General features: G+C 64.7%; 4 protein-coding genes across 4 annotated transcripts in view; 1 reads left to right on the top strand and 3 right to left on the bottom strand.

The window, feature by feature from the left end:
- Positions 1–3,719: 3,719 nt before the first annotated feature.
- NCS1 (neuronal calcium sensor 1) lies at positions 3,720–20,705 on the bottom strand. The gene is made up of 8 exons (XM_054174239.1): positions 20,534–20,705; positions 8,571–8,595; positions 6,624–6,762; positions 5,769–5,847; positions 5,563–5,651; positions 5,145–5,222; positions 4,730–4,846; positions 3,720–4,620 (listed from the first exon to the last, which is right to left on the bottom strand). Exons 1-7 carry the CDS (start codon positions 20,595–20,597, stop codon positions 4,748–4,750), a joined length of 573 nt encoding a protein of 190 aa, XP_054030214.1. The 5' UTR covers positions 20,598–20,705; the 3' UTR covers positions 3,720–4,620; positions 4,730–4,747.
- Positions 20,706–33,138: 12,433 nt separating this feature from the next.
- GPR107 (G protein-coupled receptor 107) lies at positions 33,139–54,919 on the bottom strand. The gene is made up of 18 exons (XM_054174319.1): positions 54,773–54,919; positions 51,690–51,815; positions 51,017–51,067; positions 50,741–50,829; positions 50,063–50,234; positions 49,000–49,029; positions 48,670–48,726; positions 48,042–48,152; positions 47,052–47,185; positions 45,811–45,886; positions 44,954–45,027; positions 44,431–44,548; positions 43,389–43,519; positions 41,699–41,742; positions 38,152–38,201; positions 37,040–37,123; positions 36,032–36,156; positions 33,139–33,419 (listed from the first exon to the last, which is right to left on the bottom strand). The coding sequence occupies exons 1-18, from the start codon at positions 54,872–54,874 to the stop codon at positions 33,323–33,325; spliced, it is 1,671 nt and encodes a 556-aa protein (XP_054030294.1). The 5' UTR covers positions 54,875–54,919; the 3' UTR covers positions 33,139–33,322.
- A 5,667-nt stretch (positions 54,920–60,586) lies between these two features.
- FNBP1 (formin binding protein 1) lies at positions 60,587–107,486 on the top strand. The gene is made up of 17 exons (XM_054174254.1): positions 60,587–60,675; positions 79,176–79,291; positions 80,393–80,449; positions 80,706–80,853; positions 83,217–83,279; positions 83,495–83,599; positions 88,587–88,715; positions 89,636–89,782; positions 91,879–92,076; positions 93,387–93,569; positions 95,856–95,942; positions 98,837–98,851; positions 102,740–102,849; positions 104,642–104,774; positions 105,067–105,188; positions 105,812–105,951; positions 107,226–107,486. Exons 1-17 carry the CDS (start codon positions 60,652–60,654, stop codon positions 107,402–107,404), a joined length of 1,956 nt encoding a protein of 651 aa, XP_054030229.1. The 5' UTR covers positions 60,587–60,651; the 3' UTR covers positions 107,405–107,486.
- An 8,049-nt stretch (positions 107,487–115,535) lies between these two features.
- USP20 (ubiquitin specific peptidase 20) overlaps positions 115,536–120,266 on the bottom strand; it is a 15,923-nt gene continuing 11,192 nt past the window's right edge. The window contains exons 13-24 of the mRNA XM_054174409.1: positions 120,071–120,243; positions 119,618–119,712; positions 119,467–119,500; positions 119,041–119,086; positions 118,679–118,859; positions 118,030–118,156; positions 117,700–117,869; positions 117,091–117,172; positions 116,653–116,761; positions 116,292–116,394; positions 116,013–116,084; positions 115,536–115,739 (exon numbers count right to left, since the gene is read on the bottom strand). Coding sequence (XP_054030384.1) covers positions 115,561–115,739; positions 116,013–116,084; positions 116,292–116,394; positions 116,653–116,761; positions 117,091–117,172; positions 117,700–117,869; positions 118,030–118,156; positions 118,679–118,859; positions 119,041–119,086; positions 119,467–119,500; positions 119,618–119,712; positions 120,071–120,243 — 1,371 coding nt within the window. The 3' untranslated portion in view covers positions 115,536–115,560. The remainder of the gene's footprint in view (positions 115,740–116,012; positions 116,085–116,291; positions 116,395–116,652; positions 116,762–117,090; positions 117,173–117,699; positions 117,870–118,029; positions 118,157–118,678; positions 118,860–119,040; positions 119,087–119,466; positions 119,501–119,617; positions 119,713–120,070; positions 120,244–120,266) is intronic.

Here is a 120,266-nt window from a genome sequence, read left to right as displayed (position 1 = left end):
GAAGCTCTCCAGAGATCAGGGACCCCCCCCCCCCCCATCCACCCCCCCCTCAGACACTGGGACCCTCTGCAAACACAGCCCCCTTGTTCAGACTGTTTGGGCATCTCCCTGGCGATAATTAGTCAGCCTCGTTAGGAGAGCAAACTAACGAAGCTGGGCTGGCAGAGAGGCCTGGCAGGGAGGCCTGGCAGGGAGGGCTGGCAGGGAGGGCTGGCAGCACTCTGCTCCGGAAGGCTTGGCAGGGCAGGATGGCAACTGCGGTGCCACTGCATGTGAGAAGCCTGATCCAGGCTGTGAGCCCCCCACGGAGCCCAGCCAGCCACGGGGGGGCTGAGGGGCACCCCCACTGTGGGCTGGGAGGCACAGTTCTGAGATGCTGGTACCAAGGCTCCTCAGCAGCTGGTGCCTGCCAAAGCAACCCCACAGCCCACAGCCATAGGCACTGCTCCAAGGGGGCTCAGCCCCAGAGCACAAGACCCCAAAGTCCTTCTCCCCCACCAGGTTAATGCAGCCCCACAGCAGGCAGTGTCCTGCAGCCCTGCCCAACTGGGGGAGCAATGGCTCTGGGATGAGGGTCCCACAGCCCTAGCCCTCCCCATCCACCTGGTGAGGATGGCATGGGAGGCAGGCAGCTTCTGGGCAGTCAGGTGAGATGCTGCTGATACCCAACACAGATGGGGTCTGGGGTCTCCCATAAGCAAACCCCCCCCTCCATGAACCCAGCTCCTGGGGGCTGCTTGGTCTCATCACAAATCTCAGCAATTCACAGGCGGCTGGGGAGGCTCCACCCGCTGTGCCCCTCCCGCTTGCATCCTGCCTTGTGCCAGGGTCGGGGGGAGCTGCCCCAGAGCCTTCTCCCTCATCCTGGCTCTCGGGGGTGGGCAAGAGCCCAGCCCCGCCCCAGAGCCGCAGGCGGTTTGGTCACAGAGCAGCAAGAGGCAGAGACAAGGACAGAATAAACGCAAGGAAAGGGAGGTCCAGACACGGCATTTTAATGGGGCAACACCGACGGGGACAAATGAGGGGTGGGGGAGACACATGAGACGTGGGGGGGACATGCCGCAGTCACTGGGGCCAGGTCTGGCTGCACTTTGGGTCCCCCTCCCACGGGCGGAGCTGCTGACGGCTTCGCTTCAGACCGGCATCAGGAGCGCCAGGAGGAAGCGGCGCGGGGCCGGCGCCTGGCGGCTGTTTGCTTCTAACGAGCAGCAAAAAGCCCGGCATTAATTAGTCACGGACGTAAAGCCCGAGCCGGCAGCTCACAGCCTGCTCCGGGAGCCCCCCAGCCGCCCGGTGGTTGGGGGGGGGGTCCTGCCAGAGCCTGGTGGTCTCGGCCATGTCCAGCACTGGAGCGCCTCTGGGTGCAGACGTGGGGCCGCCCTGCGGAGCGGGCAGTGCCCACCCGGGCGTCTCGCTGCTGGGGGCACTGAGGCACGAGGAGGTTAAGGCCAACGTTCCCAAGCATGAGGTGCTTCGAGCCTTGTCTTCAGCAGGACCAAGGAGCTGCAGACCCAGGTGATGTGCAGAAGGAGCTGGGGGCCCTCGGTGCTCCCCCAAAGGGAGGTCAGAAGTATCCAAGCCAGCGTGCCCAGTCCACACCCGGGGGGCAATAGGGGGGCCAAAATGAGTTGCTCAGGGAAGCTCAACACACCAGGAGCAGGGCAAGACAGAAGCCAGCTGGCACCCACCACAAGGCCGGAGCCAGGGGGCAGAACAGGAGGCAGCTCCAAGCCTTCAGGAGGAGACCCTGCCCGGGAAAACACCATCACCCCCCGGCCCCCAAGGGGCTTTTGAACTCAGGCCCAAACCTTCCCTCCTCTTTCGCTCCTTTTTCTTTAATGTGCAAATATTTAACAGGGGGGAGGGGGGATGAGGCCCTGGGCTCCATCCCTGAGCCCACCAGCAGCAGCAGCAGGAGGTTGCTGGCGATGATGGCAGCACCAGACACTGAATTTTGGGGTTTCTGGGGTTTGAAGCTCTCCCAAGCTGCTGCTGTCCCTCAGCCCACCCGTGGTGGGGGCCACACACCTGCTGCCCACGCAGGTCTGCACCCTGGGGGGACATCAGTGAGCTCTGATGGAGCTCAGAGCATGGCAAGGTGCTCCAAGGATGGAAAGCCTGCTGGGGGAAGTCTCAGAGCAGTTGAGGTTTGTCTTTGCCTGGGAATGGAGTGGGTGCCAGGGCCCCCCTCACTTCTCAGCACATTACAGCAGTGTCACATTCACCAGGAACAGAGGCTGGCACTGGGCAGGGACTGGTCTGGCAGATGAGCATCAAGAGAAGGTGGAGGCACTGCAGAGGTCTACCCAAGAGAGCTGAGTTTTGGCCACAAAGCATCGAGGAGAAGGAGTTTCCATGGGAGGGAGCAAGGTAGCACCCTCCAGGAGGTGCCCAGCAGTGCCCCTTGGGCACCTCGGGGGCAGGAGCCACAGAAGAGGCAGAAATATTGCACATGAGGTTGGTCTCCTTGGGCGTGGGGAAGGGTGGGGGGTTGTGGGCATCAGAAAGTGCCCCCAGCACACAGCCCTGGGACTGGGCAGTGGGGCTGCATGGCACAGGAACAGCTTCACTTGGCTGGAGTCTGCCCCTGCCCCGTGGGCACCATTCAGAGCCCTCTGGGCACTGTCTTGTCTCCTGTGAGAACATCCTTCACATCCCACCTTGTGCCACCACGGGACAGTCCCTGTGGCCAAGGGCTGTGGGCACTGGCTGGGCTCAGCCATGGGAGCTGCAGAGAGTGGGGTGGGAAGGTGATGCCCTGACAGCTGCAGAGGGGACGGAGGGCTGAGCCCCAGGGTGGGGGGAGAGAGCACAGGTGGCACTGGGCCAGGAACAAACCACAGCAGGGCATGAGGGGAGTGCACCCCAGCTGGCAGCAGGGATCCCACAAGCATCCTGCACTTTGCCAACCTCTCCTTCCCCAGGGCAGGGGGAAACAGAGCCCCAGCAGCATCCACACAACGCTCACCCTCCAGCAGAGCTGCCAGCTGTGCCCCGCGGTGTGTGAGCCCTGCTTGGGCACATCCCAGGGTGGTGGTGGGTGATGGAGAGGCCACCCTGGCACCCCAAGCTTGGGTGTCTGCAGAGGCATTTGCCTGGCCCTCAGCCCCCCGAGGCAGGGGCAGGAGGGGCAGCACAGGCACCAGTGGCTCCATGCTGGGGCCACGCTCTTGGCCTGCAGCTGAACCTCCCACGGCCTGAACCAGGAGCAAGGGGACATGGGGGGAGCCCAAGCTCTGCATTCCCCAGCCCAGCATCTCCCCCAGGAGCTGCCACACTGCCCCAGCTGGGACGGGGGGCACAGAGCGAGTGACCCCCATGGGCACCCCCTCTGCTCCCCCAGCCCCGCTGGCACCCAGGCTCATCCCCAGCCACCTCCTCGGGGTGCAGCCAGACCTTCCCCCCGCTTGGCACAGAGGAAAAGAGGAAAGGAATCCACTTGAAAGCAAAACTCAACTCTCAGCTCCATTGACACTTTTTCATGCAGTGAGGAAATGGAAAAGGGGAGGAGGAACGAGGAGGCCGCAGTGGCCGCGGGGCCCTGACCCCCCCCGCCGAGGGGTGCAGCTGGGGCTGCTCAGAGCTGGGCTGAGCTGGCACAGGGGAGGGGGGAGCAGAAAGATGCAGGAAACAGGAGAAGGGGAAGAGGAAAAGAAGCTACAGCATCCCCTTAAGACAGCAGCCAGCCCACGCAGCTCCGGGTACAGGGGGGGGGGGGGGGGGGGAGGGGGGGGAAGGCAGGGATATTTTTTTGGCTTCATTGTTATTGCAGGCTCCCAGTGCCCCGCAATAGAGGAGGAGGAGGAGACCCTCACATCATCATCATCATCATCATCATCACCTCGGTGGCTGGACACAGACACGAGAGACTAAACACAGCAGCAACATTTACAACAAATAAATAAAGGGCATTGAGCCTCCAGAGGGGCAGGTAAAAAAAACCCAACACAGCCTCACTCCCCCCCAGCCCAGGAGAGAAGCACAACCCCAAGGCAAGAAGCACAACACCGTCTCACCAAAGAGAAAGGAAATCGCCGTGGAACAGCGTCAGATGGCTCCCGGGCTGCTCGTGGCATCGTGGGTGATGCCAGGGCCGCGATCCCAGCGGGCGCCGCCGCCTCGGTGCCCTGCTCGCCCTGCAGAGGCAGCCCCCGCCCCGGGCAGCCCCCTGCTGCCTTTGGGCTCCGCCTCCAGCCGGCAGACCCCAGGAGAGCAGCGTCCCAGTCCCATCCCGAGACGGAGGACAAAGGGAGCAAAGGGGGCGAGGAGGCTGGGGGGCAGGGGGGGCTCTGCCTTCGGCGATGCTCGACCAGTTCCCCTGGCACTGAAGTCTCGGGCGCTGGCTGCCGCTCAGCCCGGGGGCTGGCACCACCGGGGCTGGCACCACCGGGGCTGGCACCACCGGGGCTGGCACCACCGGGGCTGGCACGGGGTGGTTCTCTCGTTCGGAAAAAGCAGACGTTGGCAGATGGCAGCGGCTGGTTCAGAGTGCGGAGAGGGGGCTGAGCTCACGCTGCGAGGGCATCGCCTGCCCGCGGGGCAGGGAGGAAGGCCGAGGGGGGCAGGCAAGCTTCGCGCGGCGGCGGTCGGATGGCACAGAGAGCATCTTCCCCCCGGCAGCTGCGGGAGAGGGACGGCTGCGTGAGCAGGATGGGCAGGGAGCATCCGCCGGGAGGGGTGGGAGATGGGGCACCTCCGGGCCGCCCCCCGCCCCGTGCTCTGCACTCACCACCACTCGGCCCCGGGACTATACGAGCCCGTCGTAGAGGGACAGAGCCTGCACGATGGAGGGGTCAGCCTTGGAGCCCTCCTGGAACTCCTGCAGCGTCAGCTTCCCGTCTGCGTTCTGCAAAACACTGCTGTCACTGCGGGGCACCCCGGCGCTGGGCACCCCGGGACAGGGCACCCCGGGACAGGGCACCCCGGCGCTGGGCACCCCGGGACAGGGCACCCCGGGACAGGGCACCCCCATGCCCGCAGCTGCAGTGTGTGCCATGGGGTGGGCAATGCTCTCTGCAGCACCCTGAAACGGACAGGGGGAACCCAGCAGCAGCCTAGGCAGGGCAAGAGCTGGGATGCAGCAGGGGTCCACAGCTGCCCCCCCAGATCCCTTGTGCCCAGCAGAAGCAGTGGGGCAGCCTCACCTTGTCCATCATGGCAAAGATCCGATCCACCCTCTTCTCCGGCGTGTTCTCCTCCTCGGGAAGCTCCACTGTGTTCCCCTGTGGGGCAGGATGGGACCTGCTCACACAGCCCCCTGTGCCCTGCCTGCACAGTGCCCCCGGGCAGGGACGTGTGGTTTGCCCCCTACACCAGCACCCCCCCCGGCAGGACAGGGCACCAAGGGCTGGAACTGGCACCAGGGTGGTGCTCAGCAGCCGGATCCAGACCCTGCCCTGGCCACGATGGCCACAACCCCCCCTCCAGACAGTCCAGGGAGAGAACTGGGGGGGGGGGCAGGGTTTCAGCACCAGCCCCACAGCCCCCCTGCCTGCAGAGGCAGGCTGCAGCCCGGTGGGGACCCCCCCAGCCCGGTGGGGACCCCCCCGGCCCGGCACTCACCACCATCTGGTAAATGGCATCCACAATGTCCAGCATCTCGTTCCTGGTGATGTAGCCATCGTTGTCCAGGTCGTACAGCTTGAACGCCCCTGCAAGCCAGAGCAACGCCAGCTGCTGGGCACCGTGCCCGCCCCCGCGCAGGGCACGCCCCCCAGTGCCACCCCCAGGGGCTGTGGGGCCGAGCCCACCCTGCAGGCAGCACTTACACCTCAGCTTCTCGTCCAGCGTCCCCCGGGAGGTGACTGACAGCGCCTGGATGAACTCAGAGAACTCAATCCTCCCATCCTGGGCGGGGAGAAAGAGGGGGTCAGGGTGCTGCTGCCGCCCCCATCCTGCCCAGTCCCCTCTGCCCACCTGTGCCCACTTGGGTGGCACATCCAACAGAGCAATGGGGAAGGAGAGGAGGTGCAGGATCTGGCCACTGGTGCCCAGTCCACCAATGAGCTCCAGGGAGACCTCAGAGCTGCATCTCAGCACCTGGAGGGGAGCTGCAGGCAGGCTGGGGAGGGACTGATCAGAAGGGGCTGTGGGGATAGGCCCAGGGGCAGTGATTTGAAGCTGGAGCAGGGCAGAGGTAGGGTGGGCATCAGGAGGAAGCTCTGCACAGTGAGGGTGAGACACTGGCACAGGCTGCCCAGGGAGGTGGTTGAGGCTCTGTCCCTGGAGTCCTTCAGGATCAGCCTGGATGTGACCCTGGGCAGCCTGCTGTGGCTGGAGCTGTCCCTGCTGCCTGCAGGGGCTTGGACAGGGTGGCCTTGGAGGCTCCCTTCCAAGCCAGGGCAGTCTGTGACTGTGAATTCCAGCAGGAGCAGCTCCAGGGCACAGGGGGCACGGCACAGGGGGCACGGCACAGGGGTCCAGTGTCAGTGGCACCCAACCCCCAGGTTTCTCCTCTCCTTTACCACTTCAGCTCCTCCTCCCTCAAGACTCTCCCTGGCTGGAGCAAGCACAGGGCCCTGCTCACTGCAGCCACTTCCACTCCAGGAGCACACAGCCACATTCCACCATCCCACCCCCCAGTGCCACCGGCTCCAGCCATGCCCCCCAGCTGGCACACTTACCTTGTTCTCATCAAAGACATTGAAAACAAAGGTGGCAAATTTGGTTGGGTCACCAAAGGGGAAGAACTGTTTGTAGATCTTCTGGAAGCCAGCAGCATCGAGCTGCCCACTGGGGCAGTCCTTGATGAAGCCTTTGTACCTGTGGAGAAAGGGCAGAGGTGGGCACCCAGTGGGTACCCCTGCTGCATGCAGCCCCCCCGAGCCCTGGGCAGCTGGGGTGGGGCTCTCCCCAACGAGCTGGAGCCAGGATGGGCCCTGGGTGCTCCCTGTGTCACCCCCAGCAGCTGCCTGCAGCATCCCAGCCCTGTGGGACAAGGTCCCTGTGGGCACCAGGGCGAGGGTGGCAGCAGGGAGAGCCTGCAGAAGCAGCAAGTGGCACTGGTGACACTGAGTGCTGCCCACCCCAGAGCTCCAGCCCCACTGGGAGCCCAGCCTTGGCAGCTGAGGCACAGCCAGGCTCCTGCTGAGCACTGTCCAGGAGCTGGGAGAGGACAGGGACCCTCTGCCCAGCCAGAGGCACCTCTAAAATCCCCTCCCTGCTCAGAGCCAGCCCCTGGCACCACAGCCAGGCTGCAGGTGGAGGTGCCAGGACAGGTGATGCCTGGCTTGGCCCTGAAGCCACCCCGTGGTGAGCAGGGCTGGCTTTCACCCCTGGCTCAGACCTTTGGGTGCTCCTGAGCAAGAAGCTTCACCCCAGGGCCAGAGCTCCCTTCCCCTCCACTGCTCCAGCCTGGCCCCACCACACCAGGCACAGCCCCACAGCTCTCCAGCACGGAGGTGGCCAGGAAAGGACCCCCCCAAGCTTCTGCACCCCCATGGGCAACCTGGCACCCACCATGGCTCAGTGCCCACAGCCTGCAGCCCAGGCCCTGTGTGGCAGCTTTTGCATGACCCCAAGTGAAAGCTGCTTGGAGGAGCTGGGGGCAGAGTGGGGGCACAGCAGGGGCACAGCAGGGGCACTGGGGGCACTCTGTCCTCAGGGTGGCACAGCCCAGGGCATCTCCCAACCCCGTTGGTGCTTAAACCCCCCCAAAGCCCTTGGTGCCAGCTCCAGGCTGGACCTGGAGGCTGCAAAGTGCCACCCTGGAGGGCTCACCGGGTCTGTGGGTGTGGGGACCACATGGGGACCACAGAGGGCCCAGGGAAGGACCCCTGGGTGCAGGGTGGGTGCAGGGTGGGTGCAGGGTGGGTGAGTGTTACACAACGCAGCACCCAGCTCTGCCAGGCGCCCGCTGCGGCGGGCAGAGGGCTGGGGGAGGAGGGGAAGGGGGTGGCGAGGTGGGGAAGAGAGGTGCTGGTGACATCGTTCCCAGGCTGCTGCTGCAGCTATGACTCACTGGGGAGGGGGGGAAGGAAGAGAGGAAGAGAGAAAGCCAGGCTGGGGCTGGTGGGACGGCAGATGAAAGGCAGCGGTGGCTTTTCTGGGGCACTGCGCTCGGTGGGGAGGAGGGGAAGGGGCAGGAGCCTGCCGCCAGCCCCGGCCCCTGCCGGCCCCTGCAAGCGCTGGGACTGCACCAACCTCCCGGAGCCAAGGCCGTGGCCACCACCTGGGCGGTCCCCAGGTCCCTGCTCCCTTCTGGGGAGGGAAGAGGGGAGAGGGGCCCTGCACCACCCGCCACGGGCAGCCCGGAGCAGGCAGAGCCGGGAGCAGGCAGAGCCCGGAGCAGGCAGAGCCGGGAGCAGGCAGAGCCCGGAGCAGGCAGAGCCGGGAGCAGGCAGAGCCCGGAGCAGGCAGAGCCCGGAGCAGGCAGAGCCGGGAGCAGGCAGAGCCCGGAGCAGGCAGAGCCGGGAGCAGGCAGAGCCCGGAGCAGGCAGAGCCAGGCCCTGCCGTGCAGGGGGGGGCAAGGAAAACCTCTCTCTTTGCTGGCCTCCCCTCCGTGGGCTAAGAGCTGCACCCCAGAAGGGAGGCAGGCTGCTGCCCCCCCGCCCCCCGCGCCAGGCACTCACCACTGCTGCACCTCCTTCTCCGTAACTGCAAGAGAGGAGAGACAAAACAGGGAAGAAAAAGGAATTTAGAGCTCCCCAGGGGTGCTGCTTTGTGCTTCGCGGAGGCGACTGCCCTGGGGGGACGCCCCCCCGGGGCTCACTCGCTGCCAGGTGGCACAGCCCCGGAGTCCTCCACCAGGCTCCATGGGGCCGAGGCTGCAGGCTCCGGGAGCCCAGCAGGGCAGTGCAGCACTGCCGCCGGGAGGTGCCAGGGACCACACAGGGGCCAGGCTGGGTCATGCCCGGGGAAGATCCAACCCTGCCCTCCCAACCGCCCGGAGCCACAACACCCCTGGAGCCCTCTGCCAGAACCTCTTGGGGCAGGCACCTGCCTGGCACCCACATCAACACACTGAATGTGGGCATGGGCACAGCCCCAGGCCTGGCATCCCCTGGGGCAGGCACCTGCCTGGCACCCACATCAACATACTGAATGTGGGCATGGGCACAGCCCCAGGCCTGGCACCCATCCAGGAATCAGCTGCCTCTGAGCCACATGGAGAAACATCACCAAACCCACCCCAGTGCCCTGGGAACAAGTGCCAAGCCAGGAAACAGCGAGTGTGGGCACCCTGGGTGTGCCCAGCTGTGCCCACCAAGGTCCCCAGCAGAGGAAGGGCTCTGGGGGGTGTGGGATGAGGAGGAGCCCGATGGGGGCAGGGCTGGGGGCTGTGCCAGTGTGCCTCACTGCAGGAGCAGTGCATGGCTGGCACTGCCAGTGGGGAGCCCTGTGCCAGCAGGTGGGCATGGGGGGCATGGCCTCATTGCTCATTTCCTTTGCATCCTGCATCTAAACAACAATAAAAAGCAAAGGGTCTGAAAGGTGCTGGGCAGGGAGGCAGCCTGGGGCTGGTAGAAACAGAGAGCCAAGGCACAGCAGCAGATGCCAACTACCTTGGGTGGCAAAGAGAAAGCAATCCTCCCTCCCAAGGATTGCCAGCCTGCCTGGCACCAGCACAGGCTGCAGAAGGCAGGGGCTGGAGGTGACAGTGGGGAGCAGCTGGGGGGCACACGTTGGCTCCCATCCTGCAGCCCGTCCCCCAAGGGCAGGGATGGCTGTGCCCAAGGCTGTGCCCAGGGCTGTGCCCATCCATAGATGGGGCTCCCAGCTCGGGTCAGAGAGTGAAACACCCCCTAGAAGGGTTTGGCACAGGGCAGCCTTTTGCCCAGGGAGCCAGCAAAGGGCTGTGGGTGCCAGGGGCACAGGAACCAGCTGTGCCACCATGGGGGGTCTGGGTGGCAGCACCCCAGGAGAGGGGAGGCACGAGCAGGGGTGCTCAGCGCTCAGGATGGACACCAAGGGCTTTGGTCACGCAGCAGGAGGGAGGTGCAGGGCTGCTTTGGCAGCAGGAGAGCACACAGGGGAAGGGCCTGAGGCCTCCTGGCAGGAGGGAGCCAGGAGAGACCTGGCTGGGCTGGGGTGGGCAAGACCAAGAGTTGTGCCAGCCCCAGGGCATTCTCCAGCCCGAAGAAAGGGCTGCACAGAAGCTTCCTTCCAAGCCAGGTGCTGAGCAGCATCTCGAACAGAACCAGGTCCCCACCAGCCTCCACACCAGCCTGGTCCCACCCCACCTTGCTGAGGATGCCAGGGGATGCCCCAGGCACCAGCTCTGCGGCCCCACTCACCTGCAGGCCCCGATGAAACCGGGCAGAAGGAGGAGGAAAGAGAGCAGCAGGAGGTTGGGCAGCCCTGGGGGCAGCTGAAAGGGGCAGGGGCAGGGCCGGGGGCGGCAGCAGCAGCCCCGGGGCTGGGGCTTGGTTCAACCCCCCAGGGCAAAGTGCTTTCAGCTGTCCCTCCTCCTGCTGCTGCTCCTGGGGGCCCGGGAGCTGCCTCCCAGCTCCAGCAGGAAACAATTAACAAATCTGTGCTTTTTTTAGCACGGGAGAAAGGCTGGCAGCGCCCCCCCGGGGCTGGGGGGCACGGAGCCAGCTCCCCTCCTGGGGTTTCTTAATGTGCATCCCTGGAACGGGGCCATGCCAAGCCCCATCCCTCCTGCAGCACACTGGCACCGGTGCCCTTCCTCCTGCCCTGGGGGCAGGGGTTTGTCCATGGCTGGGTACACAACTCCCAGCCCCCTCTGGGGGCATCCCTCTGCTGCCCCCAAACCCTCCCTGTGCCCTGGGCACAGCGTTCCCAGGGCAGGGAAACTCCAGGGCCCCAAGCCCAGGGTGGCTGCAGCTGGGCAGGCAGGGGGTGAGCGGTGCCTGCCTCCCTGTACCCCCAGCCCTGGAGCCCAGACACGATGCCCTCACCACTGCCACTGCCCAGCTGCTCCGAGCTCGCTGGGTGCCCACACTCTGAGTGGCACCAAGGATGTGAATCTCACCCCTGCAGCAGGGCCCTGCACTCACGGCAGCCTCGGGGACACGCTGGGCTGTGCCACCCGTCCTGGGGCTGGGGACAGGGGACACAGGGAGGGGCAGGCTCCCCCCCTGCAGCCCCCTGGCACGAAGAGCTCACAGCAAGCACCTGTGTGGTGCTGGCTGCTGCATCTCCCTCCCCCACCATCGATCTTGGCAGTGCCGAGCTGATGCCAATCAATCTGCAGCCACAGAAGCCTCAGCCAGCTCCCGCCCCAAGCGCTCAAGGGCAAGGGGCTGGTGGCAGCCTCCCACCGGAGCAGAGGTCGCAGCCGGGCTCCGCTCCCCGGCACCGCCGCTGCCGCGGGCACAGCTATAAATAGCAGCCGTGGCAGCCTGGTAGCGGATGCAGAGTGCCCAGGGATCCTTGGGGAAGTGCCCAGGGATCCTTGGGGAGGAGGCACCGAACACAGGCAGGGTGCTGGCACCGGGCGTCAGCTGCAATGCCATCGGAGGCCTCGCCAAGCCGGGAGCCCTGGCAGACGCCCTCCTGCCGGCAGCATCCTGGCTTCTGCTGCTTTTAACCCCCCAAAAGTGCGGTACAGGGCTCAGGGCACCGGCAGGAGCAGGCAGCAGGGATGGCACCGCGGGAGCTGCCCAGCACGGCCACCCCACGGCCACCAGCCCTTCGCAGCCTTGGTTGTTCCTTCCCTGCTCCTCCCGCGGCCGGGAGGAGGCTTTTGGCCGCACGCCTCGGGCAGCACAGAGGGGCAAAGACTGCAGGCAGCCCCCTCCTGCCAGCTCCCGGCACCCAAAAGCTGCCACCCCCGGCCCCCACCCCCCTCCATCAGTGCCAACGGCGCAGGAGTGACAGCTCCGTCACCACCGCCCCCCGTGGGCCCCCTCCCTTCCCACCACCCAGCTGCTGCTGCGGCAAGAGGCAGCTCGGGTTAATTAGTGCTCCGGCTCGTTAATGAGTGCTTGCCCGGCAGCGGGGACAGGAGGCACCCGGGGCTGCCGGTGCCCACCCCTCGCCCTGCCCGCGTTGCCCCCTGGAGCGCGGCAGGGACCGGGCAGGGCTGCAGAAGGGGATCCAGAACCATCCGGGGCCCCCTGGCCAGGACGCTTCAGCCCCCCCCGGGAGTTGTGTGTGCTGAGTGCTGCCATCCTGCCTCCTCCCGGCTGGGGCTTAGCCACAGGGCTGCATCCTGGGCAGGATCCTGGGCAGGAAGGTGCCCACTCGGCCATGGCACAGCTCTGTCCTGGGGCTCGGGCAAGCACCATCCCAGCCTGCTCCACCTTGCTGCCGCGGGGCCGTGGGCACTGCCACCTTACCAGGGAGCCCAGGGTTAATCATTTCCAGGCAGGAAGAGGCTCCCCCACCCCTGCAGGTCACTCCAGCTCTGCCAGCTCATCAGCTCCACCACCAACCCACGGGTGACTGGTCTGGCATCACCTGCCAAGGCATGCCAGTGCCAGTCCCGTGGTATTTTTCTCCCTAAGGGGCTCCCTGAGGCTCCTTCCCGGGGTCCCTGCAGCTCCCCAGCAGGCTCATGGCACATGCCAGCCCGTGAGGGTTGGCACCACCACCCTGCACTGGGGCTGCCACCTGCGCTCAGGGCTGCCTGGACCTGCTGTGGGTGCTCAGCACCCAGATGAGGGTAGAGTGGGCACCCCTGTGTGTGCAGAGTGGGTGCAAAGTGAATCAATGGGGCACCCATGCGTGCAGCAGCCGGGCACCCCTGCCTGAGCCGGGTGGGCACCCACGCAACCCCCCTGGGGGATGGTGTGAGGGCTAATTGGGCACCCGTGCAGAAATGATCTGGGTGCTGCTGGGTGAACTAATTGGGTGCTCATGCATGGCCCCGTGGCTGCCTGTGCCAGCTGCCTGCTCAGGCATAAGGTTTTGGGGCACTCCTGGCATTCTCAGGCACTGGTGCAGGGGCAGTGCAGCACCCACAAGTGAGCCCACCCCACCCCCCTGCCCGAGCCAGGTGGGCACTCAGGTGTGAATGGGTGCCACTAGCAGCTAACACACTGTGCCCACACTGGCTGGGCACTGGGGTGCGAAGGCATCAGCTGCCCATGCAGAAATTCATTGCATGTTCAGGCATGACCTGACTGGGCACCCCTGCACTGCTGAGCTGGGCACCCCTGCACTGCTGAGCTGGGCACCCATCACTGACAAGCTGGGCACCCCTGCACTGCTGAGCTGGGCACCCCTGCACTGCTGAGCTGGGCACCCATCACTGACAAGCTGAGCTGGGCACCCCTGCACTGCTGAGCTGGGCACCCCTGCACAGGACCTCAGAACTGTTTGGCCTGGAGAAGCTCTCTTGAGTCCCAGTCCAACCAGAGCCCAGCACCACCCTGGCCTCCAAGCCCTGGCCCCAGGTGCCATGGCCACACAGCTCCTGATCACCTCCAGGGCTGGGGACTCCACCACCTCCCTGGGCAGCCTCTGCCAGTCCCTGGCCACTCTTGCAGCACTTCTCCTGATGTCCCCTGGCACAGTTTCAGGCCATCTCCTCTCATTCCATCACCTGAGCAGGGAGCAGAGCCCAACCCTACCTCCCCCCAGCCTCCTCTTCGGGAGCTGGAGAGGGCAGTGAGGTCTTCCCCCAGCCTTGCCCACAGCCCTTCTCACCCCAGCAGTGCCCAGACTCCACTCCTGGCCACATCCCTGGGGGTGTCTCCCCACACTCAGGGTGTGCCCATGCTGGGCTTGTGCCCATTGTGATCACCATGGCCCATCCCTGAGCCTCCCCATCCCAAAGGGATGTTGGAGCAGCCTCACCTGGTGGATGCCAACACAGCCAGAGCTGCCTACCCGTGGGAGCTGGGCAGCCCGTGCCAGCTCACCCAGTTTGGCTTCTCTCCCCACCAGCAGCACCATGAAGGAGCCTCTGGGAGGCTGGGGGCACGAGGCCAAGGGGTGATTGGTGCCACTTGTGACTGGAGCCATCTGTGCCTGCTGGGACAGGGAGCACCCCTGGCACTCTTCTGGCCCCTGGCTGCCATGCAGGGTCTGTCCTGCTCCCAGACTGGAGGAACCAGCAGCTCTGCTCTCATCTCCCCCAGGGCTGGGACCACCAGGCTGGCTGAGCCAATCTGCTCCCCAGATCCCTTTCAGACAATGAAATATTGCAGGGCCTCAGGTGAGGCTTTGGGAGCTGGGCTCAAGGCAGCAGGGGCAGGGCAAAGGGTTTGGAGCTCCCCAGTCAGACTGAGCGCCCCCAGCAGGAGCACCAGCAGGAGCTGGGGGCTGAGCAGATCTGTTCCAGGCTGGATCTAATCCCAGCTTCCCCACCAGCTGGCACTGTGATGGGCAGAGCATCCCCAGTGCTGGCAGGAGCAGGGATGGGGCAGCCCCCAGGGTTGGGCTGGCTGTGCCCTGCCTCCAGCTCAGTGTCCCCCTTGGCTTGAAGCATTTCAGCATGGGCTGAGGCTCCAGGGTGCTGTCCCCAGCCCACAGCACGATTCCTGCCCCAGGCAGAGGAGAAGACTTCCCTCTGGAGCCAGTGTGGGCAGAGGAAGAGACATCTCTGGCTCAGCCATCAGAGCCTGGAGCCAAGGAAGGCCAGGAGAGTGCTGCAGAGTAAACCCTTGCTGGCAGCAGGACCTCCCCTCCCCATCTCACCCACAGGCTGCCAAAGCAGAGGCTGCTGGGGGTGCCAAACACCTGCTCCGGCATGGGGACACCCAGGGCAGCTCCAGGGGGACCAGGCACCCATCAGGAGATGCTGGAGAAACACCAGTGGATGAAGCACAGGCAGATGATGAAGCACAGGAGCTCTCCTCCCAGTCAGAACCCACAGCCATGCCTTGAAGGGCCGAGAGCCTGCAGGAGGTGTGGGGAGCAAGCCCTGTGCCGGGGAGCCCTCAGCGGAGACCACCGAGGAACCACAGCAGCTCCCCACGCCCCGGGCTGATCCCCCTGCCAGCCGCCCCGAGGATAAGGACCTCGAGTCCCTTTCCCATCCAGCTCCCTCGGAGCGCCGGGAGGAGGAGGAGGGCAGGGAGGAACAAAGCGACCTCCCGAATGTCACCCAGATAAGGCAGGGAGCACCCGCGGGCTCCTCCCCCGAGCAGCCTCTCGCTTTGATGCCTTCGGAGCTTCTTGTTTCACAACCGTAATGACAGCGGCGGCAGGAGAGGTCAGCGGAGCGGTTAAGCAGCTCCATTAACATGTCAGGGGATAAATGGGATGGGAACCTTCCCGTGCCCGAGCGGCAGCCGGCAGGGAGGGCTGCTCCGCTCCGCTCCGCTCCGCTCCGCTGCGGGGGGAGCCCGCGGGGCCCTCGCTCACATCCTCCCCTTCCCACCCCGGCGCTGCAGCCCCCTCCAGGGACCGCAGGAGCAGCCCGGAACTCGCTTCCCTTCCACCTAGCCACAGAGCTCCCAGGGCCACGCACACGAGAGATGCCCCGTCCCGAAAACTGCTGGGAGTGGGTTGGGGTCTCCCTGGGGAAGGGGCTGGAGATGCCTTCAGACCACCACAGCCCTCTGGAGGCAACACCTCAGGTCCCCACTGAGCTGGCAGCGAACCTGCACTGCAGCTGCCACCTTCTGAGCTGCGTGGCTGCAGTCACAACGGAGCCCAGACCAGAGCCAGTCCCTGGGCACCCCTCTGGAGCAGCAGAGCTGCTCTGCTGCCCCTCCCCAGCACAGCCCCAGGGTGCCTGGGCAGGTGATGTCCTCCTCCACCTGAACCTCCCTTCTGTGGTCCTGCAAACCCTGTTTGATGCTGAGAGCACTCGGAGCAGGCAGGCAACCCTCCCCAGGCCCAGCAGCCAGCAGCAGCCCAGGCTCAGCCCTACATGCTGGGCATGTGCCCATCTTGGTGCCCTTCTCCCAGGAGCAGGTGCCACAGGACTCCTACCCCAGGGTGGGATCCTGCCCACCAGCCCTCTCCCCATGGCTCTGTGGGCAGCCCCAAAAGGGCATTCGTGGGGCTGGGGGGAGCCAAGGGGCTGGGGCTGCAGAGGCTCCAGCTGCAGGTCCCTCACCCAGCACCTGCTGCCAAGGGCTGTGCCAGCAGGCCAGGCTCTCCTGCTTCCTGCTGGATGAGCAACAGGAGGGATTTCAACATGAACCAACCTGGCAGAGAAACCCAGAGCCCGGGGCCAGGCACTGGGGAGGCTGAAAATAAACTGGCAGCAGGGAGCCACCGAGGTCCCTGCCCTGCTCCACCAGCCCCTGGGCTCCTGCCCACCACCCCAGCGGGCACACTGCCCCTGGCACGGGGGAGCTGGTGCCCCCCAGCGAGGCAGTGCCCCATTTCCCTGCCTGGGAGCTGCTGTGCTTGGGGATGATTCCAGCAGCCCCCAAAGGCAGATCGATGTTTGGAGTCTGCTCTTCCAGCGCTGCCCATTAGTGCAGGGCACTGCTGGGGGGCAGCAGAGCCAAGCTCAGGGCTGGCTGTGAAAGGGCAGAAAATGAGCTGAAAAATCCACAAAGCAGCTCACAGGGGGTGGGATGCAGCTCCTGGGCAGGCAGCAGCTTCCTCTCCCTGTGCCCACCCCACAGCCCTGGTCTCCCAGCACCGTGGGCATGGCTTTGGCAGCCTCTCCACGGCTCCTGTGCCATCACCAGGGCCTCTCCACAGCTCCTGTGCCATCACCAGAGCCTCACTGTGACCTCCAAGCCCCAGGACCATCATCCTGGCCCTGAGCCCTGTGCCAGCAGCAGCACTCCTGCACCTCCAGAACCCTGCAGCTCAGCAGAATCCTTTGACTGTGGCCCCACAAAGCTCTTAAACCCCATCCCCAGTCCCACTGTGGCCCTGAGCTGCCAGCACCTGGCCCCAGTTAAGCCCAGGCTTAAATCCCCACCACAGAGGGGCCAGCAGATGAGACCCAGGGAGGACAAAGGTTCCTCCAAGTCCTTCCTCAGCTGTGGTCACCTCCAGGGACAAAGCACAGCAGCCCAAACTGCACCTCCCAGCCACCCCCATGGGGCATGAGGGAGATGAATGCATCAGAGCCCAGAGCACCTCGAGGGCTTTGGAGGGGAAAGGCTGCAGGAAGCACCAAGCAGCTCAGGATTTGTTCTTCAGCAGCAGCAGCACTCAGAGCTCCCACAGGCTCCTGCAGGGCACCAGTTTGGCCTCCAAGGAAGGTTAAAGCCTTGCCCTGCAGCCAGGCTCTTCCTGCCAGCACCTGGCAGCCAGGTGAGCCTGGCACTGCCAGGGACTCCTGGGCACTCAGGGGCCCAGAGATGCCGAAAGGGACATGGTGATGGGTCCAGACCGAGCCCTGGTGATGGCCTCCTGCGCCTGTAGGTGTCCAAGTGCCGTTAGAAGCTGGGTCCCAGCACTGTAAGTCAGGAGTGGAGGTGGAAGGGGAGCCAGGGCAGGAGGGTTCCAGGCTCCTGCCCTTCTGTGCCTGGTTCCCAGCAGGGCCTTGGACAACCTGCTCTGAACAGCCACAACCAACTCATTCTCTGTCTCATGGAGGCCACCAACAGCACCCTGGGCACAAGCACCGTGCCCACCACTGCCCTGGCACATCAGCAGTGCTCTGCCCCTCTCACACTGCTCCCAGCACTGGTGTGCCCTGGGCATGGCTGGAGAAACATCACAGGCAGGAGGCTTGAGGGAGCAGAGGGGGCAGGGGGCAGCAGCTGGGGGGCACCAGAAGCCACCCAGGCGTCAGAAAAGCACCCAGGGGACACAGCACGGGCAAGGAGGAGACAGACCTGCAGAGAAGCCACATGGGGCAGGGAGAAGAGGGAACATCTCCAGGCGCCTGCAGGACCAAGGAGAGGCTTTTTGTGCCCTCACCTGGTTTGGGAATGGCACAAAGCGATGCAGGGGAAGGAGAATCCCAGCGTGGGAGGAAGCCTTCAGGCGCTGCAGCCGCAGCTCAGGCTGCCATAGGAACCTCCCTGTGACAAAAGCAGCTCCCCGTCAGCAGCTGCCTCCCAGAGACATCTGCCCAGATGTGCTGTGACAGCACGGGGCAGGGCCAGCACCCACTCAGCACCATGGCAGCCAGCACGTGGGGAGGGCTCCACGTGCCAGGGATGCTCCTAGGAAGAGGGTCAGCGCTGGGCTGCCAGGGGGTGCTGCAACCCCGCAGAGCAAAAGCCTTCCCCAGGCAGACTCCCAGGAGTTCCTGGGTGTGCCATGGGCTGGGGAGGTGCAGCCGTGCCCAGGGCACAGGGCTCTGGAACGAGATCCTGCCCAGCTCCCAGGGTCTGGAGATAAACCAGAGGCTCCCAGACATGCCCAGGAGGGCACTGGAAGAGCTTGGCCAGACAAGGGAATGTGTGCTTGCCGTGCCAGCTGCTGAAAAGGGGCAGAAACACTCAGCAAAAGCAATGAATGCCAGAGGTGGGATGAGCAGAGCTCCACAAACAGAGCCTGGAATTAGCAATGGCTCTTCCTGACAGGCCTGGCACTGCCAGCCGCACGCTGCTGGGGCGCCAGGGATGCTGCAGCAGGCTTCAGCCATGCAAGGGGCCACACGCTGCCCCATGGCACAGCTCAGGGGCTGCTGCCTCACCTGCACAGGTTTGGTGCACCTTGAGAAAGGGGCAGCAAGAGGCCTCCCGGAGTGAGCAGGCAAAGCCCCCAGAGCAGGGCAGAGGCAATCGGAGGAGCAGAGGCCTCTTTGGAGAGGGTGCAGTGGCAAGAGGAGGGCACCCAAGGGAGAGGAGCAGAAAGTTGGGTCTGAAATGACTCAGAAGGCAATAACCCACTGCTGGCCTCATCCAGCAACAGACACATCCCTGTGCCCACATGGTGCCCACACCGGGGCTGCCTGTTTGGCATCAGCTGGCAGGAAGACACCGCTGCCCGGGTGCCTTCCATCAGCCCCGCCGGGGTCAGTGCCTTCCCCATGCTGGCAGGAGCTGCCCCAGGGGTGCAGGGAGCCCAGCACACAGGAGACTCCCAGCAGGTGAGGCTGCAGTGGGCATCTGTTGGAGATGGAATCGAGGCAGCTGCAGACTGAGTGGCACAGCAATGACAGCCCCTGGCCCAGCACCACCGCACCCCTGTGGGGCACAGCGGCGGTGGGCACAGCAAACCGGGGCTCAGCTCCAGCTCCAAACAGGCTCTGTGCCCAGCCAGCACTGCCATGCCCTCACTCTGCCTTCTCCCTGAGCCACCACCTCGAGAGACCCCAGCCAGGGCACCTCCACCTCTGCTGCCATGGCTCAGGGCTTGGCTGCTGCGGACGTGCCCCCCGCACTCTGCCCTCCTGCCGGCTGTGCCATGCCAGGAGTGCAGCCCGGCGTGCAGGGTTGTGCAATGCACCAGCCTTGCCTCCTCTCCATATGGGAGAAGTTGCTGCATCCTCCTCTGTTGCCTTTTTGGGTAAGCGCTGCCGTGGGACTGCAGCAGCAGGCAGCGGGCAGCAGGCAGCGGGCAGCGGGCAGCAGGCAGCAGGCAGCGGGCAGCGGGCAGCGGGCAGCCGGCAGCCGGCAGCGGGCAGCGGGCAGCCGGCAGCGCTGCTGTGCTGGAGGGGGAGATCTCGGAGAGCAGAGAGGGAAACTTGAACCACAACCGGCGGCAGCCTTTGTTCCCTTTGTGCATCCTCCAGCAGCAACCCCCTGAGCTTGCTGCGTTCGGGATGGCTCCGGCGCCCGGCGGGGGGATGAGGTGGGGGTGGAGGGGCAGGGGGGAAGCCACCCGCTCACCAAATGCGGTGCCGAGAGGGGCACCGAGACACCGACACAAACACCCAGCCCCGGTGCCAGGCTCCTCTCTCCACTCCAGAGCACAACAACAAAGGAAACCCCTCCGACCGAGGCACACCAACTTGGAAAGCCACCCAGGGGGGCTGCCCCCCTGCTGAGGGAAGCTGCCTGATTTCGGGGGGGGCAGCAAGGGGAGGACAAGGACCACTGCCAATCCCCGGGCACCCGCCTGGCCCCTGGGTACCTGCCTGCTGGCACCCGCCTGGCCCCTGGTATCTGCTTGGTCCCTGGTACCTGCCTGGCCCCTGGGTACCTGCCTAGTCCCCGGGTCCCTGTCTGATCGCTGGGTCCTCGCCTGGGCCCCAGCACCCACCCAGCCCCCGGTACCCGCCTGGCCCCCGGTACCCGCCTAATCCCTGGCTGCCAGCCTGGCCTCCGGGACCCGCCTGGCCCCTGGGTACCAGCCCGGCCCCGGCCCCCGCCAGGCAGCGCCGGGGATGCTGCGAGCAGGGGGAGGAGGGGGCGACAGGATGCAGCCCTGCTCCCGCAGCTGGGATCAGGGAATGCTTCGCGGAGGCGCAGAAATAGGCCAGGGCGCCTTGTTTTTGTCAGCCAGCAGCGGCTCCCCTGCCCCCTGCCCCTCTGCCCCGCTCCGCTGCCGCTGGGGGGGGGTTACCCTCCCGAGCCTAATCCCTGAATTCCTGCAACAAAGCCCGGCCGAGCCTGCGCCCCCCCCGGAACGGCCCCGGCCGCGCCGCTGCCCGGAGCGATCCCAAAGCAGCTCCCAGCCGGGGGCGGGGGAAGGAGGCCGAGGTGGTGGTGGTGAGAGGAAGCCTGGCACCACCGCCCGGGGGTGTACCGCGGAGCCCAGCGACCCCCCAGCCGCATGCCCACGGTCCCCGGGGCCGGTCCGGCAGCACCCCCGCGGCTCGCCCCGCGCCCCCGGCCCGCAGCCCGCAGCCCCCCCGGGCACTCACAGTAGGTTTTCCTGGTCAGCTCCTCCACAACTTCAGGCTTCAACTTGCTGTTGGATTTGCCCATGGTGGCCGCAGCCCGCGACCCCCCCGGGCACGCAGCTCGCCCGCCCGGCCTCACTGCGGGGGCATGGAGACGGACGGGGCGGGGGGACGGGGACGCAGGGGACACGGGGACGGGGGGCGCCCGCGGTGCCTCGCTGGCAGCTCCCGGCCGGGCTACATCCCGCGGGGGAGCCGGGCACGGGGAAGGGAACCGGAGGGCGCGGGGGGGGGTCTTTGTTACCGGGGGTTGGCTGCGGCGGCGAGCGGCGGGCGCTGCGGGGCCGGCCCGGCGTGGCCGTGGCTGTCTGTCTGGCTGTGGCTGTGTGTCTGTCCGTGTCCCTGGTGACACGCTCCCTCCCTCCCCGCCCTCCCAGCGCTGCCAGCCGCGGAGCGCTGCGGGGGCTGGGGGGGGAGGGGGGGGCGGCGAGCCCCGCCCCGCGCTGCGGGATGGAGCTGGAGATGGGGGGGGGGGATACGGAACGGCCCCGCCGCCCCCGCGGCACCGGCACCCCGCGTGGGAGGGGGATCCCGGACCGGCCTCTGCCGTGGGGGTGTTCCCACCACCACTGCCCCCCCCCCCCACTATCCCCCCCCCGGAGCAGGTCCACAGGGATCGGCTGGGAAAAGCTGAGGGAGATGTCGGGGGGAGGGGGGGAGGGCAGGGGGAGAAAGCTCTGCTGGGGGTCCTGGTCCTTCCTGGAGGGCTGATGGGCAGCAAGAGCATGGAGCTGGGGGTCCTGGTCCTACCTGGGGGACTGGTGGGCAGCAAGAGTAGAGGGAGGGAGGGAGGGAGGTCGTGGTGGGAGCACACAGGCTGGAGGGAGGCTGAGCAGGAGGCCTGGGGTGACCTTGGTGGGACACCAACACCTTCAGTGGCAGAAGCATCTTCCAGCCCCTGCCTGCCCCCCGCTGCAGGCAGCTCTCTGCCTCTCACCCCAGCATCAGAGAATCATGGAAGGGTTTGGGTTGGAAGGGACCTTAAAGATCATCCAGTCCCAGCCCCCTGCCATGGGCAGGGACCCCTCCCACCAGCCCAGGCTGCTCAAGGCCTCATCCAGCCTGGCCTTGAACACCTCCAGGCTTGGAGCCCCCACAGCTTCTCTGGCCAGGCTGTTCCAGTGCCTCACCACCCTCCCTGGAACCACCCCTGGGCTCTGGGAGCTGTCAGTCACCCTCTGCAGCAGCCCCCTCCCAAACCCCACGGGTTCTGCCTCCGTGGGTTTGGGGCAGAGCCCATGCAGGTGCCAAGGCAGCAGCACTCTGCTGCTTCCCACCTCAGGCCCATGCAGAGGCCTCCAGGGAAGCTCTCCCTGCCCCGATGCCACACTGAGGCTCCTCTCTTCCCGCCTCTGATGCAAGGGAGGAGCTGCCCAGGCATGCCTGCACCGCTCTGGGAGCAGCCAAGGAGGGAGAAAAATCTCCTGCTTGAGAGAGGAAAACCTCTCTGCAGGACTGCAGAGCCCAGCACAAGCCCAGGGGGCATGTGCCCAGGGGGCATGTGCCAAGGGGACACAGCCAGCCCTGGGCTCTGCACCACCAGCCCAGGGTTGCTGACAGCCCCCTCCAGGGACAGGGCCCCCGGGGAGGTGTTTGTGAAGAGCAGGGTCCCCCAGCAGCAGCCTCACAAATGAGCTTGTTAAGGCAGAAGAAAACGAAGCCACCATCCCCAGGGCCCAGCTCGGGCACCCAGCACTGGCACAGCCCAGGGGATGAAACAGAGGAAGGGCATCGAGTGCCAGGGGGCTGCAAGCACTCAGCACAGCTCCTGCTCGCCCCCCAGAAGCCCTCCCTGTGTGGCTTTGGGGGACAAAGGCCAACCTGAGACTCAGGCAGGTTTCAGCTTGGTCCCCAGGTCTGCTGCCAAAGGGCCTGGGCAGCTCCTTCCTTTGCTGCCCACCAGCAAAGTGCCACTCTTGGCACCCTTGCCCCTCACCAGTGCCCTGCTGCTGCCTGTCCCATGCCTGGCAGGGTAAGAAGCAAACCCAAGCACCCCAGACCTTGCCCATGCAGCACCCCCAGGCCTTGCCCATGCAGCACCCCCAGGCCTTGCCCATGCAGCACCCCAGACCTTGCCCATGCAGCACCCCAGGCCTTGCCCATGCAGCACCCCCAGACCTTGCCCATGCAGCACCCCCAGGCCTTGCCCATGCAGCACCCCAGGCCTTGCCCATGCAGCACCCCCAGACCTTGCCCATGCAGCACCCCCAGACCTTGCCCATGCAGCACCCCCAGACCTTGCCCATGCAGCACCCCAGGCCTTGCCCATGCAGCACCCCCAGGCCTTGCCCATGCAGCACCCAGGCTCTGCCCATGCAAAGCTGATGCCAAAGGGATTTAATTCCATGTAAACCTCCAGCCCAGGGAACGCTGAGGGGAGAGCTGGGAGCCCCCAGGCAGGAGGAGCGAAGTCCTGGGGAGCGCTGCGGGGCAGTCACTTTCTCTCCCCAGCGATCAGCGTCAGCCTCATCGCTGCTTCACCCCGGCGGCAGCGGCGGCGCTGCCCGGGCGGCAGAGGCGAGGCGGCCGGCGGCGCACAGCCGCAGCCCGGAGAGCCCCCCGGGGCTGGAACCTGAACAGCAGCCGGGCACAAACCTGCCCTGCCCAGCTCAGCCTGCTCACAGCGCTGGGAAAGGACTTCGCTGCTTGCTCAGAGAGGAAAATCCATCCGAGGGCCACCCCGCAAGAGTGGCTTTGCTCTGCAGGTTCCTCCTGCAGGCATACCTGGGCAGTGCTCACATCTCCCCTCCGGCAACGCAAGCCCCGGCCCGGCCTCACCGGGCGGTGGTGCACCCGCGGCTGCCCTGCCTGCACCACTGCCCTGCCTGCACCCCTGCCCTGCCTGCTGCCACTGCCCTGCCTGCTGCCCCTGCCCTGCCTGCTGCCCCTGCCCTGCCTGCTGCCACTGCCCTGCCTGCTGCCCCTGCTCTGCCTGCACCCCTGCCCTGCCTGCTGCCCCTGCCCTGCCTGCACCCCTGCCCTGCCTGCTGCCCCTGCCCTGCCTGCTGCCACTGCCCTGGCTGCACCCCTGCCCTGCCTGCACCCCTGCCCTGCCCGCACCCCTGCCCTGCCTGCTGCCCCTGCCCTGCCTGCTGCCCCTGCCCTGCCTGCACCCCTGCCCTGCCTGCACCACTGCCCTGCCTGCTGCCCCTGCCCTGCCTGCTGCCCCTGCCCTGCCTGCACCCCTGCCCTGCCTGCTGCCACTGCCCTGCCTGCACCCCTGCCCTGCCTGCTGCCACTGCTGCCATGGAAATCAGCATTCCCTGGGAGGTGTCTGCTGGGGCTGGAGCAAGGTCTTGCTCGTAGGGAAGCTGCTGCCTCTCTCCTGCCACGCCAGTGCCCAGGGCCAGGCTGGCATCTGAGGATGCTCCACGCTGCTGCCTGCAGAGGCTGGGAGCTGTGTGGGCTGTGCAGTCAGCCTGTGGCTGCAGGAGGCTTCTCCTTCCTCAGTATTTGCTTAAAAGTCTTTAATAAAACCACTGAGCTCCTTCCCCCCAGGACACAGCAGGGCTGCCAGGCTCAGCCACGCAGCCTTTCGTTCCACCTGGGCTCACCATTTGATCAAGCATCTCCAGACACCATCACCCGGGGGGGGGGAGGGGGTCCCCGATGTGTCCTTGCTGATTGAAGTGCTGGGATCACAGCCACCCTGTGGGCTGAGCCCTGTGTGCCAGCAGCGAGCTCCAGGCCCCCTGCTCCTGGTGCTTCAGCACAAAAGGGCTTTTCCCTTCCCCTTTCTCACCTGCTCAGACCTGGAAAAGCAGTGGCAGTAACACAGCCCAGGGACAGCACCCCCTGAACCCCACCTCGGCCATGGCTGGAGATGGGGGTTGGGACCATGCCCAGCATCCCACACTTGCACTGTTGGATGTGCAGTGGCTGCCCTGAGAAGAGCTGGAGAGAGGCAGGGGTTGGGCTGAGCTGAGCCTGGATCCAGCACCCAGCCAAGCTCAGCCTGTTCCCTGCCTCTCTCCTCCCCTTCCTGAGGCTGGAGGAGGCCCCACACAGGGCACACTCCTGCTTCAGGCTTCACCACCACCCCCCTTTTTCCTTTGGTGCATCGCTAAACCCACACATCCATCTGGCTGTCACTGCCAGGGGGGTCAGCATCACCCCCGGACCTCCCACATCCACCCACGGAGAAGCAGGCGGAGGAGGTGCTCCAAACGCTCCTGAGGGCGAGGGGTCTGCTGCTGGAGGCAGCAGCAGCAAGCAGCCTTTGCCTGGCAGTGAGCTCACCCAGCACTCAGCCCCTGCTCAGTGCTTCTTCATGCAGAAGCCACTTTGGGAGAGAGCCAAAGCAGGGAGGTGGTCAGCAGGGGCGTGGAGAAGCCTCAGAGCCAAGCAGGGGAAGGAGCTGACGCTCGAGGTGAGCTGTCCCAGCCCCACAGGCTGAGGCTATTTTAAGGGTAAGGCTTCAGCGACCTGACTCAGGCAGAAAGGAGCCAAAGAAGTGGTTGGCATCGGCGCTGGCAGCTCCAGCAGACAGAGCTGTGGCCGCTGCCGGCACGGGGGAGCCACCAGAGGAGCTGCTCCTCCAGAGGCTCTGAATCGAATGCCAGCAGAGTGAGCTCAGCATCCTGGAGCTCCAGCCACGGAGAGGGAAGGCAGGAATGCAGCAGCCAGTCCCGGGGACATCCTCACTTCCCAGGCATCACCTCCTCTCAGATTACAGCCACTCCACTGCCTGTGACTCCAAGAGCACTCAGAGCTGCGAGCTCATCGACCAGCACACTGCAGAAGCTCTTTCAAGCTTGAGAAGATGTGAGTGGTGCTGCTCTTGCTTTGCCCCCTGGATTGACTGCAGGCCACAGCAAGCACCAAGCACTGGCTGCTGCTGTGACTCCTCTGCCAGCTGAGCCATACAGGGCTCCAAGCAAGCCCTGTGTCCCCAAACCCTCTGAGAGTCAAACCCCAGCAGCCACCATTATCAATTCATTTGAGAGCACAGCTCCAGGGAGACCTTCTCTTGGCCTTTCTGTGTCTCAAGGGGCCAACAAATTGGCCAAGGTGACCCTTGAAGGGCCCTTGCAGCCCCAATGCTCTCTGTGATTCAGTGCCAGGGCATGGCTTTAGAGAGCACAACAGAACCCAAACGTCCCAGGTTTGGAGCTCGATGGCAGCAGGAAGGGTGCCCCAGGGACTCTTTGCCCGGGAAGCAGAGCTGCAGCTGCTGAAGGGGTGGCCCAGGGCAGAGGAAGGGCTGGAAGCCAGCAGAGCCCCACCAGGGCTGCACACACAGCTGCCTCTGAAGGCTGTGCCCTGCTTGCTGCACTCCTTGCTCCTCTGGGGCACCCCAGCAGGGTTTTAAGGATCAGATTTTCCTCTTCCCAGCCTCCAGGGCTGGAGCTGTTCTGCCAAGGTGGGAGCTGGCAGGGGTGGCCGTGGTGCGCTCAGCTCCCCGTCCCCGCCGAGAGTCGCCAGCGGTTGGCTGAGGCAGCGGCAGCGGCAGGCAGGAGGAGCTGCGGAGATCCTGCTCCGTGGCACGCCGCAGATCGCAGCCGGCAGCGGCCGAGCCGCCGCCTCCTGCATCCTGCAGCACGGGAGCCGCAGAGCTCGGCCCAGCCGGCCTGAGCCTCAGGCCAGGCAGGGAGCTGGCTCCGGGATGGGATGGGGAAGGCTGCCGCTGAGGAGGAGCCGGCGAGAGCCGCGGCTGGGAGGGGAGCAGAGAGGCAGAGGCAGCAGCAGCCCCGCGGGAGGAGCTGCTCTGCAGGCTGGACCTGAGCACTGCCCCCCACTTCTGCTGCCCCCCAGCACCAGAGGCTTTGGCTCCAAACAGCCTCGGAGAGAAGTGTGCCTGGAGCTGCAGGCCTGGGCTCTGGAGCAGAAGAAAGGTAAAGCAGAGAGGGGCAAAGACCCTCAGCACAGCTGCCTGCTGCCCAACCACTGCCCTGCAGGCCCCTGGGTGTCTGCCCCCTGAGCCAGGGCAGGGTGTTCCTGGTGGTGGCTTTCACGCCAGGAGCCAGACAGAAGTCAGCTCCTCTCAGGAGGACTCCCCTGGGACCACCAGTCCCTGGGGGTGTGGGGTCTGCAGACACCACCCACCATGGGCAGTGCTGTGCAGGGACCTGAGGAGCAGCTGCTGCTCCCTGCTCACCTGCTCTGGCTTCAGGTCAAGCAAACTGCCAGGAGCGAGGTCTGCTCGAGGCCCCAGCCCTGCAGGCAAGACCAGACTCAGTGTGGTCCTGGGCAGCCTGCTCCAGCTGGAGGGGTCCCTGCTGGCTGCAGGGGGGTTGGACAGGATGACCTTTGAGGGTCCCTTCCACCCCAATGCACTCTGCCAACCCCACCCAAAACCCCCAGCCCACTCCTCCCCTAAAGAAGCCCCAGAAGCCAATCTCCAAACCCCTCCAAGCAACCCCAACCCTTGCCTGGTTTTCAGCTCTGGTTGCCTCCCCCAGGGCTGCTCTGATTCATGGCTCTGTGCTGCTCACTGCAGCCCAGCAGCTCTCTCTGCTCTGGGTTTTGCAGCCCCCGTGCAGGCCCTGCCCCTGCCCCAGCCCCCCAGGGCAGGCAGGCAGCAGCTCCATCCTCCTCTGCTGCTTCTCTGTTCCTCCCCCCGAGCAGCTGAGCTCACTCAGGGTTTCACAGCAAACCAGAGCTGAAGCCCCAAGCCCAGAAGTGATGCAGGCAGCAAAGCTCAGCCTGAGATAAGCAAATGGCAAAGGCTTGAGTCAGGCATTTCCTCCAGCCCCCAGGCAGCCAGGGGTCCTTCCCTGCAGCCATTTGTCCTCTCCAGTGCTGCTTATCTGCAGCAGCACAGAGCTGCCTCCACTTCCCCACGGAGGCTCTTTGCAGCCAAAATCCATCTCCCTGGCAAAGGCTTCTCCCAACATCTTCTCTGCCTCTGCTCTCCTCTCTTCTCACCTCTCCACAGCTCAGGCCTGCAGCCACACTAATTAATCCCCCAGCCCTGGCCATGCTTCCCCCCCCTCCCCTGCAGCCATTTTGTAGCCTGCTGCATCCTCCTGGCTGCCTTCACTCACCCCTGAGTCAGCCTCACAGCTTTGACTCTTCTCCTCCTCTGCCCCTGCCCAGTTGCCTCCTCACAGTCACTGCAGCTGCTCTTTGTAGCCCCTCCAGTTCCTGGTATGACCCCCCCAGAAAGGAAGAGGGTTGGCCTCTCCCTGGAGGTGCAGAGCAAAGGACATCCTGGGAGCCCTGCTGGCTGTGGGACTCCTCCTGGCTTCACAGAGCCCCAGCAGAACAGAGCCCCCAGCAGCTCAGGGCAGCAGCAGCTGAGGCAGCACCACCAGCTCCCCAGCAGCCATGGCAGGGGGCTGCAACCAGAGTGGGCTTTAAGGTCATCTAGTTCCAACCTTCCTCCTAGTGGTCCCCTCCCACCAGCCCAGGTTGCTCAGGGCCTCATCCAGCCTGGCCCTCAACACCTGCAGGCAGGAGGTATCCACAGCCTCCTTGGGCAGCCTGTGCCAGGGTCTCCCTACCCTCACTGCCAGGATTCTTCCCTGAGCTCCAGTCTCAACCTGCCCTGCTCCAGCTCCAAGCCACCACTCCTCATCCTCTCACTCCAAGCCCTTCTCAAGTCCCTGCCCAGGGAGAGGAGAGAGGGGCAGGGGGGAGCCCTGCACTGCTGGCTGTGCCACAGCAGCTCTGTTACTGCCTCTCCTCCACAGAGCAATTGGCTTCCCTTGACCACTCCCCAGCCCGGGCTCCACACCGGGCTGCTGCTCCTCAGAGCCTGCCAGGCAGGAGGCAGAGGAAGGGAAGAGCAAGCCCCAAAGAGAAGGCAGCTCCTGGCAGCCAGGAAGGTAATCCTGCAGTGGCAGCAGGCAGCTGGGGCTGCAGGGAGCAGCAGCCAGGACCCAGACAGCTCAGAGCCGCAGGCACTGGAAGGAAATCTTTAAAGCAGGTGCAAGAGTTCTGCCTCTCCTGGTGAGGGAAGCTCCCAGACCTCACCTCCATGGGGGGAAAGCCCTGAGGGCTCTGGTTTGCTTCAGCCTCCCCTCCCTGGAGCTGGCCAGACAACCTCCACCTGCAGGAGACCCTGCCCAGCAGGGAGGCTTTTGTCTTAGCAAGCCCCAGGCTGTTCCCCCACATGAGCCCCACTGGGCCCAGGCTCCAGGCAGCTGCCCCCAGCTTGCTCCCACTTCCCCCCCAGCAGTTTTCCTTCTGTGACTTTCAGGCCCAGGGCAGCAAACTGCGCTGCCAGCAGGGCTGAGCTTGGCTCTGACCTGCTGAGGGCAATGCTCCAAGGCCAAAGGTACAGCAGAGAGCAAATGCAGAGGGTTTGGAGTCACCAGCCAGGAACTGCCGGCCCAGGGCAGCAGCTCAGCTGGCATCCCCCTGCCCCTGTAGCTGAGCTCCCTGCTGAGGACCACCCAAAGGCCCCAGGCAGCCCAAGTGGCTGCTGGGGAGCTGCAGGGGACAGAGCAGGGCTGCTGCAGGGGGAGCAGGGAGCCCCCAGGCTGAACCCCACGGGCAGCCCCAGCCTGTGCTGCAGGGCTTCCCTTCGCCCTCCCCCTCCCTGCCAGCCCAACCTGCCTGCAGCACTGGGCTGCAAGGACCCTGGCAGCTGAGGCAGGGAGCAGCTCCAGCTGCCCCAAATGAGATGCATTCAGCTTCTTTCTGCTCAATCTTTATTGTACACATTGGCATCACAGCAGGGAGACCAAAGCTACACAGAGGGCTGCCTGGGGCCTGCCTTGCTGCTCTCCAAACGCTGAGAAAGGTTAACAAACTACTGGGGGGGGAACAGTCCCTTGGAGCACCTGAGCTGGAACTGAGGAACACAGCCACAGCTCCCTGCAGACCCTGGAGCCAGCCCTTGCCCCACAGCAAAAGGCTCTTGGAGGTCACTTCCTCAATGATTGCAGAGCTACATCCTCCAAGGAGCCCTAAAGCTGCTTAATGACACAGGAGGAGCTGGGATCAATTATTAATAGCTGCTAAAGGGAAGCCATTGAGACCCATCCTGGGCTCTGCCACAACAGGTACCCACGGGGGAGAGCTGCTGGGGGAGAGCCCAGGCTCTGCTTTAGCCCTGGGAGCAGAACTGAGAATCCCCCAGGGAAGAGCTCCCTGAGAGCTGCCCCTCCTAGAGCCCTGCTGCAGCCAGGGAGATCTCTGATGGCTGAGCTGGAGGCCACAGGATGAGCCAAGGGCTCACAGCTCTGCCCTGAGCACAGGCTGAGGGGGCTGGGGCTGTGCAGCCTGCAGAGAAGGCTCCAGGGGGACCTCAGAGCTGCTGCCAGGACCTGAAGGGATCCTGCAGCAGGGCTGCAGAGAGACTTCTCCTGAGGGGGTCTGAGCCAGGCCCAGGGGCAATGGTTTGGAGCTGAGGCAGAGCAGGGCCAGGCTGGAGCTGAGGAGGAGGCTCTGCAGCAGGAGGGAGCTGAGACTCTGTCCCAGGCTGCCCGGGGAGGCTGTGGCTGCCTCCTGCCTGGGGGTGCTGAAGGCCAGGCTGGATGAGGCCCTGAGCAGCTGAGCCTGGTTGAGAGGAGTCCCTGGGCAGGGTTAGGGCTGGAGCAGAGGAGCTCTGAGCTCCTCCCAGCCTCAGCCACTCTGGGGGTTGCCTGGAAGCCTCAGCCTGTGTCAGGCCCTACTGAGGGAGGCCAAGCAGCTGGGCTGGAGGAAGGATTTCCTTCCCTTCAGTACCTGCACTGCTCCTCAGCTCTCTTCCAATGCTCAGCAAGTCCACCCCTGAGAGCTGCCAGGACACAAAGCACCCCTGTGCCTCAGAGGCAGCTGGGCAACCTCTCCAACAGCCACCCAAAGCCCTCCCTGGGCAAGCTGGCTGGCACTGCCCAGCCTGCACTCCTCCCCCAGGAGAGCAAGAGACACTCAGCTCCCACTGCCCTGAGCAGCTGTGCCCCCTGGGGTGCCCAGGCTGTGCCCCCTGGGAGCACCTCCCTGCTTCAGGAGCCCTGGGGGCTGCACACTGAGGCCAGAGCCCACTGAGGCCAGGAGGATCCTCCCCCCCAGCAGCAGCTCTGAGCCCAAGTGCTGCAATGCAGCAGATTCTCAGAGCCTGCTCCCAGGGCAGGGGCAGGGTGGGAACTGCAGGGCCAGGCCCTGCCCAGAGCACTGCACAGCTCAGGGCATGCTGAGAGAGATGACAACATGAAAGAGCATTTAATAGGCCAGCCTGGGCTCCTGCAGCTCAGGCTGCTCCATTTGGAGCAGGCAGCAGCAGTGCTCCAGCTGACCCCATTCTGTCTTTGCTTTCCTTCAGTGAGGCTCCTGATGAAGCAGCAAGGAAAACATCTCCCAGCCTGAGGAATGCAAGATCCTGGCAGCTGCAGCACATGGCAGCAGCCTGTGCAAGACAGCTACAGCAGGGAGGAGGAGGAGGAGGAGGGCACCAGTGGCATTTGCATGTCAGCAGCAGTGAGGATTTATTGGGGCACTGCAAGGGAAGGCTGAGCTGCTCTCAGCTTGGCTGCAGCAGGTGCTGAGAGCTGCCTCAGCCCCAAGCCCTCTGCCCTGACCTGCACCAAGCTGCCCTGGCAGGGCTCCTGGCCCTGCAGCCCACTTCAGGCACTCACTCCGGTGAAAGGCAGAGCAGGGCTGGACCCCCAAAGCCCCTGCAGCTGCACCTCCCCTCCCCAGCAGCCAGAGCCTCCCACCAGGCACACAGCCAGCAGGGGCTGACAGGCAGGAGCTGCCCTCAGCCTGCCCACTGAGCTGCCTGGCACCTCCCTGCCCAGCACCACCAACCCCCCCCTGCCCAGCACCACCAACCCCCCCCCTGCCCAGCACCACCAACCCCCTCCCCTGCCCAGCACCACCAACCCCCCCCTGCCCAGCACCACCAACCCCCCCCCCCTGCCCAGCACCACCAACCCCCCCCCGCCCAGCACCACCAACCCCCTCCCCTGCCCAGCACCACCAACCCCCTCCCCTGCCCAGCACCACCAACCCCCTCCCCTGCCCAGCACCACCAACCCCCCCCCTGCCCAGCACCACCAACCCCCCCCCTGCCCAGCACCACCAACCCCCCCCTGCCCAGCACCACCAACCCCCCCAGCAGGACCCTTCCCCCTGCAGAGCCAGAGGTGCCAGCTGCCATCCAGAGAGGCCAAGGCACCCAGCCAGGGCCGAGCCAGAGCTCTGTGCTGCAGGACAGCTGCTGGAGAGGCTCCCACTGGAGCTGCTGCTGCTGTGCCTTTGGAGATACCTCGAGGAGGCTTCACACAGCAGCTGGAAGAGCTCTGGGTCACAGCTTGGGGCTGAGTGCTTCAGAGGCATGGCAGAGCCCCAGGGACCAGCACCACTCTCACACCTCTGCTGTGGTTCTTTGGGGGTGAGTTCTTGGGGAGCAACTGCAGGAGTGCAGAGCCCAGAGCAGTGCTCTGGAGGAGAGCAGCCCCTTGCCCCCTGCACTGCCACAGAGGTGAAAACCTGAGGCAGCAGGGCCTGGGGCACAGCAGGGCCTGGGGCACAGCAGGGCCTGGGGCACAGCAGGGCCTGGGGCACAGCAGAGGCCTGGGGCACAGCAGAGGCCTGGGGCACAGCAGAGGCCTGGGGCACAGCAGAGGCCTGGGGCACAGCAGAGGCCACCCAGCAGCTGTCCCACTGCTGGCAGCTGGGGCACAACTCTCTGCTGCTCAGTCTCCCCTTCAGCTCCCAGCTCAGGGCAGCTGGGGCTGCTCCTCTGCTCCCCAATGCAGCTGGGGCTGCTCCCCAATGCAGCTGGGGCTGCTCCCCTGCTCCCCAATGCAGCTGGGGCTGCTCCTCTGCTCCCCAATGCAGCTGGGGCTGCTCCTCTGCTCCCCAATGCAGCTGGGGCTGCTCCCCTGCTCCCCAGTGCAGCTGGCTCTGCTCCCCAATGCAGCTGGGGCTGCTCCCCTGCTCCCCAATGCAGCTGGGGCTGCTCCCCAATGCAGCTGGGGCTGCTCCTCTGCTCCCCAATGCAGCTGGGGCTGCTCCCCAATGCAGCTGGCGCTGCTCCCCTGCTCCCCAATGCAGCTGGCTCTGCTCCCCTGCTCCCCAATGCAGCTGGGGCTGCTCCCCAATGCAGCTGGGGCTGCTCCCCAATGCAGCTGGGGCTGCTCCTCTGCTCCCCAGTGCAGCTGGGGCTGCTCCCCTGCTCCCCAATGCAGCTGGGGCTGCTCCCCTGCTCCCCAATGCAGCTGGGGCTGCTCCCCAATGCAGCTGGGGCTGCTCCTCTGCTCCCCAATGCAGCTGGGGCTGCTCCCCAATGCAGCTGGGGCTGCTCCCCTGCTCCCCAGTGTTTTGTCCAAGCCAAAAGGAGTTTATAAAAAGAAAAGGAAACCCAGCAGTTGACCCCAAACCCAACTGAACTCAGCCCCTGGCACCCCCTCTGCCTCCCCCAGCCCCTGCAGCCCCAGCACAGAGCCAGGGCAGGGCTGTGGAGGTACAGCTGGGCAGTAGAGAAAGGAGGCTTCACAGACACACTGGAGGGGCTCTTCCCACCTTAGGAGCCACACAGCCTGAAGGTGCAGCTGTAAACAATTCAGCAACCTTCAACCCATCCAGAAGAGGGCAGGGAGGGAGGGCAGGCAGGGAGGGGAGGGGAAAACAGACCCAAGCCAACCGAGCCCAAAGCTACCCCAGGAGCGGCCGGGCCGGCCCCGCGCCCCCTGCCGGCGCCCAGCTCCCACTGCTTATGATCCAAGGGGAAGTTCCATTCCTGCCCTGCTGGGCTGCCCCCAGCACAGCCCAGGCTGCAGCTGAGGGCTGGGAGGTGCTGGCTGCTCCCTGCCCACCCGGAGGGAGATCAATAAATTAAGCCCAAAGTCTGTGTGCAGGTCCTGCCCGGGCCGGGGCTCACGCCGTGCTCTCCCACTCGCCCTGGGGCTCTGCAGAACCATTCACCACCTTCTTGACCTTCTTCATGCCCTCCATGACTCCTGAAGTGGTCACCCTGGAAGGGAAGGGAGGGTCAGAGGACAGGAGGAAGCCAGGGGGTGCACGAGCCAGCGGCAGCAGCGCGCTGAGGGCAGCGGCCGGAGTCCTGCCCGCGGGCAGGGACCCCTGAGTGCGGCTGCAGGGAGCTCTGTCCTGGGCTCACTCCTGCTCAGGAGCTTCAGGATCTGCCTGCCTAATGGAATGGAGAAGCTGCTTATGGAACCTGCAGAAGCCACCAAGCCAGAGAGCTGAGCACAGCAGCAGAGGGCTGAGCTGCTGGCACCCTGCAGCACCGCTCTGAAACCCAGGCCAGGGCAGGACAGCCCCAAACCTGCCCCTGCACAGCTAGCAGCTCAGCAGCTCTGCAGCTCCAGGCTGAGTGGCCAAGCAGCAGCTCTCCAGGGGGGAGATGATCTCCAAAGTGCCTCTCAGCCCCCCCATGCTGTGACTCTGAGGAGTGGCAACAGCCCAGAGCTGCTCTTTCCCCTCCTCCCTGCGCTGCTGGTTGCTGCTCCTGCCCCAGACACGGCCGCAGGGCTCAGGCTGGCAGCTCCTGCTGCCAAGGCTGGCTGCACCTCTCCTGAGGCAGCTTTCACCTCCCCAGCTGGCAGCAGCAGGCCCACAGGCTGAGAGCACAGGCTGGAGAGGCTGCCTCCCACAGCAGGCAGAGGCACTTGCTGCTGCTGGCTGGCTCTTGACCCTGCCTGGGGGAGCACAGCCTGGGCCTGGCTGCAGCTCCTCTCACACTCTGCTGCCCTGCAGGACCTCTGCTGCAACTGCAGCACTTGGGAATGCTTCCTGCCAGGAGGGAGGCCTGGGAGCTGCAGAGCCTGACTCCAGCTCCCCTGGGGGCTTCACAGAATGCTTTGGGTTGGACCCTAAAGCTCAGCCAGCTCCAAGCCCCTGCCCTGGGCAGGGACACCTCCACCAGCCCAGGCTGCTCAGGGCCTCCTCCAGCCTGGCCCTGAACACCTCCAGGCAGGAGGCAGCCACAGCCTGTGCCAGAGCCTCCCCAGCCTCACTGCCCAGAGCTTCTTCCTCACCTCCAGTCCCAGTCTGCCCTCTCCAGCTCCAATCCATCCCCTCCTGTCCCAGGCACTCCAAGCCCTGGTCAGAAGTTCCTGCTCCTGGTTGAGGTCTCAGCTCTGAGAGCTCCAAGGATTCCCAGAGCAGAGGAAGCTTCCTGCCTTCTGCTGCTTCTGTCACAGACACTTTGGCTTCTCCCTGAAGCTCTGCAGGTTCCCACCCTGTCCTCAGCAGCCTTTACACTCCCTGCAGGCTGAGCTTTGGGGGGTGCAGGCCATGCACACAGCCCTGAGCTGCAGAGCCTGCCTGGGCCACACAAGCCTGCAGAGAAGCTGCATGACCCTCACAGCTCTCCCCCCTGGCTCTGGAGGAACTGACTGCTCCTGCAGCAAATGTTTTAGAGAGCCTGGCCTGAAGAGAAAAGCCTCTGGGAGAGGCAGAAGAGCCATGAGGGCTGGCAGCAGCACAGGGCACAGCACCACCAGCCTTGCAGGCTTTTAGCTCCTGCCATAGCCTGGGAGGACAGGAGGGCACTCAGCAGATGAAAGCCCAGCAGCCCTGCTCTGCTTGCTCAGGATGCTGCCAGGCATTAGTCACCTGCTCCAGCAGGCCCTGGATGCCTCCCCCCTGCTCAGCCCTCAGGAAACAACATTTCATGCTGGTAAAAGCAAGAACAGGAGCAGCAAGGGCTGCAATCAGCCTCCCCTGTCCTGGGGGGAGTGCAGAGAGGGGAACTGCCCTGCTGCAGCTGGGCAAGGCAGCAGCTCACAGCTTACACCCTGCAGAGAAGCTGCTGCTGAATCAGGGCACAACACAGCAAGCAAGGCTGAGGGGAGCAGCAAGGCAAGCTCCCAAGGCAAGGAGTGCAATGTTGCCCTGGGAAGAGGCTGCCTGGGACTTCTGAGCCCCTGCTGTGCTCCCTGTGGGGAGAGGGAAACCACTGCACCAGGTCAGGGCAGAGCTTGGAGCTGCCTGCCAGGACCTGAAGGGATCCTGCAGCAAAGCTGCAGAGAGACTTCTCCTGAGCCAGGCCCAGGGGGAAGGGTTTGGAGCTGAGGCAGAGCAGGGCCAGGCTGCAGCTGGGGAAGAAGCTCTGCAGCTGGAGGGAGCTGAGGCTCTGCCACAGGCTGCCCAGGGAGGCTGTGGCTGCCTCCTGCCTGGGGGGGCTGAAGCTGGCCTTGAACTGAGAGCTGTCCCTGCCCATGGTGGGAGGTTGGAGGAGCTCTGAGCTCCCTTCCCACCTGAGCCATGCTGGGATGTCTAAGTGCCAGGGGTCTGAAGTCACTCCTCACTAGCTGGGCCCTGCCTGCCCCAGGGACAGAACCTGGGGACCCAAAGCAAGAGCTCTGCTGTGGAGCAACTGAACTCCTTGCATGACACTTCAGGCTGGATTTCAGCTCCCCCCTGGCCCCTTGCAGCTCACTGCACAGCACTGCAGGGCCCAGCTGGGAGCTTCCCCTCTGAGTTCAGCACAGACAGCTCAGAGCTGCAGCCCCGGGGCAGAGCCTCATCTCCTCCAGAGAGATGAGAGGAAATTGCCTTCAAACATTCATTTCCCAAAAGAGGAGGAGGAGGAGGGAGAGGGGAGGGGGAGGCTCTTACACAGCTTCCATCTCCAGGTCATCCTCATCCTCCTGGGACAGCTGCAGGTAAGGGTTGTCGCAGGCCGGGCGGAACTTGTAGCCGGTGAGGACGAAGAACACCAAGGTGGCCATCTCATCCAGCAGCTGCAAGGCCAAGCACCACCACCAAGTCCACTTCTGCAGCCCCCCGTGGCCACAGAGCCTTCCCCCCCTTGCCAGGGTCGAGGCTCCCCTGCCCAAGCAGCCTGGGGCACAGCCAAGCCACTGCTGTGCCGGCAGCGGCAGCCCCAGGCCGGAGCCTGCCCAGCCCCTGGCTCCCTCAGCCTCCCCTGCCCCAGCCCCTGGCTCCCTCAGCCTCCCCTGCCCCAGCCCCTGGCTCCCTCAGCCTCCCCTGCCCAGCCCCTGGCTCCCTCAGCCTCCCCTGCCCCTGCCCCTGGCTCCCTCAGCCTCCCCTGCCCAGCCCCTGGCTCCCTCAGCCTCCCCTGCCCAGCCCCTGGCTCCCTCAGCCTCCCCTGCCCCTGCCCCTGGCTCCCTCAGCCTCCCCTGCCCCAGCCCCTGGCTCCCTCAGCCTCCCCTGCCCCTGCCCCTGGCTCCCTCAGCCTCCCCTGCCCCTGGCTCCCTCAGCCTCCCCTGCCCCTGGCTCCCTCAGCCTCCCCTGCCCCTGCCCCCCTCAGCCTCCCCTGCCCCAGCCCCTGGCTCTCAGCCCCTCTCCAATTGCAAGCTCCTGGCTGGGCAGGCAGAAAGCCAGCAGCTGACTCCCTGCCCCTCCAGGCACAGCAGGGAGCAGGAGGAGCAGCAGGCAGGGTGCAGCACTCAGTGCTCTGAGCTGGAAGGGAGCTCCAAGGGCCATCCAGCCCAGGGCCATCCTCAGCCAGGTCAGGCTGCCCAGAGCCCTGCCCAGCCTCACCCTGCACCCCCCAGAGATGCTCTGCCACCACAGGAAAGCCTCCCTGGGATCCCCTGGGGGCTGCAGCTCGGCTCAGGGAGCAGCAGCAGGAGGAGCTGTGCCTCCCCTTGCTGCCTGTACCTGGTAGAGCCATTTCCACTGGAAGGGCACAGCAATCTTGATGAGGATGGCAATGATCCTGGTGAAGTAGATGTAGCACACAATCTGGGGAGGAGGAGGAGGCATGAGGACAGCAATGGCACCAGCCTCACACTTCTCCCCCCCTGGAAAGCAGCTCAGGCTCCTTCTCTGCAGGCTGCCCAGCCCCAGCCCCTCAGCCTGTGCTCAGGGCAGAGCTGCCCCAGCCCTGGCAGCATCTCTGTGGCCCCCTCTGGCCTCCCTCCAGCAGCTCTGTGTCCTCCTGCTGGGGACAGCAGGACTGGAGGCAGGGCTGGAGGTGAGGTCTGAGCAGAGCCCAGGGGCAGGATCCCCTCTGCTGCCCACCCTGCCCTGGCTGCAGCCAGCTCACAGCTGCCTGAGGGCTGCAGGAGGCTCTGCTGGCTCCTGGGGAGCTGCTCAGCACCCCCAAGCCTCTTCCTTCAGGGCTGCTCCCAGCCCACTCTGCCCCCAGCCTGGAGCTGTGCCTGGGGCTGGCCCAGCCCAGCTGCAGGACCCTGCACTGAGCCCTGCTCAGCACCCAAGCCCCTCAGCTCCAGCAGGAAGTGCTCTGTGCCAGGAGCCTGCAGGACCTGGGGACCTGTGGCTCTCATTCATCACTCTCAGCACTTCCAAGAGTCTGAGAGGAGGCTGCTGGAAGTCATTAAGGAGGCTGTGTGCTCCTGGGAGGGGGCTCATGGCTCCCACTGACCCATCAGCTGCACACATGCCTCTCAAGCAGCCACTGGGGCCCAAGCTGCACTTGGAGCAAGCTTACAGCACGTTCCTCAGGCCATCAATCCTGCTGGCAGCTCAGGCTGGCCCCAGGGGCAGGCAGGAAGCATTACAAATAGCTGGAACACATCTCAGGACAGGCAGGAGGATGCAGCCAGAGATGCAGGAGGTGGTTGGGGCTGGGAAAGGTCTCTGAGATCACTGAGTCCAACCAAAGGCCCAAGAGCAGCACAGCCCTGAGGCCTCTGGGGAAGCTGCTGTGGGCTGGCCAAGGGCCCCAGCAGAGCACTGCCAGGGCACCAGGAGCAGCTCCACCACAAGACTTGGAGAGCCTGAGCCCTGCTGCCAGCTGTGCTACTTACCATGACATAGTAGTGCCTGAAGAGCTTCAGCTTGGCCAGGTTGATGGCAGCTGCCAAGAGAAGACAAAGGCCCTCAGGGAGTGGTTAGCAGGAGGCAGCTCCTTCGGCTGCTCCTCTGCAAGGGACCTCCACAGCCTCCCTGGGCAGCCTGGGCCAGGGCCTCACCACCCTCCTGGGGAAGAGTCTCTTCCTCATGTCTCATCCTAACCCAGCCTCAACAGTCTGAAGCCATCACCCCTTGCTCCTGGCACTCCCAGCCCCTGCCCAAAGCCCCTCCCCAGCCCTCCTGCAGGCACTGGAAGGCTGCTCTGAGGTCCCCCTGCAGCCTTCTCTTCCCCAGGCTGAACAGCCCCAGCTCCTTCAGAGCCTCTCCAGGGCAGAGCTGGCCTCTGATCATCCTTGCAGCCTCCTCTGGACCCCCTCTAACAGTTCCATGCCCCTCTTGTGGTGCAGCACTTGGCACTGCCTCCTGCCCTGCTTTGTGCCTTCAGCTGACCTGAGCCCCTTGGAGGGGACCACAGCCCCCTGGTAAGCAGCAGTGCTCCAAGCACCTCAGCCTCGCTGGGATCACCCCAGGCTGGCAGTGCTCTCACATCCCAGCCTGACCCCAGCCTGCACAGGCTGAGGGAAGTCAGAGCTTCCCTGGGCTGCAGGAGGGGCTGCAGGGCTGCCTCTGACTTCCTTCTTTGGTGACTAAACCAATGCCAGCTGCAGCTGAGGGCAGAGGGAGTGCAGTGCTGAGCTGGCTCTGCTGCCCTGCAGGTGCCATCTGTGCCACCAGCAAACAGCACAGGCAGAGAATTGCCTCAGAAGAGACCTCCAGGATCACTGAGTCCCAGCAGCAGCCCAGCACCACCCTGGGCACCAAACCATGGCCCCAGGGGCCATGGCCACAGGGTGCAGGAACACCTCCAGGCATGGGGACTCCACCACCTCCCTGGGCAGCCTCTGCCAGGCCCTGACCACTGCTGCAGCAAAGATTTTTCCTCCTCTCCAGCCTAAGCCTCCCCTGGCACAGTTTCAGGCCATTGCCTCTCCTCCTATCACTGATGCTGGGGAGCAGAGCCCAAGCCCCAGCTGGCTGCAGCCTCCTCTCAGGGAGCTGCAGAGAGCAAGGAGGTCTCCCTCAGCCTCCTCTCCTCCAGCTGCTCCTCCCCAGCCCTGCTCTCCAGCCCCTTCCCCAGCTCTGTTGCCCTTCTCTGGCCCTGCTCCAGCCCTCAGTGTCCTTCCTGGTGAGGGCCCCAGGGCTGAGCCCAGCACTCCAGGTGTGGCCTCCCCAGTGCTGATCCCAGGGAAGCTTTCTGAGCTCCCCCAGAACAGGGCACACCTGTGGGTGCAGAGCTCAAAAGCCACTGCAGGAGCAGCTCCAGGGGCTCTGATCTCCACAGCACTCAGCTTAAAAGCATTCCTGAAGCAGCAGGAAGAGGGCAAGCAAAGCCCTCCAGCAGCTCCCAGGGGCACTGCTTCATCTTGGATCTCCTACAACACATCAGGCACTTGGCAGAGAGCTTCCCAGCAGGGTCAGGAGGAAGCCTGAAGTGCAGGAGGAGCAACCTGGCTGCAGCAGGGAGCTGCCACATCAGCCCTGGGGGCTCAGTGGGGCGGCTGGGCCCTGAAGGGGCCTCTTGCAGCTCTCAGCTCTCACCCTGCCCAGCACCCCAGGGCTGCCCAGCAAGGTCCTGACCCTTCACTCCCTTTCTCTGCAGCTCTGAGCTGCCTGAGTGCTGCCTGGGGCATGTCTGCCCCCTCCCCAGCCCCCTCCCTGTTCTAAGAGGAGCCTGCACAGAGCAGGTGCTGAGCTCCTGCTGCAGCCCTGCAGGTGCTGAGGGGATTCTCCTGGCATGGGGGTGAGCAGGGAAGCCTTCCTCACCCTGTGCTCACTGCACACAGGGAATGCTGCCTGGGAGCCACACTGCAGAGTGCTGCCCCTAGCCCTGCTGCCAGGGAGGAGAGGCTGCAGGAGGCCATCAGAGCAGGCTGCAGGGCTCAGCACAGGCCCAGGGGCCAAGCAGCACCAGAGCTGCAGGGGGGCTCCCTGCACCCTCCCTCCAAGCCCAGGAGTGGCTTTGGAGCCTTGCAGTCACAGGGTGGGCTGGGCTGGAGGGGACCTCACAGATCACCCAGTTCCAGCCCCCCCAGCACAGGCAGGGACCCCTGCCCCCAGAGCAGGCCGCCTCAGGCCCCATCCTGCCCGGTCCTGAGCGCCTCCAAGGCTTGGAGCCGCACAGCGACCCTGCCGCAGGAGCTGCTGCGCCCCAAGGGAGCAGAGCCGGGGCCCGAGCCCGGCTCCGCAGCGCCCCCCGCTGGCCAGCGCCGGCAAGCGCAGCAGGCTCTGCCCAGGCTCTGCCCCGGCTCTGCCCCGGCTCTGCCCGGGCTCTGCCCAGGCTCTGCCCAGGCTCTGCCCCGGCTCTGCCCCGGCTCTGCCCAGGCTCTGCCCAGGCTCTGCCCAGGCTCTGCACACACACTCCGGAGCTCATGGAGCCAGCAGGGGGGTGGCTGAAGCCCCGGCAGCACCCTGCCCCTCCTGCTCCATCCAGCAGCCTCTTTGGCACCAGCTCCTACCCTCCCCCCTTCGAGCCTGGGGGCTGTGTGTGGTGGCTGATTGCTCTTTTATCTGCTCTGCACTCAGCCCCCCCGGGGTCACCTTCACTGCCGCTGCAGCTCACCAGGGGGCAGGCACAGAGCTCAGCTGGGGTCTGCACGGAGCCAGCTCAGGGCCCAGCCTCACACTGCACCAGCTGGAGGGGAGAGGCCACCTGCAGCTGAAGGACAAAGGGCTGAGGGGAGCCCAAGGAAATGACCTGGAAGGAGCATCCAGAGCCAGGAGGCTTTCCCCAGAGAGGAGAAACCAGAGCTAAGAGTGGGCTGGGAGGATGCTGCCAACAAAGGGCACAGGAAGCTTTCAGAGAGGAGGAAGGCACCAAATCAGCCAGGGCTGGGCTCCAATGCTGCTGCCTGCAGCCAGCTGAGGAACTCATCCAGCAGGGCTGAGTGGACCAGGAGCCTCCTCAGGGCTGGCTTCTCACCCATCAGCTGCTTTGCACTGCTGCCCCAAACCCAGCTGCACTGCACACACAGGGGCAGGCCCAGACCTGAGCTGCAGAGTGCCAGCTGCTGGCTGCTCCCACCAGGAGCTTCCTTCCCCCACCCTGGCAGCAACAGACCTCTGCAGGAATGGAGTTGGAGGACTCTCTTTTGACTGAGAGCAGTCAGCAGCCCTGGGATCCTCTCCTAGCCCTGCTCCTGAACACTGCAGGCTGGGCAAAGCAGGCACAGCTGCCAGGGTGACTTGCTCTGGCTGTGGTGGCTGCCTCCGGTGCTGAGCTGTGCAGGAGCCACTGAGCAGCTCCACAGATGAGCTCTGGCAGGCAAGGAAACACATCCACAATAGAAGTGCTCTCCCAGGAGTCATTCCCATGAGCCAAGGGAGCAGCAGCAGTGTGCCACTGCCAGTGTGATGCAGCTGAACTCAGCTGCCTGGGTGTGAGGCCCTGGCACTGCCTCGTGGCCTGGAGCAGGCAGCAGCAGAGCACTGCAGAGCACTCACCTTTGCCATCTGTGGCTGAAGCCTCCTGTAAGTGCCTGATTGACCTGGAAGAGATAGAGAAGGAGCAGATGAAGTCTCAGAGCCCCCTTCCACTGCAGTCCTGCACCTCCCCAGGCAGCTCTGGGGCTGGGCTGTGCCCCCCAGCAGCAGGGATCAGCCTGCTGGGCACTGCTGCCTTGGCAGCACCCTGCCGGCTCAGGCAGGCAGCTCGAGGCTCTGCATCACCTCCTGACTGCAAAAGCTGATTGCCAAAGCCTCCTTCAGCAGCCCCCAGACAGCTCTGTGGGAGGCAGGCAGCAGAGGGAGAAACTGGGGCAGTTTCCAGCAGAAGGCTTTCTGCCTCAGCTGCTATTCAGAGCGCTGCCAGGCACTTGGCATCTCACTGCTCTCTTGAGCTCTCTGCATCTCAGTAGTTGATTACAGCCTCCCTGTCTCCAGAGGCAGCTCATGTAAGAGAAGCCACCCAGCAGGAATGGAAAGCCAAGGGCCAGGCCTTAGTCACCTTGCTGCCATGAGTCAGTGCCCCAGCTGCAGTGGCACAGGGGTTCATGTCCTGGGCTGCAGTGCCAGCCTGTGTTGGTGCCATGGCAGTGCAGCAGCACTGCCTGCAGGCTACCAGCAGCTACAGGGCAGCTCACCCAAACACATTTCCTCTTCAGGGGCAGCTCCTTCACGGCCAGCAGGCTCTCTAGCAGCACATCAGCAGGCAGGACAGGGGGATGGTGGCATGAGGGAGTGAGAGCTGGGCATGGGGGACTCCCCTGTGCCCCAGGAAGCTGCCCCCAGGTGAGATCCCTGCAGCTCTGCTCCCCCTAAGGGCTCCCAAAGCTCCCAGAGCTGCAGCACGTGGCCTGGGGTAAGGCAGAGGCCAAGTGGGCAGTGCCAGTTTCCTGGAAGGGATTTCCCAGCCTTGGCAGAAGGCTGCTGAGGACAGCTGGGAGGGCCAGGCCAAGCTGAAGCCCACCCTCAGAAGCCAGGCTGGAGCCACAGGCCTGTCTGTCTGTCTGTCTGTGCACACACATCCCTCCACAGGCAGTGGGGAGCAGCCCTCAGGCTCAAGCACTCCAGGCTGAGGACACTGACAGCCACCCTGGGTTTCCAAAACAGAAACCACAGCAGAGACTGGAGGGGGAGAGAGGAGGCTCTGTGTTTACTGAGGAGGGAGCCAGGAGCTGCTTCATCTCCTCCTTCAGGCCCAGCTGTTTATCCAATTAAGCCCCAAATGAATGTGGAAGATAAATGCTGTGACCAACTGGCAGGCAGCAGGAGCAGTGTTGATCTGAATTCTCTCTGTTGTGGCTGAGGTTTATGTAAGCAGCACCACTCCCTGCCAAGCAGGGCAGGGGAATGCTCCCTGGGGGATTATTGTTCCTCAGCAGTCAAGAGAGAAGCTGCAGCTCCCCAGCCTGCAGCAGCTCTGCCCTCAGGCAGCACTGCTGGGCCAGGCCTCAAGGCAGGGACTAAAGCTCCAGTTCTCAGGGGCAGGGAGGCAGCACTCCTGCAGAACCCCAAGCCCCTGAAGCCTCCAAGGCTGAGCACTGTGCTGGCCCCACTGCAGTCCCCATCCCCCTCACCAGGCCAAGGCTCCAGCAGTGCTCAGACACAGCTCAGAGGGGAGCAGAGGCCCAGCAGTGTGGCCTGGCAGAGGCCTCAGCTGTGAGCAGCAGGCAGGGCTGGCACACAGACTCACCACACCACTGGGAAGAGGATGGCTCCACAGCACAGCAGGTCCACCAGGAAGAGGATCTCCTTCCACAGCCCGTACTCGGTGGTGCCCTCCTCCGTCGACTCGATGATGATGTAGGCCACGTTGGCCAGCACCTGCAGGGCACAGCACCCCCAGGGGCTCAGCAGCTTGCCAAGGAGGGCCCACAGGAGGGCTGCCAGCCCAGCAGAGGCTGCCCCCCAGGGAGAACCCAGCCAGCAGCACAGCTCTGTGTCAGCAGTGCCTGCAGAGAGTCCCCGCAGGGCAGCTGCTTGGAACTGAGCTCTGCTGGCCTGCAGCACTCAGCCCCTCCTGCCCCATGCCCTGCTGAACCCAGCAGTGCAGACAGAAGAGCAAAAGCCCTTCCTCAGGGCACAGAAAGAGGACTCTGTGCAGGCAGAGCCAGCAGACACTAAGCATTATCTGCACTGAAGCCAACAGCTCCAGCTGGCCACTGGCACCTCCTGCCCTGAGCTCTGCAGCAGCCTCAGGCACTGGCCAGGTACTGCTGGGGGAAAGGCAGAGGCTGCTCTGCCTACAAGCCAGCTGCTGCACTCCTGGGGACTCCAAGGCCTGGGGCAGGAGGCAAGCACTGCCCCTGGGCATGGCTCCTCAGGGCCAGGGGCCCTGCAAGGGGCATTTCCCCTCAGGCCCAGCCAGCAGCAGGGCAAACAGAATGAGAGAAGGCAGGGGGTGGGAAGGGAGCTCTGAAGCCCACCCAGTCCAACCCCCTGCAGGCAGCAGGGACAGCTCTCAGCACTCCTCTGCAGCCCAAGCTCTGCCCCAGCAGGCAGATGCCAACCCCCCAGCCCTCAGCCCTGCTGGCATCTGATCACCTTCCTCCCTGCAGTGAGCAGGATCAGAGTGGGGAGAGCTCCAGGAGTGCCTTCTGGCCCAGGGAGCCCCAGCTCAGCTCAGGCTGCACCAGCAGGCTGGCACAGGCAGTCTCTGGCACTGTGGGAGGGGGTCCCAGCCCCTCACAGCTGGCAGCAGCTCTGCCCTGAGGCAGCAGCAGCAGAGTCCTCACCTGAAGGGGGATGACAATCATGAAGATCTTCTTGTCCTTGTCTGAGAGGATGTGTTTAATGAAGGCCCAGCCTGTGCCAATGAGGGCAATGGTGATGAAGAGGAGAGCACCCTTCAGCCTGCAGGGGAAACAGGGGCCAGAGTGAGCCTCTCCCACCCTGCCTCCCCTGCCAGCTGCTCTGCCCAAGCCTGGCATCTCAGCACCACCCCAGGAAGCAGAGGCAGAGCTGGGAGGATGTGGCACTGCCACACTTGCTGCCAGCCCTGCCCTGGGGGAGCAGGAGCAGCACTGCCAGCTGCACCCCCCCAGAGCAGCAGAGCAAAGCACTCCCAGTGCTGCTCCACTCCAGAGCTGCCAGCCCTCTGCAGCTCCACCAGCAGAGCCTTCCCCCTCTCCCAGGGCTGTCCCTGGCACACAGAGCACAGTGCCACAGCAGCAGCAAGCTGCCAGTTTGCTGGGGAGGGGCACAGCCCCCCAGGGAGTCCAGGGTCACTGCTGGCACCTTCTCCTCTGCCATACTTACAGGTGGGTGATGTAGTAGACCACAGCCCAGCCCTCAATGGGGAAGCCCTGAGAGGAGATGTAGTGGTAGTCAATCTGGGGGCAGAAAACACAGCACAGGTTGGAAGGGAGCTCAGAGCCCATCTGCTCCAACCCCCTGCCACAGGCAGGGACACCTCAACCACACTCAGCTGCTCAGGGCCTCAGCCAGCCTGGCCTTCAACCCCCCCAGGCAGCCACAGCCTCCCTGGCAGCCTGTGCCAGAGCCTCCCCAGCCTCACCCAGGGGATACCTCTGGTGGCAATTCAGCAGAGGCTTTCTGTGCTGGGAGGGTTAAAGCTGCAGCACCCCATAATGCTTCATCTAAAGCAGTGCCAAGCCCCAGGTGGCCAAAGCATTACACCTGAGGGAGCTCATTCCACCCTCATGTGCCTCTGCACCACCTCAGGCCCTGCTCAGCTGCTGGTCAGAACCTGCTGCTGGGAGCTGAATCCCTTCCCCCAGCAGCTGCAAGCTGCAGCTCCCTGCAGGGAGGCTGCAGTGAGCAGGGGGCAGCCTCTGCTCCTCGGTGGCCAGGGACAGGAGCAGGGGCAGAGGTTCCAAGCTGCAGCAGGGGAGGCCCAGGCTGGAGCTCAGGCAATACTTCAGCCCTGGAAGGAATGTTCTGCCCAGGGCAGTGCTGCAGTGCCCAGCCCTGGGGGGGTCCAGCAGCTGCAGGCCTGGTGCTGAGGGCCGTGGCTTGGTGCTGAGCCTGCAGGGCTGGGTGGAGGGCTGGAATGAGGAGCCTGGAGGCCTGCTCCAAGCAGATCTTTCTGTGCCATGGAAGAGCCTTCCCCTCCCTCCCCAGCAGCACAGCCTGGGGCCCAGCTGAGCTCCTACCGCGTGGAAGACCAAGGAGAGAGACTTGGTGAAGGGCAGAGCTGCCATCAGCCAGTGGATCTTGAAGACATCACTCCTGGGAGGGAGAGGAGAAGGAGCAGCAGGTAAAGGCCAGCAGGAAACCCTCAGCTGCCAGGGGAGTCCCAGGGAGCTCCCAGGCTGCACTGACTGGGGGGAAGGATTCCCTGCAGTGCTGTGCCCCAGGGCTTGGCCCCAGCCAGGTCAGAGCTGGGACCTGGGCACTGCCAGGGGGAGGAGTGCAAAGCAGCCAGGTCAGAGCTGGGACCTGGGCACTGCCAGGGGGAGGAGTGCAAAGCCACCAGGGCAGGGCCCTGCCTGGGCTGACCCTGCCTGGGCTGGCCCTGCCTGGGCTGACCCTGCCTGGGCTGGGCCCTGCCTGGGCTGGGCCCTGCCTGGGCTGGGCCCTGCCTGGGCTGACCCCTGCCTGGGCTGGCCCCTGCCTGGGCTGGGCCCTGCCTGGGCTGGGCCCTGCCTGGGCTGGCCCCTGCCTGGGCTGGGCCCTGCCTGGGCTGGCCCTGCCTGGGCTGGGCCCTGCCTGGGCTGACCCTGCCTGGGCTGACCCTGCCTGGGCTGGCCCCTGCCTGGGCTGGCCCCTGCCTGGGCTGACCCTGCCTGGGCTGGCCCCTGCCTGGGCTGGCCCCTGCCTGGGCTGGCCCCTGCCTGGGCTGACCCTGCCTGGGCTGGCCCCTGCCTGGGCTGGCCCTGCCTGGGCTGACCCTGCCTGGGCTGGCCCCTGCCTGGGCTGACCCCTGCCTGGGCTGGGCCCTGCCTGGGCTGGGCCCTGCCTGGGCTGACCCTGCCTGGGCTGGCCCCTGCCCGGGCTGACCCCTGCCTGGGCTGACCCCTGCCTGGGCTGACCCCTGCCTGGGCTGACCCCTGCCTGGGCTGGGCCCTGCCTGGGCTGGCCCCTGCCCGGGCTGACCCCTGCCTGGGCTGACCCCTGCCTGGGCTGGCCCTGCCTGGGCTGACCCCTGCCTGGGCTGGCCCCTGCCTGGGCTGGCCCCTGCCTGGGCTGGCCCCTGCCTGGGCTGGCCCTGCCTGGGCTGGGCCCTGCCTGGGCTGCCCCTGCCTGGGCTGACCCTGCCTGGGCTGACCCTGCCTGGGCTGGGCCCTGCCTGGGCTGGGCCCTGCCTGGGCTGGGCCCTGCCTGGGCTGCCCCTGCCTGGGCTGGCCCTGCCTGGGCTGGGCCCTGCCTGGGCTGACCCCCAGCAGCCTCCCACCTGCGCCGCCGGAGGATGTGGATCCAGACCGCGCCGGAGAGGAAGAAGAAGAGAGCCATGGAGATGTAGAGCTTGGGCAGGGGGATCTCCCCTGCTGAGAGGTAGCTTTCAGGGTTCTTCTCTGTGATCTCTATCTGGATGTGAAAGGTGAACAGCACTGAGTGAGCAGCTGCAGCGCGCCGGGGGCCGCCCCGCAGGCAGGCTGCGCCGAGCGGGGGCTGGCAGCCCCCAGCAGCTCCCCCCCTGCACAGCCCCACACAGCTCCCCTGGGAGGCACAGAGCTGCCCTCCAGGGCTTCAGCAGGGCACAGCCACTGGCCCCAGGAGCAGTTCTCTCTGTGCCACCCTTCAGCTCCCCCCCCTGAGCCCTGCCAGCAGGGGATGCCTTGGCCTGCCAGGAGCAGGGCAACACTGCTGCAAGCGCTGCCCTGCCACTGGGCAAGCAGCAGCTTGACCAACACCCTGTCTGTGCCCCTGCACAGGCTCTGTGCTGGAGCCTCCTTCACAGCACAGCTGGAGAGCAGCCTGCAGCACTGGGCCTGCCCTGCAGCCCTCAGTACAGGCCAGCAGGAGCCTGAGGCAGCTTTGCTTCCCTTCCCAGCTTCTCCTGTGGGGCAAAGTGACCAACAGCAGCCCCAGAACTTGGCCTTCTAGACAGCAGCAGATTCCAGGGGTTGAGTTCAGGTAGGGCTAAGCTTTATCACCTCCACTTCCCTGCCCTGCTCTCCCAGCAGCACCACACAGCCATGGCAGAGGCTGCTCAGGGCCTGGCCTGGCTGGGTTGCCTCAGGCACTGAGGGGATTCGCTCCAGGGGAGCTCAGTGTGCCCCAGGGTGGAAGCCAGCACAAAGCTGTGCCAGTGGCCTGGCTCAGCAGGGCACAGGGCTCCTGGGTGCCAAGGGGCAGCTCCCCCCTGCCAAAGGAGCCTGCCTGTGCTGGCACTGGGAGCTGTGCTCTCCCTGGGCTCCTGCCCCCTCAGAGCTGCACTCACATCCAGGCTGAAGAGCCTCTGGTCCTTCGTGGAGCCATCACCAGCAGCACACTTGTGGAAGTAGAGGCTGTAGAGGCCTTCCTGTGAGTCAGAGCTGATGTTAAAGAAGAACTGGAAAGAAGGAATGGGACAGAGGTCAGCACTCTGCTCTCTCACAGGAGGCTTGCCCTGGTCAGAAGCCTTCCCAGCTGAGGCACCAGCAGAGCCCCCTGGGGTCAGCTGGCTCCTCCCTGCCAGCAGCCTGCTCTGAGGATACCACAGAGGGGCTCAGGTGGAAGGGACCTCAGGGATCATCAGCTCCAACCTCCACCATGCCCAGGGACAGCTCTCAGTTCAAGGCCAGCTTCAGCCCCCCCAGGCAGGAGGCAGCCACAGCCTCCCTGGGCAGCCTGTGCCAGAGCCTCAGCTCCCTCCTGCTGCAGAGCTGCTTCCCCAGCTGCAGCCTGGCCCTGCTCTGCCTCAGCTCCAAACCCTTCCCCCTGGGCCTGCTTTGAACAGCTCCTGCACCTCATGAGGAGAGGATTCCTCTTCTCAACAAGAGTCCACCCAAACTTCTGAGCCCCCCTTGCCCAAGGGCAGTGAAGGAACCACCTGCCCAGGGCAGAGCAGGCAGCAGCAGGCAGCCTACCTGGAAGGCCAAGGTGCCTCTCTCACTGTGGACAGGATGCTCTTGCTCTATCAAGCTCTGGCAAAAGGAAAAGGCTTTCAGCTTGTGTTCAGGCAGGGAGCTCCCACTCTCAGCTGCATCAGCCTGAGGCACAGCATGGCTGGAAGGGACCTTGGAGACCACCTCCCCCCTGCCCATGGGCAGACACCTGCCCCCAGAGCTGCTCCACCACAGCTCCATGCTGGAGAGGAGGCTGAGAGCAGCAGGGAGATTCCTCTCCACCTCCAGGCTGTGCTGCCTCTGCACACTGCCCCAGGAGCCCTCTGAAGGCAGGAGCAGGCAGTGCCTTACCTGGGGGGCTGTTGTGCCTTGCCTGGACCTCTTCTCTGGGGAGAGAGAGCACGAGTGGTGCATCAGAGCCTGCATCCAGACCCCCCAGGCTGTGCCAATCCCTTCCCCAGCCCCTCCCCCAGCTGCCTGTGTGGCACTGCCCTGACAGTCTCTGACAGGGACTCCCTCCCAGGCTCCCCTTGCCCTCCCAGGCCTCTCCCCACAGCCACCCTGGCTCTGAATGCATCCTGAAAGGCCCAGGCCAGGCTGCTCTGCAGCTGCAGCTCCCCCAGGGCCCACCCAGGAAATCTTTGTGACCCTCCACAGGAGGCAGATGTCCTGTGCCAGACCCAGGCTGCTGAGGACTCTGCCTGATTCATCTGGAGCTCAGCTCATGGCCTGCCCACCACATGAAGTCCTACCTAGCCCTGGAGAAGGGAGGAGCTCTCAGCCCCCTGCAAAGCAAGGCCTAAGAGCACCAGAGACTGAAGCCAACAGCTGTGCTGAACCCAGGGGCTCCAAGTGACAGCAGTGCAGCACCCAAGGCACAGCTGCACTCCAGTCCTGCAGGAAGCTCTTCAAACATGAGGTCCTCTCTCTGCAGGAGGCAGCAGCTCAGGGCCTGGGGCTCCTGCACTGCCAGTGTGCACCCCACACTCCTGGAGGCAAGGAAAAGCCAACCTGGAGCTGTCAGACCCAGGCCCTCCAGAGCCCCCCAGCTTCAGCTCTTGACTCAGTGCCATCAGGGCTTGTGCAGGGCAGGACAGACTCAGGCTGCTCCAGAGCCCACAGCCAGGAGGGGCTGCCATGGGCTGCTGAGAGCTCACCCCCTCAGAGCTGAGATTACAGAAGTGGTTTGGCTGCCAGCCTGGAAGCCAGAGAGAGATTTGTGTTGCCAAGGAAGGCTCCTGGCCTGCTCACCTCCCTGGCCCCACAGCCCTCAGGGCCCAGCTGGGCTTCTGATCCCCAGCTCCATGCACCCAAACTCATGCAGTGGTTGGGAAGGGCCTGAGCCACGCTCTGGCCCACAGCAGGCCCAGGGGCAGTGCCCTGGGGTGCCTTAGGCATGAGGCACCTGGGCAGCCTTACCTCTGCCCTCTGCAGCTGGGCTGGGCTGGGCAGGACTTCTCTCAGGCTGCCTGCTCTGCTCTGAGGCTCTGAGGGCTTTGGTGCTGGAGGCAGGGATGTTCCCCTCCAGGATGAAGGAGATGGCAGGCAGGAGAGCAGCAGCTTTGGCAGAGAACCTCACAGTCACCCTGAGTGAGCCAAGAGGGACAGCAACTCAGCCCCCCTGCAGGGGCTGCCATGGCCCACCCCCCCCCAGCACAGGGCTCCCAACTTGCCTGGGCCTGGGGGGTTAAGCACAGGGAGCTGGCACCACCTGAGCTGTGGCAAGCAGAACCTGGCCAGCAGCCTGGCTTGCACACAGCCAGCTCCAGCTGGGCTTGCCCAGGCAAGCAGCCCAGCCCCAGAGGGGCTCCCAGGAAGCAGCCAAGCCCCACACTCGCTGCAGGAGCTGCAGTGGGGCCCAAGGCTGCAGGTCCTGCCCTCAGCACCACTGAGCACTTCTGCCCTTGGGTCTCCTCACCCTCCCAACACACAGGAGGAGCTCTGGGCCATGCTGCACTGCAGAGCCTTTCCTCTGGCCCCCACCCAGTGTGCAGTGCACAGCAGCAGCTTCCCAGCCCCCAGGGACACCCCACAAGTGCCACCTCAGCTGCAGCCAGAGAAGTGGCTTCAGGGGGTGCTGTGCACTACTCACACTTTAGCCTTGAAGTCCAGCAGCAAGATCACCACAGAGGCATCTTGCTCTGGCTTCTTCTTCAGGATACAGTAATCCACTTCCTCATCCTGGGGAGGGAAGCAAACCACTCCTGCAGTGCCCTCCTGAGGGGGTGTGACCCTCCCCAGGCAGCTGCACTGCCCCTAACAGCCTGCCCAGGCCTGGAGGCACTTCCTTGCCTGCTCCCAGCCATTCCTGGAGGAGGGGCAGGTGCGAGGTGCCCCCAGCCTGGCAGCTGGCACCTCCTGCTCTTACCAGGTAGGTGGAGAAGCCATCGTTCCTGGTGCGGTCCAGGCTGAAGCCCACCTGGGACAAAGCACAGAGGCATCTCAGAGCCCAGCAGCTCCTCTGGGCCAGGACCCAAGCCAGCAGGGCAAGAGGCAGACTCTGCTCTCTGAAGAGAGGAGCCTGCATCTGAGGCAGAACTGGGGGGCTTTTCTCATTGCCCTGTCTCAGACAGCCCCAGCAAGAGGCCCTCTGCAGCCTTCCTGCAGGATGCCTTCAGGTGCTGGCAGCAGCTCTGAGCTGCCCCTGGAGCCCTCTCCTCTCCAGGCTGCACTGCCCCAGGGGTGGACTCCTCTCAAACCCAGGCAGCTGCAGCTCTGGGAACCTGCTGCTAGCTGGTGAGCTGCAGGACAGGCAGGTGAAGGTCTGACCCTGGAGCCCTGCTCAGGAGACCTTCCCTCAAGCCAGGGCTGAGCTCAGCAGAGCACCCAAGAGGTTAAAGCTTCTCCTCACAGCAGCTGCAGGCTGCTCAAAGGTAAACCTCAGCACACCTCTGCCCATGGACAGTGCAGAGCAGGGAGTGAAACCACCAGCCCCAGCAGCCAGGATCCAGCACCTCAGACAAGGGAGGAGAGCCAGGGCCAGGGGGGCAGACCCCCAGGGCCAGGGGGGCAGACCCCCAGGCAGCCTGCAAGGGACTCACCAGTAAGCTGCTGGAGTCCTCAGAGCCCACAGGGGGCTTGAGGGAGAGGTTGCTGACATTGACTTTCATGAAACCATTCTTGAAGAAGCCAAAGGTGTTGAGGTGAACCTTCTGCCTCACATCATCCTGTAGGCAAGGCAAGAGCACAGGTCACACACAGCCTCACCTGCAGCAGCAGGCACAGCTGCCCCTGGGCTCTCCTCTCCAGGCTGAGCACCCCCAGCCCCCTCAGCCTGTGCTCACAGCAGAGCTGCTGCAGCCCTTGGATCACCTTTGGGGCCCCCTCTGCACCAGCTCTGTGTCCTGCTGAAGGAGGCTGCTCAGGGAGTGCTCAGCCTCACAGGGCAGGGGCTCTGTCACCTGTGTGAGACACCATCTGTGCCACCCTCAGTGCCTCACTGAGAGGTGTTTGCAGCTTGAGCAGCTGCAGCCTCACACCTGCCAGCACCAGAAGCCACAAGCATTTACAAGCAGCCACTGAGAAACAGCACCCTCCAAATAACAATGAACACGAAGCTGCAGCCCTGGCAGCAAGACCAAACCCCAGAGGCCTCTCTTGCCCGTTGGGAGCCAGCTGCTGGCAGAGGGAACTCCCTGGAGGGAATCACAGCACTGCTTGGGCTGGAGAAGCCCTCTGAGTCCAACCCTCAGCCCAGCACCCCCACTGCTCAAGAGCTGCCCCCACAGCTGCTGCCCAGCCCTGCCAGCCCATGGCTCCTCCTGCAGCTGCTTTGCCAACCTTCAGTGCCACCAGGTCCCCGGGGCAGCCCTGCTGACATCAACTTCCTCCTGCCCTCCCCCTGCAGGACACCAGGCTGCAGCATCCAGGCTTGGGACAGCAGGAATCTCTTGCACACAGTGGGCTGAGTTGGGAGGGACCTTAAAGAGCATCCAGTGCCAGCCCCCTGCCCCGGGCAGGGACCCCTCCCCCCAGCCCAGGCTGCTCAGGGCCTCCTCCAGCCTGGCCCCGAACACCTCCAGGCAGGAGGCAGCCACAGGCTCCCTGGGCAGCCTGTGCCAGAGCCTCCCCAGCCTCACTGCCCAGAGTTTCTTCCTCACCTCCAGTCCCACTCTGCCCTCTCCAGCTCAAAGCCACTGCCCTCATCCTGTGACTCCAAGGCCCTCCCCAGCTCTCTGGCACCAGGGACATCCCAGCTGCCAGCACCTTTGGGAAACCTCTGCCAAGTGCTTCCCCAGCCCAGGGGCTGCAGGTTTGCTGTTGGGTTGGCTGGGGGTTTTCTCAGCACAGGAGGCTCACCAGGCTGCTACCAAGTGGTGCTGAGGAGGAGTCCCCTTTGATGAGGGCAGCCCCACAGCAAGACTCAGACAGATCATTCCTCAAAGCCAAGCAGTCAGTCAGCTTCTAAGCAGCTGGAGAGAGGGAAGGAGTTCCTTTCAGAGCAGGAAACTGCTCAGGCTGTAGGCTGGCCTTGCTGACAACAAACCCAGCTTCACCCCAGCAGGCTAATTACACAGAGAGAAGAATGAGGCCATTCTGACTGGAGCAGTCAGAGCTTGCTTGAGGAAACCTGATCTGAAAGGCTCACCCAGAGCTGCAGCCCTTCCCTTGGCACCGCCTCAAGGGCCACGTCGGAGCCAGCAGCCAATGGCAGCGGCACCAGAGGAGGACTGCCCCGAGCCAGGCACAGCTGGGGGAGCCTGCAGCCTACATAAAGGCTGGGAAGCAGCAGATGAAGTAGGGAGGGAGAGACTGTGCCGTGCCAGCAGGGCTCATGTTTGTGCAGGAGGTGCATAAAGGCCTCCCCATCCCTCCAGTGCACACAGAGCTCGCTGGGGCAGCTCGCACAAGGCAGCTCCAAAGCCAGGCCCGTGGCACAGCTGGCTCACAGACACCAGCAGGGCACAAGGACAGGCTGAGGGAGCTGGGAGCCTGTGGGGTGCCCTCACTCCCGCTGTAAAGCTGTGCAGGGCAGTGTGGGGAGGACGGAGCCAGGCTCTGCTCAGCCAGGGCAGCACAAGGGGCACTGGGGGCAAGCTGGAGCAGAGGAAGCTCCACAGGAACAGGAAGAAGAACTTTGTGAGGGTGACAGAGCCCTGGAGCAGGCTGCCCAGAGAGGCTGTGCAGTCTCCTTCTCTGGAGCCTTCCCAACCCCACCTGGATGCGTTCCTGGGTGCCCTGAGTGCCCTGCTCCAGCAGGAGACTTGGACCCGAGGATTTTTCAAGGTCCCTTCCAACCCCTAACACTCTGTGAGGAGGGAGCCACCCCTGCAGGAGGCTGCCCCCACACACAGGTAAGCTGCCACCCAAGCACCGTGCAGCCCTTCGCTGCAGCCAGCCCAGGGAGCAGCCCCCCGCGGCTGCACAGCTTCGCCCCCGGCTGCGCCACCCCCCACCAACCCCCCCCGAGGAGGAGCTTCTCCGGACCACGGCCCCAGGCCGACACAGCAGCCTCGGGAAGCACGGCCAGAGGGCTGCCAGACCGCAGCAGAGAGCTGCCAGCACCGGTATCTTCTTCTGATTGCTCCACCGGTGTCGGGAAAGGACTCCTGGCAGGCCGAGAGGACAGCCACGCCGGCTCCCGGAGTCCGGCGAGGGCTGGAAGGCTACCGCAGGATGCAGGTTGAAAGCCCCAAAGCTCCTTCAGAGACCTCGCCCCGGCTGGGGTTCAGCCCTCTCTTCTCACCCACAGCTTTCCCTTTCGGGGGGGTGAAGCATTGCAGCCTCCAAACCACTGCCGCTGCCAGCCCCCCCCGCAGCCTGCCGGGCAGCGGCCGGGGCTGGAGCTAAGGGATGCGCAGGGGAGGGAAAAGGGAAAAGCAGCGGAGCGGGGGCAGGCAGGCAGGGGGGGGGCAGGCAGGGGGGGGGCAGGCAGAGGGGGGGCAGGCAGGGGGGGCAGGCAGCGGGGGCAGGCAGCGGGGGCAGGCAGCGGGGCAGGCAGCGGGGGCAGGCAGCGGGGGCAGGCAGAGACGAGCGGGCTGCGCGGGCTGGGGTCGGGGCAGGACGCGGCGGGAGGCGCAGGGAGCGCAGCCCCCGGCCCGCAGGATGCGGCCAGGCCCGGCCGGGCGGGGCCGCTCCCCGCCGAGGGGAGGCGCAGGGAGGGCAGCGGCGGCGCAGACCTTACTTTGAGGGTGAGGTGATGGACGCGGGCGCCGGCCGGGGCCGCGCAGAGCAGCAGCAGGGCCGCGGCCAGGCCCAGCGCAGCCGCAGCGCCGCGGGCGGCCATGATCAGTCCCGCATCGGCATCCCGCGCGCTTCCGGGGCAGCGCCCGCGCACGCGCGCCGGCACGGGGCGGGGCCGCCCCGCCCGGCAACCCCCCGGGACCCCGCCCCCGGAACCCTGCCCCGCCCGGCAACCCCCCGGGACCCCGCCCCGCCCGGCAACCCCCCGGAACCCCGCCCCCGGAACCCTGCCCCGCCCGGCAACCCCCCCGGAACACCCCACCCCACCCCCCGAACCCCTGCCCCGCCCCCCCGCCCGGGACCCCCTGACCCCGCCCGGTACCGCTGCCCGGCCCTGCCAGGTCCCTCCCGACCCCCTCCCGGTCCCGCCGTGCTCCCGGGGGCCTGCGGCTTCCCACCCCTCTCTTCTTCCTCCAAGGCCCTTCTGGTCCTGCCCCCCGCCAGGCTGCTTCCCCCCGGCCCAGGCCCCTCCGGGAGGGCTGCGGACCCTCGCCGCTCGCACAGGGGTGCGGAGGCCGAAGGGAGAACCCCCTGAGCCCTCCCCGAACCGGCCGGGGGGGCCGGGGGCAGGGAGCTGTGCGGCCCCGGGCAGAGGCCGGAGCTCTCCCGGGCAGAGCCCTCAGCCTCGCAGGGGGTTGTAGGGAAGTTTGGGGCCTCGCAGGGGGTTCGTAGGGAGGTTTGGAGACTCAGAGGGAGTTGTAGGGAAGTTTGGAGCCTCGTAGGGAGGTTTGGAGCCACTCAGGGGGTTCCTAGGGAGGTTTGGAGAGTGGGAGGGGGTTCAAAGAGAGCTCTGGGGTTGGGGCTTCCAGCTCAGCCACACATCAGCCAGCAGGTCTCGGCTCCATCCTGGGAGCTGCAGTGAGAGCAGAGGTCAGAGCATCAGGTACTGCAAAGAGCTGGGAATTTAAAGCTGGGTTGAGAGTATTCACTTTAAATACCACCAGAAATCTCTGTAAGCAGCCCCAGGGCGTTCTGCTTCCTCGCTGCAGCAGTGCTGGAGCTGTCAAGGTGTTCGGTAGCTGTAGTCCCACTTAGAAATGGAGCAGGCTGGGGCTGGCTTCAGCGACTGTTGCTCAAGCTGAGAGTAACACAAGCCACGAGCTGAGCATTAACAGCAGCAATTAGCAGAGCTCTGAGGCTGACACGTTGCTGAAGAGCTGTTTTGGGCTTGGTTTTGCAATGCTGTGCACTCCCTCCCCTCTGGGAAGCCTTTAAACCCAAACGAATCGGATCCTCCCCAGGGGGCTCCTCTGCTGCCAGCTCTTGGACCTCCGGCAGCCTGGGCTCCCCTCTCGGTGTCTGCAGTGCCAGCTGTGCAAGGCTCTCCACCTCGAGCCAGGGAAAGCACCGGGCCTGGCCAGGCAAGTGGTGAAATGCAAGGGAGGGTGGAAGGGCAGAGGGAAGTCAATGGCTTTGACCTCTCCATTAGCCAAGCGAGGCAGAGTTGCCCACTGCAGACACCACTGGGGTGCTTCTGCACACTCCTCCTTAACGTGCGTTTCCGTCTGTACTGCTAGGCAATGAAATAAAGGCAGGAACCTCACCCGGGACGCCGGGGCTGGCAGCAGAAGACGCCTGGGAGCACCGAGAGCCTGCAGTTGCCGGTAGGGTTGCGTCCCTGGGCAGTAGCTCGGGCGTGCCACTAGATGTCCTGTCAGCATCAGGCCTCGCAGCGCTCACAGCTGCGCCCCGAGGAGTACGCCCCCCGCAGAATTCCCCCTGGGCGGCTCGCTCTGCTCCCCGTGTTTGAGTGGAGTTAATACTTCTGTTAGAACCGCAGTGCACAGAGCAAAGCTGCAGGCTTGTGACTGCTGAGGAGCAGCAGCTTGCAGCCAGAGCCTCTCCTGCCTTGCTGCACTGCTCAGGGTCACTCTGGCAGCCTCAGTGGTCCCACAGCACCAGGGCTTTGCTCTGTGATGCTGGAGACTGCTTCAGCTGAAGAGCCTCTCCTGGGCTGAAGATGCTTCCTAGTAGCAATCAGGGATTTCTGGGCCACAAACTAGGAACTCTCTGCAGACCTTCCTCTGTTTTGCACACACACACCACCCCCCCCCATGTAACCCTCCAGCAGCTCTCAGGGTAGTGTGGTGCCTGCAAGCTTGCCCCTTGCCTGCACTCAGTAACCTCAAAGCTGGAACCGATGTCATCTTTACTCTGCTGTGCATCTTTCTAAGCACTCACACGTTGAGATGGCTCCACTGGAGCTTGCAGTGCTGTCCACATGCAACCTGCCTGCTGCCTGCAGTGATCAGTGCCCTAACAGCAGCTCACCAGCACACTGCTATGTTCTGTTGTGGCTTCCAGACAAGAGTCTCCTTGCTCTGAACGTGCTGCTCCTAACCAGTGCAGTGACTCTCAGCTGTGGCTGAGCACAGCCCCTGAGTGTCTTTTTCCTTTGCCTCTATTCCTTCGTGGTACTGATTTGGAGACCTTTACAGATCTCCTTGTCCCTTGGGGGTTATCATGGACGGCTCTTGAGACTGGGTGGAAGTTACCAGCAGAGCCAGAAAACTCTTGATGCAGGCACAGCCCAGAGGTGCAGCTCAGCTCAGGGGCAAGCAGGTTGGTATGGGCATGGAGTAGCAAGAGCTGACTGCTCCCAGGGGACACAGAGCTGGAGGATGGGCAGGATGAGACAGACGACAGCAGGAGCCTCACCATCCAGTGCCCACAGTGCCCAGGCAAGGTGCCCAGAGCAAGCCTAGGGATGTGTGCAGGCCATCAGGTGAGCTCACAGCAAGGAGGCTGTGCTGAGAAGTCCTTCTGCAGTTCAGGTGATGGTCACAGTAGTTGGATAGGTCCATGAGGATATCTGAGACAGGCTCCACATCCACGGCTGACAGCCACACGCAGCTGCAGCCCCCTGGCCCCTCTGTGAATTAAATCCGGTTGAATCCTGAGGCCACAGCTTACATGATGCTCCCCAGCCTGTGGGCGGAGGAGGCTACAGGTGAGGCTGACCAGGGCCATTAAGGTTTATCAGCTCTCAATCAGGTCTTAATTAGCCCCCTCCGGGCCCTGCCAGGGCGTTTAAAGGGGGCCGAGGTCCCCCGCCGCCTGCCCGAGCGAGCTGCGTGTGGTGCAAGAGCGGAAAGGAAACAGCTGGGCGGCGATGGCCCGGGGGGAAGGTGTGTCCTTCCTCTGCTGCTCCCTTGCCCTCCCGGCGTGGGAGGGGTCACGGGCAGCATCCACGTTCCTCGGCTCGGACGTGGACGATCTGGGTGGAATTATAACTAAATAAAAGGGAAGCAGCTGCGAGGGTGATAAGTCCGGGGGGAAAGGTGGGTCCTCTTCCTCTGCTGTCCTGGAAGCTCCAAGCGGTGTCCGTGGTTTGGAAGCTGATTTCTCTTGCTTTGCACAAGTAAACAAACCCGGGGAAAAGGGTTTGGACTGAGCTGCAGCTCAGGGATTTATGTGATCTCCTTGGAACCCCTTGTGAGCCGTTCAGCAGCTAAGCTGGCCGGTTCCAAGTGGGACTGGGCTTTCCTAAACAAAGTGCTGGCCTTCTAAAAAAGGGAATTGTTTCATCTGGGGCTTAGGATCTACCTCTGGGAGCGTCCTGACTCATAACAGGAGAAGAGGCAAACACAGCTTACGGGAACAGGCCATATCTGGGTAACAGATCTGTGCTCAGCAGGGCCGAGGGGAAGCTCCCAGCTGCTTCTGTGCTGCCCAGGTTTGGATTGTGAGAACTGAGTTATGAGGTGAGAGATAAGAGAATTTCCAAGAGTTATTCTGAGTTACTCCCTCGAGCCTGGGACCTGCTGAGCTTCCCAGCCTCCTCCTCCAGCAGAAAGGGCTCCTAATGCTCCCATCATCGTTAATTACATTGGTAATTAGGGGCCAGCCGAGCTGCGGGCCCTGCTGCTCTGGGCACTGCACAACTGAAGTAATCAGCGGCAGTCTCTGTCCTGGGGAGTTTCAGGGTAAATAATAAAGACAATCAAAGAGAGGAAGACGTCTCCTTCCAGAAACATCCAGAGTTGATTATCTGTAATTTGTTTTCGCTCTCCATCCACACAGACCGTGATAACGTTTGGTAGGCTGGGGCAGGGCTGGCTCCGATGTGCCATCAGCACCCAGAACTTGCATTTCTGGCCTTTATCTCTCCAGAACAGGTTGAGCTTTTCTATCTCTCGTCCTGGACAGGTTTCCCTGCCCGTGCTGGTGTAACAGGTTTGCCTTGTTCCCCTCCCAGCTCTTTGTGCGAAAGGAAATTCCACAGCAAATTCACCCGGGGTGATACCAGGGCTGCTTTCTCTTTGCTCCCTGGACGTCGTAGCTCAAGGATCTGTGGATCAAGCTGTCGCAGAGCCGCGCTGCCGCCGCGCTGCCTGGGTCCGGGATGCTTTCAGGATGGACCTAGGAGCCGTGGGTGCCCCTTCCCTGCGAGCCCGTGGAGGCAGGAGGGTTGTGGTTGTCTTTGGGCGGCGAGGCAGGCTCAGATATTTGAATACGTTGGCAGCGGCAGGCTGGGAAGCGAGTTGCACGGCGTGTCTCCTGGTGGCTGTGAAGTCAGCCCTTGGAAGCAGGGAGTTGTAAGGAGGGACAAAAGCCCTGCCTGTTCTCTGTGTCTCTTCAAAGCCAGCTGTGTGAGGAGCAGCTCTCTGCTCTTGTGTTCAGATCGATTGCAGGAGGAGAAAAACAAACGCGGCTCAGTCATTAGCATAACATTTGTCTGGGTTGTTGTTCTGAACGCTGGCACTGCTCAGCAAGTTCTTCTTTCCTTGTCCTTTCTCATCCAGGTTCATAACCCAGCCTCCAAGCTGAGCCTTCCTCTGAAGGAGTTACCCTGCCAGCTGGGCAGTGTTCATCTCTCTCCTCACCTTTTCCTCAGGTGAATAAATGCTTCCCTTCCCTTCCCCCCCCCCCCCATCCCTGTGAATCTTTCCCGGGCAGGAGGAGGAATAAATAAACACACAAACACATCAGTCTGGAGCTCTTCTTACGGTGATGGGAGCTGAGAAGCAGGTGTGGGAACGGCCAGAGCCCAGGTGAAAGCTGCTAGAGGGAGAGGAGCACAGCCCCATCCCGTTGCTGGGGCCAGGCGGTGGGCTTGCAGCAGTAACCTACATCCCCAGACCACATCCCCGCAGACTGATTAATTTCCTTATTTCCCTGCTTGCTCCTCGTCGGTGACAGATGGCGGAGTTAATTCTCCGGGATGTGGGTTGTTTCGGGGGGCCGCGTCTGCGTGCTCGGGCAGCCCCCGCAGCCCGCCCTCCGGGTGTGGGTCTCCCCCTTCCCCTTTTCGGTGCGCTCGGAACCAGGCACATTGCCCCCGCACAGCCTCGGCTGGCCGGGCAGAGGCGGGGGAGGGCAGCTGGGGAGCGGCGGGACAGCTGCCGGGGCGGGGAGCACGGCGGTCCCCGCTGCACCCAGCCCCCCCCCCCCCCCCGAGCCGCCTTCCCCGGCGGCGGTCCCCGCGAGTCCGGAGCGGGGCTCGGAGCGGGCCCCGGGGGCGCGCACCGCCGCGGGCCGCGCATGCGCGCTGCCGCCACCGCGCCCCCCCGCCCGGCCGGGCTGCGCCTGCGCAGTGCCCCGGAGCTGTCAATCGCCCCCCCCCGCCCGGCCGCCGCCGCCTCCCCGCGCCGCGCTTGGGCCATTTTGCGGCGCGATGAGGCGGGAGCGGCGCTGAGCAGCGAGCGGCCCCGGCCTGCCCTGCCCGCTCTGCGCTCCCTGCGCTTCTCCTCTCGCTTCGCCCCGCTGGGGCCCGGCCCTCGGCGCGGCCACAGAAGGGGAGCCCAGCCCAGCCCAGCCCGGGGACAGCCAGACCCCCGCCCGCAGCTCAGCGCCGGCCCGCGGCGGCGCGGCGGAGCCATGAGCTGGGGCACGGAGCTGTGGGTGAGTGCGGAGGGCGAAGGGGAAGGGAAGGAGGGAGCGGGGCCGCCGTTGCGGCGGTGCCCGCGGAGCGCCGCGCCCGCCCCGTGTCATAACGGTCCGCGGCGGAGGGGCTGCGGCGTGCGGGGCCGCGGCGCCGCCGCCAAAGTTTTCCGTGCGGGGGAGCCCGGCAGGGGCTCAGCGCCTTCCTTTATTGCTCTTCGCTGAAGTCGAACAAATGCTGGGCAGCAGGAGCGGCCCCGCGGGCCGGGGGAGGTCTGGAGCCGGGGTGGGAGTCGTGCGAGGGAGGCTGGAGCCGGCGGAGGCTCGGCGGGGAGGGAGGGATGCGGAGGGGGTCCGGTTTCAGGAGAGGGAGCTGCAGGGGGTGAAGCCGGGAGGTGAAATTGCATTTGGCTGCTTTCGCGGGGGGGTTCTGTGCACGGCCGGACTGAAGGTCGGGGGCGGCTCGGTGAGCTGAGCCCTGTACTGCCTGTGGATGGGGCTGGGGGCGGCAGGGGTGTCGGGGTGTAAAGCCCCCTGACTGCTCTGGGGAGCCCAGCTGGAAAGTGTAAAGCCCTGGGTGTGCGGTGAGACATGGCTGGGAGACGTCAAAGTGTGACAAGGGCTGGAAAGTGACAGTGAGATGGTCCCCGGCTGACCTGAGAAGCAGCCTCGGAAGGCCGAGAGACAGACGCTCGACCACACGGAGGACAGGGTGCAGCCATGTTAGGCAGCGCGGTGGGGGAGCAAAACCTGCTCCCGAGGGCTCCTGACAGCCGACGGGAGGCTGCCAGCAGCTCTTCATCCGCGGGCGGGACACCAGCCACCTCCGGGCGAGTCTGTGCTGGGCAGAGGAGAAGGGCAGCGGGGTTCTGTGGAAGGAGTCAAGAGCGACTGGCACTGCGGCTTTGCTCCTGGATCCATCTGCTTGGGGCTGGTGCCCAGTGCGAGCCGAGATGTAAACACGTCTGAGCTGCCGGAGCGGCTGGGAATGGTTGTTGGAGAGGCGCTAAGTGCGTGCGGGATGCTCGGCTGCCTGCCCTGCAGCCCCGGCTGCAAGCATCCCGCCCGGCTCTGACAGTGTGCTCGCCTCGTAGCGAGATCTGGCTGGACCCGGAGGGTAAATCGGGCGGCAGATGCTTGCCGAGGGGGGTGGCTGTGGTCTGCGTGCTGCAGAGGAAGAGGTGATCCCTGCTGACGAAACGCTGGAGTGATGCTCTCTGGAGTCATCGGGATACCAACAGCTCTGCTGCATGGGAGCGGGGCAGGTCTGCAGCCGCTGCCTCGCCTGCCTCTGGGATGCTCTGGGGAGCGAGGCAGTGGTTGGAGCGGCACTGGAGTCAGCTTGGCAACTCTGAGACGGGAAAGCTCGGAGCTGCCGAGGTGGCCTCCATGCTGTTCGTGTTCCTCACGGCGTGCAGGTGCTGGGCAGATGTTGCTGCAGGAGGGCAGGGGCAGAGCAGTGCTTATCAGTGATTGCTGCTGGCTTGTGCAATCCCTGCAGGTGTGTGTGCAGCCACAGACTGCTTTGGTGGGGGCTGGTTGGTGAACCCTTGCCTTCAGCAGCACCGAGTGCTGTTTGCCGTGTCCTCGGTGTGGTGGCTTCGGTGCAGCAGGTCACTGAGGGAAGGGCTTGGCCCAGCAGATCCCAAACTGGCAGGAGCTGCTTGCCTTTCAATTGGGCACAGCGCTGCCAGCAAATCAGTTTCCAGTGCTCTGCATATTTAGGGCAAAACACTGAATTCTCTCTCCATCATCTCCCTTTCCCTGGGCAAGGAAAGCGCACGGGCAGCCTGGATGTGGCAGCTGTTCCCTCCCGGTGCTCGCTGCTGTGCTCTGCACTCCAAAGAGCATTGCCATTTCCCTTAGAAGCTCATTCGTGGCTTAGGGAGTGGGAATCCTGCCTCCAGCTCTGCTGTCCCCAGCAGGAGAAGGACACAGAGCTGCTGGAGGGAGTCCAGAGGGGGCCTTGAAGATGCTCCTTGGGCTGGAGCAGCTCTGCCCTGAGCACAGGCTGAGGGAGCTGGGGGTGCTCAGCCTGGAGAGGAGAAGGCTCCAGGGGGACTTTAGAGCTGACTTGAAGTATCTGAAGGGATCCTGCAGGAAGGCTGCAGAGAGACTTCTGAGGGGGTCTGAGCCAGGCCAAGGGGCAATGGTTTGGAGCTGAGGCAGAGCAGGGCCAGGCTGGAGCTGAGGAGGAGGCTCTGCAGCAGAAGGGAGCTGAGACTCTGTCCCAGGCTGCCCAGGAGGCTGTGGCTGCCTCCTGCCTGGGGGTGCTGAAGGCCAGGCTGGATGAGGCCCTGGGCAGGGTGGGAGGTTGGAGCAGAGGAGCTCTGGGGTCCCTTCTGTTGGTCTTCATGAAGAGGTGTTGAAAGCAGCAGGTGCCTGCTGTACAGTGACTGATTTGGTGAGGCCCCTGGAAGGGCTGGGAGCTGGGGCAGGCCCAGGTGGCTCTGGGCTGGGAGCTGGGGCAGGCCCAGGTGGCCCTGGGCTGGGAGCTGGGGCAGGCCCAGGTGGCTCTGGGCTGGGAGCTGGGGCAGGCCCAGGTGGCTCTGGGCTGGGAGCTGGGGCAGGCCCAGGTGGCTCTGGGCTGGGAGCTGGGGCAGGCCCAGGTGGCCCTGGGCTGGGAGCTGGGGCAGGCCCAGGTGGCTCTGGCCCTGGGCTGGGAGCTGGGGCAGGCCCAGGTGGCTCTGGCCCTGGGCTGGGAGCTGGGGCAGGCCCAGGTGGCTCTGGCCCTGGGCTGGGAGCTGGGGCAGGCCCAGGTGGCTCTGGGCTGGGAGCTGGGGCAGGCCCAGGTGGCCCTGGGCTGGGAGCTGGGGCAGGCCCAGGTGGCTCTGGGCTGGGAGCTGGGGCAGGCCCAGGTGGCTCTGGGCTGGGAGCTGGGGCAGGCCCAGGTGGCTCTGGCCCTGGGCTGGGAGCTGGGGCAGGCCCAGGTGGCCCTGGGCTGGGAGCTGGGGCAGGCCCAGGTGGCCCTGGGCTGGGAGCTGGGGCAGGCCCAGGTGGCCCTGGGCTGGGAGCTGGGGCAGGCCCAGGTGGCCCTGGGCTGGGAGCTGGGGCAGGCCCAGGTGGCCCTGGGCTGGGAGCTGGGGCAGGCCCAGGTGGCTCTGGCCCTGGGCTGGGAGCTGGGGCAGGCCCAGGTGGCTCTGGCCCTGGGCTGCCAGCTCTGGGCAGCTGAGATTTGCTGGGGGATTAGCTGTGGTTGGGCTCCCAGCCTGGCTGCATGCTCCTGATTCAGCCTTTAAATGGAGCAAAGGAGAAGTAAAACTCCGTTTGCTGCGTGGGGTGCTGCTGGGGCTGGGCCTGTGGAGACTTTCTGCCCCTTCCTGGAAACAAACAAACAAATCAATAAGCAAAGGAGCTGGCTGCAGAGAGCCTTCCACTTGAGGAGCAGTCAGCTCCCTCCAGCAGTGCTCAGCTACTGCCCAGGCAGGATTTCAGCCTCGTGCTCTGTGCCCTGTGCCTCCAAATCCTGCTGCAAAGTCCCTGCTGAGGCTTCCCTTGAATCCTGGCTTGGTTTTCCTTTGCTGTGGGCCCCTGAGCAGAGCCAGCAGCAGCCTTATCAGAGGGACTTGGGCAGCACTGCTGCCGTGTGCGAGGGCTGGGGCTGGAGAGGTCCTCTGGGGCCTCCGAGGCATCCAGCGTGGGGGAGCAGAGCCTGAGGGTCTCCGGTGGGCTGCAGGCTGCACACAGGGCAGCAGTGGCCGTGCTCTGCAGCCTGTCAGCCTGCCCAGCCCCTGCTGAAGGCCTTCTGCCTGTTGTGCTTCTTGCCCTCAGGAGCTGGGGGGAGGCTGAAGGACGAAGTAGAGCAGAGAGAGCAAATCGCTTTGGCTTTCACCCCGGCGTGAGGGGCATCAAGGGCCAGCAGGGAGCAGAGGGAGCAGGCTGCTGGCTCCCTCCTGCCATGGCTGATGCTCTCTAGTGCTGGGTGTGAGTGGCAAGGGAAGGGCTTGTATCATACAACTCTTTGGGTGGGAAAAGCCCTCCAAGAGCATCCAGTCCAACCTGCAACCCTGCTGCTCTGCCCCAGCCCCTCAATGGCCTTCTTGGAGTGAGGGGCCCAAAACTGACCCACTGAAGGAGCAGCCTCACCAGTGCCCAGTACAGGGACAGGATCCCTGCCCTGCAGCCCCAGCCTGTGCCATGAGCTGCCCTTGGGGGGCCACAGGCTCTGAAAGGATGCTCAGATCCTTGCACCCTTTTCCTGGGCCGTGGGGAGGAGCACAGAGCCTGGCACCAGCAGCTGCTCTGAGCAGTGCTTTGGCAGCAGTGTCCTCTTGTGTGGTCTGAAGCCCCCGGAGCAGTGGTGGGAATGAGAGAGCAAAGGGAGCTGAAGCTCACCTCAGCCCTCCAGCCCCTGCCTGCTGAGGGGGAAGGGCTGTGCCTGCGGTGAGGGCAGTGAGCTCTGCTGGGGATGGGGTTTGGTAGGGTGCAGCTTGGCGCAGCCAGGAGTAAATTTGTAGTGAAGTGGTCCAGGAAGAGCTCAGTCAGGTCAGGACAGTCCCAGAGCCAGGGGTGAGGTGAGTCAGTGTGGGCAGAGTCATCCTTGTGTCAGGAGTGTGTCAGAGCTGCAGAGGCTCTGGGCCTGGGTCATGGTTTGGGGCTTTTTGTTTTCCACATTCAAAGTGAAGCTGAAGGGGAAAAAAAATCTCAGAGTGGCTCAGGTGGGAAGGGAGCTCAGAGCTCCTCTCCTCCACCCTCCCACCATGGGCAGGGCCTCCTCTCAAGCCCCCCCAGGCAGGAGGCAGCCACAGCCTCCCTGGGCAGCCTGGGCCAGAGCCTCAGCTCCCTCCTGCTGCAGAGCTTCTTCCCCAGCTCCAGCCTGGCCCTGCTCTGCCTCAGCTCCAAACCCTTCCCCCCTGGCCTGCTGAGTCCTGCCCAGGGGGTGGTTTGCTGCCCTTTTCCTCTGCCCTTGGTGGGCAGCTGGGTGTCTGCCACCAGCTGTCCCTGTCCCTCAGCCTGCCGGGAGGGGACTGCTGTGTCTGCAGAGGACTTCATGTGCTGTGCTGGTGCTGTGCTGGTGCTGGGCAGCTGCTGGCCTGGCCCTGGGGGGCTCTGCCCTTGGGCTGGGGTTAGTTTTGCCTTACAAGGCTCTCCCCTTGTGAATGAGAGTCGGCTCCCAGCCTCTCATCATGTGCAAAGCTCTTATCAGCAGTGGTGATTTCATCCCAGCCTTGCAGGGCTCCTGGAGCACATCCTCCCTGCACCCTCGTTGTCAGGTGGTGAGGCATGGGTGCAGCTCTGAGGAGCCAAGGGAGGTCCTGGTGCTCTCTGCAGGTGATGCATGCTTCCTGCTGCCTCTCTCTCATCAGCAGAGTTTGTGTCTGGGCAGCTGGAGCCCTGCATTCCCCCGGCCTGCCTGCAGCCTTGCTCTGCAGGGCTGCTTGTCAGCTGTGGGTGTTGTGCAGGCTGGAAGCTGTCTGGAGCACCCAGGGTGCCCTGGGTGGGCACAGCCCTGGGCTGCGACCTCAGATGAAGGCTCAGCTCTTCCCAGCTGCTTCCCTGGGAGAGCTGCAGAGCTGGGGCTGGCCCTGGCCCGTCGATTCCTTTCTTCCTTCTGCCCAGGCACCGCTGGGGTCGGTTGCACCCAGCAGAAACCTGCCCTGCTCATCCCACCCACCCTGTGCTCGCACTCCCACCCCCTGCCAGCCTGGCTCTGGCTGTTAGCTGTCCCTCCCGAGGCTGAATGGCCAAGGAGATGGTTTCCCATGGGACGAGGACACAGACCAGAGGTGTCCAGTCCTGCATGCTAAATCTTCTCCCTCTGATGATGAGCTGAGAGTTTCCATTCCATCAGGTAAAGAGCCCAGCCTTCAGAGGGGGGTGGCTGCGTTGCTGGCAGCTCAGGAAGCCTCCTCTGGTGAGGGCAAAGCTCTGCTGGCAAGTGAGGCCTGTTGGAAATGGCCTGGGAATTGCTGTGACTGCTTTGGCACCGTCCAGGCAGCTCCTGGAGACAGAGCTGTGGATCCTGACCCCCTTCCCTTTGTGCTCGGCAGGACCTGGGTTTCTGGTTGGCAGCTGCCAAACCCTCAGTCGGTTTCAAAGAGGCTGGAATGTCACCCACAAAAGGTCCTCCCAAAGGCAGCCTGGCAGCCAGCGCAGCCAGGGCTTGGGGGAACAAAGGAGCTGAGGTCAGGGCTAAATTGCATCCTCCTGCTAATCCGGGCTCGGCAAGGCCGGGAGCAGAGGTGCTGCAGGGGGCGCTGGGCTGGGCCCTTCAAAGCAGCCCCAGCTCCTCATCCGCTGAGCTCCCCGGGGGCTCCTCCTTGCCCAGCAGCTCACTCCCCGGCTGCTGTGGTCAGGCTGCACAGCCAGGTTCCCGGCGAGCTGCTGGGAGGAGGAGCTGCCTTTTGCAGCCACCTCTCTGGGCTGGACACAGCCCTGCAGGTGAGGTCTGAGCAGCACAGCAGCAGCAGCAGCAGCAGCAGCAGCTCTCCCTGGCCCTGCTTTGCATAGTGTCAGTCAGGGCTGGAAGGGACCACAAGGATCAGCCAGTTCCAACCCCCCTGCCGTGGGCTGGGACACCTCACACCAGATCAGCCTGGGCTTAAACACCTCCAGGCCTGGGGCCTCAACCACCCCCCTGCACAACCCATGCCAGGGCTTCACCACTCTCATGGTGAGGAACTTCCTCCTCAGTCCAGCCTGAATCTCCCCACCTCCAGCTTCATTCCATTTTGGTGTAGCCCAGGATGCTGTTGGCCTTCTGGGCATCAAGTTTGCCCTCTTGGAGCATGAGCTGAGAGGGCAGGAGGTCTTTTCCCCCTCCCCATTCAGTCACAGCCTCTTCCCATTCGTGTGTGGCTGCTGGAGCTCCCTGAGCCCTCTGGGGAGGCAGTCCCGGGCGAGGAGGATGCTCCTCTGGGCTCTCTGCAGCTCGTTCGTGTTACTCACGTTGGGAAACATCCCTCCCGAGCAGCCTCTGCGAGCCGCCCCCCCGGGAGGAGCCGGAGCCGGAGCCGGCAGTGGCTGAGCGGCGGTGGCCGCGGGGGTGCCCTGCGCAGGGCCCTGGGGAGCTTCCCTTCCATCCCCCCGGCCCCGCCGGGCCCCCCTGCCCCGCCGGGCCCCCCTGCTGCTCAGAGACTGCTGAACGTCTCTTTAAAGGCTTTTTCCCTCGGGTGGTGCCCGGGGCTGGGGCTGGGAGCAAGCTGGACCCCGGCTCGGCAGGAGGAGCTGTGCTGGGAGGCTGCTGCAGCCCTGCCTGCTGCCCGCAGGGGCTGTGGGGTCTCCTGCTCTGGAGGCTTCCCAGCCCCTGGAGGTGTTCCTGGGTGCCCTGCTCTGCCAGGGGCTTGGCCTGGATTCCAGAGGTCCCTTCCATCCCAGGAGAGTCCCTTCCCCCTTCAGCCTCATCCTGCACTCCCAGATGGAGTTTGTCTTCCTCCTTCCCCCCCGGCAGTTGTTCCCTGCCCCTCTGCTCACGCTGGTGGGGTGGCTGTGGGCACCCCTTGGCCTTCTCCAGCAGCAGCTGAGGCTCTGGAACACCAGCTGGGGAGAAGCAGGGCTGGGAAGGAGGCGCTGGGGTCTCTCTGGGGTCTCTCCCATGGCTGCTCTGCCCCCTGGCTGACCTCTGGGCTGGGTCAGAAGCTCTCTGGTTCAGCTCAGGGTGGTTTGTTTGCATTGTTGCTGCCTTTCCTCCCCCCCTTTCCTTCTCTCTTTCTTCTTTTCCACCCCACCTGGGATTGTGTTGGTTGCTCCAAGCAGGAGCAGCGCAGGGAGCTGTGGGTTGCCCTGTGGGGCTGGTCACTGCAGCAGGCCTGCATGCTGCCAGGCACCTGCAGCAGCAGCTCCCTTGCACTGCTGCCCTGGACTTGGGGGAAAGAATCAACAGCCAACCAAAGGGACACCAAGCAGGGCCCCAGGGCTGGGGCCCCAGGGGAGCTGCCCGGGGCTGGGACAGAGGATGGGTCCTGGGGAGCACCCAGAGAGGCCCTGAGCCTGAGGGGCTGCCTTGGTGCATCAGCAGCTGCAGTTCTTGGCCCTTGCACCAAGAGAGCAAAGGTGGAGGGGAGCCCTGCAGCAGGCTGCCCGGAGGGCTGAGGCAGCCTCCTCCCCTGCAGGCTTTCCCTGCCTGCCTGGATGCACTCCTGGGTGGCTCACCCTGGGTGGCCCTGCTCTGGCAGGGGGCTTGGGCTCCGTGGTCTCTGCAGGTCCCTTCCCTTCTCATGCTCTCTGATGCTGGGGGAAGGAGGAGCAGGGATCAGAGTGGGACCCAGTTCAGAAGCTTGGAGCTGCTTGGTCTGGGAAGTGTTGCTGTGCTTGGGGTGCCAGGGAGGGTGGGAATGGGGTCCCCTGAGCAGAGGCAAAGGCAGCTGGCACTGCTGAGGGTGAACCTGGGCAGGCTGAGGCCCAGGCTGAGCTGGGCAGAGGCAGCAGCAGGAGCAGGCTTGGGAGGGGAAGGGCACTTGGGGTACAGGAGGAGGAAGCAGCAGCAGGGACAAGAGCAGGGCTGCACACTGGGCCTGTGGCTCTGTCAGGGTGTGCAGGGGGATTAGGGCATTAGGAGAGGCAGGGCAGGAGGCTGATGGGATCAGGAGAAAGTGCAGAGGGGGAAGGGAGAAGCGTGGGGCAGAGGCTGGCAGAGCTCGCTGGCACCCTGGGCTCAGCCAGGCAGGGCTGGGGCAGAGGGCAGCTGCTGCTTTGCTCCTTCCTCCTGTGGAAGAATCCTTGCCCACATCTCAGGTGGGCACTGCTGGGCTGCATCCCCCCCTGTGCAGGGAGCCCTGGGCAGCTGCTGGGCAGGCACCAAGGGCTGCTCCCCATCCTGCTCTCTGCTGTGCAGAGGGAGCCTGCTGACACTTTGCTCTGCCTTCTGCTTGCAGAAGGGGAGGGGAGGAATGCCTGGCATGCAGCTGGGAGCCAGTGGAAGAGTGGAGGAGCTCCAGCAGGAGTGAAATGGGGCAGGGAAATGCTTCTGGCCCTCTTGAGAGCTGCTCCTGTCAGGTGTGGGCCTTACAGGAGTGGCATTCGTGGAGAGCTAAGGCTGTGCTGTGCTGGGAGGAGAGCTGGCAGTGGATGGAGTGGGAGAGCTGTGGCAGAGCCCTGCACAGAGATCTTTCTCCCCTCTCCTGCCTCTCTCTCTTCCCAAGCAGAAGCCTCTGAGGTGCTTCTGCCCTCTGTGGTCAGTGGGAAATGGGGTGAGAGGGAAGGGCTGCATGTGCTGGGCAGGAGCCCTGCTGCCCTCCCAGCTCCTGGCAGCCCTGAGCTGCTCCCAGGATGCTTCCTGGCAGCCTGCAGCCAGCTCCATTCAGCTCTTGCTGGGCAAACCTCTCAGCAGGGTCCTGTCTGTGGCTCAGAGCTGCTTTGCTGTGCCAGCCCCTGGTGGGAGAGGCAGAGCCAGGGCAGCTCAGCAGGTGCCTCAGCCTGGGGTGGTGGGCAGGCATTGCCTGTGTGCCTTGGCTCCCCCTGCCCTGGGGATTTGCAGCCTTATTTTTGGAAGGGGCCTGGGGGGAGCTGGGCTCCAGCTCTGAGCTCTCCCTGGCTGCTTGCAGGCTGCAGTGGGGGAGCCCAGGAAACAGCCCTGGAAGGGTGGAAGCATTGAGTCATGAGGGCTGGAAAAGCTCTCTGAGATCATCCAGGCCAAGCACAGCCCAGCACCACCATGGCCACAGGTGCCATGGCCACAGGGCTGTGGGACACCTCCAGGGCTGGGGACTCCACCACCCCCCTGGGCAGCCTGTGCCAGCCCCTGAGCACTCCTGCAGCAGAGAGATTTTTCCTCCTCTCCAACCTAAGCCTCCCCTGGCACAGTTTCAGGCCATTTCCCCTCCTCCTGTCAGCTGAGAGCAGGGAGCAGAGCCCAACCCCCACCGCCCTGCAGTCTCTCAGGGAGCTGCAGGGAGCAGTGAGGGCTCCCTCAGCCTCCTGCAGGCTGAACACCCCCAGCCCCAGGGCCTGGATCCAGGCCTGGTGGAGCAGGGCAGGCAGTGTGAGCAGCTCAGCCCCTCCTGCCCTGGCTGCCTGTGCCTTGTCCTTTCTGGCTGCCCTGTGCTCTGCTCTGACTCCTGTCCCTGCCATCCTCATCCTGTTATCTCCCAGGCTGCTGGGGTCCTTCCCCAGGGCTTGCCATGGAATGCTCTGGAAACAGCAGAGCTGGCAGTGGGGAAGGTGACAGCTCCTGCAAGGGCTGGGGTCAGACCCAGAGCCCTGAATTAGGCATCTCTGGAGCCTGGCTCTGCACCAACCTCTTCAAAAGGAGTCTTGAAGAGAGAGCTTCTGTATCCCAGTGCCCACATGGAGTGGCTGTGGGAGTGCTGAATGCTTCCAGCCAGCAAAGGCCTTTGCTGAGCTCAGCAAAGCTAACAGCAGTGCTTCACACTGCTGCTGGGCAGGGAGCTGAGCTCCTTGGTGGTGAGCAGCAGCGTGGCCAAAGCAGCCCCAGGGAGGTCAGGAGGTGCTGCCTGGGGTGGGAGGTGGAGGGGGTCCTGCATTCAGAGTGGGGAGGCTTGGAGGGGACCTCTGGGGACTGAGCCCAACCCCCTGCCAGGGCAGGGGCACCCAAGGAGCTCACCCAGAGCACCTCCAGGTGGGTCTGGAGACTCCAGCACCTCCCTGGGCAGCCTGCTCCAGGGCTCTGTCCCCTTACAGGAGTGGCTCCTCCTGTTCAGATCAACTTCTGCTGTTCCAGGTTGTGCCCAAGGCCCCTGGTGCTGGCACTGGGCACCCTTGATCAGCATTGATCATTACCCTTGATCAGCATTGATCATTACCCTTGATCAGCATTGATCAGCACCCTTGATCAGCATTGATCAGCACCCTTGATCAGCATTGATCAGCTCCCCCTCAGGCTGCTCCCCTCCAGGCTCACCATCCCTGAGTGCCTCTGCTGCTCCCAGGGGTGCTCCAGCAGCTCTGCAGCCTGCTGAGGGCAGCTGCTGCCACCTTGGAGCCCTGCCTGGCTTGCTGCAGTCACCCTGGGGCCGGCCTGGGGTCAAGCCCTGGCAAGGGCCCCCTGGGGTGTTCAGAGGGGAGGAAGCCCAGAGCCCAGCGGCGCTGAGGAGCTGCTGCTGGCCCTGCTGCTCCTCTCAGCAGGGTGCACAGAGCTCTTGAGGGCTTTTGCCTTTCTCCAGCCCTCAGCACAGGCAGCCCCTGGGCAGGGGAGCGGTGCTGAGCTGCTGGGGGGGCAGGGGAGCGGTGCTGAGCTGCCTGGGGGGGCAGGGGAGCGGTGCTGAGCTGCTGGGGGGGCAGGGGAGCAGTGCTGAGCTGCTGGGGGGGGCAGGGGAGCGGTGCTGAGCTGCCGGGGGGGGGCAGGGGAGCGGTGCTGAGCTGCTGGGGGGGCAGGGGAGCAGTGCTGAGCTGCCGGGGGGGGGCAGGGGAGCGGTGCTGAGCTGCTGGGGGGGCAGGGGAGCAGTGCTGAGCTGCTGGGGGGGGCAGGGGAGCGGTGCTGAGCTGCTGGGGGGGCAGGGGAGCGGTGCTGAGCTGCCTGGGGGGGCAGGGGAGCGGTGCTGAGCTGCTGGGGGGGCAGGGGAGCAGTGCTGAGCTGCTGGGGGGGGCAGGGGAGCGGTGCTGAGCTGCCGGGGGGGGGCAGGGGAGCGGTGCTGAGCTGCTGGGGGGGCAGGGGAGCAGTGCTGAGCTGCTGGGGGGGGCAGGGGAGCGGTGCTGAGCTGCCGGGGGGGGGCAGGGGAGCAGTGCTGAGCTGCTGGGGGGGGCAGGGGAGCGGTGCTGAGCTGCCTGGGGGGGCAGGGGAGCGGTGCTGAGCTGCTGGGGGGGGCAGGGGAGCAGTGCTGAGCTGCTGGGGGGGGCAGGGGAGCGGTGCTGAGCTGCCGGGGGGGGGCAGGGGAGCAGTGCTGAGCTGCTGGGGGGGGCAGGGGAGCGGTGCTGAGCTGCCGGGGGGGGGCAGGGGAGCAGTGCTGAGCTGCCGGGGGGGGGCAGGGGAGCGGTGCTGAGCTGCTGGGGGGGCAGGGGAGCGGTGCTGAGCTGCTGGGGGGGCAGGGGAGCGGTGCTGAGCTGCCGGGGGGGGGCAGGGGAGCGGTGCTGAGCTGCTGGGGGGGCAGGGGAGCGGTGCTGAGCTGCTGGGGGGGCAAAGCCCTTCTCGGCTGGGGAGGGACTGAGTGCAGCCCCTGGGAGCAGCAGCAATGCTCCCTGCAGCTGCTGCAGGAGCTGAGGCTGAACTGGGGAGCCTGGGGCTGGGTGGTCCCTGCTGCCCTGCCCTGCCTGGGGGGGCCCCTGCTGCCCTGCAGGAGGCTGGCTGGGCTGGGCAGAGCTTGGGCAGGATCAGGGCTGAGGAGCAGAGAGCTGCCTGCAGGCAGGGCTGCAGTGTGCTGTGCCTCAGGCCTGGCTGCTGCTGGGGGCAGAGCAGGGCCAGGCTGGGGCCTGGCTCCATCCAGGGCTCTGCTCTCTGCAGTGCTGCTTCTCTGTTGTGCTCCACAAAGAGCACATGGGAGAGGCTGGAGGCCTGCTGGAGGCAGGAAGTGCAGCCCTGGGTGGCAGGCAGTGCTGAGGAAGTGCTGGTGCCTGGGCAGGGGGCAGGCTGGCAAGTGGCAGCCTTGTGGTTAGCTGTGGGGGGCCTGCAGCTGGCCAGGGGCTCCTGGGGGGCAAAAGCCCAGGGCTGGCCTCAGCCTCTCTGGAAATGCTTCTGTTTGCTCCAGGGAGACCTCAGAGCTGCATCTCAGTGTCTGCTGGGGAGGGACTGCTCAGAAGGGGCTGTGGGGACAGGGTGAGAGGCAGTGGATGGAAGCTGGAGCAGGGCTGGGCTGGGCACCAGGAGGAGGCTCTGCACAGGGAGGGGGAGACACTGGCACAGGCTGCCAGGGCTGGGGGCTCTGTCCCTGCAGCCATCCTGGCTGTGTCCCTGGGCAGCCTGCTGTGGCTGGAGCTGTCCCTGCTGGGGTTGGACAAGGTGCCCTTGGAGGCTCCCTTCCAGCCCAGTGCCGTCTGTGACTTGGATGAGGGCTGAGGCTTCGTGGCTGAGCTGCAGCCTGGCCATGCAGTGCTCAGCAGCAGGAGCTCTGTGCTGTGCCAGTGCCCTGGCTGGCTCTGCTCACCCTGGGCATCACTCACAGGCACCCAGCACTGGGGGACACCACAGCCTTCTGTCTTCACTCCTGTTCTGAGTCCCCAGCCCCTTGGTCTCATTCCATCTTGGCCTGCAGAGCACTGGGATCCTCCCCAGAGGAGAAGGAATCTGCCTGGAGGGCCCCAGGACTCTGAGAGTGGCTCAGGGGCTCTCTGTCCATGGCTGCCAGAGGCTCTCCTCTTGAAGACCCCTGGCCCCAGAGGTGCTCTGCCAGAGGGTTCCACCATGGCACAGAGCTCTGTGCAGGGCTGGCTGGGGGCCAGGCTCAGGGCCGGGCTCAGGGCTTGACCTGGACTCTCTCTTTGGCTGAGAGCAGCTTCAGTGAAGCCTAGGAGCAGAGCTCCCAAAGGCTGTCTGGGCTGGGGGGAGCTGGCAGAGGCAGCTGAGCAGCACCCAGTGACCTCCTGGGCCTTGCTGGCAGGGAGGAGCAGCTCCCCTCTGGCCCTCAGCCCCTGTGAGCAGCAGGATCGGTGCTGCCCGTGGGGCAGGCTGAGGCCAAGCCTGCTCTCCCTGCTGGGCAGGGGCTGCAGCCAGGATCTCTCTGGGAGGTGATTCAGCTGCTCAGGGCCCAGCCCTGTGTTCAGAGGGCAGCTGGGGAGTCCTGGGAGCTGCAGGGAGCTCTGCCCAGGGGCTCCAGCTGCTGTTTGATCCATCAGAGCCAAAGGCTGGCCAGGAGGCTCCTGGCTGCTCTCTCCAAGCCTTTGGAGCCCTCTGGGACCCAGCAGCAGGGCTGCAGCAGCGGGGTGGGGGGGGGGAAGGGAGGTGTGGCTGTGAGGAAGAGGAGGAGGAAGGCTGGCACACACTTGCAGGATGCCAAGGGACTGGAGGCCTTTCTGTCATCGGGGTTGGGGGCTCAGGGTCCAGCCCAAGCTCTGGGGCCCACACTGTGCCCATGGCCTGGCACACAGCTCAGGGCAGGCCCAGCTCTCAGCACTTGGGTCTCTGCTCTGATGCCCTTGCTGGGTGCTTGTGGCAGCGCCTGCATCCCTCTGGCCCTGCTGGATGCTCTCCCTCCCTGGCTGCTCCCTGGCTGAGCAGCTCTGAGCATGAGCAGCTCTGAGCACAGGCAGCTGGGGCAGGCTTAGCCCTGGGGCTTGTCCCTTCTCAGCCCGGAGCTGAGGCCTGGGAGGTGCTGCTGCTCCTTCCCCTCGCACCCCATGGAAGAACAGACCCAGGAGCAGCTCTTTGGTCTTCCAGCTGCTGCCAGCTGGGACCATGGCTGCTGGGGTTTCAGTTCCTTGCTGGAAGGTGTGCAGAGCAGGGGGAGTTCCCAGCCCCCAGGCAGGGGAACCCCTCTGGCATGGAGAGAGGAAGCTGGGAAGGAGGCAAGGGGAGGAGGAGTGTCAGCCTCTGGGGGCTGCAGCGTGAGATGTGCCTGCAGCTGGAGTGCAGCCTGGGAGCCTGGCACTGGGCTGGGGGAGGGCAGGCTCAGACAGTTCCCTGCTCTCTTGGGGCTCTCTCTTGCTTGGGGGCAGGAGGAAACCTCCTGAGCAGTGTGCTTGAGAATTCAGAGCCTCACAAGTGTTGGGTTGGAAGAGGCCTCTGAGCTCAGCCAGCCCAGCACCACCATGGCCACCAAACCCTGGCCCCAGGTGCCATGGCCAGAAGCTTCCTGACCTGCTGGAGGCCAGGCTGGAGGAGGCCCTGAGCAGCTGAGCCTGGTTGAGAGGAGTCCCTGGGCAGGGTTAGGGCTGGAGCAGAGGAGCTCTGAGCTCTGCTGTGTGACTGATGCCCTGCATGGCCCTGCCCAGGAGCCAGGGGCTGCAGGAGGCAGCTGCACCTCTGCTGCACCTCTGCCACTGCTGCCTGGCTGCAGGTCTGGCTCCTGCCAGGAGAAGGATTTGCTGCCCAGGTGCCTGAGCTGCAGCCCCCAGCAGCTCCTGCAGGCCTGGTGCTGAGGCTGGGCTGGAAGTGTCCCTGCTGCAGGCAGCCCAAGTGGCCAGCAGCACTCTGCCCCTGCCAGCCTCAGGCTGCCCCACACTGGGCTGCCCCTGGGGGTGCCAGGCTGCTCTGGAGCTGGAGCCTGGCACTGTCAGAGTGTGTGCCCCCTGCTCAGGGGGGGCTGTGGGGCTGGGCCTCAGTTTCCCTCTTCTCTTCAGCTGTCTCCTGCCCTGTGGAGCCTCTCAGGCAGGCCAGGGGGGGCTGGGCTGGGTGCTGCTGTGCTCAGCTCCCTGCAGGCCCAGAATGTGAGTGGGAGAGGGTCCCTGTGGGGTCCCAGTGGGGTCCCTGTGGGTGCCCTGTGCCTGCTGCTCCTTTGGCCTCTGGCCCCAGCCAAAGCTGCTCCCTGGCAGTGCTGAACAGATGCTCTGTGTGCTGCTGGGGCTCAGCTCCTTCCCCCTCTCCCTGCCACCTCCTTGGCTGCATTCCTGTGCTGCTTTCCCTGTGATCTGCTTGCTGGGAGCTGGAGAGGTGCTGGGGGGGCCCCGGGGGGGCTCTGTGCAGGGGCTGCAGCCTGGCACTGAGCTGCAGCTCCTGCTGCCCAGGGTGAGCCTCAGCCAGGGGCTGGAGCTGAGCCCCTGGGGCTGGGCAGGGGCAGGGCTTAGCTTTGCTCTGCTCTGATTCTTTCCCCTCCTGAAGGAGGAGGCCCAGGAGGCCCCAGGAGGTTTTAGCAGCCCTGAGCCTCTGCTTAGCTTTGCCCTGGGGGCTGGGGCTGCAGGGCCTCATCCAGCCTGGCCTGCAGCACCCCCAGGCAGGAGGCAGCCACAGCCTCCCTGGGCAGCCTGTGCCAGAGCCTCAGCTCCCTCCTGCTGCAGAGCTTCTTCCCCAGCTGCAGCCTGGCCCTGCTCTGCCTCAGCTCCAAACCCTTGCCCTGGGCCTGGCTCAGACCCCCTCAGGAGCTGCTCCTCTGCAGCCCTGCTGCAGGATCCCTCAGGCCCTGGCTGCGAGGGGCCCCTGGAGCCCTCTGCAGGCTGTTTGCCCTCAGCTGGCACAGGTGAGGAGGTGCAGAGGGTGGCAGAGGTGGCTGGGAGGAGCTTGGGGCTGCAGGCTGCCCTCTGGCCCCAGCTGGGGCTCCCTCCCCTGCTCTGGAGGAGCCTTCTCCCTGCTTGCAGTTTGCAGCCTGGGAGGTGCTGCGGAGCCAGGCCTGGGGGGGCCCTGCCTCAGCCTGCTGGGACAGCTGCCCCTCCCTGGGGCAGCCAGGCAGTGCCCCAGGCCTCAGCCTGCCCCAGGGGGTGCCAGGGAAGGAGCTGCTGCAGCCTGGGCAGAGCCCTGGGCTGCCAGCCTGGGGCCCTGGGCCCTGCCTGCTGCTGGGTGCCAGGGAGCTGTGGCAGCAGCGGGCAGGGTGCTCTGGCACCTCTGGAGGCACATTCCCTGCTGCCAGCCTTGCTGGGCTCCTCTGCCCCCTCCAGCAGCTGGTGCCAGCTCTGGGGCTGTGTGTGGCCCTGGTGCTGGCAGGGGAGCAGCACCTGGGGGTCCTGTCCTGCACAGGGGCAGTGCCCTGGGTGGCTGCAGCCCAGAGCCTGCCCTGCCCCAGGCAGCCCTTTGCCTGCAGGGGCCTGGGCCCTGCCTCCTCTGGGTGCTGCTTGTTCCTCACCTGTGGCCCTGTCCTGCTCCAGCCAGGCTGCTGCCAGCCTCCTGCCCTCCCCCTGCCCAGGCTGAGCCTCTCCTCTCTGCCCCAGCTCCCTGAGCTGCTGCACTGCCCCCAACCACATCCTCCCTCACCTTCCTTCCTGGCTGCTGCCTTAGCACTGCCTGCTGCAGGGGGACAGCAGCTCTGCCTCACCACATCCTCTGGAGGATGCAGCAGGCTGGGGGGAGGAGGCTTTGGTGAGGCAGCAGGAGGGCAGAGCTGCAGGCTTGGGCTCCCCCAGGTGAGGGGGGACAGGGGCAGCTCCCCAGGCCAGGGGCAGGGCCAGGGGCAGCTCCCCAGGCCAGGGGCAGCTCCCCAGGCCAGGGGCAGGGCCAGGGGCAGCTCCCCAGGCCAGGGGCAGGGCCAGGGGCAGCTCCCCGGGCCAGGGGCAGGGCCAGGGGCAGCTCCCCAGGCCAGGGCAGCTCCTGCAGGGCACAGGCAGCCTCTGCTGGGCTCAGGCTCCCTCTGCACTTGGCTTTCCCTGTCCCCTGAGCAGGAGGCTCAGGAGCTCTGCCCTGGCTCTGCAGCTTTGCTCTGCTGCTGTGCCCCTGCTGCCTGCAGCCAGGGGCAGAGGCTGCCCTGCCCCCAGGGGCTGCCCCTGGGCCGTGCCTGGCCCCTGCAGGGGCTGCCCAGCCCTGCACCCTCCCCACAGCTCCTGTGGCTCCCCAGGGCAGCTCCCTCCCTGCCTGCCTGCCTGCAGGAGGCTCTCTGCTGCTCAGCACCCAGTGGGGGCTGCTTGGCTGCAGCAGGGCCCTGCAGCAGGCCCTGCACTCACCTGCTGCCCTCTGGGCACCTCAGGAGGTGCTGCCTGGCTGTGCTGGCATCCCCTGGGGGCTCTGCCAGCCGCCAGCTCGGCTCTCCAGCAGGCAGGGCGAGCACCACAGGAGCTCTGGGGCAGTGATGCCAGCCTGGCCTGGGCACCTGTGCTGCCTCAGGGCCACAGAGGCTGAAGCAGCCTCAGCAAGGGGGGCAGGCAGCTGGGTGGTGTGGGGAGGGGGCTGAGGGCTGGGATGGCATCCAGGGGGGGCTGGACAGGGAGAGCAGCCAGCAGTGGGCACTGGCAGCCAGCAGTGGGCACTGGCAGCCAGCAGTGGGCACTGGCAGCCAGCAGTGGGCAGCAGCCTGGGGGCTGCCAGTGCCTGTTGCCAGAGCTGCAGAGGGGGGGTCCTGCCCCTCTGCTCTGGGCACACCTCACCTGCAGGGCTGGGGCCAGGTCAGGCCCTGGCACAGGCTGCCCGGGGGGGGTGGGGGCCATGGCAGCTGGGGCCCTGCCTTGGCTGGGCTGGGTGACCCTGGGGGTTTTTGCCCCCAACCCAACCGATTCTGTGACTTCCCTCAGTGCCTGCAGAGCCTGGGGGGGGCTGTGGAGCCCTGCAGGGGGCTGTGCAGGGCTGCAGGGGGGGAGGGGGCTGTGGGGTGGGAGTGGGCAGGTCAGCAGGGTGCCCAGGGAGGGGAGCCTGGGGGAGCTCTGCAGCTCTGAGCTGCCTGGGGGAGTTAAAGGGGATTTAGGGGTGCTCCATGCCTCCTGGCATCTGCAGGCCCCCAGGTGCCCTGGGCCGGGCTGTGGGGCACTGGGCCGGGCTGTGGGGCCCTGGGCCGGGCTGTGGGGCACTGGGCCGGGCACTGGGCCGGGCTGTGGGGCACTGGGCCGGGCTGTGGGGCCGGGCTGTGGGGCACTGGGCCGGGCACTGGGCCGGGCTGTGGGGCACTGGGCCGGGCTGTGGGGCCGGGCTGTGGGGCACTGGGCCGGGCTGTGGGGCACTGGGCCGGGCTGTGGGGCCCTGGGCCGGGCTGTGGGGCACTGGGCCGGGCTGTGGGGCCCTGGGCCGGGCTGTGGGGCCCTGGGCCGGGCTGTGGGGCACTGGGCCGGGCTGTGGGGCCCTGGGCCGGGCTGTGGGGCCGGCTGTGTGCTCAGGGAGGCAGAGCTCTCGCTGTGGCTGCTTGCAGGACCAGTTTGAGAGCCTGGAGAAGCACACCCAGTGGGGCCTGGAGGTGCTGGAGAAGTACATCAAGTTCGTCAAGGAGCGCACGGAGATCGAGCTCAGCTATGCCAAGCAGCTCAGGTAAGCTCGGCTCAGGTAAGCTCGGCTCAGGTAAGCTCGGCTCAGGTAAGCTCGGCTCAGGTAAGCTCGGCTCGGCTCGGCTCGGCTCGGCTCGGCTCGGCCCCTCTGGGCTCTGCCCTTGGGGAAGTGGCCTCAAACTGTGCCAGGGGAGGCTGAGGTTGCAGAGGAGGAAAAATCTTTGCTGCAGGAGTGCTCAGGGGCTGGCAGAGGCTGCCCAGGGGGGTGGTGGAGTCCCCAGCCCTGGAGGTGTCCCAGAGCCCTGTGGCCATGGCCCCTGGGGCCGGGGTTTGGTGCCCAGGGTGGTGCTGGCTGAAGTGATCTTGGAGGCCTCTGTGCTGCTGGGCCAGGGGCTGCCCTTGGTGCTGCCAGGCAGTGCCAGCTCTGCAGTGCCAGCTCTGCAGTGCCAGCTCTGCAGTGCCAGCTCTGCAGTGCCTGCCAGGGGTGCTGGCAGTGCTGGTCAGGTCTGCTGCCCAGAGGCCTTGAGGTTGATGTCTGACCCTGCAGCTGCACTCCTCTGCTGCTGGGGCTGCTCACACTGCCCAGCTGCTGAGCTCCCCTGCCTGGGCAGGGTTCCCTTCTCCTTGGCAGCAGCTGCTGGGGGCAGGCAGGTTTGGCTGCCCACCAGGCTCCCCTGCTGCTGGAGCTGCCCCTGCGAGGGGCTGGCTGACCCCTGGGCCCCTCCTGCTGGGGGGTTGGAGAGCATGGAGTGGTGCAGGGGTAGAGGATGGGCTGGGAGGGAGCTCCAGAGGTGGAGGACCACAGCTGGAGCCTGTGGGCTCCATGACCTTCATTTGTGACCTTCCTGGCTGCAGAATCTGCTCCCTCCCTGCAGCCCCTTCCCTGGGCGCCCTGCAGCCCCTTCCCTGGGCGCCCTGCAGCCCCTTCCCTGGGCGCCCTGCAGCCCCTTCCCTGGGCGCCCTGCAGCCCCCTCAGAGCCCAGCGGGGAGGGAGGCCCCAGGGATGTCTGCATGCAGAGGGTGGGCAGGAGGTGGCAGAGGGTGGGCAGGAGGTGGCAGAGGGAGCTGTGTGCCCTGGGGGCTGTGCTCTGGGTTCTTGGTCAACATTCAGTTAGTTAAATGCTTTGGGTTTGGTTTCTTTTAGGAACCTGTCCAAGAAATACCAACCCAAAAAGAACTCCAAGGAGGAGGAGGAGTACAGGTAGGTGCCTGACCCTGCTGGGGGCTGGGGGGAGAGGAGGGGGAGCAGGGAGAGGGAGCAGGGGGAGAGGAGGGGGAGCGGGGAGAGGGAGGGGGAGCGGGGAGCAGGGGGAGAGGAGGGGGAGCGGGGAGAGGAGGGAGGGGGAGCAGGGGGAGAGGGAGGGGGAGCAGGGCTGGCTCCAGGCCGGGGTCCCACCCCTGCAGGCGGGGCCGGGGCCGAGCCGGGGCCGAGCCGGGGCCGTGCTGTGCCCGCGCAGGTACACCTCCGGCAGGGCCTTCCTGGCCACCCTCAGCGAGCTGAGCGACTACGCCGGGCAGCACGAGGTGATCTCGGAGAACATGAGCGCCCTGATCGGCGCCGAGCTGCACCGCTGCCTGCTCGACCTCAAGCAGGAGAGGAAGGCGGTAAGGGAGCCCTGCCCCCGGGCAGCACACCTGATGGGTGGCTTGGGATGGCCAGGGGTGCTGCTGGCAGAGCTCTGCTGCTTGCTGCCCTCAGCTGCAGGGGCTGGGGAGGGAGAAGACCTTGGGAAATGCTGGAGGTGAACCAGCAGCACAGCTGAGGCAGGGAGCCACAGGGGGGCTCAGGCTGGGAGGGACCCCAGAGCTCCTCTGCTCCAGCCCTGACCCCGCCCAGGGACTCCTCTCAGCCAGGCTCAGCTGCTCAGGGCCTCATCCAGCCTGGCCTCCAGCACCCCCAGGCAGGAGGCAGCCACAGCCTCCCTGGGCAGCCTGGGCCAGGGTCTCAGCTCCCTCCTGCTGCAGAGCTTCTTCCCCAGCTCCAGTCTGACCCTGCTCTGCCTCAGCTCCAAACCCTTGCCCCTGGGCCTGGCTCAGACACCCTCAGGAAGTCTCTCTGCAGCCTTGCTGCAGCATAACCAAAGTGCTGCTTGCAGCTGGGAGCCTTCTGCAGGGGCTGGGCTCTGCTGCTGCCTTGGGAGTGAGAGGCCAGAGGCCCTCAGCTGTGGGGGGCTGGGAGCAGGGGAAGTGAGTTTGGGGAAGCTGGAGCTCGTACAGGGCTTGAGGAAACTGGAGGCTTCCTGTATGGCTCTGGGCAGGCCTCCTGCCCACACTGCTCCTCTGACCCTTAGGATGGGGCAGTGATGGAATCCAGGCAGCTGGGCTCTCCTCCTCAGCTCCAAACCATTGCCCCTGGGCCTGGCTCAGACCCCTTCAGGAGAAGTCTCTCTGCAGCCTTGCTGCAGGATCCCCTCAGGTCCTGGCAGGCAGCTCTGGGGTCCCCCCTGGAGCCTTCTCCTCTGCAGGCTGCACAGCCCCAGCTCCCTCAGGCTGTGGAAGCCTCATCCTCATCCTCCTCCCTGGAGGTTTGTGAGGCCAGGCTGGATGTGGCTCTGGGCAGTCTGGTGTGAGGTGTCCCTGGCCGTGGCAGGGGGTGGCACTGGGTGAGCCTGGAGGCAGCCAGGGCCTGAGGAGCTCAGGGGGATGAGCAGCTGGGCTCTGGGGGGCCTGGGTGACAGCCAGGCAGAGCAGCAGGGGCTGGGGGGTGCCAGGCAAGGGCACCTTGGTGAGTGCCAGCTGGAGGAGATGTTAGCTGAGGCTGGGGTTCGGTCAGCAGCCAGAGGAGCTCTGCTCAGATCACTGTGCCGCAGCCTGGGGGGCAGGAGGGTGGCAATGGGGAGCTGGAGGGAGCAGTGCAAGGTGGAACTGCTGCAGGGATTGATGAGCCTGAGCCTAACCAAGCCCTGCGGCTCTGCGGCTCTGCGGCCCCTGCGGCCCCTGCGGCCCTGCGGCCCCTGCGGCTCTGCAGCCCTGCGGCTCTGCGGCCCTGCGGCTCTGCAGCCCTGCAGCCCCTGCGGCTCTGCGGCCCCTGCGGCCCCTGCAGCCCTGCGGCTCTGCGGCCCTGCAGCTCTGCAGCCCTGCGGCCCCTGCGGCTCTGCGGCCCCTGCGGCCCCTGCAGCCCTGCGGCTCTGCGGCCCCTGCGGCTCTGCGGCCCCTGCAGCCCTGCGGCTCTGCGGCCCCTGCAGCCCTGCAGCCCCTGCGGCTCTGCGGCCCCTGCAGCCCTGCAGCCCCTGCGGCTCTGCGGCCCCTGCAGCCCTGCGGCTCTGCGGCCCCTGCAGCCCTGCGGCTCTGCGGCCCTGCGGCTCTGCGGCCCCTGCAGCCCTGCAGCCCCTGCGGCTCTGCGGCCCCTGCAGCCCTGCGGCTCTGCGGCCCTGCGGCCCCTGCGGCCCCTGCAGCCCTGCGGCTCTGCGGCCCCTGCGGCTCTGCGGCCCCTGCAGCCCTGCGGCCCCTGCGGCTCTGCGGCTCTGCAGCCCTGCGGCCCCTGCAGCCCTGCGGCTCTGCGGCCCCTGCAGCCCTGCGGCCCCTGCGGCTCTGCGGCTCTGCAGCCCTGCGGCTCTGCAGCCCTGCAGGGGCCTCTGCAGCCCTGCCCGTGGCTCTGCAGCCCTGCAGGGGCCTCTGCAGCCCTGCCTGCGGCTCTGCAGCCCTGCGGCTCTGCAGCCCTGCGGCCCCTGCGGCTCTGCGCCCCTGCAGCCCTGCAGCCCCTGTGGCTCTGCGGCCCCTGCGGCCCCTGCAGCCCTGCGGCCCCTGCAGCCCTGCAGCCCTGCGGCTCTGCGGCCCCTGCGGCTCTGCGGGCCCTGCGGCTCTGCAGCCCCTGCAGCCCTGCGGCCCTGCGGCCCCTGCAGCCCTGCAGCCCGCTGAGCCAGGCAGCTGCCAGGCCCATGCTGGGGCCTGCTGTGGGGCTGCCTGAGCAGGGGGCAGGCCCTGCCTGTGCCCTGGCTGCTCACCTGCTCTCCTCTGCCTCTCCACAGCACTTCCAGGAGGGCAGGAAGGCTCAGCAGCACATGGAGACCTGCTGGAAGCAGCTGGAGGCAGTGAGTAGCAGCTGCCTGGGGGCACTCTGCAGCCCCTGCCCCACAGTCCCCGGCAGGGTGGCTCCAGGGGAGGGGGCTGGGGGCAGGGGGCCGGGGAAGGGCACAGGGAGGTGCCCCTGGTGCCTGCAGCCTGGCAGCTCTGGGGCAGGGGCTGCTGTGGGTCCTGCTCCCCTGGCTCTTCCCAGGAGCTGAAGGCTTCTCCCTGGGCCCTGCAGAGCAAGAGGAGGTTCGAGAGAGACTGCAAGGAGGCAGAGAGGGCCCAGCAGTACTTCGAGAAGATGGATGCTGACATCAATGTCACCAAGGCAGATGTGGAGAAGGTGAGGGCCAGGGAGGCTGCTGGGAGGCTGCTGGGGCAGGGGCAGACAGCTGGAGAGCCTCAGCCCCACTGCTGGAGCCAGCCCCTGAGGCTCAGTGCTGGCTGCAGAGGGGGCAGAGGGATCTGTGGCAGCTGGGAGGCTGCTGGCTGAGCTCAGAAGGCAGAGCCTGGCCCTGCAGCCACTCACTGGGGAGGGTGGGGAAGGAAAAGGTTATCACAACGAGTGGAATGTGGACTAATATTGCTGAACAGAGAGCAGAGTGTTTGCCAAGGCCATGTGTGAGCCTGGGCTCAGCCAGGCCAGCCTCAATGGTGGCCTTTCTCTGCCTGCCCTGGGGCTGGGCTGCCCCTGGCAGCTCCCTCTGCACAGTGGAGCATTGTTGAGCTGGGGGCAGCTGGGGGCAGCTGGGGGCAGCTCTGCCCACCTCACCCCAGGGGCACTGCCACCTCCTCCTCTTGCAGCCCTCTGGCTCCTCCTGCCCCTGAGGGCTTGGCTGCTGCCCTCCTGCTCCCAGAGCTCCCCAGGCTCTGGCTGGGCCCAGGGCCGGTGCTGCTGCCCAGGCAGTGGCACCAGGGGCCTGTGGGGGACACCCTGGCTGCCCCAGCTTGTGCCAGGGCTGGGCTTGGCCTCCTGCACCGTGCAGTGGTGGCAGGAAGCCTGCAGTGGCCACAAGCCATCAGAAGGAGAGAGCTGCAAGTCCCTGCTGCCCCAAGAGCCAGGCTGCAGGAGGCTCTGAGGGGCTCCTCACCCTCCAGCCCTTGTGGCCTCTCAGCAGGAGATGCTGTGGCAGCTGCCAGCAGCTTGCTGCCCACATGCTGGGGTCAGGAACCACAGCAGTGGCAGAGGAGCAGACCAGGAGTCCCTTCCCTCCTCCTCTCCCCAGCTGCTCCCAGAGGTGGCTCAGTGGCCATGGTGGGGGCTTTTGCCTGGCTCCTCCTCAGGAAGCCTCCAGCCCACCCCCAGGCAGGACCAGCTCAGAGGGAGGTTTGCTTTGTGCTCCCTGCAGAGCCTCACTTTGCTCTCTCAGGGGCTTGCAGCTCGCTGCAGGGCAGCTGCTGGCCCCAGATGGCTCCAGGGTGATCCAGACCTGGCTCCCCAATGCTCCCTGCACAGCTCCCCTCCCCTCCTCCCTCTCCTCTGCCCCCTCCTGTGTCAGCTCCAGGCCCAAGGTGTCCCTGTGCTGCTCTGAGCTGCCTCAGCTGCTGCTCCCCTGGGGGGTGGCTCTTGGCTTGGCTCTGCAGTGGCAGAGCTGAGGGCAGCAGGAGACAGCTCAGGCTGCTTGCTGTCTCCAGGGGCTTTCCCCACTGCCCTCTGACTTGCAGCTCTGCCCTCTCCAGGCTCTGTGGAGCCCCAGAACAGCCTCAGCTTTGCATAAAGGCTTCAGGCCTCCTGGCTCAGGGCCTGGGCTGCAGAGCCCCTGGTGCCTGAGCTGCACTGCTCCCTTGCCTTGGCTCAGTCCTCGGGGCAGTGTGAGCAGCCTGTGTCTCCCTCCTCCCCCAGAGCAGAGCTGGCCTCTCTCCCTGCCCTGCAGCCACAGTCCTGCAGCACCCAGCTGGGGAAAGCCTGCTGGAGAGGCTCCTGGAATGCCCTCAGCAGTGCCCAGGGGGTGCCCTGCTTGTGCAGCCTGGGGGGGCAATCTGTCCCCTGGCTGAGCACCATGGAGGTGGCTGAGTTGCAAAAGCTCTCTGAGGTCATCCAGTCCAACCCTCAGCCCCAGCATGGCCACAGGGCCCTGGAGCACTGCAGGGGTGAGGACTCCTCCACCTCCCCAGGCAGACAGCTGCAGCCTGGCTGCTTGGTGCTGGGGCCCTGGCATTCAGGGCACAGCCATGGCCTGGCAGCAGCTGGGAGGTGCTGAGTGGCTCAGGACCCTGGGCACATGCTGCACTCCTCCATTCCCCTGGGATGGTGCTTCCCAGAGTGCCCTGGGCTGGGAGGGAGCCTCCAAGGTCCCTCACCCAAGCCCTGCAGGCAGCAGGGGCAGCTCCAGCCAGAGCAGGCTGCCCAGGGACTCAGCCAGGCTGAGCCTGGGTGCCTGCAGGGCTGGGGCCTCAAGCCCCTCCCTGCATTGTTCCCTGCCCCATCCCCTCCTGTCCCAGGCAAGGATTTCCCTCTTCTTTCCCCCTGCTCCTGTCCTCAGCTCCCCTTCTCCCTTCCTGCCTTCAGGGCAGCAAGCTCCAGCCCTTTGCTGCTTGCCAGGCTCAGGGAGCCCTCGGTGCAGGGCAGCCAGCAATGGAGCTGCAGTTGGAGGCTGTGCAAAGCCAAGCCTGGGGCCCTGGCCCTGCTTGGAGAGCCTGGCAGCATCCCCACTGCTGCTCATGAGCCTGCAGAGGCTGCCAGGGGGCTGCTGCCCAGGGGGGTCCTGCTGCTGGGGGGCTGCTGCCCAGGGGGGTCCTGCTGCTAACAGCAGCTCTCAGCTGGGCTGGGGGGGGGCAGGGCCAGAGCCTGCAGCTGAAAGTCTGTGAGCAATTGAGAGCATTCCTGAGGCTGGTGCAGTGCCTCTGAGTCTGCCTTCACCAGTAAGGGACTCTGGCAGGGGCTGGGCAGCTGAGAGGGGGGCCAGGGGGGCTCTGCCTCTTGCCTTTCACCCTGCTGTGGGTTCCCCCAAGACAGCTCTCCCTTGGCAGGCAGTGCCTGGCAGGGCTGCAGCTCCCAGGCTGGGGCTGGAGAAAGGAAGGAGCTGGGGGGGGAGAATGGGAGAGCAGGAAGGGGAAAGCAAACTGGAGCAGAGTGTTGGCAGTGAGTGGCAGCAGCTCAGCCTCTGCTGCAGCAGGGTGCAGGCACCCAGCTCTCAAGCCCAGGGATGACAGCAGCCTAAGAGCCAGACTCCAAGGAAGGAAGAGAGAAACTTCTGGCCCTCCCCCCCCCCGCCCTGTATCTTTATTCTGAGACCCAAATAAGTCACTGGAAAAATATTCCAAGTGTTTGGAGCCTGCCAAATGCATTGCAGGGCCAGGAGGAGCAGAGCCTTGCTGGGGCTCTCAGGCCAAGCTCTGGGGTTGGGAGGGTGCCCAGATCTGCCTCCTCATCTGCTGCCTCCTCTCCCCTGGGGCCACTGAGGAGCCTTTGGTCTCCTCCTCATCCTCACTCAGCTCAGGTCCAGCCTGGGGCTCACTCAGGCTTCAGCCCTGCTGGACCTGCCTGGGAGGGGCTCAGCCCCAGAGCCCAGGCCGCTGAGCTGCAGCCCTGAGGGCAGCCAGCAGTGCAGTGGGGCTGGGGCAGGAGGCACTCAGGCTGTGAGTTCCTCTTGGGAGGGCAGAGGGGGGCTGCCAAGGGGGCCTTGGGCTGCAGCTGGGGGCCAGGCAGAGGCTGGCAGCTGTCACCTTGCCATGGCTGAGCAGGGCTGCCCTGAGCCCAGCCCTGCCTGGGCTGAGCTGTGGCTGCTGGAGCATCCCTGCAGAAGGGAGCTCTTGCAGCTCCCTGGGCAGGGGCAGAGCTCAGAGGCTGCCTGGCTTGGGTTTGCTCTCCCCAGCTGAGCTGATGGTTGTGGTTTCAGCCTTCTCCCCCTGCCCAGCATTCCCTCCTGCTGCTCGAGGCCCTTCTGCAGCAGGGCTGTGAGGGGCTCCTGGCCATGCCTGCAGCTGCTGTGCTTGCAGGAGGGGAGGCTGGCTGGGGGTGAAGGGGAGGCTGAGGTGAGCTGGGCAGGTGGCAGGGGGGAGCCTCCTCCTCTGCAAGCTGAGCTCTGAAACCTCCTGGCAGAGTTTGCTGCCTCCCAGCTCTGGTTGCTAAAATGTTCCATGCTTTGCTGGATCTGTTGTCAGGAAACTGTTGTCTGCCTGAGCAGCTCACAGCAGAGCCCTGCCCTGAGCTGCCTCCCAGGGGTGCTGCAGTTCAGTGTCCCTGCAGCACCCCAGGAGCCTTCCAGTGCCTGCCCAGGCAGCCTGCCCTGCTCCCTCCTGCACTGCTGGGGCACAATCCCTGCTGCACACTCAGCAGTGGCCCAGGGCTGGGCTGGCAGCAGGCAGGGGGGAGGCTGCCTGAGGAGGGAGGGCAACCTGAGGGCGGTTTTGATCCCCAAAGCCGAGCCCTGGGCTCGCTCCCGGCGGCGGCAGAGGCCGGAGCAAGGCTTTGGGCCACAGCCTGGGGCTGCCAGGAGCCCCCTGAGAGCCCAGTGGGGGAGAGGGAAGGTGTCCTGAGTGCCAGGGGGTGGGAGGAGGAGGAGGAAGAGCTGCTGGGGAAGGCCAAGAGCAAGGAAGGAGAAGGCAGCAGAGATAAGCAGATGGGAGAGGGAGGAAGGGAAGCACTCTGGGCAGTGAAGCAGGGAACAGAAGGGCTGGGGAGGGATCAGGAATGGCAGAGGGTCACTTGGGGACAGGCTGGGCAGGGCCAGGAGCGAGATCCAGTGCCCAGTGCTCTGCTGGGGCTGAAGCAAATCAGGAGGGGAGCTGTGGCTCAGCTGCTGCCCAGCCCAGGCTGCCCTTGCCTGGTGCTCTGCACAGCAGTGCTGGGCAAGGAGCTGCAGAGGAGGCTCTGCAGGGGGCATGGGGAGAGCAGCCCAGCAGGGGCAGAGAGGAGGCAGAACTCTGCTGCCCTCCTGGGGTCACTTCCCCCTCCCCCAGCACCCCCAGCCCGGGGCATGAGGTGGAGCAAGGAGAGCGGCCTCGGGGCTGGGAGGGGACCAAACCTGCCCTGGTGCTGTGCAGGCAGGGCTTGGCCATGGGGTGGGGAAGGGAAGGGCTGAGGTGGCACAGGCTGCCCAGGGAGGTGGTGGAGTCCCCGTCCCCGCAGGCCCTCGGGAGCTGCGTGGCCACGGCACCTGGGGCCAGGGTTTGCTGCTGGGCTGGCTGAGCAGGGAGAGCTTTGCCAGCCTGCCTCCATCCTCCAAGAGGAGAGAGCAGCAGCAGCTGAGGCGCCCTGGGGGCTGTGCTTGGTGTGGCTGTGACCAGGAGGAGCTGAGGTCCTCAGCCGGCCTCCCGCTGGGGTCCCTTTGCCGCCCGCGGCGGTGAGCTGCAGGCAGCGCCGCTGAGAGCCCTGCTGTGCTCCCCAGGCCAGGCAGCAGGCCCAGCTGAGGCAGCAGATGGCAGAGGAGAGCAAGGCAGAGTACTGCTCCACGCTGCAGAGGTTCAACAGCGAGCAGCACGAGCACTACTACACACACATCCCCACCATCTTCCAGGTGAGCTCAGCCTGCCCCTGCCCCTGCCCCTGCCCCTGCCGCTGCCCCTGCCCCTGCCCCTGCCCCTGCCCCTGCCGCTGCCCCTGCCCCTGCCCCTGCCGCTGCCCCTGCCCCTGCCCCTGCCCCTGCCCCTGCCCCTGCCCCTGCCCCTGCCCCTGCCCCTGCTGCCGCCCCTGCCCCTGCCGCCGCCCCTGCCCCTGCCCCTGCCCCTGCCGCTGCCCCTGCCCCTGCTGCCGCCCCTGCCCCTGCCCCTGCCGCCCCCCTGCCCCTGCCCCTGCTGCCGCCCCTGCCCCTGCCGCCGCCCCTGCCCCTGCCCCTGCCCCTGCCGCCGCCCCTGCCCCTGCCGCCTGGGCAAGGATGGAGCCTGGGGATGAGTTCTGTGGTGGAGGTGCCCCCTTGGTGCCAGGGCAGGGGGCAGCCTGCCTGGCTTGGCCTGGCCCCACATTTGAGCCCTCAGGCAGGCAGCAGCTGCTGTGTGCTGGGGAGGAGCAGCTGCCCGAGGGGGGGCCGTGCCTGAGGGGGGGCCGTGCCCGAGGGGGGCTGTGCCCAGGGGGCCATGCCTGAGGGGCTGTGCCCGGCCTGCCTGGGCCGTGCCTGAGGGGCTGTGCCCGGGGGGCTGTGCCCAGGGGGCCGTGCCTGAGGGGCTGTGCCCGGCCTGCCTGGGCCGTGCCCGGGGGGCCGTGCCCGGGGGGCCGTGCCTGAGGGGCTGTGCCCAGGGGGCTGTGCCCAGGGGGCCATGCCTGAGGGGCTGTGCCCGGCCTGCCTGGGCTGTGCCCGGGGGGCTGTGCCCAGGGGGCTGTGCCCAGGGGGCCGTGCCTGAGAGGCTGTGCCCGGCCTGCCTGGGCCGTGCCCGGGGGGCCGTGCCCGGGGGGCCGTGCCTGAGGGGCTGTGCCCGGCCTGCCTGGGCTGTGCTGTTGCAGAAGATCCAGGAGATGGAGGCCAGGAGGATCCTGCGGCTGGGGGAGTCCATGAAGGCCTTCGCCGAGGTGGATCGCCAGGTGATGCCCATCATCGGCCGCTGCCTGGACGAGATCACCAGGGCTGCAGAGCTGATTGACCACAACAGTGTGAGTCTGCCAGGGCTGCAGAGCTGATTGACCACAACAGTGTGAGTCTGCCAGGGCTGCAGCTGCCCAGCGCCAGCGCGGCTGCGGGGCTGTGCCGGCACGGAGGCCGCCGGAGGCTGCCGCGGGTGAAGCGTTCGGCCTGGTGCTGAGCTGCCTGTGGAAGAGGAACTGCTGGAGGGAGCCCTGCAGGGGCTGGGGGGGGCTGAAGGGACTGCAGCTGGCTGAGGAAGGGCTGAGAGCCCTGGGGCTGTTGGGTCTGGGGGGGAGAAGGCTGAGAGGGATCTGATCAGTGCCTGTCAGTACCTGGGGGGTGGGGGCCAGGGTGGAGGGGCCAGGGTGGAGGGGCCAGGGTGGAGGGGCCAGGCTCTTTTGGGTGGTGCCCAGTGACAGCACAAGGACAGCAGGTCCAAGCTGGAGGCCAGGAGGTTCCATCTCAGCAGCAGGAGAAACCTCTTTGGTGTGAGGCTGCTGGAGCCTGGAGCAGGCTGCCCAGAGGGGTTGTGGAGTCCTCCTCTGGAGAGCTTCCAGCCCCCCCTGGATGTGTTCTGGGTGCCCTGCCCTGGGCTGGATGATCTCTGGAGGTCCCTTCCAACCCCTCCCCTTCTCAGCACTGATCCCTTGTGTGGGGACCTCGGTCCTGGGAGCAGGCAGCAGCAGGAGAGCTCTGCAGGCACAGGGCTAACCCAGAGGGCAGCTTCTTGCCCCCAGGCTGCCTGTCTGAGGCAGGATGTGCTCAGCTCATTTCCCAGACCCCCTTGGCTCCCACAGAGCCACACTGTTCCTCCTCCCCCTCGTTCTCCCCTTCCAGCAGCAGCCTCTCCCCTTGCTGCCATAATTAATCTCTGAAGCCCTCTGATTGCAGCCCAGGCTCCTGCACAGAGCAAGGAAGCTGCTGGGCAGCACTCCAGACCCCTGCTCATCACCAGTTCTCATTCAGATGAGTTCTGTGTGCCCCAGGCAGCGGAGTGACTGCTGCAGGAGTGGGAAGAGTGGAAGTGCCTCAAGTGCTGGCTGCAGGAATTGCCACAGCCAGCCCTGGCAAAACCTCTCTCTGCTCTCAGATCTTTCTGTGCAGCTGGGAGCTTTGCTGGCAGGCTGTGAAGGAGCTCTTGCAGCTTGCTGACCATCCTTGCAGGAGTTCAAAGCAGCCTCCCTGCTCAACAGGCTGCTGGAGGGCTGCCTTCAGCTCCCTGAAGCAGTCAGCACAAGGGCAGATGTGTTCTCTGCTGCTCCCTTTGTCAGTGGAGCCTTGCTTGCTCCTTCAGCTCTTCTCACTGCTCCCATGAGTGCTTCAAAGACGAGCAGCTTGTGGCCCTCTGCCTCCTGGGGCTTCCCAGGCCTCCTCTTCACTGCAGCCTGCTCTGAGCTGCTCAGTGCCCACAGCCTGGGGAGGGCCTGGGCTGGCAGCACTTCTGAAGGGAGTCCACCACTGCCTGCAGAGCAGCTGAGGAAGCCAAGGAGCTGCAGCACTGCTCTTGCAGGGTGGGAGAAGAGGCAGAGGGAACAAATCTCAGCTTCACAGACTGCCCTGGGCTGCAAGGGAGCCTCCAAGGGCATCTTGTCCAAGCCCCTGCAGGCAGCAGGGACAGCTCCAACCACAGCAGGCTGCCCAGGGTCACACTGAGTCTGGTCTTGAATGTCTGCAGGGATGAGGCCTCAGCCACCCCCCTGGGCAGGCTGTGCCAGAGCCTCCCCAGCCTCCCTCTGCAGAGCTTCCTCCTGATGTCCAACCTAACCCTGCCCTGCTCCAGCTTCCATCCACTGCCCCTGGGCCTATCCCCACAGCCCCTTCTGAGCTGAGGACTCCCAGCTGGTCATAGAAGCCTTCAGCTCAGGGCTGTTCCCTCTTTGCCCCTGCAGGACTCCCAGCTGGGCACAGGAGCCTTCAGCTCAGGGCTGTTCCCTCTTTGCCCCTGCAGGACTCCCAGCTGGGCACAGGAGCCTTCAGCTCAGGGCTGTTCCCTCTTTGCCCCTGCAGGACTCCCAGCTGGGCACAGGAGCCTTCAGCTCAGGGCTGTTCCCTCTTTGCCCCTGCAGGACTCCCAGCTGGGCACAGGAGCCTTCAGCTCAGGGCTGTTCCCTCTTTGCCCCTGCAGGACTCCCAGCTGGTCATAGAAGCCTTCAAGTCAGGGTTTGAGCCCCCAGGGGACGTCGACTTCGAGGACTTCACGCAGCCGATGAAGAGGACGGTGTCTGAGTCCAGCCTCTCCAACTCCAGGGGGGAGGGCAAGGCTGAGCCCAAGTTTGGGAGCAAGTCCAAGGGCAAGCTGTGGCCATTCATCAAGAAAAACAAGGTAGTGAGCTGCAAAGCTGAGCTTGGTGCTAGGTGTGGGTGCCAGGGGGCTCTGCCTGGCAGGAGCAGGAGTGAGGAGTGCTGGGGGCAGGAGCTGGCAGCTGCTGCCTGGCTGTGGTGCCTGCTGGAGTCTTTGGTGGTTGAAGTTTCTTTTCAGTCCTTAAGGTTTTGTTTTCCTTGTGTAACTCCCTCGGTTGTGTTGCAGTCCTGATGAGCTCCCCTCCAGCTGTCACATCTCTGCCATGGTCCATTCCTGTTCCTAACTCACAGGGAGCTGTGAACCACTCAGCTAGTGCCATGTGTGCCAACTAACCTGGGTCCTGTGGGGAGCTCTCCCCTGGCATCACTGTTCTGAGCCTTCTGAACCTCTCCTTGGCTTCTCATTTGTGTTGTCTTCTCAGCCTGTGCCCTGGGGGCAGCAGCTGGGTGCCTGGGGCAGGGCCCTGGGGGTTCATCCTTCCTCAGCACCACTAACGGAGCAGAGCTAACCGAGCGGCTGAGGAGCCCTCATTAACTGCTGTGTCCATCCCTGTCCCCATCCCACTGTCACATCTGACACCACAATGCATGGCAGCATCCAGCTGGGTACCAGGGGTGCCAGGGGGGCTGGGCTGGCTTGGTTGCCGCTGATGGAAGCCCAGGGGAGCTTTGGTCTCGCCCTGGCTGCTGCTCCTTGGAGGCAAAGCCAACCTGGCCAGAGGGGAGGCTGCCAGGGGAGCCTGTGTCTGGAGCTTCCATCACTGGAGGCAGGCAGCAAGGCCAGGGCTGAGCAGAGGGACAGGAGCAGCCTCTGTGCAGCGTGCTGCAGCGGCCTGGCAGCAGGCAGGGCTCTGGTTTGTTGTGTGGCAGGTGGTAGACACCCTGCTGGGCACTAAGGTTCCTTCCTGGTCTGATCCCTTTGCACTCAGGTCTTCGAGGGGGGCAAAAAGCCCAACCCAAACCCTCTCTCCATGTGGAATTTTCTGAGCTGTCCCCAGAGCAGAACAGGGCAATGCTGGGGGGGGGCACTGCATGGAGGAGCTGCATGAGCTGCCTCTCACAGCCTCTTTGTGTTGCTCCTCTGCTGCACCACTGACTGAGCCTCCATCCCTCCATCCACCCAGCCACGTAACCCAACCCTTGAGTACTGCTTCGTCCCCCCCTCCCCTCTCTCAAAGCCTGGCCTTGGTTTGGATGTTTGAGGTTTGGTTGGTTTGGTTCCCCCCTCTGGGTCCCAGGTGTTGGTTTTGATGCTTATTTTCGTTTTGTGTTTTTATCTCTTTGGTTTTTGTTTTGTTTTGACTCTGTCACTTCTCCATCTCTCACACATAGCTTATGTCCCTTTTAACATCCCCTCATCAGCCCCCTCCTCCTCCCCCTGCCTCTGCCTCACCCTCTGCTGTTCCCAACGGCCCCCAGTCTCCCAAGCAGCCAAAGGAACCCCTCTCCCACCGCTTCAACGAGTTCATGACCTCCAAACCCAAAATCCACTGCTTCAGGAGCCTAAAGCGTGGGGTAAGTCCTGCTCTGGATTCCTCTCTCTCTTTCCTGCCTCCCTCAGGCTTTTTGTTGCACCTTCTGTTCTGTGAAGCCTCTCTCTGTGTGAGCCACTCCCTCCTGTTGTACCCCCACCTGCAGGCAAATCCAAGGGGTGCCCAGCCCCCTGCCCAGCCCCCTGCAGCCCAGCCCCCCCCGATGAAACCACAGAAAGGTTCAGCTGCTGCTGGGAATGCCCCAGGCAGGGCCCTGGGAGGGCAGGGATTGCCCAAAGGGTGGCAGGAGGAGCTGAGTGGTGCAGCCCAAGTCACTCCTGTGGTGTCTGTGTGCAGGCAGAGCAGCTCTGCAGGAGCAGCAGGCAGAGCTTTGCTGTGGCCCTGGTGCTGCTGGGTGCCTGCCTCCATGGGAGCAGCTGCCCTCTCCCAGGGCTGTGACAGGAGGAGGAGAGTGAATCAGGGAGGACTTGAGGAAGCAGTGCTGATGCCAGGCAGATCCCTCCAACCATCTGACACTTGCCCCAGCAGGGGGAAGCCAAGGGAGCTCGGGCTGGGTGCTGCTCTGCCCTCTGTGTGGGGCAGAGGAGGCCTCCACAGCCAGCCTGGGCTCCAGCCCTCAGCCCTGTGCTGAGCTCTGTCCCTGTCTCCATCACTGCCGTTGGGTTTCCCCAGCCCAGCAGCTCTGCTCCTGTGCTGCCCAGCTGCTGGGGAAGTGTTTCAGTGCTCTCCTTGGTGGCCTTTGTAAGCAGCAGGCCAAAGGGCAGATCCCTCAGATAAAAAGTTTCAATTTTCAGCCAAACAGAAGATTATTTCCTGCCCCCCCTCCCCCCCCCAGCAGCTTGCACTTGGCAGCTTGCACTGCTGACCCTGCATGGCTTTGCCTCTCCCAGGTTAGGGTCCTCAGGATGGCTTCCTCCTCTCAGAGAGGCAGGAAGGGGACAGAAGTGGCTCAGGACACACCAGCAGGGAAGTGACTCCTGCACACAGCCCAGAAGCTGACTCTGGGGCTGGTGCCAGGGGAGGTGACTGCAGTGGGGAACTGAGAGAGCTGGGAAGTGCTGCCAGCAAGGTTTGGTCTCAGAACCCCAGGAGCTTCTGTGCAGGGTGGCTTTCAGTTCTGTGCTGGGGAGCTGACATTTGAGGGGATGTTCAGAGCCCAAAAGGGACCTGGGGAAGTGAGAAGATCCTGAGCTGTGCAGGGGCAGGCTCTGCTCACCTAGAGAGGGAGCAGGGGAGGCTGCAGAGCTCTGCAGCTTGCTGCCTCTCATGTGGCAGCTTGTCAGGTTCACCTCTCCTAGGTCCTTGGTGGTTTCTGTTAGCCAGTGGTCAGCCTGGAAGCTGATGGAAGTGCCAGGAGACCTTCAGAAACCAAAGCATTTACCCAGGCAAAACCCAAAGCAGAGCCTCCCCCAAATCCTGCTGATTCCAGGTGAGAAATGAGTGAGTGGCTCTGCCCAGGAGCAGCAGTGCCAGGGCTGCTGGGCTGGGCTGCTGGGGTCAGGCCTGGCTCTGCAGGGGAGTGCAGGAAATGAGGAAGCTTTGCACAGGCCATGATTCAGTTTGTGTTTGCTCTGCTTCCTCTGACTCCCTTGGGAGGGCAAAGCAAACTCCATGAGCTGCTGCTTGCTCTCGATCCTGGGTGGCTGTGCTGCCGGACTGCCGAGGCAGCAGCTCCGTCCTCGCCCAGCCCAGGGCACAGCCTGCCCCCGGGGTCGCTGCCCTCAGCTGGCTTCCCTCTCCTGCTCTGGGCACTGGGCTGGGAGCTGGGACACGGGGGGTACTGTCAGAGCCCCCTGCCCCAAGGCACATGGAGGCACTTCTGTGGTTTCCTTCGGAGCGGAGGTCGCTGACTGCACCCCGGTGCGGTTTGGTTCCCATCCCCCCCGTGCCGTGGCCACACCTCAGTGCTGCTCTGCCCCCTCCCCACTCCTTTGTTGTCCTGTGAGCACGCAGGAGCAGCAGCCCCCAGGCAGCCCCCTGCTGCCTGCCCTGCTGCCTGCCCTGCTGCCTGCCCTGCTCCCTGCCCCTGGCACCACCGGTCCGGACCCGAGGGCCTTGGCTGCGCCGAGCCCGGGAGCTGCCTGCCGGGGGGGAGGGCGAAGCTGCGGTGCTGCAGCACGGGGGGCAGTGCTCTGCCCATCTGTGTGCGTGCAGCACTCGAGATGGGCCATCCCCTGGGGCCTGGGGGGCTGCTGAACCGCTGACCTTCACCTGGGAGGCTTCCACCTGGCCCTCGCAGGGCAGCCCCCGCGGGGGCCGGCGCCGCTCCCCGCCGTAACGGATGTGTTTTCTCTTGCTGACTCAGCAGCAGACTCAGTCTTTGTACATTCACAAAGAGCTGATGAAGAGGACTTTAGGGACCCCCACGTGTGCCATTGAGGCTAGGGAGTATGTTGTAAGTGCCTGTATGGTGTGCCCAGCCCCTGCCCTCGCTGCACAGCCGCTAACCCCACTTACGCCAACGCCCGCAGTGTGCCGTGCAGGTGTGCTGGGGCGGAGGTAAAAGGCAGGCTGGGGAGGGGGAGGGCAAGCTGCAGCTTGTGTCCTGTGTGCAGGAAAGAGACCTCTGCTCTCCTGGAGGTGCAGAATTGGCCCCATTCAAGCAGCTGGGGCTGTGCAATTGGGAGTGGGCACCGCAGGCAGGTGCCAGGCCTCCCCTCCAAATTGTTTCACAGGAAGGTTTGGGCTGGAAGGGACCTTAGAGGTCATCCAGCTCCAACCCCCCTGCCGTGGGCAGAGAGAAATGCTCAAGGCCTCATCCAACCTGACCTTGATCAGTGTGGTCCTGAGCAGCCTGAGGCACACATCCTGTGCCCTGGTGGGGGAGCTCCCCTGAACCATCTGCCATGAGGGTGGTTCATGGAACCCAGAGCTGTGACCCCAAAGCTCTCCAGAGCAGAGTGTGGGGAGACTGTGCCAGGCCCCCCAGAAGGAAATGGCCTCTGGCTGTGTGCAGGGCAGAGCCTGCCTGCAGCCCTGCTCTCTGTAAGTGAGGTTGGTGGCCGTGACTGCCTGGTAACACATGGACCTGCTGCCTCATGTGTTATGGAAGCTTGTGGCTCTTAGGCTCTCCATCTGCCCCCTGCCAGACTTGGTGTAAACCAAACAGCTTGAAACAGCTTTGCTCACCTGGAAGGCAGGCCTGGATCTGTGTTGGCGCTTTGGGGCTGCTGGGAACAGCTCCCCTGGTGCCCCAGGAGCCGTGAGCAAGTTTCTAGCTGTGAAGCCCAACAGAGTAGCCCAAAGTAGTCCCTCAGTGTTTCCTGCAGGCTTCTTCCCAGTCTGCCTGGATGTGCTTATAGAAACTGACTTGCTCTGCCCTAAGATGCTGGTGAGAGCCCAGAGTGGGAAGCTGTGGCTCTGCCTTGTTCCAGCATTCCATTGTCTGCAGTCCCTGAGCTGCTTTGGGATTGGCAGCTCTGATGTTGCCTTGGCAAAGGCTGTTAATGAGGTCTCCATTTTTCTTCTTCTCATTGTTGTTGTTATTTTGGTCATTCTTAACAGCACAAGAATTGGGCATCCAGTGTCTGTAATCCTGTTGCAAGTAGCTGAGCCTGCAGCAGAGGAGCAGCCCTGCTGCAGCTGCTGCTGGCGGTAGAGCAGTGCCTGTAGAGCGAGTAGCTAGAGCCTAGTGCATGTAGCAGCCACATCTGTGCTCCTCTAGAGTGCTTCATAGGTGAAGGTTGGCTCTGCTCCATGAGTCTTGTCTGGTTCTCTGCTCCCAGGAGCTCAGTTTGTGCTGATCATGTCTGTGCTAAAGTTCACAGGAGTGCCACAGCAGTAATGCCAAGGAGCTGCCCACGCTGCCCCCGGCCAGCAGCGGCTCTCAGCTGCCTCCTGGCCCCTCCAGCCTGGGGCTGCTCTCAGAGGCTTTGGGGTTTGGTTGCTCTTTTTTTGCTTTCTTGCCTTTTTTTCCCCTTTTTCTCCCCTCTTTTTTAATGGTCTCTCAGCCCAGAGAGTGAGTTCCTGCCCTGCACTGGTGGCCCCCACCTGTGTGCTCCCCCACAGGGGTGCTGAGCTGCGCTGCTGCCCCTGGGTGCCGCAGCTCCCATGCCCGGGGTCACTGTTTGGCATTCCAAGGCCAGATTCCTCTCCTTGCTGCTGGGAGTGGTTGGTGATGGAAAGCTGGGGGCTCCTCAGCCAACCTCTCCAGCTGGAGCCCCCTTGGCTTCTAAACCCAAGTGCTGAAGAAGCAGAGGGCTGACAGAGCTCTGAGTGGAGACAGCCCCTGGAGGCTGCCAGCAGAGACGACTGCAGGAGGTGATCCCAGGAGGTGATTCACTGCCTGTGACACTGAGGATGTGCCCCTGGAGCACCTGGGAGCTGTCCTCAGGGGGCACCTTGTGGAGGAGCCTGCAGTCTGGGCTCTCCCCTTGCAGTCTTTGTCTCCACAGCAGCTCCCTGTGGCACGGAGGAGAGCAGCAGTGGAGCACTCTTGGTCTCCCTGCCCCTCAGGACTTCCTGATGGCAGCTGCCAGCACACCTTGCACTGCTGGCAGGGGTGCTGCTGGCAGGGCTGCTGCTGCTGGTGCTCAGCTGCCCAGGCAGATGTTCTGCAGGCTGCTGAGAGCTGGGAGGGCAGGCAGGAGCCAGGCTGCTCTGCAGGCTCGTCTAAAAGATGAGGGCTGGGCTCAGGACCCTCAGAGGAGCTAATCCTGTGCCTCTCACCATGCTCTCAGAGCAGTGATTTGGCCTAAAGAGATTTGGGATACTTTTTGTTCTCCTCCTTGGTGCTGCCCTTGTCTGACTGCGTGGCCAAAGAGCTCTGGAGGGGTTTTGTTTTTGCAGGACTCGGAGTGCCCAGGCAGCACCAGCAGAGGGACACTCTCCTTGGGAGACCCCCCTGTGCTTTTTGCTGCTGCAGGCCCAGGGCCTCATCTCCTCTCCTCGCTGGGCTCTGGCTGGGTGTTGTGTCCCTGCTCTGAAGCCCTTGCACGAAGCAGCTGCTGCCTGCCCTCCCCTGCGGGCTTTGGGAAGCTCTGAGGTTTTCTCCCCGTCGGGGATTCTGCTGCCCCGGCTGCAGCCGCTGCCTGGGGCAGGAGCTCCCCTGCAGCGGTGCAGCACAGCTGGAGCTGCAGCACAGCTGGAGCTGCAGCTGGCACTGGCCTCTCTTGTGAACTTTTGCACGGAGCTGTTGGTGGTTCCCATCCTGGCCGCAGCAGCGGGGGGGTTGTGTTCGGCGGTGCTGAGAGCAGCCTGGGAAGTTCCTCTCCTACTGATGCGCTCTTGTTTTGTTTTGTTTTGTTTTTCTCTCTCCCCTCCCTGTATCTCTCCACTTCCCCCACGAAGCTTTCTCTCAAGCTGGTAAGCAACATCTTCCGCATGGTTTGTCCTGTCCCCAGCGCCTCCTGCCGCCGGTGCGCCCCTGCCCCCCGCCCCTGCGCTGCCGCTCATTAACTGCGCGCTTTGCCCTCCCTCTCTGCTGCCTCCGCGGTGTCCCTCGGCTGGCTCTCAACTCGCGGGGCTGGAGCCTGAGAGAGGCCATCAGGACTCAGCCTTCCTAATCAGCTGCTGAACGCCAATTAACTCTTTCCTGTGTAGCTTAGTTCTGCTCCTAGAACCCCCGGGGCTGTGGAAACGTAGAAGGAATTCTGCTGCCCCAGTGTGCAGCAGGGAGTGGAAGACAGGACGGGAGGGAGAAAGGAGGAGGAAAAGAAGGAAGAAATCGAAATGGGATTGAAAAATTAGAAACATAATAAACATGGAAAGGAAGTTTGAAAAGTGGAAATAAAAGGAGGTAAAAAAATTCAAATTAGGAAATTAGGAAAAAAAATTGAAATGAGGAAAAAAAAAGAAAATGAAAATTAGTTAAAAGTCGGGAAAGGATAAAAGTGGAAATGGAATAAAAGGGGAAAATAAATGAAAAAATGGAAGAAAATGAAATAAAATTAAAAATTGGGAAATGATAAAAGTCGAAATGGAATAAAAGGGAAAAATAAAATAAATGAAGAAAATGAAATAAAAATGGAAAATTGGAAAATAATAAAAATTGAAATTAAAACGAAATAAAAAAATCAAATTATAAAATTATAAAAATTGAAATGAAATTAGGGAAAAAAGAGAAAATTAAAATCAATTGAAAAATGGGAAAATGATAAAAGTTGAAAGGGAATAAAAGGAAAAATGAAAAAATGGAAGAAAATGAAATAAAAAAATTGGGAAATGGTAAAAGTTGAAATAAAATGAAAAAAATTTAAAATGGAATAAAAATTGAAAAATTGGAAAATGATAAAAGTTGAACTGAAATTAAATGGAGGGGAAAATTTAAATTGGGAAGTAATAAAAATTGTAATGAGGAAATAAATGGAAAAAAAATGTTAAAAGTGGAAAATAATAAAAATTGAAAGGAAAAGAATGAAAGAAAACAAAGTAAAAATTTTCAATTGGAAAAATAATAAAAATCGAAAGAAACAAAATAAAATTAAATAACATTTTTAAAATTTGAGGGAAAATAAAAATGGAAATGAAATAAACTGAAAAAAAAATGAAATGAGAAGGAAATGAAAAGGGAAATAAAAATTAAATGAATTAAAAATTCAAATTGGGGGAAAAACAAAACCCCAAAACAAAAATTGAAATGGAAAAAAAGAACTAAAAACTGACTCGAAAGTGAAGGTGGAAATCCTTTGAAAAGGAGTGGGATCAGCTGAGATAAAACTTCTACATTGAAAATAGCTGAAAGGAGCCCAGATGGCCCTGAGCTGCCGCGCAGTGCTCAGCGCTGTGCTCCCCCAGGGGCAGCTCCAGCCTGTGCGAAGCAGCAGCTTCTGCGTCCCTGGGTCCTGCCTCCCCCCAGCTACCTTTTCCAGCCCTGCCTCTGGAGCGCTGCTGCCTGCCGGCGGCGCTGCGGGGCTCTAACCCCCGAGGCTAACCCGGCCTGGCCCCGCGGGGACTGCAGCCGGCTCCTGGCCGGGGCTGCCCTGCGGGCAGCTGCGAGCCCGCGGTAGGGCTGGAGCCGGGGGGGGTGGGGAACGCCTCGGGGACGGCGAAGTGGGCGCCGAGCTTCACACAGGAGCTGCTGCTTGAGATGCTCCGCACCCTGCTGAGCTCCCCGCGGCTGCTCCACCCCCCCGGGCCCTGGAGAGGCCACTCGCAGCCTGGGGGCAGCTGACCCACGGCCTGCCCGCATGCAACAGCCACCAGGGGCTGGCTGCAGCGTGGGGGGCTTCAGAGGAGCCGCAGCAGAGTCCCAGCTGCAGTAGCTTGGAAGGTTTGTAGAGGAGCTGCAGCAGAGCCTCAGCTGGAAGCCTTCTGCCTCCTCGGCAGCCTCAGTGTCTCCAGGTGCTCTCACCCACACACATTTTGTTCTTGGGTGCAGCGCTGTGGCCCTGTTCTGGCCACAGCAGCCTCAGAGGAGCTGTGCAGGCCATGAAAACTTCCTGCTGCAGCCCTGGAGGAGCCAGGTCCTGCTGCTGCTCTGCCAGCAGCGTCTTGCTTGGGCTCCATTAGCAGTGTTGCTGCTCTGTGGCTGGGCTGAGGCACAACTCCAGCACCTAGAAACTTGCAGCCCTCCTTTTGGCTGCTGCCAAGCCCCTGTCCAAAGCATCTCTAGCAGGGACTGGGTTTGTTCTGCTGGTGCTGTGAGCAGGGCACAGCCTCCCTGTGCAGCAGTAAATCCTCCCCAGAGCCAGCCTGGCCTTCCCCAGGAGCTGCACAGAGCAGATGTGCAGAGGGCTCAGCCCCAGCTGGGGTGCAGGAAGCGGCCTTGTGGGTAGCTGCCTCTTGGATCCTGGCTGTGCAGGAGCCAGAAGGGGGCTGGTGAAGCTGTGGCCCTGGCACAGCCTCTTCTTTCACAGCCCTTCCTCTTGGGGCCAGCTGCACCCCGGATCCCAGTCCCTTTGTGCAGGGAGCAGCAGTGAGCCCTGGGCTCAGCAGCACAGAGTGCCCCACAGCTCCCTGCTGAGCTCCTCTGGAGAGGAGCCTGGGGGGGCTGGCTGCAGAGCATGAGGTGTGCCCAGCAGAACTTGCTGCTTGACTCCTGGAGGAGCAGGAGCTGAGGCTTCTGTTCAGGTGGGAGATGACAGAGCCCAGGATCAAGCTCAGCTCTGAGGCCCAGGCAGGCTCTCCTGTGGGGCACTGCTGCCTTGGTCTGAAGCATTGTGGGCAAGGAGACTGAATTCAGCCTGGCCCAGAGCTGCTGGAGGGTGCTGAGGAACCACCAGAAGATCCTTCTCCATCTGGCTGCACCTTTGCTTCTCCTCCTTCGTGGCTGGGGCTGTCCTCAGGCACCTCTGCCTCCTCTGCTCAGACTTGGTGGCAGGATGTGACAGGTCAGGAGCTGTCCTCCAGCCCTCTGCCACCCACACCGGTGTGCAGTTGAGGTGTGCCCTGTGGGCAGCCTGTGTGGCAGAGTGGCCACTGAATCCCAGCCCTGAGGCAGGCTGGTGCCACCTCTGCCCCCAGGCTGCTGTGCCACCAGGGTTGGTTACCCAGCTCGGTGCCTCGACCCCGCTGCCACAGTGCCCTTTAGAGGTGGGAGCAGAAACCCCAGCATGAGAAACCTGTGGAAGGTTAGTTGCAGGAGCCTCATTGCCTCTGTGGCCTTCAGGTGGCCCTGGCTCTGCTTTCCAGCTGCCTGATGCCATGGCTTTGATGGGACTCCTGGGTTCCTCATGCTAGAACAAGTGAGGGAGGAGAAAGTGAGAGGCTTGGAGATGGAGCCTGGGGAGCATGCAGCATGTCCTGACCTTGCAGACCCCCCAGGGAAGCTCCACTGGGGCCTTGGAGTGCTGAGGAGAGCCCTGAGACCAAGTGGCTGCACTGGAGCAAGCCTCAGGCTGTGCAGAGCCAGAGCAGGGCAGCAGTTGGTGCCTGTGGGAAGTGAGGCAGGAGCAGGGGGAGGCAGCAGAGCAGCTTTGCATGGAGGTGGAACTCTGTTCCCTTAGATGTGAGGATCACTGGGGGTGGAAAGGGTCTCTGGGCCCTGCTGCTGGGCTGAGCCATTCTGCAGCTGGTGATCTGCCCTTGGCCACCAGCTGTGGGACTGGGATATGTGCTGGGGCTCTCCCAGCACCCCCCCAGCCCCCCAGGGGCTGCAGACCCTCCCTACAAACCACAGCACTGCTTCAGGCCATGACTCTGCACAGGTCCCTGTGAGCTGCTGTCAGAATGCAATCCTGGAGGATTCTTTGGGGCTCTGATTGGTTTTGTTGTTCCTTCTCCCTCCCCCTCCCTCCATTCCTCCCTGTGCAGGGAGCAGGGCCAGAGGACTTCAGCAATCTGCCACCTGAGCAGAGGAGGAAGAAGCTCCAGCAAAAGGTGGATGAACTAAACAGAGACATCCAGAAGGAGCTGGATCAAAGGTAGGGCAAAGCTCTGCAGGGAGAGGTGGAGCCTGTGGGCTCAGGCAGGGCAGAAGCCTCCACAGCACAGGCAGCAGCAAACAGCAGCAAGGCTCTGGGCTCCTTTGATGCTCTTCCAGGAGCAGAACCTCAGCAGATGATCTCTGAGGTCCCTTCCACCCTGAGCCAGTCTGGGGCTCCAGAGGTGTTCAGGGCCAGGCTGGGTGAGGCCTGGAGCAGCCTGGGCTGGTGGGAGGTTGGAGCTGTGGCAGGGGGTTGGAGCTGGATGATCTTTAAGGTCCCTTCCAACATTCTGTGGCTCTGGAGTTAGCCCCAGGTTAAACCCAGGTTTAAAATCAGAGCAGAACTAAGGATCCTTTCTAAATGGCCTAGGAAGCAGCCCCAGCAGCTCAGGAGGAGTTAAACTAATTCTGCTCCTTCTGTTTGCAGCCTTGTCCCTGGGGGCTGCCAGCACAGAGCAGTCCCACTCCCTGCCACCCACACTTCCCTGCACACAGGCAGCAGAGGCAGCAGCACAGGGCTGCAATTGTCCAGGCTCTGGTGGGGAACTCAGAAACATGGAGATGGTTAACTGCAGTCCTGGGACTCAGCTTAACCTTCCCCCTAGCTCCTGCCTGGAGCAAGGCTGAGTGGCTGTGCCAGCAGCACAGGGAAGCAGCTCCTGAGTGCAGCCCCTCTCGGCTGGGCAGTGCTGCTCAGCCTGCAGAGCCCTTGCTGCCTTCCCTGCAGGTTCAGCCTGGCTGGGGCTGGGGCAGTGCTGTCCATCAGAGCCCCTAGGCTCTCCTGAGGGCTCTCTGGAGGGTTAATCCTGCCCTTGCTGTGCCACATTCCTCCTGGCAGGCCTTACAACTGCCCTCTCTGAAAGCCCAGCAGTTGGCACCTGGGCTGGCAGGAGGCAGCCCCCAGGGAGCCTGCTGAGAGCGCTGCAGGCTCAGCAGGCTGCAGGTCACCTTGTGTGGCCCAGGGGCCACCTGCCACTGTGCTGTGACAAACACAAACCCTCTGCCTCTGGCCTGGCTCCAAGCAGTGTGAAGGGAGGATCCTTGCTCATTGTTTGGGCTGCAGAGGGCTAACTGCAGCAGGCAGGGTGAGGATCCCTGCTCAGCTCTGCGTGGTTGCTGTGCAAGTGTCCAGCTCCAGCTCCTCCTCCTCCTTGTCTCTCAGCTGGGTTCCAGCCCCTGCTGGATGCCAGTGGTGCAGCTGAGCCCTAGGACTGGGCTGCTGCTCCTCTGGGAGGCTGAAGCTGTTTGCTGCACTGGTTACAAGATCATTGTTGGCTGTTCCCATTTCCCCCAGGGCTAGCAGGCAGCCCCTCTAGTGCAGAAAGAATGTGTGAGGCTCAAAGGCAGTCCCAGCTCCTGCTCCTGCCTTGCAGAAGGCCTCTGCCCAGGCCTTCAGTTGTTTGCTGCAGGCAGGCCTCAAGCAGCCTCTTGCAGCTGGCTTCAGCAGCGCTGCAGCTGTTGAGTGCCTGCCCTGACAGCACATCAGAGGCCCCTGCTGAGGCTGCTGCTGCCAGCCCTGCCCACTGCAGAGCCCTCAGCTGCAGCTGGAGTGAGGAGCCTGAGGGTTTGGCTTGTGCACAGCCTCTGCCCCCTCAGGGTGCAGGGGAAGAGGTCACCTCCTGCCCTGCCTGGCAGCGAGCTGTGCTGGTGCCGCTCGGGGCAGGAGCCCCTGGCTGGAGCTCCTCAGCTGCCTGTGGCAGGTCAGGCTCCGAGCAGGGCAGGGGCAGTTTGCTGTCCTCTGTCTGCCCCCCAGGCACTCTGAGGCCTCTGCTTCTCCTCCTGTCCCTCAGAGATGCCTTAACCAAGATGAAAGATGTCTACAGCAAGAACCCTCAGATGGGAGACGCTGCCAGCGTGGACCAGAGGCTGGCAGAGCTGGGGCAGAACATCGAGAGGCTGCGGCTGGAGGTGCAGAAGTTTGAGGTATGGGAAGAGGCCTCCAGCCCCTGAGCCTCCTCTGTGGGTGGCACTGGGCCCCTGGCACTGTGCCCCTGCAGGGCAGGCTGGCAGTCTGGGTGGCACTGGGTGGCACTGGGTGCCTGATGCTGTCCCTCTGCAGGGCTGGCTGGCAGTGTGGGTGGCACTGGGTGCCTGATGCTGTCCCCCTGCAGGGCTGGCTGGCAGTGTGGGTGGCACTGGGTGCCTGATGCTGTCCCCCTGCAGGGCTGGCTGGCAGTGTGGGTGGCACTGGGTGCCTGATGCTGTCCCCCTGCAGGGCTGGCTGGCAGAGGTGGAGGGCAGGCTGCCCGCACGGAGCGAGCCGGGGCGGCGCCAGAGCAGCCTCTATGAGGCTCAGCACACAGCAGCCATCAACAGCTGTGCCCAGGACAGAGAGAGGTACAGTACCCATGGGGGGTCCTGGCAGGGGTACCCTGCCTGTGGGGGTCCTGGCAGGGGTGCAGTACCTGTGGGCACTTCCTGAGCACAGTGAGGTCTGTGCCAGCCCCAGGCTGCCTGGGGGGAGCTGTGCTGAGCTGTGGGGAGATGCCAGGGGGACTGACCCAGGGTGGGGTGAGGTGGGGGTTGGGCTCTTGCCCCTAGTCTCAGGTGAGAGAGGGAGAGGAAGAGGCCTGAATGTGCCAGGGGCGGCTGGGGTCGGGGATGAGAAGTTCCTTTGCCGCAGGGGTGGTCAGGGACTGGCACAGGCTGCCCAGCACAGTGCCTGGCACAGGCTGCCCAGCACAGTGCCTGGCACAGGCTGCCCAGCACAGTGCCTGGCACAGGCTGCCCAGCACAGTGCCTGGAGGTGCTGCAGAGCCCTGGGGCCGCGGTGTGGTGGCCACGGTGGTGCTGGGCTGAGCCTTGGGCCGGATGGTCCTGGGGAGCTCCATGGGCGCCGTGCCAGCTGCACAGCCAGAGCTGGGCAGGCTCTGGGGTGGCTGAGCCGCCCCAGCTGCCCGCGGTGCCTGGCACCAGGCTGCCCCTGCTCGCTATAGTGGCTGTGTCTTTGCTCTCTTGAGCAGCCCAGATGGCAGTTACACAGAGGAGCAGAGCCAGGAGGCCGAGGTGAAGGTGCCTGCCACCGACTTTGACGATGAGTTTGATGATGAAGAGCCTCTGCCCACCATAGGAACCTGCAAAGCTCTCTACACGTTCGAAGGTATCGCCCAAGCGGTGCCCTGCCGGCAGCCTCTGCCCTCTGTGGCTGGCACAGCAGGGGCTGGGCTCAGCTCTGGCCTCCTCGCTCCAGGAAGGACACTGAGGGCTGGAGCAGGGCCAGGGAAGGGCAACAGAGCTGGGGAAGGGGCTGGAGAGCAGGGCTGGGGAAGAGGAGGCTGAGGGAGACCTCCTTGCTCTCTGCAGCTCCCTGAGAGGAGGCTGCAGCCAGCTGGGGCTTGGGCTCTGCTCCCTGATACCAGGGACCAGGAGAGGCCTGGAATGTGCCAGGGGAGGCTTAGGTCAGAGGGGAGGAGAAACTTCTTTGCTGCAGGAGTGGTCAGGGACTGGCACAGGCTGCCCAGGGAGGTGATGAGTCTCTGTGTCTGGAGGTGTTCAGGAGCTGTGTGGCCATGGCACCTGGGTGGTGCTGGGCTGATGTTGGTCTGGGGGCTCTTGGAGGTCTCCTCCAGCCCCAACAGCTCTGAGACAGGTGAGAAACCTTCTCTGGGCCCTGCCCTGCTTCAGCAGACAGAGCCAGGGCCAGCGAGGCTCTGGCTGCTCTGCCCTGCAGAGAGGCTGCTGGGCAGGGGCTGTGCCCTGCTGGGCTGGGGCTGTGGTGCCCTGCTGGGCTGGGGCTGTGGTGCCCTGCTGGGCAGGGGCTGTGCCCTGCTGGGCTGGGGCTGTGGTGCCCTGCTGGGCTGGGGCTGTGCCCTGCTGGGCTGGGGCTGTGCCCTGCTGGGCAGGGGCTGTGGTGCCCTGCTGGGCAGGGGCTGTGGTGCCCTGCTGGGCAGGGGCTGTGCCCTGCTGGGCTGGGGCTGTGGTGCCCTGCTGGGCTGGGGCTGTGCCCTGCTGGGCAGGGGCTGTGGTGCCCTGCTGGGCAGGGGCTGTGCCCTGCTGGGCAGGGGCTGTGCCCTGCTGGGCAGGGGCTGTGCCCTGCTGGGCTGGGGCTGTGCTGCCCTGCTGGGCTGGGGCTGTGGTGCCCTGCTGGGCAGGGGCTGTGCCCTGCTGGGCTGGGGCTGTGGTGCCCTGCTGGGCAGGGGCTGTGCCCTGCTGGGCAGGGGCTGTGGTGCCCTGCTGGGCTGGGGCTGTGCCCTGCTGGGCAGGGGCTGTGCCCTGCTGGGCAGGGGCTCTGCAGGAGCAGGACCCTGCCGCCAGGGTGCCCTCCGCGTGCCCCTGTGCCCGGAGGGAGCTCCTCTGTGCCTGCCCCCGGCCGCCCCCGGCCTCTGAGCTGCCTTTGTGCAGGGGCTGAGCTGGAGCCTCCTGCTGTGCCCCCAGGCCAGAATGAAGGAACCATCTCGGTGGCGGAGGGGGAGCTGCTCTACGTCATCGAGGAGGACAAAGGCGACGGCTGGACGCGGATCCGGCGCAGCGAGGACGAGGAGGGCTACGTCCCCACCTCCTACCTGGAAGTCTGCCTGGACAGAAACGCCAAAGGTGCCAGGACTTACATTTAATGCTTCTCTTGGCCCTGCCTGGGCACAGCCACCCAGCCCTGCAGCTGCCCTGGGTCAGCCCAGAGCCTCGGCCGAGCCTGTGCGGTGCCCCCGAGCGCGGCGTGCCCTGCCGCTTGCTGCGCTGCCCAGCCCGGGGGGCTGCCGAGCCGGGGGGCTGCCCAGCCCGGGGGCTGCCCAGCCAGCACTGCAGGGCAAGGACAGCCTGGCCTGGCCACACAGCCCCAGCAGGGCAGCAAGCACAGAGCCCTGTGTGTGCCACAGGCTCTCCTCGGGTGGCCTCCGAGACCTCCTCCTCGGCAGTCAGCTGCTTGGCCCAGGCTGGCTCGGGGCAGTGCCGCCCAGGGAAGGGGCTGCTGGCCTGGGCCTCAGTGTGGTGGCTCCTCAGAGCCTGCTGGCTCCTCTGGACCCTGTGGATGGAGGCCTGGCCACAGTCAGAGTGCTGGGGAGGGGAGGGAGAGGCCTCAGCAGAGCAGGGCTGCACAGCAGCCTGTGGCCCTTGCTGGTGGGGGCCTCTGGCTCTTCCCACCCCAGGAGTGGGCTCTGGGCTGCACCTGCTGCCTCAGATGAGATGCAGCTCCTCCAGGTGACCATAACCAATGGCTTCACCTCCTGCTCACACAGCATCAGTGGAGGCAGCTCCCAGCCTGGGCTCCACAACCGCCTCTGCTGTTGCTTTTCCCTCCTCACAGTGGGGGCTGGAAGCCAGCAGTGCTCCAGGGAAGCCTCTGGCTGGCTGCTGCTGGCCCCACCAGCACTTGGTGGTGTCACAGCCTGGGGAATCAGCTCTCAGCCCTCTCTCACATCAGGATGTGTCTGAAGCCCTCTTGAGATGGTTTTGTGTTCCTTCAGTCACTCCTTCAGGTGGTTGCTGTGCTGCTTAGGCCTCTTGTGGGACACAAGCTGCCTGCTCCAGCCCAGAAGGAAGCTGAACCACTCTGCTTGGGTCTGTGGTCAGCAGGAGGAGGAGGAGAAGCTGTAGGGCTGTGGCTGAGCAGACCCTGAGGAGGTCACTCCTCTGGGCTGGGTGCTGGGCAGCCTGGTGCCGCCCCTGCTGCAGGCCCCAGGGTAGGGCTGGCTCCCTTCTGCCACCATGCAGCAGCTTCTTTAGTGCTTGCCAGGCAAGGCAGGGAATGGGAAGGATCAGCTGGGCTGTGGCTCTGGGAGCCCTGCCCCCCACTGCTTGCCCTCAGCCCCCCCAGTGCCAACCAAGTACCAGAACTTCCCAGCTGGGCTGCCTGGGGCTGAGCTGGCTGCACCCTCCCTCTCCTCTCCTGCCCTCCCCTCTCCTCTCTCTCTAGCCCTGGGTTTGTAGCTGCTGCTTAGCCTCACTGTGAGAGCTCCCAGGCCCTCTCCTGCTGCAGTGGTTTGGTCAGTGGGCTGCCTGCAGCCCCTCTGGGGCAGTTCCCTCTGGCCAGAGGCTGTTCCATGTCTGTTCTTCCTCAGCTGCCAGGGCTCTGCAGCTCTGTACCTGCTGGCTAATAAACCATCTCTCTTCTCACTGCTCTCAGGGTTTTCTTTGCCAGGGGCAGTGTGGTTTGCTTCAGCTCTGCCAAGGGAAAGCAGAGGCCCCTGGCTGGGCACAGGAGTGTGCAGAGGATGGCTCTGGAGGCTGCTTCCACCTCCCTGTTCCTGGCTGGACTTCCCTGGCCCCTGAAGGGGCTCTGCAGGCTGTGCTGCTCTGGAGCTGCCCCAGGCTCAGCACCTCCTGCAGACTGAGCCCCCAGGGCTTTGTTTCCTCCCTTGCACTGAGAAGGTGCTGGCAGGGTCCTGCTCCTGCTCCCAGCCTGCTGCCAGGGCAGTGCCCCAGTGGTGCTGGGGGCTGCTGCCAGAGTGCTGTCCCTGCCTGCCCCGGCTCAGGAGCCCTCCTGTCAGCCCTAGCTGCTTGGCTGCTGTGCTCCCTTTAACCTGCTGCAGGCAGTGCTGCTCTTCAGGGCTGCCTCTCTGCCCAGCCCCTCTCTAATCCAAGTCTCTCTCTTTTTGTCTCTCTTATGTTTTAGATCCCTAAAGGTGTTTGTGCTGGTGCAAGAACCTCGGGGCGAGCTTGTCACAGGAGGAGACACAGAATGGTCTGTGCAGCCTGCAGGCAGCCACCCTCCCAGGGAGCCAGGCTCCCAGCCCTGCCTGCAGCTCCCACTGACAAATTCAGACCTAAAGTCCATCCCAGCCTGACTCAGCAGCTTGCTCTGTTCCATGGCCTGCTCCTCGGGGCTCAGATTCGCTGAGCAGCCTTCCCCACTCCTGCCAGCTTGGCACAGCCCTCTGTGACCCCCCCAGCACCTGCCCTGCTCCCAGCTCCTCCCAGCACAGGGCCCTGGCTGCCCTTGGAGGCTGAAGGCTGCCCAGGCTGCCCAGCATGCTCTGTCTGCTGTCCTCCCTCCCCCCTGAATGTGTGCACTGGGCCAGCAGCTCTCACTCCGTGCCTTGAGTGCTCCTCCCAGGGGCAGCCTGGAAGGGAGGTGGAATGCAGGTGGAGAGCACCCCCCCGGGGGCTGGGGGCTCCCAGGGGGGCTCCCTGTGCCCAGGTGCATCGTTCAGTGTCCTCACTGGTGCTTGCCAGCCTCTGCCCTGGCTTAGCCCCAGGCTGATGCTCTCCCCAAGTACCAACCCCCTGTGGCCTCACTGTGCCCTGCCAGCCCCGGGCTCACCTTCGTGTGCTTGGCTCCTGCCTCTTCTCTCTGCCCCTTCCTCTTCTCTCTGCCCCTTCCTCTTCTCTCTGCCCCTTCCTCTTCTCTCTGCCCCTTCCTCTTCTCTCTGCCCCTTCCTCTTCTCTCTGCCCCTTCCTCTTCTCTCTGCCCCTTCCTCTCTACCCCCCTCCTGCCTCCCTCCTCCTCCCTCCTCCTCCTCCTCACACACAGACACCCCCAGACAGGCAGTGGCAGTGTGGGCTGCAGCCCCAGGGCTCCGTTTGGCTCTCGATTCCAGCCGCATGCTCGCCCTGGCACCTTGCCCTGGCACCTTGCCCAGGCCCCCTGGCCAGGGCCACCTTGCCCAGGCCCCAGTGTGTGCTGGCTCCTTGCCCAGTGTCCCTGCAGTTGTCTCCTGTTGGTTTGGTTTGCAGCCTTCCAGCCCTGCCTCCTCCCTGTGCATGGCCTCTGTGTTCTCCTCTCCTTAGTGCTTGACTTGCAGAGTTGCTGTAGGGCAGTAAGAGCAGAGCCCCAGGCAGCCTCCTCCTCCTCCTCCTCCTCTTCCTCACACCTTGCCATGGACTGGAGCTCGGCCCAGGAGCCAGCAGGCACTGTGCCCACCCTGGGAGCAGTAGCTAAGGGCTGCTGCCCCTGATGCTCTCCTGCAGCAGAGGCAGAGCTGCAGCACCTCCAGCTGTGACTCCATCTGGGCCTCAGCTGCCTGAGGAAGGCTCAGAGCTTCCTCCCTGCCTGGGCCCTGCCTCTGGGCTGCCCTCCCCCTGCCCTGCTGCTGGGCCTGTGGTCATCTGGTACCTGGCTGAGCCCCTCCGGAGTCAGCTGCTGCTTAGTCCCTCCTGAGGGTTAATTTATTCAGAGGTCAGCAGATCCCTCTGGGAGGGAATCCACTTTGCTCTTGGGGAACCTCAGCAGGTTCTGGACCCCCAGAACTTGAGCAGATCAACAGGGAGAGCCCTCTGGCAGTGCCCCTGCAGGGAGAGCTCTCAGGTGGAGTTTGTGTGCTGCTGGCTCAGGGGCCGGGGCCCAGCTGCTGCCCGTGCTGGGGTGGCCTTGCCTGGCCCTGGGTGGGCTGAAGTCATTCTGGAGCTGGCTGGCAGGTGCTGCTCAGAGCTCCTTCCTCTCTGTTCCACATCCCCTCTGCTGCTGTTGCTGGCACAGGGCCCTCAGCCCTGCAGCTCCTGCTGCAGCTCCTGTCCCGTGGTGCTTGTGCCTGCCAGCAGCAGCCAGCAGCAGCTTCTGCTCCTCCTCCACCTGCAGCGGCTCAGGAGCCTGCCCCTGGCTGCAGGCACCGGCAGGGCCCTGATCCATTGGATGCCCATCCCCAGTGCTGCTGCTGTGCCCCCTGCCCTGCCTGGAGCCAGGAGCCTGCAGCAGCAGAGGGTGACCCAGCCCTGGCACCTGAGCCTCCTGGCAGCCCCTGCTCGGGGCGCAGCAGCTCCAGAGCCATCTCCAGCGGGGGCTCAGCCGCAGCCTTTGGCCTCCTGGGGTGGAAGCAGCAGCTGGAAGAATTCCTCCTCACCTCCTGTGCCCTCTGTGCTTTGCTGTGCCCTGGGTGCCCAGTGCAGCCCTGCCAGCCCCTGCACAGCTGGCCAGCTGCAGCCTGTGCTGCTGGAGCAGGAGCTTGGCTTTTGCTGCCTGCTTTCCTCCAGCCCTGCCCTGCAGGGCCGTGGCCATCCCGGGCTCCCTCCTCTGCCTCCCTGCAGGGCAAGCAAGGAGGAGCTCCAGCAGCCCCCACCCCCTGCCCCGCCTGAAGGACTCCACTCGGGGCTGGTTTCTAACAGCTCTGACTTTACTAACCCTGCCCAGGAGCCTGGGCTGCTCCTCCTGGGCCCTCCTTAGCCCCAGCAGCAGCCTCCACTGCCCTTTGCCACCACCATAGAGAGAAACCCTCCCGAGTGACACTGAGAGCTGTGGCTCCTGCTGAGAGCTGTGGCTCCTGCTGAGTGCTGTGCAGAAGTTCAGCCAAGGTTGAAGCTTTTTGTTCTTTGGGGTTTTGGTTTTCCTGCCTGGAGTGGCAAAAGCAAACAGAAAGACCTAAAAGAAGCCAAAAGTCTCTTCTCAGCTGCTGCTGGTGAGCACTTTGTACAGCTGTGTGTGTGCTGGGCACTGGCTCCAGGCCCTGCTGGCCTCAGTCTTGTGATTCCATTGCCAATGTGTAACAGGTTCTGGTGTTGCCCTTCCCCTGCTGGAGACAGAATCCAACCCAATAAAAGTGCTTCCATTGGACAGCCAGCAGCCAGCCTGTGCCCATGCCAGGGGAGTCAGCACCTGTGGGGCAGCTGCTGCCAGCCAGGCCCCTGCCAGCCAGGCCCCAGCCCAGGACACCGCTGAGCAGCCACAGAAGCTAAAAGGTTTGGGATCCCAGGATGGCTCAGGCTGGAAGGAGCTCAGAGCTCCTCTGCTCCAGCCCTAACCCTGCCCAGGGACTCCTCTCAGCCAGCCTCAGCTGCTCAGGGCCTCATCCAGCCTGGCCTCCAGCACCCCCAGGCAGGAGGCAGCCACAGCCTCCCTGGGCAGCCTGGGCCAGGGTCTCAGCTCCCTCCTGCTGAACAACTTCCCCAGCCCCGGGCTGGGCTGTGCCACTTGTGGGGTGGGGACTGCAGAGCTGTGCCACAGCTGCAGGCTGCTCAGGAGGGCACAGGCTGGGCACAGCTGCCCAGTGCCCCCAGAGCCCTGCCCAGTGCCCCCAGGGCCTGGGGGGCAGGGTGAGGATGGTTCAAGCACTGAGAGCAGCTCCTTTGCTCCCAGCTGTGACCTTTCCTCTCCCCCTGCCTGGGGCCTGCCAAGGTAAGAGGGAAGGGCAGGGATCTGTGCCCAGCCCTGCTGGGGGCTGAGCCGTGGAGCAGGGCCCAGGCTGGCACCGGGAGCTGTGCTCAGAGGCTGGCACTGGGAGTGCCCTGAGGGGAACAGACCCTCCTGCTGGCTCTGCCAGAGCAGCTCTGGGGCTGCTGTCTGGGCACTGAATGGTCTCCTCCTGAGGGCAGGGCAGTGCCTGGGGGCTCCTGGCAGGCTTGGAGCTGCTCTGCCGTCGCTGAGGGGCCAGGGCTGGGTGTGGGCTGCCAGCTTGGAGCCCCAGCTCCGGTTGCTACCCACCGAGCTGAGCTCTCATGAACCCAGCTCCAGATCTGCCCCTCAGGCAGCTCCACTGATGCCCAGGGGGCAGAGCAGGGCCCTGGGCTGGCAGAGGGCACAGCAGGTCCTCAGAGCTGCCAGGGATGTGATGTCCCTCGGTGGGACACCAGCAGCAGACTGAGAGGAGCTCCTCTGGAGCCCTCCAGCAGCTCCCTGCCCCTGCAGCTGCTTGCCTTGGCGTGACCCCCAGGTGCCAGGCTGCCAGGTGCCAGGCTGCCAGGTGCCAGGCTGGGGCTTCCTGAGGGAAGAGTTTTCTCAGCAGGCTGCAAGGCCTCCTGCAGGAGGCACAGAGGCCACTGCTGCTCGGGGGGTCCCTGCCAGGCCCCTGGAGGCTTCTGGGCAGCAGCAGCTTTGGGGCTGGATGTGGGAAGGGGTCTGGCAGCCCCTCCCCAGGCAGCAGAGCAGAGCCAGGCTGGATGCAGAGGGTTTATTGTACCACGGGCTCAGCAGTGGGACACAAGCACAGCAGGGGGCAGGGGCTGCACAGCCCCCCGGGGACACCAGGGGCAGAGGCTGGCAGGGACACAGGAGGGAGCAGCCCCAGCAGGGGCTCAGCCTCTGCCCCCCCAGGGCCTGGCTGGGGCTGTCCAGCACAGGGGGCAGGGCCCTGCCCCCCCTGAGCCCTGTGCAGAACAATCCTGTGGCAGCTGCTGGCTGCAGCAAGCATTTGGTCTGCAGAGCCTCCAAGGACCTAACCTGGAGGCTTCCTTTTCCTCTGCACTCTCCTGTCCCCTCCCTGCCCTCCTGTCTCCAAGAGCAGCCTTCCCCTCCCCCCCTGTGCCTGAGCAGGTCCCAGCCCCAGGCTCAGCCTGGTACCAGCTTGGTGCTGTGGAATCATTCAGGTTCCATCAGCAGCCAGCTGGGCTCCCCAGCCCCAGGAGGGGTCAGCTCTGCCCTGCTCTGCTGCCCTGAGCTGGGTCCCACTGCTGAGCAGCTGAGCCAAGGCCCTCCAGGAGCTGCCCTGCTGAGCAAAGTTGAGTTTGGCCTTTCTGTGTCCATCCCTCTCCCACTGCTGGAGGGTCCTCGGGTGGCAGTGGCAGGAGAGGGGCAGGGAGGGAGTTCTGCCCCTGGGCACACAGGCAGCAGCTGGGGGCTGGGCTGCAGGAAGCAGCTCAGGACAGCAGCACTGCCCCAGGGCTCCTCCTCACCCTTCACAGCCCCCACAGCTCCCAGCAGGCTCAGGCTGAGCTCTGGGCTTTGAAGCAGGAGTCCCAAGGGCTGTGCCAGAGCTGCCTTGGGTCAGGCTGCACTAACAGCTCCCAGCTGCAGCCACTCCTGGGCTCCCCCTGTGAGCTGCCCCCGGGGGGGCTGCACCCCAGAGCTCCAAAGGAGCTTGGTGGCAGGAGCCCAGGGAGGAGGCCTGGGGAGGAGGCCTCAGCTCCCAGCTTCGTTCTCTGCAAGTATGGAACCAGGTACAAGGAGAAAAACAAACCTGCAGGACCCTGGCAGGGAGGCTCTGGGGCTGGACAGAGGCTCCCTCAGCAGGGCCTGGGCTGAGTGCAGCTGGCCTGGCAGGAATGGGGCAAGGATCAGACCCAGAAGTGCTGCCACCAGCACAGAGCCACCTGCAGACCTTGTGGCTTTGGCCAGCTCCCAGGGCTGAGCTTCCCTGCCAGCTGGGAACAGAACCAGGCCGTGGGCTGGAAGGGAGCCCAAAGCTCATCCAGTTCCAAGCCCCTGCCCTGGGCAGGGACACCTCCCAGGGGCCCAGGTTGCTCAAGGCCTCACCCAGCCTGGTTCTGATCAGTTCTGAGCTTGGAGCCTCCACAGCTTCCCTGGAGCCTCACCACCCTCATGGGGAAAGAGTTCTTCCTCTTCTCTCATCCCAGGCCAGGTTCTTCCAGTCTGAAGCCATCAGCCCTGCTCCTGTCGCTCCAAACCTTTGTCCAAGTCCCTCTGCAGCTCTCCTGGAGCCCACTTCAAGCACTGGAAGGCTGCCAGAAGGTCTCCCTGGAGCCTTCTCTTCTCCAGGCTGCACAGCCCCAGCTCCCCCAGCCTGTGCCCACAGCAGAGCTGCTCCAGCCTCTGAGCACCTTCGTGGCCTCCTCTGGCCCTGCCCAGGAGCTCACAAACTGTTCCATTGCCTTTGTGGAGGGGAGAGGAAAAGCCAAGTGCCAAAGGCAGAGGAGCAGAGCCCTGGGGGCAGTGCTGCTCCCTGCCAGCAGCAGGGAGAGGCCCTGGGGCACCACGGCCTGGGGGAGCTCAGCTGCAGGCTGCCGGAGGTGACCCCAGAGAAGCTTCTCCTCTCCCAGCCCTGCCCAGCACCACCACAGCCAAAGCCACAGGAAGGGGCAGGGGACCCCTGCCCCCCAGGAGAGGTGCAGGAGCTGCAGCCACCTGGCTGGGGGGGGCTTGGCTCTGGGGGTCCCAGGCGCCCCCCCCTCACACTGCCCTCGTCTCGGCCTCGATCTTCTGCTCCCCGTGCAGGGCCTCCAGCTCCTGGGCCTGGGCCTGGGCCTGGGCCTGGGCCAGGCTCTGCCTGATGGCGATCTCGGGGCCCCCCCCGTACAGGGTGCTGAGGTACATCCAGGTCTCCTCAGAGATCTGCCCATAGTCAGCACCTGCAAGGGGCAGCAGCAGCATCAGGCCTGCAGCCTGGGGAGGGACAGGTTGGTGCCCCCCAGCCCCAGGGGGTCCTCCCCCAGCCCCTCCCCAACCCCCTCCCCCTGCTCCAGCCCCACCAAAGGCCCCAGCCCCGCTGGCAGCTCTGCTCTGCCCAGCAGCAGCCACAGCTCAGAGCCAGTGCTGCTGGAAGCCACCAGGGGCAGTGCCCCCAGCCCCCATGGGGTCCCTTCTCCCCCCCCCAGAGCAGAGCCAGCCTGCAGCAGCCTCACCCTGCTTGACTTGCAGGTGGCCACCAGGCTTGGCGAGGGCAATCTTGGTGTTGTCAATGGGTCCAGGAGGCTCTGAGGGAGGAGAGCAAACATCAGCCCCCTCCTGCTTCCCCCCCCAGACCCAGCTTAGCCCCAGCCACTGCTCCTGCCCTGCCCTCAGGGGCCTGCAGCCAGGCCCAGCAGCTGCTCCCAGCTCCAGAGCTCACTCAGGACCTCCCCAGCTGCCCTGTTCCCACCTCCCCTCTCACCCCCCGACCCCAGAGGGCTGCAGCTCCTTACCATTGTCCTTGCCCTTGACAAAGGCCTCCCACTCCCGGAACCACTGCATGCTGATGCAGTAGATGACACTTGGAGACTCCTCTGCCTGGAAGGCCTTGTTCAGCTGGGAGAGCAGAACAGACATGCAGGAAGTGTTCAGTCACTGCTGGGCCCTGGGGCAGCCTCCTCCTCCTGTGCTCAGAAGAGCCCCAGGCAGCTCCTCCCAACCCTCACAGCCTGCTCCTGCTCACCGGCCCAGCACGGTGGTGCTCCAGCTGCAGCCCTGTGCTGCAGCCCTGGGCAGCAACCCCCTGGCCCTGCTCCAGGGGCAGGGGGCTCCCTGTGAGCCCTCCCCTGCTGCTGGCAGCAGCCCCCTGCCCACCTTGATGAAAGTGTCGATCTCGATCCTGCGGCGCTTGGCCAGGGCCTCGATCTCCACCTGGCAGATGGAGCACACATAGAGGTGGTTCACAGCAGGGCCACCCCCAAACCTGAGCACAGGAGGAGAACAGAGAGCTGCAGGAGCATGGAAATGCTTCCCAGCCCTGCATCCTGCCCAGATGGATCCCAGGACTGCTGCAGATGCTGCTGGAGGAGGGCAGCCTGCAGCTGAGCTCTTCGGCCGCTGCTCTGCACCCAGCCACGGAGCTCAGCTGGCTCCAGGTGGAGAGGCTGCACCACAGCCCAGCCCTGGGCAGCCCTCACCCCCTGCTGCCTGCCTTTGAGGGGCCCCAGGAGGGCAACTGTGCCTTGGCCACTGCCCCAGGTGTGACACTGCCCCAGGCTCCTGGGCAGGGAGGAGCAGGCAGCTTCCACTCACCTGTTGTAGAGATACTCCCAGACGTTCTGGGGCAGGATCACCACCAGGTCATCGATGTAGTGATACTTGTTGGGAGGGATCCCTGTGGGGCAGGCAGGGGGCAGTGAGCAGGGGACAGGGCAGGGGGGCAGTGAGGCAGGGGGGCAGGGCACAGGGGACTCAGGCAGGGGAATCACTGCTGCTGGGTAAGGACACAACTGAGGGGCAGAGCTTCCTTGCTGGAAACTCCAACCCCTTGCTGACAGCAGACAGCTCAGTGCCTGGGGAGGGCTCTCAGTTTCTGCCCCCTGGCTGCAGGGGCAGGAGGGCAGAAGGTGCCAGCAGCTCTCAGCAGCTCGGCCTGGGGCCAGCCCTGCTGCCAGGCACCCTCAGACCCTGCTTTAGCTGCCTGCTCCGGGTTTGAAAGGCAACTGCAGGCTGTTGTCTCCCAGCACCGCACAGCCCCCTGGGCCCCTGCCCAGCAGGGCAGTGGGGGCCCTGTCCCCTCCCTCCCTGGGCAGCCTGCAGCCCCTGCCACAGCAGCAGACCCCAGCCCGCAGCCGCAGCCCCCTCCGAAGCGTGGAGGCAGAGCCGAGAGCTGCCGCTCCCGGGTCCCCGGCGGGGCCTCACCTCCATGGCAGCACAGGAAGGTCTGGTTGGTGATGGGCCCAGGCTCAGCAAAGGTGTTGAACTTGTTGAGCCACTCCCTGGAGATGTAGAACTGGAGCAGGCTGTGCTCCCTCATGCTGGCCAGGGACACCACCTTCTGCCGCTCCCGCACCGCCTCCTCGCTGCTCTTCCTGCGGCACAGGGGAGGGCAGCAGCTGCTGAGCGCTGCCCTGGGCACAGCGCTGGGAGCTGTGTGAGCAGGGCAGGGCTGCAGGCAGGGCTGCAGGCAGGGCTGCAGGCAGGGCTGCAGGCAGGCAGGGCAGGCAGGGCTGCAGGCAGGGCAGGCCTCACCTGTAGAACAGCACGTAGGCCTCGGCGTTCTGCACCACGGTCTCGTGCACCTCGGTCACGTACTGGTCGTCGAACTCGTACCACTGCCCGTTGATGACGTTCTGGCAGTAGGCAATGTAGTGCCCACCTGTGGCACAGGGCACAGCAGGCTGCCGGGGCTGGCGGCAGGGCACCGGGCAGCCCCGCGGCGGCGCCAGCAGGGGGAGCCAGAGAGCGCAGGCCGGAGGCAGGGCCTCGGCTCCCAGGCTGGGCTGGGTCGGAAGGGACCTTGGAGACCTGCTGGCTCTGCTCCCCTGCCGGGGGCAGGGACACCTCCCCCCAGCCCAGGCTGCTCAGGGCCTCATCCAGCCTGGCCCTCAACACCTCCAGGGAGGGGACAGCCACAGCCCCCCTGGGCAGCCTGCTCCTGCTCAGGTGATGTCTGCAGGAGCAGGGGAGCCTGGCACTGCCACCCTGATTCCTCTGCCTCAGGAAGGGCCTCAGAGAGACCAAAGAGCAGGAAAGGGCTGGGGGCAGCCCAGTGGAGAGGCTGAGCAGCTGCAGGGCCCTGCCAGGAGCTGCTGAGGGCACAGGCCTGGAGCTGCTGCCCTGCACCCCAGGAGCTCTGCCCCGCTCAGCCCTGCCTGTCCTCAGCAGCACTTGGGCTTACTGCCTGCGGTGCCGTGGTGGCAGATGACGGAGAGCAGGTCGTAGGTGGTGATCTGGGAGACACACTCCTTGGCCAGGAAGGGCCTGAGGTCCAGCCCCTCCAGGGGGAAGGAGACATGGCTGCTGATCTTGAAGGAGTACATCACCTCGTGGCGGAAGCGCTTCAGGTGGATGCAGAGGATCTGCAGGGCAGGGACGGGGAGGGGGCTGGCCAGGGGCACCTGGGCTCAGCTCCCCTCAGGCAGGAGAGCTGCTGGCTCCTCAGCTCACAGGGGCCTCCTGCCTGGCACGGGACTGGGCCAGCACAAAGGTGCTGCCTCTGTCCTGCCTCCAGCCCCCAGCTCCCCAGGGGCCCTCCCTCACCTCTGGCAGCCGCAGCACCTTGCAGTATTTGACTCCGTTCCGCAGCCTGGGGGAGGAAGAGGAAGCAGCTGGGAGAGGCCCCAAAGCAGAGGGCTGGCAGAGGGCTGGCAGAGGGCAGGGCTGGGCCCTGCTGGCTTTGGAGTCCAAGAGAAATCCAGCAGCAGCAAATCCAAGCTCCTGCAGCACCCTTCCCACAGGAGCAGAGCAGTGCAGCTTCTCCTGCCCCATCTAACCCAGCAGCGCAGCTGCCAGCCCACACCTCCAGGCACATCCTCCTGCCCCTCCTCCCCCTGCACCTCTGCTGCCTGTGCCCAGCCACCCCCCAGAGCAGAGCCCCAGCACAGGGCAGAAGGTCCAGGCCCAGTGTCTGGCAGCACAGAGGTGGAGGGCCAGGAGCAGAGCCCAGGCCGGGTGATGCAGACTCACTTCTTGCAGCGCTCACAGCTGTACATATTGTCCCCTGCAGAGGGAGAGAAGAGAGAAGAAAGCTTCCTGCAGCTGCTCAGAGCACACAGCACCTCCAGGGTGCTCCTGCAGGAGCTGCTCCTGCAGTCAGACCCCCCTGGACACAACTCACCCTTCAGCTCATCTGCTGCAAAGAAGGCAGCAAGGCAATCCTCCAGCGTCACCACAGGACCCCAGAACCAGCTGGGGATGCAGGACACCACAAACCTGCAGGGCAGGGGGGCTGAGGAGCACACCCAGGCCAGCTGGGCACCCTGGCCTGCAGCCCCCAGCAGCTGATGGGCTTCCTCCCAGCTGCAGGCCCTCAGCTGCTGCTCCTCCTGTGCCTGCTCAGGCTGGGACTGAGTGGCTCTGGAGGCCAAGCCTGAGCGGCAGGCAGCAGGCAGCAGGCAGCAGGCAGCAGGCAGCAGGCAGCGAGGGCTCCTCAGCTGCCTCACACACCTCCAGGGGAGCAGCAAGAGAGCTCCATGGGGAGGCTCAAGGCCCAGGGACTGGTGAGCTGGCACTCCTGGCTGGCACTGCCAGGCAAGGCCCAGCAGCAGGGGGGGCAGCAGAGGGCCCTCACCTCCGGATGTACTCCATGATGAAAGCAATCCAGCCCTGGGAGGTGTAGCTGTCCCCACAGCTGCCAGGCTTGGCTGGCACGTTCTGGTAGATGGCAGAGTGCAGCTTGGCCAAGTCCTCCTTCCCTGGGATGGGCAGTGACAGGTCCTGGAATGTCTCCACTGTTGTAGAAACCTGCAGAGACCCAGGAGGAAGAG

This window comes from Dryobates pubescens, chromosome 29, assembly GCF_014839835.1.
Source record: "Dryobates pubescens isolate bDryPub1 chromosome 29, bDryPub1.pri, whole genome shotgun sequence".
Classification (NCBI taxonomy): domain Eukaryota; kingdom Metazoa; phylum Chordata; class Aves; order Piciformes; family Picidae; genus Dryobates; species Dryobates pubescens.
Note: the sequence above shows the minus strand (reverse complement) of the source record. Positions and strands in the feature narration are given on the sequence as shown.

Excerpts from the sequence above, each read along its gene's own strand:
- NCS1 (XM_054174239.1), bottom strand. The coding sequence starts at position 20,597 with ATGGGCAAATCCAACAGCAAGTTGAAGCCTGAAGTTGTGGAGGAGCTG. Across the intron at positions 8,596-20,533 it reads GCTGACCAGGAAAACCTACT|TTACGGAGAAGGAGGTGCAG; the intron begins GTGAGTGCCCGG and ends CCTCTCTTGCAG. Across the intron at positions 4,847-5,144 it reads TCTTTGCCATGATGGACAAG|AACGCAGACGGGAAGCTGAC; the intron begins GTGAGGCTGCCC and ends AGTGTTTTGCAG.
- GPR107 (XM_054174319.1), bottom strand. The coding sequence starts at position 54,874 with ATGGCCGCCCGCGGCGCTGCGGCTGCGCTGGGCCTGGCCGCGGCCCTG. Across the intron at positions 51,068-51,689 it reads AGGACTCCAGCAGCTTACTG|GTGGGCTTCAGCCTGGACCG; the intron begins GTGAGTCCCTTG and ends GCTTTGTCCCAG. Across the intron at positions 33,420-36,031 it reads GACCTGGAGATGGAAGCTGT|GGTGACCACTTCAGGAGTCA; the intron begins GTAAGAGCCTCC and ends CTTCCCTTCCAG.
- FNBP1 (XM_054174254.1), top strand. The coding sequence starts at position 60,652 with ATGAGCTGGGGCACGGAGCTGTGG. Across the intron at positions 79,292-80,392 it reads AGCTATGCCAAGCAGCTCAG|GAACCTGTCCAAGAAATACC; the intron begins GTAAGCTCGGCT and ends GGTTTCTTTTAG. Across the intron at positions 104,775-105,066 it reads TGGAGGTGCAGAAGTTTGAG|GGCTGGCTGGCAGAGGTGGA; the intron begins GTATGGGAAGAG and ends GTCCCCCTGCAG.